This window comes from Amblyraja radiata, chromosome 35 (genome assembly GCF_010909765.2).
Source record: "Amblyraja radiata isolate CabotCenter1 chromosome 35, sAmbRad1.1.pri, whole genome shotgun sequence".
In the NCBI taxonomy this organism is placed as follows: domain Eukaryota; kingdom Metazoa; phylum Chordata; class Chondrichthyes; order Rajiformes; family Rajidae; genus Amblyraja; species Amblyraja radiata.
In genome coordinates, this window is record NC_045990.1 from 14,654,446 (window position 1) to 14,798,624 (window position 144,179).

General features: G+C 45.8%; 1 protein-coding gene across 1 annotated transcript; it reads right to left on the minus strand.

Moving 5' to 3' along the window:
• Window positions 1-49,535: 49,535 nt before the first annotated feature.
• Window positions 49,536-107,251, minus strand: znf653 (zinc finger protein 653). Its single transcript, XM_033050789.1, has 8 exons — window positions 106,916-107,251; window positions 101,477-101,526; window positions 94,658-95,587; window positions 90,114-90,198; window positions 81,459-81,570; window positions 65,070-65,184; window positions 57,908-58,007; window positions 49,536-49,860 (listed from the first exon to the last, which is right to left on the minus strand). Exons 1-8 carry the CDS (start codon window positions 107,197-107,199, stop codon window positions 49,683-49,685), a joined length of 1,854 nt encoding a protein of 617 aa, XP_032906680.1. The 5' UTR covers window positions 107,200-107,251; the 3' UTR covers window positions 49,536-49,682.
• Between the last annotated feature and the right edge of the window lie 36,928 nt (window positions 107,252-144,179).

Sequence of the window (144,179 nt, forward strand, 5' to 3'; positions counted from 1 at the left end):
TCGTCATCGGGAGAGTCATGGAGAACAGGTGAGAGAAAAGACTTTGCCTTCCATCACAGTGGACCCACAGTGATGGATGTTTGTGTGAACTAAATTGTGTGTATGTCTAGGAATTGTCTTTGTTTGTATGGCTGTGGAAACAGCATTTCGTTTGAGCCTCACTGAGGCTCAAATGACAATAAATTGTATTGTATTGTATTGTATTGTATTGTAGTTCAGAAGCCTGATGGCCTGATGGGGTAAAAACTGTTCTTAAGCCTGGTTTTAATTAGCGAATGCAAAGTCCTTTAGCCAAGCAGTTGCCTCTTGATCTGCTGTATGAAGGGTGACAAGTCCTCCTTTGAGTCTTTGTTGAGGGCATGCTTCAATGATGTGTTGCATTGTTTGCTGCTCTCCACAAGCACACCGTGGGGTTGGGCTGCTGTCCCATTTGTGAAGGCTGGCCAAGCAGGGGCCATGTCCAGTCCTGAATCTATTCAGCGTCGTCCACTGCTTCCTTGGGAGATTGGTGCCAGGGACCGGTAGGGTGGGATCTGACACCAGATGTTTATTTGGGACGTCCTTGGACTCCCATTCCCTTTTCCAAGCTGATTGGATGGTGAAATCAGCTGGTGGTGGGTTCTTCCAAATTGGTCGTCTAGATGGAAGTCGAGCAGTGGGTGGGTTGAAGATGTCCATGTGAATTGGCAGGTGAGGGGAGTTTTTGGTCTTTTGGAGCATCCTTTGAGTGAGGACTACTCGCCGGATGTGTGGAGGGGCTATGTTGGATAGGACAGGGAGCCAGGGGAGTGGTGTTGAGCGGATTGTTCCTGTGATGATCCTCATTGTTGAGTTCAATTGGGTGTCCACATGGTGTGTGTGGGATGACCTGGACCAAACAGGGGCACAATATTCGGCTGAAGAAAATGCAAGGGCTAGTGCTGAAATGCGCAGTGTGGGGGCTGCTGCCCCCCACTTTGAGCCAGCAAGCTTACTGAGGAGATTGTTTCTGGACTTCACCTTAGCTGCTGTTCTTTTAAGATGTTCCTTGAAGGATAGGGTCCTGTCAAGGGTCACTCCGAGGTAGGTTGGAGTGGGGGCATACTTCAGTTTGGTCCTGCTCAGATAGATGTTTGGTTCTCTTGTGGCTTCTGCATTATGGAGGTGGAACACACTGGAGACCGTTTTTGCTGGGCTTGGTTTTAGGCGCCAGGTTTTGCAGTACTCGTCCAGTTTAGCAAGGTCTTCATTGAGCACCTGTTCCAATGTACCAAAATCTGGTGCTTGGAAGGCCAAAGAGATGTCATCTGCATAGATGAATTTGCGGGATTTGGTGGTGGGTAGGTCATTTGTGTAAAGGTTGAACAAGGTTGGGGCTAAAAACTGACCCTTGCGGGAGCCCATTCTTCTGCGTTCTCCTTGCACTCTTGTTCTGTCCAAGGTGAACTCTGAACCTGCGGTTGGAGAGCAGAGATTTGATGGTTTCTGATGCCCAGGCAGGGAGTGCTTTGGTGAGTTTTAGGTGGAGGCCTTTGTGCCACACAGTGTCATAGGCTGCGGTGAGATCAAGGAACACTGCCCCGGTCTTCAGTTTGTTCTCGAAGCCGTTTTCAATGCAGGTGGTTAGGGCCAGAACTTGTTCTCCTGTGCTGCGGTCCTTGCGGAAACCTGCCTGATCCACACTGAGAATCTCTTCTACTCCTGGAGATATACGTTGTAGTATAAGGCGTTCTAAGATTTTGAGTGTGACGCAGAGTAGAGAGATTGGGCGGTTGCTTGCTGGTAGTTTTTCGTCTTTGCCAGGTTTTGGTATAGCAATGACTTTTGCTGTCCGCCATATCTTTGGGATGGAGTTAGTCTGTATGGCCCTAGTGTAGAGTTGGGTCAGCCAGGTTAGAGCTCGGGGGCCCAGGTGTTTCATGAACTCTGGAGAGATGTTATCATAACCTGCTGCCTTTCCACATTTCAGGCCCTGCAGGACCTTCTCCAGTTCAGCCACCTCGAAGGGCTCAGGGTTTCTTTCCTTTCCAGGTGTTCGTCGAAGCGTCCTTAGCTCTGTTGCGACAGCTCTTCTGGTGGACTTGTCTTGGGGTGCTTTTGCAATATTCAGTAGGTGGGATGCAACCTGGTTGGGTGTGACAGAAGGTCGGCTTTGGGTAGGGGGTTTCTGTGCAGCTCCTAGGCGGCGGATGAGGCTCCAGCATTTTCTGCTAGAGTGGGTGAAGTTTAGCTCTGCTACTGTCTCCTCCCATTTCCTTTGCCGAGCTGAAGATAGTGATTCAATGAGATGTTCTGCTATCTCAGGGTCCCCTGATGTTTTGTAGGTTTGTAGGAGGGCAGCGCTTTCTCCATCCAGGCATGGGACGTAGAGGGGACGGTAGCCTCTTGGAATTGTTTTGTGGGCGGCTTTATAGATGGCGCTGCAGAAACGGTTGTATGCTTCATCTACAGTGATGGTGTGGAGTGGGATGGTAACAACACTCTGGTCTAGAGTTTCACTGTATTTCTTCCAGTTGGCTTTGCGGAAATTCCAGCGCATCTTTCTTGGACTGTTTATGACTGGGAGGTGTAGGCCGATGTGTATGAGTGAGGGGCGGTGTTGACTGTGGGGGAAATCTTCCAGGATGAGGGTCTGTGCAGGGTAATGGGCTCCATTCAAAGAGCTGACCCAGCACAGGTCAGGAGAGTAGTCCTTGTTCCACCTGGCAGAGTAGAATGTTCCTCTTTGTTTTGGGTCGTGTATGAGAGCAAGGTCATTTCTGGATGCCCAGTCTGAAAGTGCCTCCCCATCATGATCCGCTGCTGGGTAACCCCAGTCAGGGTGGTGGCTGTTAAAGTCTCCCACATAGATGGCAGGGTGGGGAAGGGTGGGTAGGACTTGCAGATCCCAGTTGGCACTTGGTGGCTTGTACACATTGACAATGTGGAAACCACCAATAGTTATGGTATCCGAGAAACTTGCTATGGTCAGGTGACTTGCTTCAGCTATCTCGGAGCGCACATAGGTGGCACGTCCATGTTTGGCATGGGGAGCGTAGCAAAGAAGCCTGGTGGTACGTGCAGTCATGCTCCTGTATCGTTTACCTGACGGTAACAAGGAGAACAGTCTGCGTGCTGGGTGGCTGCGGTCCTTGATGATACTGTGTGCCTTCTGCAGGCACCGCCGGTGGGTAATTTCCTGAATGGCCGGGAGGCAGTTGCCAGTGATGTGCTGCGCCGCCTTCACCACTCTATGTAGTGATTTGCGGCTGTGGGCAGAACAGTTCCCGTACCAGACTGTGATGCAGTCCATCAGCAGGCTCTTCTGCTCTTCTGACAACGTGTAAAAGAGCCAGTCACTCGCATAACATGGTACAACATCTTTATTAAAGGTTACTCACAGTACACGTCAGCATGTTGTTAAGGCAAGCGTCGCAGCTATTCGACGAACAGCATGAACGGAATTCTGATAATATAAACCGCATGGTAGGCGAAGCTTCTACGAATATACGCTAAAATTGGTTAGTGTGAAGTAACCAATCTACACCCCACCAACCGTCGCATCCATCACATAATCCTCCGAAATTCTCGCCACATCCAACGGGATCCCAGCACTAGTCACATTTTCTCATCTCCTCCCATTTCCACCTTCCACAGAGGCCGTTCCCTCCGCAACTCCCTGGTTAACTCATCCCTTCCCACTCAAACCGCCCCCCTCCCAGGTATCTCCCCCTGCAACCGTAGACGTTGCAACCTGTCCCTATACTTCCTCCCTCGACTCTGTCCAGTGACCTCGACACTTAGGTAGTGGTTCACTTACACCACCTCCAACCTCCTCTATTGCATTTGTTGTTCAAGATGTGGACTATTTTACATCTGTGACACCAAGCATGGACTGGGTGATCGTTTATCGCAGTCGCTGCCTCAAAAAGGCTGGCGGTATCATCAAAGACCCACACCACCCTGGCCACACACTCATCTCCCTGCTACCTTCAGGTAGAAGGTACAGGAGCCTGAAGACTGCAACAACCAGGTTCAGGAATAGCTACTTCCCCACAGCCATCAGGCTATTAACCCTGGCTCGGACAAAACTCTGATTATTAATAACCCATATTATGTTATTTGAACTTTATCAGTTTATTTATTCATGTGTGTATATATTTATATCATGGTGTATGGACACACTGATCTGTTTTGTAGTAAATGCCTACTATGTTCTGTGTGCTGAAGCAAAGCAAGAATTTCATTGTCCTATACAGGGACACATGACAATAAACTCACTTGAACTTGAACTTGAACTTGAACTTTCGTTGAACACCTTCGCTCAGTCAGCCTGGACCTACCTGATGTCCCTGTTGTTAAACACTTTAATTATCCTTCCCATTCCCACGCAGTCCGTTGTGTCGTAGCTCTCCTTCCATGTCAGAGTGAGGGTAGCTCATGTCAAATTGGAGGAACAGCATCTCACATTTTGCTTGGGCAGCTTCAAGCCCAGTGGTATGAATATTAATTTATCTACCTTCAAGTAACCCCGGCATTCCTCATCTCTCTCTCTATCCCTCCCGCACCAAGTCGCACCAGCTTCTCGTTTTCCCCAACAAACAGCTAACATTGGCATGTTTCCTTGATCAGCCATGATCATATTGAATGGCAGTGCTGGCTCGAAGGGCCGAATGGCCTACTCCTGCACCTATTGTCTATTGTCCTTTATCACCGTTAGTTTTTTGCATATCTTTCATTCGTTGTTTTATCTCAATATCCCTCGTTTTCTTTATCCCTAACTAATCTGAAGAAGGGTCACACCCAAAACGTCACCCATTCCTGCTCTCCAGAGATGCTGCCTGTCCCGCTGAGTTACTCCAGCATTTTGTGTCTATTTTCAGAGAGTAGTTTATCTTGGCTTTTTACATTCGCCATAGACAATGTGGGCCAAATATGTCCTGTGTTTCTAACAGAGATACTTCAATATAAAATCTCGGTTCCCATCAGGAAAATACGTAAACATAGTAAACACGTAGTTTTCTTGATGATCCAATGACTTTTAACCAACGCCAGTTTACACATTAAATTATGTGGTGACAGTGAAATTAGAAATTTGACAGAATGGAGCAGCGCGACCAAAAATACGTCAGAAGGGACAATGTATTAGGTGCATATGAGTACAGGTCTGTTTTCCGACAACATAGAAACATAGAAACATAGAAAATAGGTGCAGGAGTAGGCCATTCGGCCCTTCGAGCCTGCACCGCCATTCAATATGATCATAACTGATCATCCAACTCAGTATCCTGTACCTGCCTTCTCTCCATACCCCCTGATCCATTTAGCCACAAGGGCCACATCTAACTCCCTCTTAAATATAGCCAATGCACTGGCCTCAACTACCTTCTGTGGCAGAGAATTCCAGAGATTCACCACTCTCTGTGTGAAAAAAGTTTTCCTCATCTCGGTCCTAAAAGATTTCCCCCTTATCCTTAAACTGTGACCCCTTGTTCTGGACTTCCCCAACATCGGGAACAATCTTCCTGCATCCAGCCTGTCCAACCCCTTAAGAATTTTGTAAGTTTCTATAAGATCCCCCCTCAATCTTCTAAATTTCTAGCGAGTACAAGCCGAGTCTATCCAGTCTTTCTTCATATGAAAGTCCTGACACCCCAGGAATCAGTCTGGTGAACCTTCTCTGTACTCCCTCTATGGCAAGTACAACATTCAACATTCGGGTCATTATTGCCGCCTGGCTCATATTATGCAATCCCAGAGTGTAGCAAACCATACCTCATTACATTCGCCAGCAAACATGAATGACGTAACGTCGTCAAAACAACAGCAAACGTCGAACTGTGCAGAATGCTTGCAAGGTTGAGCGGGCAATAACGGGAGGGTATAAAGTAATCATCATGGAACGGCACTTGCTCAGAGGTCAATTTAGGGCGAGCGAGTAGACTGGGAAACAGATTGCTTCTCGGACAACATGCGTGCCACATTTTACAGCGTGAGAAAAATATGTTATGTGATCTTTGCCGTTATTGGAGTTCCTGGTAAGAACATTAGCAACATACATTTTGTCATTTTGTTTGTACGAGTGTATCATTCTACGGACTCGTTCTGTCCCCGACGGTATTGTATTAGAGATAAATCCGTAAACAATGCGTGGATGTCTGTAACAAAAATTCATTGCACGTCAGGAAGCGGCGAATGTGATTTATTCAGTTGTATCGGCTGAAAATAAACTAACAGTTGAAACAGCCGCAGGCAGGAAGTGGTGGGAGAAGGTTTGGTTTTGCAAACTCATGGTATGCGCTAGATTACGATTTAAACTCCGGTAATTCGGTACCCTCCGGACTTTGATGGACGCGGAGCTGGCTTTTATTCTTTGTCAGTACCACAATATACTTTAATTTCATAGCTAAATGTCTAATAAAGTATTATAAGATGTGTTCCAGAGATGCCAGTAAGTTTGAAAATAGCTAGATGCAGGAAGATTGTTCCCGATGTTGGGGAAGTCCAGAACACGGGGTCAGAGTTTAAGGACAAGGGGGGAGTCTTTTAGGACCGAGATGAGAAAAACATTTTTCACACAGAGAGTGGTGAATCTGTGGAATTCTCTGCCACAGAATGTAGTTGAGGCCAGTTCGTTGGCTATATTTAAGACGGAGTTAGATGTGGCCCTTGTGGCTAAAGGGATCAGGGGGTATGGAGAGAAGGCAGGTACAGGATACTGAGTTGGATGATCAGCCATGATCATATTGAATGGCGGTGCAGGCTCGAAGGGACGAATGGCCTACTCCTGTACCTATTTTCTATGTTTCTAGCTGAGGATTTAGAGCGCACGAGCATTTCATGGGAGCAAGGGATAGATTACCTGTAGACACAATGCTGGAGTAACTCAGCGAGACAGGCAACATCTCTGGAGAGATGGAATGGGTGACGTTTCGGGTCGTGGCCCTTCTTCAGACCTGTCAATAGGGATAGATTATCTATAAATCAGATGACGAACCGCGGGGATTTCCAAATCGGCAGATAACAGATAATCCTTAGGTAGACAAAAAAGCTGGAGAAACTCAGCGGGTGCAGCAGTATCTAAGGAGCGAAGGAAATAGTCAACGTTTCGGGCCGAGACCCTTCTTCAGACAGATAATCCTTGTTTTATTAGAGCTGACTTTGTTTCCACACGCGGTGGCCCAGTGGTAGAGCTACTGCCTAAAAGCCGCAGAGATCCGGGTTCGATCCTGACTACGGGTGCTGTCTGCTCGGAGTTTGTATGTTCTCCCTGTGACCCGCGTGGGTTTTCTGTGGGAGTTGCGGTTTCCAAACACTTACAGGTTTGGCGGCTAATTGGCTTGTTATCATTGTAAATTGGCCCCGGCATAGTATTAGTTTGCGGGGATCGCTGGTCGGCGCCAGCGGTGGGCGGAAGGGCCTGTTTCCGTGCAGTATCTGTATATCTGACCTAAACTAAATACTTATTAGCCGTAAAGTGAAGAGGTTTAAGGGTTTCGGCTCAGGAGTCTGTTAAAGTTCAGACACCGCAAAAGGCAATGATGTATTCATAATAAGTAGATGCAATTGAAACAGAAAATACTGGAAATACTGAGCGGGTCACGTAGTATTCGGCTCGAAGGGCCGAATGGCCTACTCCTATTGTCTATTGTCTTGTCTATTTCCACAAAGAGAAATTGAGAAAGTGAAAGTGGTCCGCGATCCTTCATCAGCGTTGACCACAAGACCTTCGTCCAAAGCTCTTGATCCCGTTATCCAGGCATTAAATACAATGAACTGCAGTTCCGTGAACCACACTATTTAGTTTGACAGTCTTTAGATTGGGGTGTCGGCAGTATAATTCTCACGGATACTGATCAGTATCCAGTCGGTTACAATCGATTGTGCAGTTAAAGGGTCTCGACCCGAAACGTCACCTATTTCCTTCGCTCCATAGATGCTGCCTCACCCGCTGAGTTTCTCCAGCACTTTTGTCTACCAGTACTTGATGGTGCTACTGTACTAGAGAGAAACGGCGGCTGAGAAATACAGGGATTACTAATGTTAACTATAAAACAATGTGTAATATTCCATTTCACTCATGTGATGTGTAACAGGTACTTATTGCCTTTTATTCTCAGCCACGTGTGCGATGTCAGAGATGTCGGTGAAACTAAATGTCAGTATCACTGAATTCCCGTTAAACCGGAATGATTCGGACATTTGGAGAGTGGAACTACAAATTTATTTCAAGTTCCCTCGGAGGATTATACTCAGCTTCAAGCATGCTTTTACTTGGCTTATTACTCAAAAATTATTCCACAATAGAAAAACACGTTTCCCTGTTCACTCGGTAACGATAAAGCCGGCGGGAGATACAGATTCTGTTTAGTTTGGTTTGTCGATTGTCAAATGTGCAAAAATTGCTGTTCCGCGTGTTGTTACGTTCAATCATACTATACATGGTTACAATCGCCGCCCCCCCTGCAGGAATTATACATCAGGAGGTGCAACTCCAGAGCCAATAAAATCATGGGAGACCCCTTCCACCCATGCAACGGACTGTTCCAGCTGCTACGGTCAGGCAAACGCCTCCGTTGCCATGCTGTGAGAACGGAGAGGTTGAGAAGGAGTTTCTTCCCAGAGGCCATTCGGACTGTAAACTCCTATCTCATCAGGGACTAACTTTACTGAACGTTTTTCCTTCCAATATTTAATATGTAAAATAATATGTGTGTGTTTATGATTGTGTTTATAGTTTGTTTGATTGTTTGTTTGTTTGTTTTTTTGCACAAAGTCCGTGAGCATTGCCACTTTTCATTTCACTGCACATCTCGTATGTGTATGTGACGAATAAACTTGACTTGACTTGACTTGGATAGATCCTTCCCTGGAACAGCACGCACAGAGTCTCCGGCCAAATGGCTGGAATAACTCAGGGGGTCAGGCAGCATCTCTATTGAGCATAGACAGATGATCTTTCGGGTCGGGTCCCTTCTCCAGGCTGATTGTGCAGGAGGGGGGATGCTGGAAAAGACGAGGAGCAATAGAAAGCTCAGTCAGTGTTAGCTGCAAACTGGTGATGGGGGGGGGGGGGGGGGGCACTGACTGGTACATGGTCGCACAAATTTCAGAGATGAACAGGCAAAAGGTGTGGGGTAAGGATAGAAGAGGTTGCAATAGTGAAGCCGGAGGGAGGATTGCATTTGGTAGGGGAGGGGGTGGCAGAAAATGGTGCTAGTCCAGGTAGAGGGGAAGAGGGTAGAAGGGAATAGAGGGATTATAAGTTAGTAGGAGATGTAACACCCCTTCCATTGCCAGAATGAGGCCACACGCAAACGGGAGGAACAGCATTTCATGTTCTGTTTGATTAGCTTACAGCCTAACGGTATGAACATTGAATTGTCCAATGTACAATTCATTGGACAATTCAATGTTCATACCGTTAGGCTGTAAGATAATCAAACAGAACATGAGATGCTGTTCCTCCCGTTTGCGTGTGACCTCATTCTGGCAATGGAAGGGGTGTTACATCTCCTGCTTCTCCATGGGGAAGTACCTGTGGAGAGTGTGGTTTGGGGGATGGGGGGTTAGATCCCCCTCCCCCCAGAAGGAGCAATGATAACATTCCCCTGGTCCATACCTTTTATCGTACCGGCCTCCGCATACAACACACCATTCTCCAACATTTTCAACACCTCCAACGTGATCCATCCAGGGACCCCGGCAGTTCGTCCAGATAAGACAGTGGTTCATGAGTAACCCCTCTAACCTCATCTACTGCATCCAGTGTTCCCAGCGTGGCCTCCTTCTCATTGTCGAGACCAAGCATAGATTCGGCAACAGTTTTACCGAACACTTCCACTCGGCCCGCCAAGGCGTACTGGATCTCCCGGTTGCTATTCATATCAATCCCCTTTTCCTTCACCATACCGACCTTTCTGTCCCAGACCTCCTCCTTTGCCAGTGTGAGGTCACACGGAATTAGGTGAAACAGTACCTCATATTCGGCTTGTGCAGCCTGCAACCCAACCGTAGAAATTGAACTGTCAATTTTAGATAACTAGCCTACAGCCACCCCCCCCCCCCCCCCTCACCCCCTCCCACCCTGACTCGTACCTACGTCAAACTCTTGGTATGAGTCAGCATGGATTTATGAAAGGGAAATCATGCTTGACTAATCTTCTTGAATTTTTTGAGGATGAATCAAATAGATTGCATAAGGGAGAGCCAGTGGATGTGATGTATCTGGACTTTCAAAAGCCTTTGACAAGGTCCCACACAAGAGATTAGTGTGCACATTTATAGTACAAGGTAGGGTATTGACATGGATAGAGATATGACTGGCAGACAGGAAACAAGGAGTAGGAATGAACGGGTCATTTTCAGTATGGCAGGCAATGACTAATGGGATGCCGCAAGGCTCGGTGCTGGTATCTCAGTTGTTTACAATATATATTAATGGTTTAAACGAGGGGACTAAATGTAACAACTCTAAGTTTGCAGATGATACAAAGCTGGGTGGCAGTGTGCGCTGTGAGGATGATGCTATGAGGCTGCAGGGTGACGGATAGGATGGGTAAGTGGGCAGAAGCATGGCAGATGCAGTATAATGTGGATACATGTGAGGTTATCCACCTTGGTGGCAAGAACAGAAAGGCAGATTATTGTCTGAATAGAGGCAGATAAGGAGAAGGGGAGGTGCAACGAAACCTGGGTGTCCTTGTATATCAGTCACTGAAAGAAAGCATGCAGTTACAGCAAGCAGTGAAGAAAGCTAATGGCATGTTGGCCTTCATTGCGAGAGGATTTGAGATGAGTTGATTTGCGCTCAGGAGCAAGGAGGTCCAACTGAAGTTGTACAGGGCCCTGGTGAGACCACACCTGGAGTACTGTGTGCAATTTTGGTCTTCTAATGTGAGGAAGGACATAATTGCTTTTGAGGGAGTGCAGCGTATGTTCACCAGGTTAATGCCCGAGATGGCGGGACTGCCATATGATGAAAGAATGGGTCGAATGGGCTTGTATTCGCTGGCATTTAGAAGGACCAGAGGGGATCTTACAGAAACATATAACATTCTTAGAGGATTGGGCAGGGTATGATGCGGGAAAATGTTCCCCATGTTGGGGGAATCCAGAACCAGGGGCCACAGTTTAAGAATAAGGGGTCGGCCATTTAGGACTGAGATGAGGAAAAACGTTTTCACCCAGAGACTTGTGAGCCTGTGGAATTCTCTGCCACACGGCGGTGGAGGCCAATTCACTGGATGTTTTTAAGAGAGAGTTAGTTTTAGCTCTTATGGCTAAGCGGATCAAGGGATATGTGGGAAAAGGCAGAACGGGGTACTGATTTTGGATAATCAGCCTTGATCATATTGAATGGCGGTGCTGGCTCGAAGGGCCGAATGGCACCTATTTTCTATGTTTCTATGTTTCTACGTCTCTTCTTCTTTGTCGTCATTTTAAATGTCCACGCCTCGCTGACCCTGAATCTGAAGAAGGGTTTCGGCCCGAAACGTTGCCTATTTCCTTCGCTCCATAGATGCTGCTGCACCCGCTGAGTTTCTCCAGCATTTTTGTGGACCGTGAATCAAAGTTTGACTGTAGAGTCAAAGTCAGCCACAACCGTCTGGCCGGAGACCCGGTGACAGAGATGAGAATAGTTTCAGTAAATGTTTTAATTTGTTTTTCCAGTGAATTTAGTGGCGATAGCGATCCTGACCCGGGGGAAGTGCGGCCTCTCCACCTGCACCACTCGCTACCTGGTGGCCATGGCAGCGGCCGATCTGATGACCATCATTACCGACGTTATACTATGGCGAATCAGTTACTATTACTTTCGTGGGACGTTCCTGGACATCACGCCTGTTTGTAGTGTAATCGCCGTACTGCTGAACGCAGCAGTACAATGCTCTGTCTGGTTCACCGTTGCATTCACCTTTGACCGCTTTGTTGCCATTTGCTGCCAGAAGTTGAAACCAAAATATTGCACCGCCAAAACAGCGACCGCGGTTCTGGCAACAATTGGTGTCCTGCTCTGTCTGAAAAACATTCCCGTCTACTTTACTCAAGAGCCGTCGAGGGTGGTCGAGAACGTTCCCTGGGACTGTTTCGAGAAGCCGAGCTACTTTACCAATCGCTGGTGGGTGGCATTTGACTGGATGGATACTATCCTGACACCTTTGCTCCCGTTCGCGTTCATTCTGTTGCTCAACGCTCTGACAGTCAGATACATTTTATTGGCCAATCGCGTCCGCAAGGGATTGAAGGCCCCAAACAACGGGGAAAACACCATAGACCCGGAAATGCAGAGCAGGAGGAAGTCCATGATCCTGCTCTTCACCATATCCGGCAGCTTCATCCTCCTGTGGCTGCTGCACGTTGTCGAATTCCTTTACTACACAATTGCCAGGGCGGATCCCAATAATTACAGCGATTGGGAACACATATTCTCACAGTCAGGATACATGTTACGGACATTAAGTTGCTGCACAAATACCTTTATTTATGGAGTGACTCAGTCCAAGTTTAGAGAGCAATTCATGAATGCAGCAAAATATCCATTCACGTCAATTGTTCATTTAATGAATAGACTAAGCAAATGAGCGCCGCCCAGAGAGGAATCATTGTGATTGGCAGGTTATTAGAAAAAAGCAACAATGACGAGATATAAAAGGACGATTAGAATTGTGAGCGGCGCAGTGGTGCAGCGTTAGAGCGGCTGCCTCACACCAGAGACTGGGGTTCGATTACAACCTCCCTGAGCGGTCTCTGCGGAGTTTCTCCGTTCTCGACGTGACCTCGTGGGCTTTCTCCAGTGTGTTCTGGTTTCCTCCCACATCCCAAACACTTGCAGGTACATTGTCCCTAGTGTACAGGATGGGATCGAATAGAACTAGTGTGAACGGGTGGCCGGTGGCCCAAAGGTCTTGTGTCTCTTTAAAAATAATAGTTCATAACTTCATAAGTTAGTGGAGCAGAATTAGGCCACTCGGCCCATCGTCAACTCAGCAATTCAATACTGTCTGATCTATCTGTCCCTCAACTCGATTCTCCCGTCTTCTCCCCATAATCCCTGACGCCCGCACTAATCAAACTAACCCGTGCTAAAGAGATACCTCGCGGAAATGGGCCAGTGATCTCGAATGGATCATTCCATCTACTCGATATCTACGTGAATGCACTTCATTCTCTCTAGTTTGGCATCAACCCGTTTTCGCCCCGATTCTACACTTCATCTACATGGGGAAATGCGGGCCGGATCGGGCACGCGGGCCGTAGTTTGCCGATCCCTGTCCTAGATGTTCGGCCTTATTGTGTGTGCCCCCTAACCCCCCCCCCCCCCCCCCCCCCCCCCCATGTTTTAAAAGCGGTTTCCGCTCAGAATGACCATGTGCCCAGCAAGGCTCTGCCGTTGTCCACAGGGGTACAATATGTGTACCTTTATCAGGATTTTTTTCTGCAGTCATACTGTGCAGAAAGTCTATCGTTCAAATGACAATCTTTCTCATTGCATGGAACCGTACTGCAATCGTACGCATGTCCCCGCGACTGTGAATCGCGCTATCTAACAAATGTCCCGCTCTCCAGTGTGTATCTCCCGAGAAAGGAATAAAAACAGGAAAGCCACAGCAGTCCGGCAGCATCTATTGACATGAAAACGGCCTTACGGAATCTGTTAGATGTACTTTCTTGGGAGCTGTGGATAGAAGACATCAAATGCGGTACAATGACTGATGTCATTTTGTCGCTGCACATGTGAAGCAATGTATTCTGAGTGTCCGATACAGACAGGGTATATACCAACGATGGGTATATTGTTGAACACAGTGCATTGGTGCACAAGTCCAGAGAACACGTCAAAGTGGCAGCATTGGTAAATGGGGTCAGAGAGCCAGAGGTGAGGCTGCAACAACCCCGGCCCTTCGGCTCTCCGTGCCCATGCCAATAATCACATATCCCCGCTTTATCCTATTATAATAGGAGGAGCTCATCCTATTTAAATTCCGTACTAGAGAGAATTAATGGCTGAACTTCCGGGTCCAGACCCTTCTTCAGAACTTCCAAAAAAGTAGGAAGAAGGGTCTCGACCCGAAACGTCAGCCATTCGTTCTCCCCAGCGATGCTGCCTGTCCCGCTGAGTTACCCCAGCATTATGTGTGTCTATCTTCGGTGTAAGCCAGCATATGCGATTCCTTCCTACACACTAAATACCTTACTAGTTGCCTCACCGCTTGTCATTCCATCATGAACTGAAACAGCAGGTTCCAGATCTCCACCCATGCTCTGTGTAAAGTAAACTCTTCAGATCCCCGTTAAAAACGCATTCCTCACACGTTAATCGTGTTTTTGGATTTAATATCCATACCTTGGACAAAAGATCCTCTGTGTCCATGCCTCTCGTCATAGTCTCCGTCCCTCCAGTCAAAACAAGCTCAGCCTATCTCATCTCTCCCCGCAATGAAACTCCCCAAATAACTCGTTTGTAGGTACACAAAAATGCTGGAGAAACTCAGCGGGTGCAGCAGCATCTATGGAGCGAAGGAAATAGGTAACTTTTCGGGCCGAAACCCTTCTTCCGCCGAAACGTTACCTATTTACCGAAACCCTTCTTCAGACGAAACGTTACCTATTTCCTTCGCTCCATAGATGCTGCTGCACCCGCTGAGTTTCTCCAGCATTTTTGTGTACCTTCGATTTTCCAGCATCTGCAGTTCCTTCTTGATAACTCGTTTGTAACATACCTTTATTAGCCTAGGCAGAGAATGTATTAAACGTGAAGATTTGAGCCAAATTTCGAAGACATTGTCTTGCACACAGATGGAATACTATATGCAGTCCGTGCGATGCTTTAGGGATTGCGTGACTGCACTGAAGAGATTCAATAATTTTGCCTGGAAGTTTTGTTTCCGTTGTGAGGATGGATTGGTTTTCCTTCGAGTCGATGAAGTCGAGGTGACCCGACGGATGCCACTAAGTTATTAGAGGCATCGATGGGGAAGAGAAAGATTCCCCAAGGTGGATTTGAATCGGCCAGGCATGCCGGCTATTGGATTAGTAAAGATATGTACTGATAGACGGCATGCTATGGTGGCCCGAAAGGCATTATAATTATAACACAAAATGGGCCAGTGATCTCGAATGGATCATTCCATCTACTCGATATCTACGTGAATGCACTTCATTCTCTCTAGTTTGGCATCAACCCGTTTTCGCCCCGATTCTACACTTCATCTACATGGGGAAATGCGGGCCGGATCGGGCACGCGGGCCGTAGTTTGCCGATCCCTGTCCTATATGTTCGGCCTTATTGTGTGTGCCCCCCCCCATGTTTTAAAAGCGGTTTCCGCTCAGAGTGACCATGTGCCCAGCAAGGCTCTGCCGTTGTCCACAGGGGTACAATATGTGTACCTTTATCAGGATTTTTTTCTGCAGTCATAATGTGCAGAAAGTCTATCGTTCAAATGACAATCTTTCTCATTGCATGGAACCGTACTGCAATCGTCCGCATGTCCCCGCGACTGTGAATCGCGCTATCTAACAAATGTCCCGCTATTCAGTGTGTATCTCCCGAGAAAGGAATAAAAACAGGAAAGCCACAGCAGTCCGGCAGCATCTATTGACATGAAAACGGCCTTACGGAATCTGTTAGATGTACTTTCTTGGGAGCTGTGGATAGAAGACATCAAATGCGGTACAATGACTGATGTCATTTTGTCGCTGCACATGTGAAGCAATGTATTTTGAGTGTCCGATACAGACAGGGTATATACCAACGATGGGTATATTGTTGAACACAGTGCATTGGTGCACAAGTCCAGAGAACACGTCAAAGTGGCAGCATTGGTAAATGGGGTCAGAGAGCCAGAGGTGAGGCTGCAACAACCCCGGCCCTTCGGCTCTCCGTGCCCATGCCAATAATCACATATCCCCGCTTTATCCTATTAATAATAGGAGGAGCTCATCCTATTTAAATTCCGTACTAGAGAGAATTAATGGCTGAACTTCCGGGTCCAGACCCTTCTTCAGAACTTCCAAAAAAGTAGGAAGAAGGGTCTCGACCCGAAACGTCAGCCATTCGTTCTCCCCAGCGATGCTGCCTGTCCCGCTGAGTTACCCCAGCATTATGTGTGTCTATCTTCGGTGTAAGCCAGCATATGCGATTCCTTCCTACACACTAAATACCTTACTAGTTGCCTCACCGCTTGTCATTCCATCATGAACTGAAACAGCAGGTTCCAGATCTCCACCCATGCTCTGTGTAAAGTAAACTCTTCAGATCCCCGTTAAAAACGCATTCCTCACACGTTAATCGTGTTTTTGGATTTAATATCCATACCTTGGACAAAAGATCCTCTGTGTCCATGCCTCTCGTCATAGTCTCCGTCCCTCCAGTCAAAACAAGCTCAGCCTATCTCATCTCTCCCCGCAATGAAACTCCCCAAATAACCCGTTTGTAGGTACACAAAAATGCTGGAGAAACTCAGCGGGTCCAGCAGCATCTATGGAGCGAAGGAAATAGGTAACGTTTCGGGCCGAAACCCTTCTTCCGACGAAACGTTACCTATTTACCGAAACCCTTCTTCAGACGAAACGTTACCTATTTCCTTCGCTCCATAGATGCTGCTGCACCCGCTGAGTTTCTCCAGCATTTTTGTGTACCTTCGATTTTCCAGCAGCTGCAGTTCCTTCTTGATAACTCGTTTGTAACTTATATCTTTATTAGCCTAGGCAGAGAATGTATTAAACGTGAAGATTTGAGCCAAATTTCGAAGACATTGTCTTGAACACAGCTGGAATGCTATATGCAGTCCGTGCGATGCTTTAGGGATTGCGTGACTGCACTGAAGAGATTCAATAATTTTGCCTGGAAGTTTTGTTTCCGTTGTGAGGATGGATTGGTTTTCCTTCGAGTCGATGAAGTCGAGGTGACCCGACGGATGCCACTAAGTTATTAGAGGCATCGATGGGGAAGAGAAAGATTCCCCAAGGTGGATTTGAATCGGCCAGGCATGCCGGCTATTGGATTAGTAAAGATATGTACTGATAGACGGCATGCTATGGTGGCCCGAAAGGCATTATAATTATAACACAAAAAAGCTGGAGAAACTCAGCGGGTGCAGCAGCATCTATGGAGCGAAGGAAATAGGCAACGTTTCGGGCCGAAACTCTTCTTCAGTCTGATTTTCCTTCGATTTTCCAGCATCTGCAGTTCCTTCTTGAACGGCATTATAATGGGGGTGGGAGGGTGGAAGAGAAGTGGGGGCAGAGATGAAGAGACAAAGGGTGTGAGATAATGATAGGTGAGAACTGTGAAGCCTAATGAAGGAATTTAGGTCGATAGGGAGCGGAGAAATGGAAGGGAGGAGAGAAGGGGAAATGGATTTGAATGCATGTGGGACTCAAAGAAGAGATGGCCTCGTTTGTAGGTGTCTACATTAAATTAGAACATTGGATGTGAATACCAGATGTGGTCGTGCGGATCTTGATCTACTGCCCAAGTGGGCTAAGGAATGGTTGATGGAATACAGGGAAATGTGAGATGTTGCATTTTGGGAAGTCTAACATGGGCAGGGGTTAAAACGCGGTTTTTTTCTTACCTTGTCCTGGATTATATTTGGTTGGAGTGCAAGCTTTCGTTCCGACGGGCGTTCTGTCTATTTTTTTTTTAATCGCCCGACTCGTTCAGCGCTGGAGTCATTTTAAAATCAGCTTCTAAAACCGTCAACGTCGACAACGGGGACGGATTTCATGTAGGTGACAGGTAAACGAAAGCGGTTTATTTTTATGTATGAAAGTGCTCCTTAAGATACCTTTAGTTCATATTTTAAGTTGCGAAACGGTGATTTAGTCCCCATACCAACCGGCAGTGTTTTTCATGCCGATATGGGGTCTAAATCACCGCAAACCGCAACGTTCCAAATGATCGCGTTCCAGAAAAACCCACAGGCAAATTGATTTAAATGGCCATTAATTTCCAGGTAACTTCCTTCCATTTGGCCTATAAATCCATGACAATGAGATTTAAAAATTATGTTATATTGTGAATTCTTGTGTGAACGTTATTTGGACACTTAGGCTATTTAAAAATGTTAATCTATTCTTAAGAAATTGATAGATGTTTAGATCTAGTAATTGAATTTTGTAATTAGCTACAATTAGGTAACTAACTAATTATATGCTTTAATTTCAAGTCATCTAAGTAAGATTGTTTCATATTTGTTTCAGAATGCTTCAATCTATAAAAACTGAAAATAAATTTTAGTTCTCTTAATTTTTAAGAAAGTTATGGCTATTTGACTGTCCTCGACCCAGCTTTTGTGTTAAGTCAATGGAAAAGCAATAGAGAACAAGATGCTAAGTTCCAAGTATGAAAATGGCCATAACCTTTTTAATACTGAAGATATGAAAGTGAATTAGGTGACAAATTAAACTTCGTTTTACGCTTTATCTGATGGGATAAATTACAGACCTGATTTTTAAAATCTCAAAATTTTGTAACATTGCTATGTGGAGCAGAGGGATCTAGGAGTGCAAGTGCATGGTTCCGTGAAGATGGAGTCATTGGTGATACGGTGGTCAAAAAGCCATTTGGCATATTGGTCTTCATCAATCAGACTATAGAAATTGGGAGGCCATGTTACAATTGTATACGATGTTGGTGAGGCCACATTTAGTGTATTGTGTTCAGTTATGAGCACCATATAACAGGAAAGGTGTTGTGAAGCTGGAAAGGGTACAGAGAATATTTACGAGGATGTTGCCAGGACTAGAGGGTCTGTGCTATAGGGAGAGGTTGAATAGACTGGGACTCTATTACTTGGAGCGCAGGAGCATGAGGGGTGATCTTAGGGTGGTATGTAAAGGAATGTAAATAGATTTACTCGATCTATTCGATGAGAGGAATAGATCGGGTAAATATACGATTTACATCTCTTGCCTACAATAGGTGAATCGAGGACCAGAGGACATAGGTTTAAGGGCAGAAGATTGAATAGGAATCTGAAGGTAATCTTTTCACACAGATGGTGGGTGTATGGAACAAGCTGCCAGAGGCGGTAGTTGATGCAGGGACTATCCCAACGGTTAAGAAACAGTTAGACGGGTACATGGATTGGACAGATTTCGGGGGAAATGCACCAAACGCGGGCAGGTGGGAGTAGTGTAACTGGGACGTATTGGCCAGTGTGGGCAAGTTGGGCTGATGGGCCTGTTTCCACGCTGTATGACTCCATGACTCTGGTCCCTTGGTTCTGCACTTCACTGGAATGGAACAGAAAGGCAAAGTCAGCTATTCTCAGAATGAAAAAAGAGCACAAATTACTGATGTACCGAGGGGTTTAAATGGTCTTGGGTCTGATTCACAACAAGTTAAAGGGCTGGACCAGCAAATTGCAGCTGGTAAAGGGCGTGGCGCTGTGAAATGGGGAAGATTGGTTCCAATTCCACAGTCTGATGATAGGACACAGTCTTAGAATAAAGGGGAGGTCGTTTAAGGCTGAGGTGAGAAAAAACGTTTTCACACAGAGAGTTGTGAATTTATGGAATTCCCTGCTGCAGCGGGCAGTGGAGGCCAAGTCACTGGATGGATTTAAGAGAGGGTTAGATAGAGCTCTAGGGGCTAGTGTAGTCAAGGGATATTGGGAGAAGGCAGGCACGGGTTATTGATAGGGGACGATCAGCCATGATCACAATGAATGGCGGTGCTGGCTCAAAGGGCCGAATGGCCTCCTCCTGCACCTATTGTTTATGTTTCTGTGACACACCTGCAGTGCTGTGCATGGTTTAGCTTCATTTTCCCGAGGACAAAGTAGTTGTGCAGGTTGCCCATGAGGGACTCCCTATGTACATTCCTGTGTTGCAACCTTTGTCATATCAAGGGCAAGTCGGTAAGAGGCTGCAATTCAATAGGGAATGAGATGGAAGCTAGTTCAGTTGGTAGGATAGGCAGCATCGTGGGATGGAGGGAGGAAGGACTGTTGGATAAAATTGTATTGATTTCAATGCGAGAAGCTTGACGGGTAATGCAGGTGAATTCAGGATGTGGATAGGAACATCTGACTGGGATATTATAGCCGTTTTACAAAACATGCTAAGGAGGGACAGGGCTGGCACTTTAATGTTCCAGGATACAAGTCCTATAGGTGTGATAATGGTGGGAGTAAAACATGAGGGGGAGTCGTGTTATTGATTAAGAAGAACGTCATGGCAGTTGTCCTCGATGGCATTAGTAAACATAGTGGGTCGTGCTCAGAGACAAAAAGGATTGATCATCTTATTAGGAGTGGACTATTGCCCCCCCCCCCCCCCCCCCCCCCCCCCCCCCACTCCCCCAAAGCGTTAATGGAAATTAGAAGAACAAATACACTAGGAAATTGCAGGAAACTGTAAGACTTGGTTTAGTTTATTATTATTATTTTCACAAGGTAGAGCGAAAAGCTTGTTCTTACATGTTATCTAGTCAGCAGACTGAGTATACTTGATTAAAATCAATTGTCCACAGTGCTTGATGCAGGATAAAGGGAATGATGTGTATTGCAAGATAAAATTCCAGAAAAGTCTGATTAAAGATCGTCAAAGGCTTTCCAATGAGGTAGATGGGAGGTCAGGACCACTCTCTAGTTGGTGGTAGGATGATTCAGTTGCCTGATAACAGCCGGGAAGAAACTGTACCTGAATCTGGAGGTGCGTGTTTTCACACTTCTGTACCTCTTGCCTGGTGGGGGAGGGGAGAAAAGGGAGTGACCAGGGTGAGACTCGCCTTTGATCATGCCGAGGCAACGTGCAGATGGAATCAAGGGAAGGGGAGTTGTTTTATGTGATGGTCTGGGCTACGACCACAACTCTGCTATTTATTGTGTTCTTGGATGGAGCTGTTTCTATACTGTGATGCAGCCTGATAAAAGGGTTTCTACGGTACATCTATAGAATTAGTGCTGGTTGGTGGGGACATGCTAAACATCATAAGCTCTCTAAGGAAGCAAAGGCGTTGTGCTTTCCTGGGCATTGCTACGATATGGTGGGTCCAGGACAAATGGAACCATCTCTACTTCAGCGGAATCAAGGTTTACAGGGGTGTGTGTACTTCCTAGTTTCCTGGTGTCAACAACAATCTCCTTTGTCTTACTGATATTGAGGGAAATGATGTTCTCTTGGCACAAGGTTACGAAGTTCTCAATCTCCTTCCTGTACGCCGTCTCATCAATATTTGATATCCAGCCCACTCCGGTGGCATTGTCTGCAAAATGACTGGGTTGGCATAGTTGGGGATTTTAACTTTTCAAATATACACAGGATCTGTCATGGTGCCAAAGGTTGGGATGGGGTGTAATTTGTCAAATGTGCTCAGGAAAGTTTCGTCATGCAATATGTAGAAGGTCCTGCAAGGGAAAAGCGAAAGCTTGATCTATTTCTACAAAAATGCGAAGGGCAAGTGACTGAAGTGCCAATGGGCGAGTCTTTGGGGCTCTTAGTTATATTAGCTCTAAAATGAGGAGTTTTAAATAAGGACAGTTTTAAATAACAACAGGGTGGGTCCAGAAGTTAGTTGTGAATATGGGGCAACGCCAACTTTGATGATACTAGGCAGGATTTTGCTAAAGTTGATTAGGATGTTTGCAGCAAAGAGGCATTGGGAGAGTCGGATGCAAGGTATGCATATTCCCGTTAGTGTGAAAACCAAGGGAGCAAGGAATAAGGAACCCTGGATAATGAGAGAAATGGAGGCTCTGGGAAGTAAAATGTAGGCATGGACCAGGAATATGCAACTTGGATCAAGTGTACCTCCGGAGGTGTTCAGGGGTCTGCGGGACACACTTAAGAAGGAAGTCGGCAGGGCAAAACAAGGCCAGGAAATGGCTCCAGAAGATAATATTAAGGAGAATCCAAATTGAGGGAAACTAGAGAGAGAATAGGGGCTCTCAGAAACCAAACGAGTTATCGATTTGTGGAGTCACAGGAGATAGGCAAGGTCGTTAATGACTATTTCTCACCTGTTTTACCACAAGGAAAAATGTGAAGACGAGAGAACTCAGAGCAGTTCATGGAGATGGCTTGAGGACAATCTGTACAGAGTCATGAGACACTGGGCGTACTCGGGCATATGAAGATAGATACATCTCCTGGTCATCATCCAATATACACCTTCTGATGTATAGTTCCTGCAGGGGGGCGAGTGTAGTTCCCATAGTGCGTTCGGCCGAACGCACTACTCTCTGCAGAGCCTTCTTGTCCTGGGCAGAGCAGTTCCCAAACCAAATCGTAATATTTCCGGACAAGATGCTTTCCACAGCCGCTGAGTAGAAGCACTGGAGGATCCTCAGAGACACTCTGAATTTCCTCACTTGCCTGAGGTGGTAAAGGTGCTGCCTTGCCTTACTCACGAGTGCTGCAGCGTGTGATGTCCATGTCATATCCTTAGAGATGTGGACTCCCAGATATTTAAAACAGCTCACCCTATCCACAGTATCCCCATTTATCCTCAATGGAGTGTACATCCTCGGATGATGTGCCCTCCTACAGTCCACGATCAGCTCCTTAGTTTTTTTGATGTTCAAGAGGAGGTTGTTGTCCAGAGTGCCAGATCAGCCACCTCCTCCCGGTAGGCCTTCTCATCATTGTCTGAGATCTGGCCCACCACCACAGTGTCATCAGCAAACTTAATTATTGAGTTGGAGCTGAACCTAGCCACACAGTCATGTGTGTACAGGGAGTACAATAGGGGGCTGAGGACGCAACCCTGGGGCGATCCTGTGCTCAGGGTGAGAGACTTCGATGTATTCCCTCCCATCTTGACAACCTGGGGCCTGGCGGTGAGAAAGTCCAGGGCCCAGGCACACAGGGAGGTGTTGAGCCTTAATTCCAGTAGCTTCTCGGCCAGTCTGGTGGGGACTATCGTGTTGAAGGCTGAACTGAAGTCTATGAACAGCATCCTCACGTAGCCCCCCACCACAGGCCCATCGCTGTTTGTGGTTTACATCAATAAATGAGAATGTACAAGGCTTGATCAGCTTGCAGATTACACTTAAGCAACATATCATTGACAGTAAGGGTGATTATCAAAAATTACAGCAGAATCTAGTTCAGTTGGCCAAGTGGGCTGAGTACGGATAAGTGCGATGTGTTGCTTTTCAGGAAGTGAAACCAGGGCAGGACCTTCACAGTGAATGGTACAGCCCAGGGAGGTGTTGTACAGCAGAGGGATTTAGCAGCATAGGTATCTAGTTCCCCGAAAGTTGTGTCACATGTAGATGGGGTGGTAAAGAGGCCTCTTGGTACATTATCCTTCATCAGTGGACTATTGAGTACATAAGTTGTGATGTTATGTTGCTGTTGCACTAAATATTGGCAAGGCTACATTTGGAGTATTGTGTTCAGTTCTGATTAGCTGGCTCTAGGAAGGATGTCATGAAGCTGGAAAGACTGCATGGAATATTTACAAGCATGTTGCCTGAACTCAAAGCCAGAGCTATAGGATGAAGTTGGGCAGGCTACGACTGTATTCCTTAGAGCGGGAGCCTGAGCAGTGATTTTAATGGATTTTTCTAGTTTAAAATCATGAGGAGACCAGATAGGTAAATGCACAGAGTCTTTACCCAGGGTTGGGGAATCAAGAACCAAAGGACACAAGTTTAAGATTAGATGGGCAAGATTTAATTTAAAAAAATTGAGGAACAACCTTTTCATCCATACAATGGGTGGATGGAAGGTGGAGCAGGCTGGTACTGTAACAAGGTTTGAACGACACATGGAGAGCTATATGGAGAGGAGAGGTTTAGAGGGATATGTGCCAAATGCGTGCAAATGGGACTTGCTTAGATCCCACAAGATGCCGGCATATGGGACAAGGGGCTGTTTCCACACAGTATGACTGTAAAGGATGACATTGGGAGTAAAGTCTCATTTGTATTTCATTTCCCTAGACCTGATAGTGATGGAAATGTACTATTCTCTCAATAACAAAGTGGACAAACTGCAACTCCTGCGCTGGACAAACAAGGACTTCTCTCCAGTCGCTATCCTGTGGTTCACCGAGACCTGGCTGTGTGATTCGACCCCGGACAGCACATTGCAACTGGCTGGCTTCCAACTTCACAGAGTGGAGAGGAGGCAGCGGGGGAATCAAGAGGCAGTGAAATATGCTTCTATACCAACCCGGACTCATGCAGCCACATCACGGTAATGTCAAACTTCTGCTCTTCCAACCTAGAATCCTTCTTTATAAACTGCAAACCCTTCTTCTCTCTGAGGGAATTTAACTCCTTTATTCTCGCTGGAGTTTACATTCCCTCCCCCCCATGCCTGCGTACGTGAGGCACAAACGCAACTCGCTGACCAGGTAATGAGGGTAGACAGTGACTTCCCGGACTCCATGGTCATTGTTTTGGGGGAGTTTAACAAAGCTAACCTCAGCCGTGACCTTCCAAAATACAGACTTCATGTTACCTGCCCCACCAGAGGGAAGAGAACACTTGACCACTGTTACACGTCAATGAAGAACGCATATCGCTCTGTTCCCCCGGGCAGGTCTGGGTCTCTCTGATCATTGTCTAGTTCACCTTATTCCAACCTACAGGCAGAAACTAAAAGCTTCTAAGCCTGTGGTCAGAACAACGAAAAGATGGACAAGCGAGGGCATTGAAAACCTACAATCCTGCTTTGACTGCACAGATTGGAATGTGTTCAGGGAAGCAACCACAAGCCTCGATTAGTATACGGACATTGTATCATCATATGTCAGCTTCTGTGAGGACAGTTGCATTCCAACTAGGACCCAGACCTGGTTCAACAACAACAAGCCCTGGTTTACTGCAGAACTCAAACAGCTCCGACAGTCTAAGAGGAGGCCTACAGGAGCGGGGATGCACACCTCTACAGACAGGCAAAATACAAGCTGAGACGAAGAATCAGAGCTGCCAAGGAAAGGTATTCTGAGAAGTTGAGGAGCAAGTTCTCAGCTAGTGACTCTTCTTCAGTTTGGAACGGCTTGCACGAAATCACCAGCTACAAGAGGAAACCCCCCACTCTTTTGACAATCATCAGCTAACCAACGACCTGAATGAGTTGGTTCAGAAGAAACGTAACCCTGTTACCTCCTTCCCCAACCAACACAGCAAAGACTGGACCCTTCTACACCCACTCCTCCCCAATCACCACCACACCTACTGAAAGCAAGACTCCAGTCTGAAAGACCCTTTCCCACCAACCCCTCTCCAAACACCCAATTACCCACCCCCTCCGTGCTGCACAACATCACTTCTCCATCATCAACAACAAAAATAGAGGAGGTGGACAGGCTGTTAAGAAGACAGAAAATCCGGAAGTCTCCAGGACCGGACAATGTTTCCCCCTCTACCCTCAAGCTCTGTGCTGAACAACTGGCACAGGTCTATACAGACATTTTCAATCGGTCCCTGCAAACCGGTACTGTCCCTGCCTGCTTCAAAGTCTCCACTGTTGTCATTGCACCCAAAAAGGCAAGGATTACTGGTCTTAGTCATACAGGCCTGTCCCACTGACCTCAGTAGTCATGAAGACGCTTGAAAGGCTTGTGCTGGTCAAGCTGAAAAATATCACAAACCTCCTGCTGGACCCTCTGCAGTTTGCGTACCGGGCCAATAGATCTGTGGATGATGCAGTCAACCTGGGCCTGCACTTCATCCTACAGTACCTTGACCGTCAGGGGACCTATTCAAGGATTTTGTTTGTTGATTTTAGCTCTGCATTCAACACCATTGTGCCAGAGCCATTACTTTCCAAACTTTCCAAGTTGACTGTTCCTGAACCCCTCTGTTCGAGGATCACCAGCTTCCTGACAGAGAGGAAGCATCATGTGAGGCTGGGAAAGCACATCTCGGACCCGCAAACGCTCAGCATAGGAGCACCGCAAGGCTGCGTACTTTCTCTTCTCCTCTACTCTCACTACACCAACGACTGCACCTCCACAGACACCTCTATCAAGCTTCTCAAGTTTGCTGACGACACAACCCTGATTGGACTGATTGACAGGAAGTGTCACAGCTGGCGTCCTGGTGCCGTGGCAACAACCTGGAACTCAATGCTCTTAAGACAGGGGAATTGATAGCAGACTTTAGGAGTGCTCCCCCTCCCCTCACCCCACTCACCATCAACAACACCACAGTCACATCTGTGGAGTATTTTAAATTCCTGGGAACCATCATCTCCAAGGACCTTAAATGGGGGTCTACCATCGACTCTGCAGTCAAAAAGGCTCAACAGAGGATATACTTCCTGTGGCAGCTGAGGAAGCACAATCTGCCACAGCCAATGATGGTCCAATTCTATAAAGCCATCGTAGTCTGTCCTCACCTTCTCCATCATGGTCTGGTTTGGCTCAGCCACCAAGCACGACACCCGGAAGCTGCAGCGAGTCTCCGATCAGCTGAGACAGTTATTGGCTGCAACCTTCCCTCCATTGACGAACTGTGCACTGCAAGGGCCAGGAAGCGAGTGGGTAAGATAATCTCTGACCCCTCTCACCCTGGCCACAATCTCCTTGAATCACTTCCCTCTGGAAGGCGACTCCGGACTGTCAAAGCTGCCACAGCCAGTCATAAAAACGGCTTTTTTGCACGAGCAGTAGCTCTACTCAATAACCAAAAATCTGTTGCTCTGGTATTTTATTTAATTCACATGTTTAATCAATAATATTTTATTATTAATGTTTCATGTTTTATGTGTCATTCCTAAATGTCACTATAGGTCATGTTGTCACTTGCGGGCGGCGCACCAAGGCAAATTCCTTGTATGTGATTACTTGGCCAATAAACTTATTCATTCATTCATAAAACCAGCATCCAATCCTGCTCTGCAGAATTGACATTCAATATAGGTGTGATTCCAATGGTTCTAGCCACAGGAGAGTGAAGGCTTGTGAAATTGAGCATCAGTTCGTTCCCGACCAAAATGGACACTAATTTCGAGTAGATTAAAGTAAATGTATGGGCCTTAACAGAAATTTATGAATTAGGCTAATTTCACAAATGTAGGAGTGAAGGCGAAGAGGGAAGAGAGGTAAAGGGAAAAGTTGGTAACTCTAACCAAGAAGAACACCAAAATGATTTTCTAAGTACATGATCAGTAAAATCAGTCTGAAAGAGTTGTGCATCAGGGATATAAAGCAAGATGGGGGCAGTCTGATATAAACTAATGGAGGGAGAGGCCCAAGCTGATGTTTTTTACATCAATCTGTCCAAGGGAAAACATATGTCTGGAATCTGAGCAAATCAACTAATGATGATGGTATTCATTTTGTGGAATGATAAAGAGAAGACACTGGTAAAAAACAACTCCACTTGGACAATGGTTTATTTTGCACGTCATTTTGAAGTTCGCTCCTCTTTGACCCAACTCACTTATGAAACCAATTTAACATCCACCTACCCTGTCAAGCCCCTTCAGGAATTTACATGTTTGAATATGATCACATGTTTATGCTTTTTTTTTAATGTTTAAATATATTTTATTTTATTAGAAGTAAGTACACTCATATGGCACCAAAGTGCCTAATATATATTTTCATAATACATTTTATGTACAGCTTCTTATTTTTTTTGTTATAATAAAGAAAGATGAGAATAAGAAAAATAAGTTAGATAGTAAAGGATAGAAAGACGTGAGATATGTAGTGTGTGAAGAAAAAGAAAAAAGACAAATGAGTGAAGAAAGTTGAGGAAAAGAAAATAGAAAAAAGAGAATAAGACTTAAAGAAAAAAAAGTAAGGAGATCATTCTTTATAATCTTGACCATCCCTCGTCCAGTCCTGAAACAGTTAGCTTTTACAATTGTGTTGCACCATATGATTCCAAAAAGACAACAAATGGAGACCAACTCGTTATGAATTGGTCTGATTTATCCATTAGGAGGAATCGCATTTCCTGTACACGTGTGTACTTTTAAACCTTAAGCAATAAAGAAGCAAAATTGCCCAGACGTGGCAGTCCTGTCCAACTCCTGCTCTCCACACCTCGAACATCTGGCGGTGAAGTGCCGTACCTTCTACCTCCCAAGGGAATTTACCTCCATTATCCTGACCGCGGTCTACATCCCACCCCAGGCAGATGTCCGTCTGGCACTGGAGGAGCTGCACGCCGTGGTCAACAAACACCAGACGTCTTTACCCCGAGGCATTTACCACCATTGCGGGGGACTTCAATAAGGCAAACCTAAAGAAATCACTCCCTAACTTCCAACAACATGTCTCCTGCTGCACCAGAGGACCTAACACCCTCGACCACTGCTACACCACCATCAAGAATGCCTATCGTTCTATCCCTCGCCCTAACTTCGGTAAATCCGACCATACTTCCTGCCTACAGGCAGCAATTGAAGAGCGCACCCCCAGTGGTGAGGACTGTACAGCGCTGGTTGGGGAGGGCAGAGGAACAACTCCAGGACAGTTTGGAGTCTGTAGACTGGGCAATGTTCAAGGACTCGGCAACAGACTTGAACGAATACGCCACAGTCGTTACAGACTTCGTAAAGAAATGTGTGGAGGACTGCATCCCTACAAAAACCTTCCGAGTGTTTCCCAATCAGAAACCTTGGATGAACATTGAGATCCGCACTCTTCTGAAGTCCAGACACAGGGCATTCACTTCCGATGATAGAGTGGCCTACATGAAGTCCAGATACGACCTTGGTAAGGCCATCAAAAAGGCCAAAAGGGACTTCTGCTCCAAACTCAAAAAGGCTGGCAGTATCACCAAAGACCCACACCACCCTGGCCACACACTCATCTCCCTGCTACCTTCAGGTAGAAGGTACAGGATCCTGAAGACTGCAACAACCAGGTTCAGGAATAGCTACTTCCCCACAGCCATCAGGCTATTAAACCTGGCTAGGACAAAACTCTGATTATTAATAACCCATTTTCTGTTATTTGCTCTTTATCAGTCTATTTATTCATGTGTGTATATATTTATATTATGGTATATGGACACACTTATCTGTTTTGTAGTAAATGCCTACTATATTCTGTGTGCTGAAGCAAAGCAAGAATTTCATTGTCCTATACAGGGACACATGACAATAAACTCACTTGAACTTGAACTTGAACTTGCCCAGAACAATTCCTCCTTCCCAAGAGCCAGTCTGAAGGTTCTCCATTGGACTGTGTCCAATTCCTTTCTAGATAGGCGAAACAGAACTGTACACCATGTCAGTATTAGCCTCCACGCCAACCTGCATAATTATAACTAATATCCCCATTCTTAAACCCAACCACTTTTGCAATAAAGAACAAAATACCACTTGTAGGTAGACAAAAATGCTGCGGCAGCATCTATGGAGCGAAGGAAATAGGCAACGTTTCAGGCCGAAACCCTTCTTCAGACCGATAGGTACATGGATGTGCAGGGAATGGAGGGATATGTAGTACGTGCAGGCTGATAAGAGTTGGTCTTGACATCATTTTCAGCATAGATATTGTGGTCTGAAGGGCTTGTTGCTGAGCTATACTATTGTATGTTCTATATTCTATAATTAAACGACCGTGAGCAGTGCAAAAAATCTATTTAATTACTTCACAGATCCACCAAGAATCCCAAGAAGAAATTCTGGATCAAGCTGGAGTCCCAAGGCAACAGCATGGACAGTCGTCAATTGTGGGAAGGCTTGCATGCTATAACATGCTGCAAAGTGGCGCTAGGAATTATCATTGGAATCAATCACCTAACCAGCTCCTTCCTTCTCCCACCCCAGGGATCTAAGCAGTCCTCATGTCAATCAGCTTGACTCATACCCAGAGAGGATTCTGTGGCACAGATCGCTTCTTCAGCCCGACTGAAACTCTGTGAGTTGCTGGAGCCACAACCATCCTCCCACTCCCCTCACCGCCAGCAGAGCTAACACCCCCCCAATCTATCACCACCACCATATTGTTTCACCAAGTAAGGAATAAATCAAAGGGCCTAATGGTCTCCCTCTTCCACACTATAGGGTCAGAATGTCTCACTCGCAATGAAATGCCAAAAACTAATGCTCCTCAACTTTAACTTCCTCAATATTGACTGGGACATACTTGGTGCAAAAGGTTCAGACGGGTCAGATTTGGTTTTGCTTCCAAGAGAGATTCTGAATAGTATGTTCACCCATAGATGTGCGTCAGTCTTCTGACACACGTCATCCTTCCCTCACACTGACACACTCCATTTCACCCTCTGCCAGTTACACTCCAGAATTCTCTCCAGAGATGCTGCCTGTCCAGCTGAGTCACTGACATCCTTCCCTCATGAACACACCATGTCTCTTGCACTGCCACTCCCCATCTCTCTCTCTCTCCATCTATCTATCTATCTCTTACTAATGTGCACCCTATCAATTCTCCTTATGACGTGTTCCCTGGAATAAAATCCTAGGCTACCAATCTCTTCCTATGGCTATATATATGGGAGGGTGATGATGTAAAGGTGTATAAGGTCACCAAGGGAATTGATAGGGTGAATGCACAGTCTTTTATGCAGAGGAATCATGAACTAGAGGACATGAGAGAATGTATAAGATGAGAAAAAAAAATAATCGGAACCAAATGGGAGCCCTGGCTGAGATGTATGAATCATTGTTAGATACGGGCAAAATGCTGGAAAACTGGAGGGTGTTAATGTTGCACCTCTATTGAAGGAGGACTGCAAGGAAAAGCCTGGGAACCATAAACCAGTGAGCCTAACATTTGTAGAAGGCAACTTACTGAAGAGTATTCCGAGGGATAAGATATACAGTACATGCAGTTGGACATGTACTGTAGACACAAAATGCTGGAGTAACTCAGTGGGACAAGCAGCATCTCTGGAGAGAAGAAATGGGTGAAGTTTTGGGTGGGGACACTTCTTCAGACTAAGATCCAGAGATGCTGCCTGTCCAGCTGAGTTACTCCAGCATTTTGTGTCTATCATCTGCAGTTCATTCTTACACAACTTATGCAGTTAGACAGGGATTGATTAGGGATAGTCAACGTGGTTTTGTAAGTGGGAAATTGTGTTCTACAAATTTAAATTAGTTTTTTGAAGGTTGAAGAGGGCAAGGCCAATAGGCAATGTCTATAAGGATTTCAGCAAGGTCTGAAGAAGGGTTTTGGCCCGAAATGTTGCTTATCTCCTTCGCTCCATAGATGCTGCTGCACCCGCTGAGTTTCTCCAGCATTTTTGTGTACCTTGAGCAAGGACTTTGGTAGGATTCTGCATGGGAGGCTGCTCTGGAAGGTTAGATTGCATGGGATCAAGGGAGACATAGAAAACTGGATACAGAATTGGCTTCGTGAAAGGAAGCAGGTGATGGTGGAAGGGTATATTTCAGTGCAGGCCTGTGACTAGTGGTGTGCCTCAGGGATTGGTGCTAGGCCCATTGCTGTTTGTAGTTTTGATCAATGTTTCGGATGAGAATATGATTAGTATGATTTGTAATATTACACGTGACACTAAAGTGGGTGGTATCATCGATAATAAAGATGGTTATGAATAAATACAGCAGGCTCTTGATCAGCAGGGCAAGTGGGCTGAGGAATGGCTAATGGAGTTTAATGCAGATAAGTGCGAGGTGTTACATATCGTGAAGTCAAAACAGGACAGGACATTCACAGTGAATCGAAGAGCCATGGGGAGCATTGTAGAGCAGGTAAATCTAGTACAGGTACACAGTGCAATGAAAATGATGTCACAGGTAGATATGTAGGTACATTGGCAATCATCACTTGGGGTATTGAGTATAGAAGTTAGGATGGTATTTTACAGTTGTACAGGACCTTGGTGAGACAAAACTTGGAGAACTGTGTTCCGTTTTGATTACTCTATTATAGGAAAGATGCTTAGATATACAGTATGGAAACAGGCCATTCAGGTAATTGAGTCCACACTGGCCATCGATCATCCTTTTGCAATAGTTCTATGACATCCTACTTTCTCACCCATACCTTATACATTAGGGGAAATTTACCAGAGGCCAATTAACTTACAGACTGGCATGTCTTTGGGATGTGCGAGAAAATCAGAGCACCTGGAGGATACCCACGTGTTCACAAGAACAGGCAAATACCACAGAGACATTACTGCCTCATAGCGCCAGAGACCCGGGTTCGATCCTGACTGCGGGTGCTGTCTGTACGGAGTTTGTACGTTCTCCCCGTGACTGGCGTGGGTTTTGTCCGAGATCTTCGGTTTGCTCCAACATGCCAAAGCCGTACAGGTTTGTAGGTTAATTGGCTTGGCATAAGTGTAAATTGTCCCTAGTGTGTGTAGGATAGTGTTAATGTGCGGGGATCGCTGGTCGGTGTGGAGTCAGTGGGGCCGAAGGGCCTGTTTCCGCTCTGTATCTCTAAACTAAAACTAAACATCACTCTAGGTCAGGATCAAACTAGCTAACTTTTTGCGCTGTGAGGCAGCAGCTCTACCAGCTGTGGCACTGTTAATGTCATTATCTAGTTGGTCTTAATTGTGACTGCAATGACATAGACTGTTGCTGCTTATGCAGGAATATGATTGACACTTGATATTGTCATTGATTCAGGTACTTCACTGATCATTGGTCATTTCTTTCAGTGCCCTGCCCATTACCTGCTCACCAAGTTTCATTTGTGGCTATGTAACCCCTGGGCGTGTTTGGTTCGAAATTGATCATAATGACCATGTTTGATGATGGGCACAAGACATAGCAGTTGCTAGAATCTGGAGCAAAATGCAAACGTTTGGAAACTTTGAGTGTTGGAGGAAGAGGGATATTTGATATTTCAGGTGAAGACCCAACATCAGCAAGGTTTACATTTAGCAAGGCCTTCCACAAGGTCCCACTTGATAGAAATGCTCCTCAAGGTTAGAACAAATGAGATTCAGGGCAAAACAGTCAAATGGATATGACTGTTTGGTGGAAGCAGCCAGATGTTGGTAATGGGGGCTTGCGTTTCCTTTGGGAAGCCTGTGACCTGAAATTTACTATCCAGATTGGTGCATTTCACCACAACACAACTTCTCCAAGGGGTTCCTTATGCTCCCTAATCAAATCTGATTCATTAGTGGACTCAGCCATGAGCTGTTCTAAGAAGCATTCTCATGGGCTTTCTACAAATTAATTATCTTAGGATCCAGTACCAACCTGATTTTCCAAGACTACCAGCACACTGAAAGCCCCCGTGACCACTTCCCTCTCCTGGTGAAGATTCTACACTACTTCCTAACAATTCAGAGGCCTGTATATAACTCCCCTCAAGGTCTTTTTACCCTTGCAGTTCCTTAACTCTACCCACAAGGATTCTGCATCTGATTCTATGTCGGTTCTTGCTAGGGGTTAGATTTCACTCCTTTCCAACAGAGCCACCCGCCCCCTTTGCCCACCTAGCGATCATTTTAATATGATGTGCACCCTTGGATGATCAGCTACCAGCTCCGATTCTTTTTCAGCTTCGACTCTGTGACGCCCACAATATTGTATCTGGCAATTGTTAACTGAGCTAACTCTTTTTTTTAAATCATGCATTACAGTATAAAATATAGAACGATACAAGTACCTGTATAAGCACCTCAACCCACATGCCCATGCTGAACATAATGCCGAGTTAAATTAATCTGCTCTGCCCGGATATGATTCATATCCCAGCATTTTCTGCAAGGACTTTGTGCCTTCCCCTACAGTGGGTACAATTGTGGGCGGATGTTTTTATGTTTTATTGTTAAACTACTTCTTTAATGTTATGGTGTATTTTTATTAGTGTGCTGCAAGAACATCTGAATTAATAAAGTATTTATTATTATTATATCCATGTGGCTATTAAAAAGCCTACTAAATGCCAGTCACATCTGCACCCATCACTCTTAGTACTGCAGCAGCAGTCCAGGGAAAAACAGTCTAACCCAGTGATTCCCAACCTGGGGCCAGATGGTTGGGGCCATGGCAATTTTCAGGGTGGCCACAGAAAAATGTTGGGATTTAAAGGGCCACAGGTTCAATGAAGGGGCCACAGAGCTATCACCCTGTTGCCTCCTAAATTTCAGTTCTAATAAATTCAAATCTATGGAGTTGAAATATTTTTGATGTTTGGGGAATAGAATAAAAGAGAATATATGTGCAATTAATAGGCACTGATATTTTTATGGAAGGTATTATAATATTGAAGTACTTTTTTTCTGCTAATAATGTCGGGGGGGGGGGGGGGGGGGCACAGAAAAATTAAAAGATCCCAAGGGGGCCATGAGCTAAAAAAGGTTGGGAACCACTGGTCTAACCTATGTATGCCTCACATCATTTTACGTATATACTTCTAGCAGCTCTCTCCACACCTCTGGCATAGCAGTGTTAACAATGGTTATAGGGTCCAAAGATCACAATCTCAGAGTGTGAGGATGTGGACACAAAAAGCTGGAGAAACTCAGCGGGACAGGCACCATCTCTGGAGGAAAGGAATAGGTGACGTGTCGGGTCGAGACCCTTCTTCAGACTGAATGTCAGGGGAAAGGGAACCAAGAGATATAGATTGCGCTGTGGAGATATATAGAACACATTAATGAAAGATATGCAGAAAAGTAACACTAGGTGAAAACGAGTTACAGACAATGAGCCACCTCAGAGTAGGTATGTTGCAAAGCCTACCTGAAGCGTCCTTGAAAATCTTCCGTTGCGGGTGTGCGCGATTTTGGCGCCGTTTAGAGGGGGCGGGTTTAAAACGCGATTTTCTCTAAGCTGTTCCAATCGAAAATGTTCAGCCTAGTTAATTATTAACGAAAAATCGCTGGAAGACCCCGTCGCAAAAGCTATTATTAGGTTTAAAGGCCTTGAATAATAGTTATAGTAGTTTAAAAATCAATCTTTAAACCCGCGACCGTCAGCAACCGCATGGTCTCATAAAGCAAATAGCAGAAGTTAGGTTGTATATTTTTACATTAAAAAGGGCTTCTAAAGATCCCTTTATACAAAGTTTACTATTGCGAGTAGCTCATTTTGGCCCCATTATATCGCGCAGTATTTTTCTCGGCATTTGGGGCACAAATCTACCGCAATGTGAACGTTCTAAACCAGCGCGTTCCACAGGGACCCACTGGAAAGCTGATTTAAATGGGCATTTATTTACAGCAATTAAACACTAAATTCCTTCCATTTGGCCTATAAATTAATGTAAATGAGATTTAAAAATCATGTTTTATTGTGAATTATTTGTGAATATTATTTGGACATTTAGGCTATTTAAAAATGTTAATCATTTATTAAGAAATGGATAGATGTTTAGATCTAGTAATTGAAGTCTGAAATTAGCTACAATTAGGTAACTAACTAATTATATGCTTTAATTTCAGGTCATCCAAGTAAGATTATTTTATATTTGTTTCAGAATGCTTCAATCTATGATAACTGAAAATTTCATTCAGTTCTCTTAATTTTTAAGAAAGTTATGGGCTTTTGACTGTTCACGATTACAGCTTTTTTGTTATGTCCATAGAAAATCAATAGGGAACAAGATGCTCATTTCCCAGTATGAAAATGGCCATAACTTTTTAAATACTTGAGATATGAAAGTGAATTAGGTGTCAAATTAAACTTATTTTTATGCTTTATCTGATGGGATAAATTACAGACTTGATTTTTAAAATCTCAAAATTTTGTAACATTGCTACTCAGAGCCACCTGAGACTCAGCAAGATGGTGTTAACGCCAATACAACGACATGGGTGGGGGAGGGACGGAGAGAAAGGGTTGCAAGGGTTACTTGAAGTTGGAGAAATCAATATTCATACCACTGGGGTGTAAGCTGTCCAAGCAAAATATGAGGTGCTGTTCCACCAATTTGCATTTGGCCTCACTCTGACAATGGAGGAGGCTCAGGACAGAAAGGTCAGTGTGGGAATGGAAAGAGGAATTAAAGTGTTTGGCAACCGGGAGATCAGGTAGGCCCAGGCAGACTGAGGGAAGGTTTTCAGCGAAACAATCGCCCGGGCTAACTTTGGTCTCACCGATGTATAATGGTCTACATCTTTAACAATGGATACAGTAGATGAGGTTGGAGGAGGTGCAAGTGAACCTCGGCCAAAACCTGATAGGACTGTCTGGGTCCCTGGACAGAGTCGAGGGAGAAGGTACAGGGACAGGCGAGTTCAGGTTCCTGTCAGATCAACCATCATCTTATCAAATGGCGGTCAGGATTGAAGTGGTGAGTCATTGAGTCAGTCACACAACATAGAAACAGGCCCTTTGACCCACAAAATCCATGCAACCTTTTGACCTATCTGCACTCATCCCACTTTCCAGCACTATATCTGTATAATTATGTCAGTCTAAACCTTGCCTATTTAAGTATTAGTGTACTGCAAATGCCTCTTAATCATAGTGATTGTATCTGATTCCACCATTTCTCTGGCAGCACATTCCAGATATCAACCACTCTCTGTGTAAAAAAAAAGTTCCCTCAAATCACATTAAAACTCCTTGGTCTCACCTTAAACATATGCTTTGTTGTGTTTGATACTGCAACATAGGATAAATATTCCAACCATCTACCCTATCCACCCCTCCTATCATTATACACACTTCTATCAGCTCTCAGTCTACTTCACTCCAAGCCCAATGTACCAATCTGTCCCAAAACTAAATTCCCTCAATCTAGGCAACATCCTGGAGAATAGCTTCTGCACTCTCTCCAGTGCAATCATATCCTTCCGCTAGCATGGCCACCAGAGCTGCACACAATGCTCCAAGTATGGTCTTATCATCATTTTATAGTTGCAAACATAACATTTCAACATCTCTGTTCTACGCTCTCACTTATGAAGGCAAAAATGTCATCTGCCCTCCACCCTCCCCCCACCCCCCGCCAAGACTACACCAAATCAAACTTCCTTTCGATCCACATCACCACCACACCATTGTCTTTCGTATCGTCCCACTGATATTCGCAAATACCAGCAATGCAGCATAACTGCAACCACACTCGTCTCACAAGAATGGGTTTTTTCCCCAATGAAAGCTAGCACAAGAATTACAGTATATGGACCTTTTAATGTCCTTGCCTTGTTGCCCTCCAGCCCAGAACATGATGGCAGACACCTGAAAGCCAGAATAATTTTTTATGCCTTTATTAAAAATATTTTTCTTCGGAAAGTTGAATCAAAGACAAGTGACAGGGAGCTGCAGATACCAAATATTACTGCATCAAATTCTGGAGACACAAGGCACTGTGGATGCTGTCATCTTAGGTCATAAGGGAGTAGAATTGGGCCATTCGCCCCATCAAATCGATTCTGCCATTCAATCATGGCTGATCTATCTCACCCTCCTAACCCCATTCTCCTGCCTTCTCCCCCTTGAGCCAAAAACAAAATGCCAAATTAACTCAGCAGGCCCAGCAGCATCTATGGAGTGAAATGGACAGATTGTTTGGGTCAAGAACCTGCTTCCGACTGATGGGAGTGGAGGGGAGAATGCTGGCAGAGTTGGGGACGCGTGGTCAAGAACTGGCGTTAATTGTAACAATCTCCACCTCGAGCCTTTCTTACTATCTTCACCCATCTGCTAATCACTCCCTCCGCACTAGTATACATTTATCACTTAGAGACACGATGAACTACAGAAGCTGGAATCTTGAAATAAACAAAAATGCTGGGTCAGGCAGCAGCATCCCTGGGGGAGTTGGATAGATGAATTTCGGGTCGGCTCCGTTCTACATTCTGATGATGGGTCCGGACCCGAAAAAGTGTCTATCCATGTCCTTCCCAGATGCTGCTTGTTACTCTAGCACTTTGTTTTACTCCACGTATCACTTGCGAATTCTTGCCCACCTATTCTCTTCACCTCTTAACCAGCTTTCTCCCTATACTCAATCAGTCTCAAGGGACCAAAGCCTAAAATGACTGTCGTTTTCCCTACACAGGCTTGCTGAGTTCGTCCAGCACCAGATTCTCACTGTAGAGAGAGTTCACAACTGCCAATGAAATCAGGCTCACACCTTCTAAAGAGAGCCAGTGCTGAGGATCAATGATCCTGTCAGTCAGTGGCCTCAGCAACAGAAAGGTTATATCTGGGAAAACAGGTACAGAAGAAAATGTTAAACGGCGGCTAACAATCGAGTACTGATTACTAGGTGCACAGCAAGAAGTCGCCAAACTTTCATTAGTCTCTCCCAAACAATAATCTTGACTACCTGCAGGAACAATGTCGACTGGTGTATGGGAACATTACCACCCGCAGGTACCCTCCATACTGCGCACATTCCGAGCTGGTAATGGCACCAGTTTTACGTCACTCCCTCCCCAAGTACCTTCCCCTGCAATCACAGGAGATGCAACACCTGTCCCGATACCTCCTCCCTAGACTCCATCCAGGTCCTTTAAGCATGCAGGTACAGCAGGCAGTGAAGAAAGCTAATGGCATGTTAGCCTTCATTGCGAGAGGATTTAAGTTTAGGAGCAATGTCCTACAGCAGTTGTACAGGGCCTTGGTGAGACCGCACCTGGAGTTTTGTGTGCAATTTTGGTCTCCTAATTTGAGGGAGGACATTCTTTCTATTGAGGGAGTGCAGCATAGGTTGAATTCCCAGGATGGCGGGACTGACATATGATGAAAGAATGGGTCGATTTAGCTTGTATTCACTAGAATTTAGATGGATGAGAGGGTATCTTATACATTTCTTAAAGGATTCGACAGGCTAGATGCAGGAAAAATGTTCCTGATGTTAGGGGACCAGGGATCAGTTTTAGAATAAGGCCATTTACGACTGAGATGAGGAAAAACCTCTTCACCCAGAGAGTTGTGAATCTGTGGATTTCTCTGCCACAGAAGGCATTGGGAGCCAATTAATTGGATGTTTCCAAGAGAGTTAGATTTAGCTCTTAGGGCTAAAGGAATAAAGGGATATGGGAAAAAGCAGGAACAAGGTACTGATTTTAGATGATCAGCCACGATTATATTGAATGGCTGTGCTGGCTCAAAGATCCGAATGGCCTACTCCTGCACCTATGTTTCCATGTTTCTTTTAGGTGAGGCAGATTTTCACTTGCATCTCCTCCGTGTCCTCATCTACTGTATCCGTTGTTCAAGGTGTGGGTTCTTATATATCGGCGAGACCAAGTGCAGACTAGGCGATCGTTTCGCTCAGTCGGCCTCGGCCTATGTGATGTCCCAGTTGCCAAACAGTTTAACTCCCCTTCCCAATCCCTTCCCCACACTGACCTTTCTATCCTGGCCCTTCTCCATGGTCAGAGTGAGACCAAGTACAAATTGGAGGAAGAGCACCTCATACTTCGCTTGGGCAGCTTACAACCCAGTGGTATGATTGTTGATCTCTCTAACTTCAAGTAACCCTTGTATCCCTCTCCATCCCTCCCTCACCCTATTTGTTGTACTAGTTTTACTGTTGCATTGTCAAATCTGTTTGTATAACTCATTATCACATATCTCACATCCAACAATCGACTCTTGTGGCCTCTACCTTTCCTTGATTACCGTTGCTTTTTGCTTATCATTTATCCTATTTACCGTCTATATCTCTTTCCCTTTCCCCTGGCTTCAGTCTAAATAACGGTCTCAACCCGAAACGTCAGCTATTCCTTTTCTCCAGAGATGGTGCCTCACCTGCTGCGTTGCTCTAGCTTTTCGTGACTGTTTTCGGTTTAAATCATCATTTGCCGTTCCTCCTTGCACACCAGTCTTTCATCATGGTTGAGTCTAAATCCTGGAACTCCATTCCCAATAGCACTGTGGAAGCACCTTCACCAAAAGGACTGCAGCAGCTCAAGATGGTAGCTTAATCCTGCCTTGTCATGTGCAAGCAGAGATGGGAAATAAATGCTGATCTTTGCAGATGTATAGAGGTCCTGAAGTTAAACCAACATCCATTCCAGCCATTAATGTCTTTAAAATTTCTTTTTCGCAGTGTTTAGTTTTACAAATGGCTCTTATGAATGCTCACTGCAGGAATGCATGTGGAATTCATTGCCACAGAAGGCTGTGGAGGCCGAGTCGATGGTTAGGGCAGAGATAGATAGATTCTTAGGTACACAAAATTGCTGGGGAAACTCAGCGGGTGCAGCAGCATCTATGGAGCGAAGGAAATAGGCGACGTTTCGGGCCGAAACCCTTCCTCAGACTGATAGGGGGTGGGGAAAGAAAGAAGGACAAAGGGAGGAGGAGGAGCCCGAGGACGGGCGGATGGGAGGGTGGGAGGAGACAGCTAGAGGGTTAAGGAAGGGGAGGAGACAGCACGGGCTAGCCAAATTGGGAGAATTCAATGTTGATGCCATAGGGACGCAAGGACCCCAGACGGAATATGAGGTGCTGTTCCTCCAATTTCCGCTGTTGCTCACTCTGGCAATGGAGGAGACCCAGGACAGAGAGGTCGGATTGGGAATGGGAGGGGGAGTTGAAGTGCTGAGCCAACGGGAGGTCAGGTAGGTTATTGCGGACTGAGCGGAGGTGTTCGGCGAAACGGTCGCCCAACCTACGCTTGGTCTCACCGATGTAAATCAGCTGACATCTAGAGCAGCGGATGCAGTAGATGAGGTTGGAGGAGATACAGGTGAACCTTTGTCGCATCTGGAACGACTGCTTGGGACCTTGAATGGAGTCGAGGGGGGAGGTGAAGGGACAGGTGTTGCATTTCTTGCGGTTGCAACGGAAAGTGCCCGGGGAGGGGGTGGTGCGGGAGGGAAGGGAAGAATTGACGAGGGAGTTGCGGAGGGAGCGGTCTTTGCGGAAGGCAGACATGGGGGGAGATGGGAAGATGTGGCGAGTGGTGGGGTCACGTTGGAGGTGGCGGAAATGGCGGAGGATTATGTGTTGTATTTGCCGGCTGGTGGGGTGAAAGGTGAGGACCAGAGGGACTCTGCCCTTGTTGCGTGTGCGGGGATGGGGAGAGAGAGCAGTGTTACGTGGTATGGATGAGACCCTGGTGTGAGCCTCATCTATGGTGGCGGAGGGGAATCCCCGTTCCCTGAAGAACGAGGACATTTCCGATGCCCTGGTATGAAATGTCTCATCCTGGGAACAGATGCGGCGTAGGCGGAGGAATTGGGAGTAGGGGATGGAGTCTTTACAGGGGGCAGGGTGGGAAGACGTGTAGTCCAGATATCCATGTGAGTCAGTAGGTTTATAATGTATGTCGGTCAGGAGTCTGTCCCCTGCGATGGAGATGGTGAGGTCAAGGAATGGTAGGGAAGTGTCTGAAATCGTCCAGGTGTATTGGAGTGCCGGATGGAAGTTGGTGGTGAAGTGGATGAAGTCAGTCAGTTGTGTGTGGGTGCAGGAGGTGGCACCAAAGCAGTCGTCAATGTAGCGGAGGTAGAGGTCGGGGATGGGGCCCTGGTACGCATCGAACAAGGATTGTTCAACGTACCCGACAAAGAGGCAGGCGTAGCTGGGGCCCATGCGTGTGCCCATAGCTACGCCTTGTGTTTGGAGGAAATGGGAGGAGTCAAATGTAAAGTTATTGAGGGTGAGGACCAACTCCGCTAAGCGGAGGAGAGTGTCAGTGGCTGGGTATAGGTTGCTCCTCTGGTCGAGGAAGAACCGGAGGGCTCTGAGGCCATCCTGGTGGGGGATGGAGGTGTAGAGTGACCGGACATCCATGGTGAAGATGAGGGGGTGAGGGCCCAGAGAGTGGAATGCGTGGAGGCGGCGGAGAGTGTCTGAGGTGTCTAGAACATAGGTGGGGAGGGATTTGACCAAGGGGGATAGGATGGAGTCAAGGTATGTGGAGATGAGTTCGGTGGGGCACGAGCACGCAGAGACAATGGGTCTGCCGGGAGAGCCGGTTTTGTGGATTTTGGGGAGAAGGTAAAAACGGGCCGTGCGGGGCTGGGGAACGATGAGTTTGGAGGCTTGGTCAGGTAGGGCGTGGGAATTGATGAAGTCGGTGATGGTGCTAGAAATGGTGGCCTGGTGCTCGTCAGTGGGGTCATGGTCCAAGGGTAAGTAGGAGGAGGTGTCCGAGAGTTGGCGCGTGGCCTCAGCTTTGTAGAGATCGACGCGCCAGACTACCACGGCACCTCCCTTGTCGGCTGGTTTGATGACCCAGTCTGGGTTTTTGCGGAGTGATTCGATGGCAGTGCGTTCAGAGGGGGAAAGATTGGAGTGAGACAGGGAAGTGGAGAAGTTGAGGCGGTTGACGTCGCGGCGGCAGTTCTGAATGAAGAGTTCCAGAGCCGGGACTTTCTGAGGGGGGTTCCACGAGGAGGGGGTGCGTTGGAGACGGGAAAAGGGGTCATCATTAGGGGGCGAGGACTCCTTCCCATGGAAGTGCGCTGTGAGGCGGAGACGACGGTAGAAGCTCTCCAAGTCATGGTGGGCGCGGAACTCATTGAGATGGGGACGGAGGGGGACAAAGGTGAGACCTCTGCTGAGGACAGACCGTTGGGTGGGGGTGAGGGGGAGGTCGGGGGGGATGGTGAACACCCGGCAGGGGTGGGAGTTGGGGCCAGAGGAAGGCAGGTGGGTAGACTGGGGACGGGGCGATGTGTGGGGGGGGGGGTTGTGGGTGTTGGAGGGGTGGTGGGTGGTCAGGGGGTGGGGGGGAGAGAGGGCTGGAAGGTGGGTGGGGAAGGGCGGGGTGACATGGTTGGGGGGGGATGGGGGAGGGTCAGTGGAGCAGCCACTGAGGTTAGCACGGCTGGGCAGACGGGCGCTAGGACCCGGTGGAATTAAGTCCAGGAGTGTGGGAGTAAGCAGCGTGGAGGCTGCAGGCCCAGTGCAGTCCAGGCTCCAGGTAAGGCGACGGCTGTGGGTTGCTGGAGGGGGGTGGAGTGGCGCGGGTCAACGGACCTGATGGTCGGAGTCCAGCGGCGCGGGTCACCGGACCCGATGGTCGGAGTCCAGTGGTGGTTGAGTCGGGGTCCGTACAGGTTGATTCGTACAGGTGTCAGAGGTTATGGGGAGAAGGCAGGAGAATGGGGTTAGGGGGGAGAGATAGATCGGCCATGATTGAATGACTGAATAGACTTGATGGGCTGAATGGCCTAATTCTTACCATTTATGAACTGCAATTACTAAACTTTGAAGACATCGTCGAACAGCCCCAGTGAATCAGTACCTTAAAATGGGCATCACAAATGAATCATGCTCAGGTCCCACTCCAAACAGCTACCTGCAATGTCATTGCATGTGGCACAGTTTTAAACATAAGGTGCATCACATCCAAAAAACTATAAAAACTGTACAAATCTACTTTGGGTATTTTTCCAAGGGGTGAATGGGTGCTTCTTCAGCTGATATAATTAAAGTTTACAGATTTCAACACTTATATTTCAAATCACTACTTCAGAGTGAAATTTGTGCAAATAAAATAATCTAGTTAAAGCAACTAAATTACAAAGTCTAATAGTACATTATTAACAGAACCCAGAGTACTTCAGAACATGAATTGATTTTCTTCAGTTGAGTTAATAGAAACATAGAAAATAGGTGCAGGAGTAGGCCATTCGGCCCTTCGAGCCTGCACCGCCATTCAATATGATCATGGCTGATCATCCAACTCAGTATCCTGTACCTGCCTTCTCTCCATACCCCCTGATCCCTTTAGCCACAAGGGCCACATCTAACTCGCTCTTAAATATAGTCAATGAACTGACCTCAACTACCTTCTGTAGCAGAGAATTCCAGAGATTCACCACTCTCTGTGTGAAAAATGTTTTCCTCATCTCGGTCCTAAAAGATTTCCCCCTAATCCTTAAACTGTGACCCCTTGTTCTGGAGTTAGGTAATAGGAGAAAGGATAAATGAATTTCAAATTAGAAAAGTATTCTCCTAAAACGGCCGTGCGGAGTTGGGAGAGAAAGCTGGGAAGGGAAGGATATAAGGGAGTAGCCGGGGGAGGAGTGGGGATGGGTCGGGAAGGAGAATTGTGTGGGAAAGAGAAATGACCTGTACACCAGAGTTGAGGACATTTTCCCACTGTGTGGTTCCATACTCATGGCTCCACTACCAACACCATTCCATATAACCATATAACAATTTACAGCACGGAAACAGGCCATCTCGACCCTTCTAGTCCGTGCCGAACACGTATTCTCCCCTCGTCCCATATACCTGCGCTCAGACCATAACCCTCCATTCCTTTCCCGTCCATATAACTATCCAATTTATTTTTAAATGATAAAAATGAACCTGCCTCCACCACCTTCCCTGGAAGCTCATTCCACAGCCACCATTCTCTGAGTAAAGAAGTTCCCCCTCATGTTACCCCTAAACTTCTGTCCCTTAATTCTCAAGTCATGTCCCCTTGTTTGAATCTTCCCTACTCTCAGTGGGAAAAGCTTATCCACGTCAACTCTGTCTATCCCTCTCATCATTTTAAAGACCTCTATCAAGTCCCCCCTTAACCTTCTGCGCTCCAAAGAATAAAGCCCTAACTTGTTCAACCTTTCTCTGTAACTTAGTTGCTGAAACCCAGGCAACATTCTAGTAAATCTCCTCTGTACTCTCTCTATTTTGTTGACATCCTTCCTATAATTAGGCGACCAAAATTGTACACCATACTCCAGAATTGGCCTCACCAATGCCTTGTACAATTTTAACATTACATCCCAACTTCTATACTCAATGCTCTGATTTATAAAGGCCAGCACACCAAAAGCTTTCTTTACCACCCTATCTACATGAGATTCCACTTTCAGGGTACTGTGCACAGTTATTCCCAGATCCCTCTGTTCACCTGCATTCTTCAATTCCCTACCATTTACCATGTACGTCCTATTTTGATTTGTCCTGCCAAGATGCAGCACCTCACACTTATCAGCATTAAACTCCATCTGCCATCTTTCAGTCCACTCTTCCAACTGGCATAAATCTCTCTGTAGACTTTGAAAATCTACTTCATTATCCACAACCCCACCTATCTTAGTATCATCTGCATACTTACTAATCCAATTTACCACACCATCATCCAGATCATTGATGTACATGACAAACAACAGTGGACCCATCACAGATCCCTGTGGCACCCCACTAGTCACTGGCCTCCAACCTGACAAACAACCATCCACCATTACTCTCTGGCATCTCCCATTCAGCCACTGTTGAATCCATCTTGCTACTCCACCATTAATACCCAACCATTGAACCTTCTTAACCAACCTTCCATGAGGAACCTTGTCAAAGGCCTTACTGAAGTCCATATATACAACATCCACTGCTTTACCCTCATCAATTTCCCGAGTAATCTCTTCAAAAAATTCAAGAAGATTAGTCAAACATGACCTTCCAGGCACAAATCCATGTTGACTGTTCCTAATCAGACCCTGTTTATCCAGATGCTTATATATATTATCTCTAAGTATCCTTTCCATTAATTTGCCCACCACTGACGTCAAACTAACAGGTCTATAATTGCTAGGTTTACTCTTAGACCCCTTTTTAAACAATGGAACAACATGCGCAGTACGCCAATCCTCCGGCACTATTCCCGTTTCTAATGACATTTGAAATATTTCTGTCATAGCCCCTGCTATTTCTACACTAACTTCCCTCAATGTCCTAGGGAATATCCTGTCCGGTTGATGAATGAGCAAGATACGGGGTGCTGGAATGGCTCGGTTGGTCGGGCAGCATCTCTGGACCTCACAAGGGTGGGTGACGTTTCAGGTCGGGACCCATCTCAAGACTGATTACTAATGTGAACCAATTCTGGAAATTGGAACAGCTACAGTGCATTCAGAAAGTATTCAGACACTTCACTTTTTCCACACTTTGATACATTACATTATTTTCAAATGGATTAAATTTAAAAAAATTAACATCAATCTACACACAAGTAAAAACAGGTGTTTAGAAATTTTTGCAAAGTAATTAAAAAGAAATAGCTGAAATATCACATTTACATAAGTATTCATCCTGTTTCGATTGATTATCCTTGAGGTGTTTCTACAACTTGATTGGAGTCCACCAGTGGTAAATTAAGTTGATTGGACATGATTTGGAAAGGCACTCACCTGTCTATATAAGAAGTTGGCAGTGCATGTCAGAGCAAAAACCAAGTCATGAAGACAAAGGAATTGTCCTTAGATTTCAGAGACAAGATTGTGCTGAGACACAGATCTGGGGAAGGGTATAAAACAATTTATGCAGCATTGCAGGTCCCGGAGAGCACAGTGGCCTCCGTCATTCTTAAATGGAAGAACTTTGGAACCACCAGGACTCTTCGTAGAGCTGGCTGCCTGGCCCAACCGAGCAATTGGGGGAGAAGGGCCTTGGTCAGGGAGGTGACCAGAACCCAAAGGTGACTTTGACAGAGCTCCAGAGATTCTCTGTGGACTTGGGAGAGTCTTCCAGAAGGACAACTATATCTGCAGCACTTCACCAATCAGGCCTTTATGGTAGAGTGGCCAGATGGGAGCCACTCCTCAGTAAAAGGTACATGGCAGCCTGCTTGGAGTTTGCCAAATGGCACCTAAAGGACCCTCAGACCATGAGAAACACGATTCTCTGCACTGATGAAATCAAGATTGAACTCTTTGGCCTGAATGCTAAGCCTGGAGGAAACCACGCACCGCTCATCACCTGGACAATACCATACCTACGGTGAAGCCTGGTGGTGGCAGCATCATGCTGTGGGGATGTTTTTCAATGGCAGGAACTGGGAGAGTAGTCAGGATCGAGGGAAAGATGAACGGAGCAAAATACAGAGAGATCCTTGATGAGAACCTGCTCCAGAGCGTTCTGGACCTTCCAACAGGACAACGACCCACAGCACACAGCCAAGACAACGCAGGAGTGGCTTTGTGACAAGTCTGTGAAGGTCCCAGCCAGAGCCCGGACACGAACCCGATCGAACTTCTCTGGAGAGACCTGAAAATAGCTGTGCATTGCCGCTCCCATCCAACTGGACAGAGCATGAGAGGATCTGCAGAGAATGGGAGAAATTACCCAAATACAGGTGTGCCAAGCTTGTAGCATCATACCCAAGAAGACATGAGGCTGTAATCGCTGCCAAAGGTGCCTCAACAAAGTACTGAGTAAAGGGTCTGAATATTGATGTAAATGTGATATTTCCGTTATTTCTATTTAATTACTTTGCAAAATTTTCTAAACACGCGTTTTTGTTTTTTTTATTATGGGATATTGTGTGTAGATTGATGATAAAAAAAAAAGTAATTGAATCCATTTTAAAATAAGGCTGTAACGTAACAAAATATGGAAAAGTGAAGGTGTCTGAATACTTTCTGAATGCACTGTATCACAAGAAATCTAGGACCTGGAAAGTCCAGCATTGTCCTGGAGGGTGTCAGGAGTTATGGGGAGAAGGATAAAGGGGAGGCCATTTAAAACTGAGATGAGAAGAAACTTATTCACCCAGAGAGTTGTGAATGTGCAATTCTCTGCCACAGAAAGCAGTAGAGGCCAATTCACTGGATTAATTTAACAGAGTTAGATAGAGCTCTAGGGACTAGCTGAATCGAGGGACATGGGGAGAGGCAGGCACGGGTTACTGATTGTGAATGATCAGCCATGTTCTATCACATAAACTTATGAAAGTAACTATTACATGTGGAAAAATATTCCAAGAAACCTCAGAATTGTGAGACCACACACGGCCATCTTTGCAGGGCAAGAGGACAGCTTGACCATCCATCATCCACCTAGTTGCAGATATCGTAGAAAGAGGAAACAGATCATGGGGTTAGGACAAATAGCTCGGAAAGACCACAGCTCCTGCCTGATTCAACTGCCATCGTATCAATGTCACATATTACCCTTTATAGATGGACCACAGACTGAGATTTGGGTTCAGCTTGCAACACCATGTAAATACCATTGATGCAAAAATAACAGTCAAAATATACAATAAAATAATTTGACATTTACTAACGTAAAACATCATAAAATAAAAACTCTCAATGTACATTAAAACAGTCATCGTACTGGTTAAGCTTGTAAACCGTCCTTTTGGTGATGATGCCAACTTAACATTAGCAAGACCTCAAAGGCGTACAGAAAATGCTCATGCACCAGCACTGTGTGACGGGAGGATAGGGAGAAGTGTCGTACTTTAGATGTATCAGATAATGCACAATTAGGTGGGGTCATAGACTGTCGAAAAAGGCCCTTTGGCCCAACTAGCCCACACCAACCAACATGTCCCATCTACACTCGTGGTCCTTTGAAAAGTGCCATAACTCCTGCTCCACAAGCCAGATCCTGCCGAGAACCACTAATCTCAGGCACCTTGTTCATTCGCCAAGGTTTTGCTTTTGCCCTTTTGCAAGAACCAAAATTTTTGTTGCGAACTGCTGCACAGTGAACTCAGAACACCATGCACAGCTTGCCTGGCTGTCTAGTCCACACTAAAGACCAGAACTATCTAAGTAACAGACTTCATCTGGAAATTGCCAATGTTTAAACATTTAACTTAATGTGCAGTTCAAGCTCCTTCATTCAGGAGTCTCACTATCGTTGTATATTGAAGGATTTTGTTAATTCATGAAACCTTTTGCTGGTTACTGTGAAGACCAGCAACAGACCACACAAATGTTTTCTCCTCCTTCTACAAATATTTTCAATTTTCTTGGTACCAGCTCATAATGATGAACTAGTCTGCTGCCAGTCCATACCCGTTTTGACTCATTCTTTTGTCAGTTCAATCAATATTCACATGGGAGAGGAAGCTTGTTCCTGCACACACCATTCGCTCACAAACGTCCAGTGAGAGTATTATCTGGATCAAGAACCAAAGCAGGTTTTGCCTTGTTTTATCTGGAAAACCTGATGCAAAGTGCATCTCACGGCCAATCTGCATTGAGAACAGTTAAAGCAGCAAAGTGAAAGACTTTGCTTACATGTCACTGAATGGATTATTTTGCAGACCAAAATCTACAAGTGCCTGGGTCTGGCTTGAACTTGTGAAATTGTAAACTCTATCCAGGATTCTGCACCCTATTTCAGCATTTCATGATTTCACATGTACCAACACAGTACTTTGGTAATAATCACCATTTACATAATAACACATTCAATTTGTTATTTAGTTTAGATTTGTTTCGAGATACAGCTTGGAAACAGGACCTTTGACTCACTGAGTACACATTGTCCAAAAATCACCCAGACACCTGTTCGAGTAGCATGAACCAAGTTGGATTCCATTTTCTATAATGTATAGATCATTGCAAAGACACTATCCGGCACACTACAACTGATCCAAATGCCTGACTCACCATCCCCATCATGGTTCATGTATGAGTAACTGCAGTATGGACTAGAACAGGAGAACAACAGTTGTCCACAAAAACTACATGTGGCCTAGAGAGTGCAAATGAAAAAATCATTGAATTATTTTACCTCCAACTTTTTCCAGTTCTGATGAAAACAGCCTTGACATGAAACAATTCCCTTAACATGTGCTCTATATGTTTGCCTTAATGTGTGATTATCCACGTGCTCCATTACACTCAGTCATAGGCTATTGTGATTTTAAACATGCTTCTTTGCTCACCTGCCGGCTGCGACCAACGTTAAAGCTAGGCATGTTGCAGATTTGATTAAACAAGAAGTCTCTTCAAGTGGACAGAAGAGTTGCTGTACAGAGTGGCCTCCACTCAGGCACCAGCCATTGCATTGGCCCGGGATTCAAGTAAACTCATTGCATTTGCCCCCAAACTCCCCCGCACCACAAACCCCACTCAACCCGCAACAATTTGAAAATATTTAATATAGAGAAGCTGAAAATATAGAATTTTATGTTTGAATAAACAGTGCTTGCACAAATGTTACGCCTTGTCGAGGAGGATTCGTGCATATGCCTCTTGCTACAACAGTACAAGGCCAGCAATGTCAAGTCACATGGTCTGACACTCAGGGTGACTTTTTAACTTGTGAAATTTGACACTGTCCATTTTCTCAAACTTCTTGCCACAGTATTCACAGGTGAAGTTGTACTGTATCTCCGTGTCGTGTTTCTTCATGTGCCAGTTTAGTGAAGCTCTCTGTCGACACTGATATCCACAGATTTCACACCTGCAAACAAAAAGGGGAAAAGCCCAATAAATATTTAAAGACAGCGGTAGAGTTGCTGCATTACAGCACCAGAGGCCCGGATTCCATCCTGACTATGGGTGTTCTCTGTCCGGAGTTTGTACCTTCTCCCAGTGACTTGCGTGGATTTTCTCTGGGTGCTTCAGTTTCCTCCCACGTTCAAGTTTGTAAATTAATTGACTTGATATAATTGTCCCTAGTGTGTGTAGGATAATGTAAGGATCGCTGGTCAGCGCGTGACTTGGTGGACCGAAGAGCATGGTTCCACACTGGATCTCTAATCGAATTAACCTAATTCATGCTTGGCATTGTTCAAATTCTGATCTTTAATTCAGTACAGGCTCATCAGTAATAGTAAGATTAAACGAGAACTTACCAGTTTGAAGTTTGATCTTTATTTTATGAGGAGTTATGATGAGGGATTACGTGAAGAAGGCCGTTCAGCCACACGTGCGTCAATCTTCAAAGCAGAAGTGTGAAATCACAGATAATAATAGTGACTGAAGTATGATAGTAAGATGAAAGAAGACTAGAACTACCAGATGACCTTAATGAGGGCTGGGAGCGGAGAGCACGTAATCCCTCATCGTAACTCCTCATAAAATAAAGATCAAACTTCAAACTGGTAAGTTCTCGTTTAATCTTACTATTTTACTTCGGAGTCACGTGAGTGACTACGTGAAGATTTCAAAGCTCTGATTTCATGCCGTGAGAAAACAAGTCTACACAACCACAACTGCCTCATTGACAAATGAGGGAAAACATTCATAATGCATACAGTCATGACATAGATTTAAACATGCTGATGCTGTTATATAAGCAATAACAATAATCACATCTCTCATCCGGATGGAACCTATTACAGAACATAAAATAAATTGAGAAATACACCTGGTCTGGCAACGGGTTATTATAATCTGACCACGCTACAGCCGTTAGGATGTGGTCCCGCGGAACGTAATTAACCCTTACTGCTGTTGTTATAGCAGCCCTGGTGGAGTGAGAACCGGATCAGTATCTACTGCATAACTCAACTCAGTTTTAACACCTGGCAAGATCTGAGCAGATAGGTTCTTATAGCGTCTTTTGTAACTAACAATCGTAGTTAGCTCAGAGTCTCAAATGTTCTTGGTGACCTTGACGTATTGTTGTAAATGTGTGTCCCCACATCACAAAAGGTCCCTGTGTATGTCTTGAACTACCTTGAGAGCTGACACACCTACTGCTCTGCTTAAATTAATTATAGCATAAAATCTTATGCATATATTCGCAGATATACCATCCTCTCCTGTCACAATAATGTAACGAGTGACCTGTTGCGCTAACCAGCACCAGGAGGATAACTACCTAATGAGGTCCGATCAAAGCTAAGAATGTAGCTAAGAACCCCCTATTGAAATAGTGTTAACACAATGTCAATCTCCCATACTGCATTGTACTTGTCCTGGGAACCTTGTGTAACAGATATCCTTTACTAACTCGATATCCGAGGTGAACCCAACAACTTGGACCTTGTTTGCTGCAGCAAGTCTGATGGAAAGCACCTTGGCACAGTTAATGATCCTATAACTCAATATTGTCAAAGACCATTTAAATGAACTGCAATAGCTCAGGATCTGTACCATTTTAAATGTAACATGAGCATTAAACAAACGCTTCCCATCTGAAACAGCAAAGTACCGCTTTTTTGGTACCATTCCAGCACTGTGAATACATACAAAAATAGGCGTGACAACCCAAGCTGTAAGCAGTCTATTGAGAATCTGTAGAACATATATTAATTTTATCATGCAACAGCTGATCTCTCAAGCCACAGGCTGAACCAGCAAGTTACGTTCAGAATAACCATATAATGTTGCATTATTATTATTCCCGACAAATCGGGGATCAAACTGCATAGGTCAATTCCACAGCTGGAACCTAAAGCGACTCTTGATGACTATTTCAAGACCCGACATAAAGCAAATTGGAGGAAGACATAAAAGACCATTCCTCATGCTTGTAGCGAGAATGTATCTTTCGCCACTGTTATGCCACACATTTTTGCAATCTTTAATTAGCATGAAAACAATATATCTATATTCGGTGTTGCATTAAATCAGAATTTCATAAATACTGCGTGGTCCAACACCCATTCTGTGTTGTCATTGATCTGTACTTAATGATACTCCGGTGGCAAATTAGATTATGTACCTTTTACAGGATCTTTCCCCTGATTGCACCCTCGTGCTTATCATATGCCACATCTTAGTGTATCAACATGAAGTTGAGCATGCACCTATGCATATTCACTCAATCACTCTTTAACCCATAAATGCACTTAGGGTCTATAGATAGTTGATACCAATACTGAAGAGTTAATAACTCATTGCAAATCTCCTGCACCTCCAACTAGAGATGACATTTGCATGTTCCCACCTTAAGCCATAGCCTCTTTTTTGCAATATAATGACATATTTATTGATCAACTACTGGAGCAATGCTGAATACTGTTTGTCCATCATAGTGGCTTATTAGCTTCAGCTGGCAATAGCAAGTTGTATTATCAATGACCTTCATGACCCTTATTGTTTGTCATTAAGCATGCTGTCAGTTCTCCCACTTGCACAGCTGCATCACCTCTATTACATTGCCAGTTAGTCTAATGAATAGGAACTCCTTTATAACCACAAGGCTGTTCCAGGTTTCTATTGATTCCAATCTGTTGCCCAGGGCGGAGTCACAGGCCAACTATCCATTTGATAACAACCTAATTTACTGGATAGGAGATAACAATTCCTCAATTAGCTTGAGACTGAGTGGATTTTAGCCAAATACAGCATCAAAATATAATCCAGACAATACATCACAAGTATTTTAGTCCTTTGAATGATTTATTGTTATCATACTGTTTAACGCCTCATCATAAATATCTCTGATGATCTTTGTACATGGAAAACCCTATGAAATCAGTTTGATCACCCTTCTTTCATAATGAACAGGCCACATCTGCCATCATTTCGAGTCTGCCCTGACGGCAACTCTGGCCCGGTTCCGATAATTCTCATATGTCCCAAGACAACTCTTGCCATAATTCTGACCTTGCCTTGAAAGACAATTCCCCATATCTCCGAGCCTGTCTCGAAGGCAACCTGGCTAAAATACTGGACCTGGCTCAACACTCTTCTGGCCAAATTCCAATCTTCTTGCAATACTAGTATCGTCCAGTTACCTGGTTAAAATGCCTCTGAGTAGATGACAATGTCTCAGTTATTTGTGTATTGCACAACCAATTGTAAATCTTACCAACTTGTTCGTGGTCACTTAGTTGTAGAGTAACTCTGGTCAGCTTATTGCTGCTACCAGCTTCAGTGAACCGCTTCCTGCCGATGAAGCCGTGGGGTGCGTTTTCCCCCTAAACTATGAATTCCTACTCGTTGTTGGCCTAATTGGTCCAACAGTTTATGCTTCGTCCTTCAGGTTTTACCTGTGGAATAGGTCTTACCTGAATAGGAGATTCGTCAGGTGGCTCTAACGTCCCCTGATAGTGGTGTTCTCTGCATTGTGTTGGGATGGCAACCTTGCTGCCAGGAATCGTACCTCCGACATGTGCCCTTCATCCCTCGATGTATGCTCCACGCTATACCCTCAGCCTCGGTATCAGATTTACACTGACCCGGCATGTTCTCCTCTTCCATGAGGGAGACATTAAGCAGCCCTACTACAAGGCGCTGCTGGCGTGGCCTCTCCAACAGGTCCACCCTTCAGGGTCAGAAAATGCCCCGGTAAGCTCACCTCCTCCATGAGGGAGACATCATGCAGCCCTTCTACAGGTGCTGTTGCCATACATTTAAGCAGCCCTATACAAGGTGCTGCTGACACGGCCTAGAGCAATAGGCCGGCATTGTTACAAGGCGCTGCTGACAAGGGCTCTCCCATCTGCCCAACACTGCCATATCTCCTGATGTTAGGGTGTATCTATCTTGAGCATCCTCTCAATAAGGCTCCATCCTGGCAATTCCACATTATTAATTTTTTCCCCTGTAAGGAACCCTCCCGGCACCAGGACTGACCACTTGGGTCGATTTACCCCACATCTTAGGGACCTCTGCGGTCTGGGCATCGCATAGCTGGTGGATTTCCCCTCCCCCGGGAATCCCAGCACCCTTATATATTACCGGAGGGAAACCCCCTACCGGCACCAGAGCTGACTGTTGCGGTCCGTTTAACCCCTTTCCTGGGGACCCCTGCGGTCTGAAACCCGCATAATTACTGGATTCCCCTACCCGGGAACCACAGCCTCTATATGTATATCGGGGAAAAACCTCTCGACACCCGGCATATATATTTATATCCCGACTCCCGGTCTACTGGAGGTCCCCTCCATGGGAACCCCAGGATTAACATTCATATCGGAGGGAAAAGCCCTCCATATTGTCGGAGGGAAAACCCCTCCCGACTCCTGGTCTACTGGAGGTCACGCCCCCGGGAAACCCCAGTATTCATATTCATATCGGGGGGAAGCCCTCCCGGCCTACTGGAAGTCCCCTTCCTCGGGACACCCCCGCATAAATTTTATTGTCGGAGGAGAAACGCCCTCCCGGCACCCGGCCTGCTGGAGGTCCCCTCCCTGGGAACCCCAGCATCTATGTGCCTATCGGAGTGAAACCTCGCGGCACCCGGAGCGCCTGGAGGCCTCTGACCCCCGTCAGCAACGTCTTCCACGACACCCGACAACCCAGCTACCCGCTCTTGGCTGGTTCCCTCGTTGGGCCTCGCGAATCCTCCGGCAGAAAGCCTCTGGAACAAGAGGTTCCTGCAGGGAATAAAACAGGTAAGAAACAAGCTTACCTTGAGTTGAAAACTTACTGCGTTGGAGGAGCTCCTGCTCCCCAAGCGGCCGCCTACACCAATGTGTCTGACGTAATGGCGCACGGGCGGCTGAACGGCCTTCTTCACGTAGTCACTCACGTGACTCCGAAGTAAAATTGTCAGTGGAAAAGCTTACTTAGTTCAACACAACCAAGTTACCATTCATGAATATTGATTTCTCAACCCTTGTATTCGCCCTCACGCTGTCCCTCCCCCACACTAGTCCCCTTACTAATTTCAACGTTTGTATTCCTTCACGTCATCCCCAGCCAACAGTGGACCATTGTGAGCTCCATCTTTCCTGAGTCTTCGATGCAGGCTCTGCTTTGTTCTGTACCTTCCCATACCTCAGGTGTTCTGCTCCCTGACTCTCAGTCTGATAAAGGATCTCCACCTGAAACGTCACCTATTCCTATTCCTCAGAGATGCTGCCTGACCTGCTGAGCTTCTCCAGCGTTTTGTGTCTATCTCTCTTCCCTTGCAGAGCAATCAGTTATCTCAAAATGACTCACTAGAGTGGGAAGAAATTAAACCTCAGATCACTTTTTTGATATCCCTAATGTTAGACCTAATACATATTAACAGGTGTTTTTCAAAAAGAGTTCCAATAATTACCTATTTTTTTCTGTGTGGATGTTTCCATATTTTACTCCCGTAAGTACTGGCTCTAATTTTTAGATCATGTACCTCCATCCCTCCTCCCCTATTCTGGATCCCCCAAGCAGTGGAAATGTTTTCTCCCTCCGCACCAAAACCTCAATCAAATCAGACCACCCAACTTCCCTGAAATCCAAAGATAGACACAAAAAGCTGGAGTAACTCAGTGGGTCAGGCAGCATCTCTGGAAAAAAGGTATAGGTGACATTTCAGGTTGAGTCCCTTCTTCAGACCTATGCTCCTGTCCCACTTAGGAAACCTGAACGGAAACCTCTGGAGACTTTGTGCCCCACCCAAGGTTTCTGTGCGGTTCCCGGAGGTTTTTGTCAGTCTTCCTACCTGCTCCCACTACCTGCAACCTCCGGCAACCACCTGCAACCTCCGGGAACCGCACGGAAACCTTGGGTGGGGCGCAAAGTCTGCAGAGGTTTCCGTTCAGGTTTCCTAAGTGGGACAGGGGCATAAGAGTCAGGAGAGAGGGACATGTGAGATAAAGAACATACATAGAACAAATGAATGAAAGATCAGCAAAAAGCAACTATGATCAAGGAAAGGTAGAGCCCACAATGGTACATTGTTGGCTGCGGGGAAGGTAACAATGAGCTATACAAACATTGAAACTCAACAGGACGATAGTGAAACTAGTACCACACTAGGAACAGAAGATACAGGAGATGAGATTGGAAGAGGTGCAAATGAACTTCTGCCTCACCTGCAAGGACTGTTGGGGTCCCTGGACGGAGTGAAGGAGGATAAATATGGACAGGTGTTGCATGTGCGGTTGCAGGGGATGGTACCTGGGGAGGTGTTGGTTTTGGGCGGGAGGGGGTGAGTCTGCAACCGCAGGAGATGTAACATCTGTCCCTAATCCTTTTCTCCAGAGATGCTGCTTGACCCACTGAGTTACTCCAGCTTTTTATGTTTATCTTTGATGTAAACCAGCAACTGTGGTTCCTTCCTACACATTTTCCCTGAAATCCAATCCTAGTTCCTGCAAACCGGAAGAGGACAAGATGAGAGTTTTATTAATCTATCTACACATAACTAAATCTCTCATGTTGTCCTCTTCCGGTTTGCGGTGTTTTTACATCTGTGCAAAAACAGTACCCGATAGCGCTACGATTGTACGCCATCTTACCCGCCATTCTCCTGTGCTGCAAGTACACCAGGTTTTGTTCCGATTGGTGGAATATTACAAAAGTTATGACGGTTTAAAAATCGTAAAAACCACGTATGCGCAGATTGGTCTCCTCTCCTGACAGCAGATTGGTTTTATCTACTGTCATTCGCCGTGATGGCGACGCCCCTTCCGGCACTCGCTGTCAATCACTGGCGGCGAGGAGAATAAAGCTGAAGGAGCGGAGTGAGCGGAGTGCGGAGAGCGAGTGATGGCTGCGACAGCGTCGAGCACGACGATGAACTGGGAGCTGTTAAGTGTGGCCGGAGCCAGGGCCGGGAGCTGCTGAGTGCGGCCGGAGTCGGGAGCCATTGAGTGAGGCCGGAGCCAGGGCCGGGAGCCGTCCCCGTCCAAGGCTGCAGGATGCTCCCCACCAGTCCCCGCTTGAAGCCGGTGGGGAGCGGCAGCGACAGGCCACGGCAGCGGCAGGGGTAGGCAGCGTTAGGGGTAGGCAGGGCAGGGGTAGGCCACGGCAGCAGTAGGCCACGGCAGAGCTCCCCCCCCACCGGCCGTCGACAGGCCCCGCCTGAAGCCGTCCCTGTCCCCAGCTGCAGGGCACGGCAGCGGCAGGCGTAGGCAGCGGTAGGCCACGGCAGCTCTCCCCATCGGCCCCTGACAAGACCCGCCTGAAGCCGTACCCCTCCCCCGGCTGCAGGACGCTCCCCCCACCGGCCCCCAGACAAACCCGGCCTGTAGCCATCCCCCTCCCCTGGCTGCAGAACACAACAAGAGACGCAACAAGAAAGGACTGAATAAATCTCATCTTTAACGTTTAAATTGTTGTTATATTTTAAGAGTTATTCACATTTTAAGCTATGCCGCGCCTGCCAGCTGCGCCTGCGCAGTAAGACCTGCGTGTTCTACGTCACAATGGGAACCCTATGGGCGGGAATGACTGCGCCGCAGGAGAACCGCTGAGAGTGGATGGGGGAGGGGGGGGGGGTGGAGTGAGTGCGTGAGGTTGGAAAGGGCAAGGGGCAAAGTGGGGGGGTGGGGAGGGGAGATCAGGGGCGTCACAACGGGAACCCGTCAGCCGCGCCTGCGCAGTTGGGGGCTATGCGTGAGTGGTGGAATATTGCGTTGGAGGACCAGGCCTCCCGCGTGACAATGGGACCCAATGGGTCCCACTTAGTCTAGTATATAGATAGATGGGCCAAACACAGGCAGCTGGGACTAGTGTCGATGGGGCAAATTGGACTGAACTCTATGCTCTAACTCTTTCCATGCTGTAACTCTATGATTATAAGTGATGCGTTACGGGCAAATAAAGGGCACATGAATAATCTACAAGCACTTGAGTCGTCTGCTTTCCCAAAGTGAAAATCATTTGAACAATAAACTTACTGGAGCGGTGTTTCCCCAGTGTGTGTCCTTCGATGAACTTCAAGATGATTCTTCCTTTTGAATGATTTCCCACAAGTTTCACAAATAAAATCTCGCACTCCTAGATGAAAGGAAATTATGGAACTAGAATTAGAGATTTTCCATTCATTGAATGGAACATTTCATAGAACCAGCAAGAGGTTAAAAGCCAACACATCAGATGCTTTCTTTTTCAACCCAGGACCTAACTACAGCCTCACAACATCCAACTAAAAATCAAAAAATGCCAAAAAAACACAAATCAGTTCTGATGAAGGGGCTTTGACCCGAAAGGCCAACTGTCTGTTTTTCCCCAGATGCTGCCCAGCATGTGAAGTATTGGCAGCATTTTCCAATTTTATTTCAGATTTTCAACATCTGCGGTTGTTTTATTTGCTGCAGCATATCGACTGTGCTATATCTTGCTGGACCAGTCTCATTGCCTCATGCCCTCACTCAGCAGATTCAGATGTGCAGTATCCACTCTGCAACCTGAGCAGCAGCAAGACCTTGTCTTTAAAAGATCTTGGCAAGAGCTTTGACAGCAACCAAAGCCCATCCCTCTGATTTGCCATCGATGAGAGTTTTAAGGTGTTACTTTTAGACTTTAAAGATATTGCGTGGAAACAACCCCTTCCGTCACCGAGTCCACGCCGACCACATTAATTCACATTAGACAGGAAATGGTGTTGGGTAGACTGATGGGACTGAAGGCTGATAAATCCCCAGGGCCTGATGGTCTGCATCCCAGGGTACTTAAGGAAGTGGCTCAAGAAATTGTAGACGCATTGGTGATTCCAATGTTCTATTGATTCAGGATCAGTTCCTGTGGATTGGAGAGTAGCTAATCTTATCCCACTTTTTAAGAAAGGCAGGAGAGAGAAAACAGGAAATTATAGACCAGTTAGCCTGACATCGGTGGTGGGGAAGATGCTGGAGTCAATTATAAAAGATGAAATAGCGGCACATCTGGATAGCAGTAGCAGGATCGGTCCGAGTCAGCATGGATTTACGAAGGGGAAATCATGCTTGATTAATCTTCTGGAATTTTTTGAGGATGTAACCAGGAAAATGGATAAGGGAGAGCCAGTGGATGTTGTGTACCTGGACTTTCAGGTACACACTACATTTGATAAGGTCCCACATTGGAGATTAGTGGGCAAAATTAGAGCACATGGTATTGGGGGTAGGGTGCTGACATGGATAGAAAATTGGTTGGCAGACAGGAAACAAAGTGTAGGGATTAACGGGTCCCTTTCAGAATGGCAGGCAGTGACTAGTGGTGTACCACAAGACTCGGTGCTGGGACCGCTGCTATTTACAATATACATTAATGATTTAGATGAAGGGATTAAAAGTAATATTAGCAAAGTTGCAGATGACACTAAGCTGGGTGGCAGTGCGAACTGTGAAGAGGATGCGATGAGGATGCAGGGTGACTTGGACAGGTTGAATGAGTGGGCAGATGCATGGCAGATGCAGTTTAATGTGGATAAATGTGAGGTTATCCACTTTGGTGGCAAAAACATCCAGGCAGATTATTATCCAAATGGAGTCAAGTTGGGAAAAGGGGAAGTACAACGGGATCTTGGGGTCCTTGTTCATCAGTCAATGAAACTAAGCATGCAGCTACAGCAGGCAGTAAGGAAAACAAATGGCATGTTGGCCTTCATAACAAGAGGAGTTGAGTATAGGAGCAAAGAGGTCCTTCTGCAGTTGTACAGGGCCTTAGTGAGACCACACCTGGAGTATTGTGTGCAGTTTTGCTCTCCCAATTTGAGGAAGGACATTCTTGCTATTGAGGGAGTGCAGCGTAGGTTCACCAGGTTAATTCCCGGGATGGCGGGACTGTCATATGTTGATAGAATGGAGCGGCTGGGCTTGTATACTCTGGAATTTAGAAGGATAAGAGGGGATCTTATTGAAACATATAAGATTATTAAGGGTTTGGACATGCTAGAGGGGGAGTCCAGAACCAGGGGCCACAGTTTAAGAATAAGGGGTAAGCCATTTATAACGGAGATGAAAAAAAACTTTTTCACACAGAGAGGTGAGTCTGTGGAATTATCTGCCCCAGAGTGCGTTGGAGGCAGGTTCTCTGGATGCTTTCAAGAGAAAGCTAGACAGAGCTTTTACAGATAGCGGTGTCAAGGGATATGGGGAGAAGGCAGGAACGGGGTGCTGATTGTGGATGATCAGTTATGATCACATTGTATGGCGGTGCTGGCTAGAGGGGCCGAATGGCCTACTCCTGCACCTATTGTCTATTGACCAGCAATCACCCTGTACATAACTGACGCTATCCTTTATATTAGGGATAATTTACAATTTTACCAAATCCAATTAACCTATGAACAAGCACGTCTTTGGAGTATGTGTGGAAACCAGAGCACCCAGAGAAAACCCACGTGGTCACAGGGAGAACGTGTAAACTCCACAGACAAGACACCTGTGCCGCCCACCAATATACACCGCTCCATACATCATTTCATAGTTTTTAAATATCTCTGACATTTAACAACAGCAACTGAAGTAAACAAGTAATGCTTTGAATTATTCATAAAATAGCCAAAAATACCAAAGCACATAATTCAAAATATTAATCAATTTTTTTTACAAAATCGAACCCAACTACACTTTATTTTAATTCCCAGCCCGAGAAACACTTTTGAAATTTAGGGGCCATGAATGCTCCCCAGGATATATGGTGGGGTGGTTCAGCAAGATATACTTTTACCACTCGACTCCCACAATTGTCAGGTTAGACATTATAAAGCATACGTTATATTAGGACTGTCGACCCTCAGACTTGCTTCCTGTTAGATCGGTAAGCAGCTCTATTTAAAACTGACATCTGCCAGTAAAATCTGAGCCACATCAATTTGCAATTCATAGCATGCTACGAAATATGTGTTAACTTATCTCCCACTGTTATCAGACCACTGAATGGACCTTTCGTAAGAATGCAATTCCCATCTCCCAATCTACCTCGTTGCAGATCTTGCACTTTATCTAGACGTTATCTGCAGCTGTAACAATATAATCTGCACGGTTTCTCGTCACGAAGCACCAGTTGCTGTACTTGTCTATGGTTTGATTGTACTCATGTACGGTATGACTTATCTGGATAGCATACGTTAGACTACAGAGATACAGCCTGGAAACAGGCCCCTCAGCCCACTGTTACCGCGCCGACCAGTGATCACCTCGTACACTAGCACTATCCAACACATTAGGGACAATTTACAATTTTAGAGAAGCCAATTAGCCTACAAACTTATACGTCTTTGGAGTGTGGGAGGAAACCGGAGCACCCGAGAGAACTGCACACCTGTACACGGTACTAACACCATCATCAAGTATGCAGATGATACAACGGTGATTGGCCTCATCAGCAACAACGATGAGTCGGCCTATAGGGAGGAGGTCCAGCTCCTAGCAGCATGGTGCGCTGACAACAACCTGGCCCTTAACTCCAAGAAGACCAAGGAGCTCATTGTAGACTTCAGGAAGCTAGGGGCGGCACGCACACCCCCATCCACATCAACGGGACGGAGATGGAACGTGTTTCCAGCTTCAGGTTCCTGGGGGTCAACATCTCCGATGACCTCTCTTGGACCCACAATACCTCAACTCTGGTCAAGAAGGCTCACCAGCGTCTCTTCTTCCTGAGGAGACTGAAGAAGGTCCATCTGTCTCCTCAGATTCTGGTGAACTTCTACCGCTGCACCATCGAGAGCATCCTTACCAACTGTATCACAGTATGGTATGGCAACTGCTCTGTCTCCGACCGGAAAGCACTGCAGAGGGTGGTGAAAATTGCCCAACGCATCACCGGTTCCTTGCTCCCCTCCATTGAGTCTGTCCAAAGCAAGCGTTGTCTGCGAAGGGCGCTCAGCATCGCCAAGGACTGCTCTCACCCCAACCATGGACTGTTTACCCTCCTACCATCCGGGAGGCGCTACATGTCTCTCCGTTGCTGGACCAGCAGGTCCAGCAACAGCTTCTTCCCTGCGGCTGTCACTCTACTCAACAATGTACCTCGGTGACTGCCAATCACCCCCACCCCCCCGGACACTCCTCCCACAGGAAAAACACTATGACTGTATGCATGTAAATAGATTTATTTATTGAAATCATATTCTATGTTGCTCTTCCAGGGAGATGCTAACTGCATTTCGTTGTCTCTGTATTGTACACTGACAATGACAATTAAAGTTGAATCTGAATCTGAATCTGAATCTGATTTAGGATTATATTGCTGTAAACTTTGCTGCAGTTTGACTGAGGTGCACAGACATCACAGAAAGGATTGGAGTTGAAGACATCACCACAATTAAGTGAGGCTTATTTATATAAAATGATTAAACGGGGCATGAATTGTTAGGTGTATCCAAGAGGGTTTCCTAAAAGAGTATGTGGACAGTCCAACTCGTAGACGGACCATACTGGACCTGGTATTCGGAAATGAGCTTGGCCAGGTGACTGATGTTTCGGTGGAAGAGCCATTTGGGAAAAGTGATCACAGTTCCATAGGCTTTAAAAGAGACAAAATACTGGAGTAACTCAGTGGGTCAGGCAGCACCCCTAGAGAACATGGATAGGTGATATTTCGAGTCAAGTGTGTGTTGTTGTCATTTGTCCCAGATAAAACCATTAAATTCTTCTGCAGCGATTATGGTAGAGTGGGAAACTGGAAGAGAGGAGGGGCAGAACATAGAATGGCAAGTGGATACAGGTAAGGGGGGGGGGGGGGGGGGGTTGATAGGCAACGTGGTTGGACAAAGGCCAGAGATGACAAGACAAAAGGTCTGAGATTATGATAGAAGTGTGAATTGTGAAGCCAGAGGAAGGAATAAAGGTGGAAGGAAAGGAGGGGAGAAATGAGGGTGCACCCAGGGTAGGGTGTTTGTGGGAAGGGGGGGGGGGTGGTGTAAGAAGGGGGAGGGGGGGGGAAGAAGGGGGTGTGGGGGAGGGTTTGAAATTAGTTGCCAAAAATTGGAGAATTCAATTGGGTTTTAAGCTACCCAAATGGAATATGAGATGCTGTTCTTCCAGTTTGTGTATGGCCTCACTCTGGCATTAGACGAGGCCCAAGACAGAAAGGTCAGAGGAGTTAAAATGATCAGCAACTGGGAGATCCAATGGTCGCTGAGTCTACTGATATTATTCTGTCCTGGGTCTCTTCCGTCGCCAGCATGAGGCCACACGTAAACTGGAGGAACAGCACTTCATTTTCCACTTGGATAGCTTCTGTATGGAAAGAATGAGGGGTTTAATTACGATAAATTGTGTCAGTAAGTATCATTTGAACAGAAAAGGGCCCAATGCTATCCTTCGAAGTAAAATATTCAAGCCAAAAATGTATGCTTTCTGTCCTCGGATACCACTTACTAATCACTCAACAGTTAAGAGTCAGAGTGCCACACAGACTTGTTCCTAGATTTATTCTGAAATCCACCTCAACCGTTGCTTGAAAAAAGCAAGTGAGCCGGTGAGAAATACAGGGGCAGACAGTTGTCTGAGCTTATCACGGTTTTAACCCTTCGGCTGAATGCTTGCCAAGAAAACTCAGCATTTATAATCTTTTCGCATCACAGTTTAGCCGTATTTTGTATGCTCAAGAGGTGACAACTAAACAAAGGTTAAAGCCCTGTCCCACGATATGAGTTCATTCCAAGAGCTCTCCCGAGATTTACGGTAATGGCCACTCGTCGGTACTCGGGGCTCTCGTGGACATTTTTCAACATGTTGAAAAATCTTCACGAGTCTTCCCGTGCTTACCTGCCGTTAGCGAGTCTTCCCGAGTACTTGCCGTTAGCATTACATAGCAACATAGAAATTAGGTGCAGGAGTAGGCAATTCGGCCCTTCGAGCCTGCACCGCCATTCAATATGATCATGGCTGATCATCCAACTCAGTATCCTGTACCTGCCTTCTCTCCATACCCCCTGATCCCTTTAGCCACAAGGGCCACATCTAACTCCCTCTTAAATATAGCCAATGAACTGGCCTCAACTACCTTCTGTGGCAGAGAATTCCAGAGATTCACCACGCTGTGTGAAAAATGTTTTTCTCATCTCGGTCCTAAAAGATTTCCCCCTTATCGTTAAATTGTAACCCCTTGTTCTGGAGCCGCTAAGAGACATCCCCGAGCTCCGACGTACCCACTACTTACCAATAGTTTGATTTTTTTTAAACTCGGGAGAGTTCTTGGAATGGACTCGTACCGTGGGACAGGGCTTTAAAGATCTCACAAAACTAGAACATTGCCTTCCAATAATGGTGTAGTGCACAAATCACCTTAATCTTTGTACTCCACAGTTTATAAATGAAATTGTATGCCTCTCAATCCCACAATCATACATGGTTGAAAAATTGCAGCCACTTCATTAATTGAACAAACGGATCATGTTACCACCGGAACCTCCCCAATGAAGATAACTTCAGCCCTGTAGGCCTGTACTTACGGGACTAATTCCCTCCACCAGAAAGGATACCTTTTTATGGTCACAGCCATTTCGTCAGGCAGCTGAGAAATTTCCTCAGCAAATTTTCTAAGGAAATAAGAAATTCATCTAGATACGCACTTGTGCTGAACTAGTTTGGACTGTGTCATTAATAAGTCAACACCTATTTAAAGATATCAACACCAGTAAAATGCACAAGGAACTAATTCACCTACCTGGATGAAAAGATGCACAGATTCAAAATGGCTTGATGTGCAATAAGCACATAGAATACATCTCTTTACCAATTAGAAGAGCCCGCAGCTGGTGACCAGAGATCACAAAACCTTCGATAGACACAAAATGCTGGAGTAACTCAGCGGGACACGCAGCATCACTGGATAGAAGGAATGGGTGACGTTTCGGGTCGAGACCCTTCTTCAGACTTAGTCTTGTCACCACTCTGATCACCAGCTGCAATTTGTGTCGATCTTCGGTTTTAACCAGCATGTCCAGTTCCTTCCAACACATCACTAAACCTTCCACATTCCTGATTTGCAATATTCAAAAGAAGCTTAAAGCATTCATTTTCATAGTTTCCACCTCTCTAACAAAAGACCAAATTTAAAATCTCTGCATTAGAAATGACGGCAGAAATTCCTAAACATGGTAGTAGAATTTAGTCTGATACCTACCTGAGTGAATGATCATGTGTCTCCGCAGGTGATTTGATAAATAAAACCTCTTCCCACAACCTGGGTGTGAGCAGACTTTCGTTTTCCCCTTTCTGTGCACCAGGTTGACGTGATTCTGGACAGAGATAAAAGTTTTTGTACATGAAATGAGAGAAGAGTTTTGTTTTTGCACTAACATTTGCTAGATTGTGACAATGCAGTTCTTTACATTCCCGTGGCAGTAGTGAACACAAATCCCTTTTATCTATTTGTTGAAATGAACCAATTAAATTAAATTAAATTAAATTTCTTTATTTATATAGCACATTTTTAGTCAACTTGCATTGACCCCAAAGTGCTTCACATAATTACATCCACACACACAGGCAAAGGTGGGTGAAGTGTCTTGCCCAAGGACACACACAGGCAAAGGTGGGTGAAGTGTCTTGCCCAAGGACACAACGACAGTATGCACTCCAAGCGGGATTCGAACCAGCTACCTTCCGGATGCCAGCCGAACACTTAGCCCATTGTGCCATCTGTCGTCAATGACAGGGGACAATTGCAAGCAAATGTGCAATATTATCAATTAATCAGTGGCGGCACAGTGGAGCAGGGGTAGAATTGCTGCCTTATGCCCCTGTTCCACTTAGGCAATTTTTTCAGCGACGACAGGCGACTGGGCTGTTATGACATGGTCGCGGGGCGACGCCTGTATGGTCGTGAGTCGTCTCCTCAAGTCGCCTAAAGAGTCGTAACGTTTTTCTGGTCGCCGCTGGATTTTAAAATGTTCAAAATTCTTCGGCGACTGTGGGCTTGACGTAACTTGTCTTCTCCTGTCGTAGGTGCTGTCGTAGGATGTCTCCAGGTGACGTTGGTTCTCGCCGGGTGCTGGCTTCGGTGAATTCCATTGCCAGCTATCTACGTCAACCGGCGACGGGTACCGACAACTGAATTGTCTTCAGATGTCTTCAATTGGTGCCGACAGGGTCGTGGCTTGTTGTAGCTTGTCGCGGGTGGACGAAGGTTGACTACGGTTGTCGCCTGTGTGATCATAGGTTGTCATAGGTGTGGTCGTAGGTGGACGTCCTAAGTCGCATTGATTGGGTCGCCGGTTGTCAGTAGCTTGCTGTAGCTTGATGCCGATTAGGTGGTAGATTGTCGTAGACATTGGCTTTGGGGGTCCAGTCGTCGCTTTTTCAGTGACCTGCTATGACTGTGACAGTCGCCGGAAGTCGCTTAAATAAATTGCCTAAGTGGGACATGCCCTTTACAGTGCTTACAGCACCAGAGACCAGGGTTCGATCCCAACTACGGGTACTGTCTGTACAGAGTTGGTACATTCTGCCCGTGACCATGTGGGTTTTCTCCGAGATCTTCGGTTTCCTCCCACAATCCAAAGATGTACAGGTTTGTAGATTGGCTTGGTATAAATGTAAATTGTCCCTGGTGTGTGTAGGATAGTGTTAATGTACGGGGATTGCTAGTTGATGCGGAATCGGTGGGCCGAAAGGCTTGTTTCTCCAATCTAAACTCAAAAAAATCAAATTCAGTTCTGCTATTGAAGAGTATCCATGTAAGGTTGTAGCTGGTAGACAAAAGTGCTGGAGAAACTCAGTAGGCACGGCAACATTTATGGAGCGAAGGAAATAGGCAACGTTTCGGGCCGAAACCCTTCTTCAGACTGACTTGGTTGTAGCAAACTTAGTAAAACCAATATGCAATTCTGTCCCATTAAATTCCAGTTATATTCCCTGGGAATGATATCTTTGGTCTACAGATCTATTGCTGGAATGCTATTTTCTAATTGATGAAACAAATTGTATCATATCTTCCTCACATGAAAAAACAGTAGCAGCAACATCACTGATTGCCTTTTTTGAAAGTATGGCTGACATCTGCTTTGTAAATGTTGGATATCATGAAAAGATGAGCTGAGGGATACTGTTTGAGGTCTATTAGATCCATCATTACCATGAGAGCAGTAGAAGAAATTTGAGATAAGCAACATACTGGCACATTCAAATGGATAACGTGTAAATCTCCCCAATAACGTATTAGCAGGAGCATAAGCAGAGGGACAACATCATTAATAGCAGGACTATTTAATCAAATTGAAATTACTTATCTATTCAACAGTCAAGCCTCGCATAACTATTTACATGAAGCCTCTGTGCAATGGGTTTTGTGGTATTGATATATTATTATCAACAAATTAATAAGCTGGAGACACACAAAGCTGAAGGTGCAGGAATCCTGAAACAAAAGGAGTGTAATGAGGAACTCAGCAGGTCAGGTATGTGGAAGGAATGGACAGACAATGTTTTGGGTCAGGACACTTCTGTAGACTTAACAGGTCTGTCATGTCATTATTATTTGTGGTAATTTTCTTGCATGGAATATTGGCGCTATGCAGTTCTAAACAAGCATCTCTATTCAACGTGCTTTGACACATTCAATGCTACGTTATTCCCCTTTGCTTACAGCACAGATGATGAGAAATATGGAGCTCCTGTTCAGCTATACTTCAAATTATTAGTACTTTAGTCTTGATGAATTTAGACAGCAAGGCGGGACAGTGGCAGATTTGCTCTCTTACGGCGTCATAGTCCTGGGTTCGATCCTCACCTTAAGGAAATATTATATAATAGAACAAAAACACATGGTCCTGTAGAAGCAGAGTACAGGGACCTTCACACACAGGGGACAGATGGTTTATCAAAACAGGAAAATGCTAATCTAAACATGCATAGCCTTGTGTATTGCTCTGAAGCAATTACAAAGTTGCAAGAAGTTGTATCTTGTATAATCATGTATACAAAAAGTAGTCTATAGTGGGGCCCCTTTCTCAGGTCATAGGTCATTTGGCCACAGGCCATTTGCTCTTTCTTTATGACATTCCTGAGCTCTGGTGTAGCATAAGGGGCTCAGGGTTTATGATTGAATCCAAGACATCAAGGCTGGAAAGATAATAGATTCTGTGATTCAGTCTTTGGCTTAGTTGAATTATAATTATGTTGAGATATGGGATAAGACATGTGTGCAAGGGAGTAAGGTCGCTTGAAGGGGAAAGGTGTTAGGGTGATGGTTATGTGACCTTTCTATGTGGGACTTCTTATGTTTATTGAAAACTGAGAAGGCGACTTTGCTCTGTAATGCTATTAGTGAGGAGTCGTAAAGAGGCCCTACAGATGAGATTGGAATTCCGTCCCCTAGAGATAGCAGGAGAGGAAAGAGAATGTAAACATGAAGCTGTATCTTAGCTTGGCAAGAAACACTTATCGTTAATCAAGTGTGACAAATATATGACCCTTGTGCTTGGAGTAGGGAGGTGTGTGATTGGAATCAACTTGCAGATCAGTGTAGTTTGTAAGAATGGGGCAAACTTATATATTTAATGTTTGTAATACATAGGTAATTGTATTTAACTGTGTAATTTGTAGTGAAAACATTTGTGAAGTGTATTGTGTTTTAATTAGGATTGTAAACATTAGACCTTGTTTAGATCTGTAATTTTAGAAATAACTTTCTTTCCGAGAATAGGGAACATGTGTTTTGTTTGTATGTATTGTATGATCGCTTTGTGTCTCTTATATTTTGAGGGGAGATCTCTGAGAATAGAGCCCACTTTTCTGTGGTTTCACTTTGTTGAAATGAAATGATTCTAAAACAAAGAAGGTAAAAACCACGAGACAAACCAAGGGTTGTAAATAGAGGCCAGAAAGGGAGATTCATGTGACTACCACTGTTGTAAATCACTGAAAGGACTCAGTTGATTGGTTAAAGCAAATAAGCTAATGTATGGTAAGCCATAATGATTGGTTAATAGTTTGCTGCACCCTCTGTACCATGATTGTCTAATACCTATATAATGCCTTGATTTTGTACCAGAGAGAGAGTTCTCTTGACCTGCCATAGGGCTATTGGCTCTGTGTTGGAGGATTCAGAGAATTATTGCAGTGCTGAAATAAAGAAATATTGCTGAGACCAGTGTTTGAGTCAAGTTTTCTTGAACTAGATTGACTTAAAAGAATCCGATTTGTCAACCTCAGGTGCTGTGGGAGGAGCGGCGCCCATGTCGGGGCGGCCCGGCCCGGGGAAGAAGCGACACCCAAATCGGGGCGGCCCAGCCCGAGGGAGGTACGGCGTCCATGTCGGGGCGGCCCAGCCCGAGGGAGGTATGGCGCCCATGTTGGGGCGGCCTGGCGCGGGGCTGAGACGGTAACGGTACTCACGTGGGGGCGATCCGGCTCGGGGCTGGAACGGTGTTCTGGCGGTGGTGGCCTGAGTCCGGGGTTCGGCCGCGGACCAGCGGCTGCGTCAGCAGGACTGGTGGGCGGCAGCTTCGACCACCCCGGGGCGCGGTGATTGAGCCGCGGGACAGTTTTTAACATCGCCCGGTGGGGTATCGCCTCAGCGCAGAGGGAGAAGAGGAGGGAAGAGACTGCAGCCCTAAGACTTTTGCCTCCATCACAGTGAGGAGATGCTGGGTGGATTCACTGTGGTGGATGTTAATATGTGTTTATTGTTGTTTTTTATTGTATTGTATTGTATGTATGACTGCTGCAATTTCGTTCAGACTTCGGTCTGAATGACAATAAAGGCTATCTTTATCTCTTTATCTTTATGTGTGGTGTTTGCATATTCTCCCTGTGACAATGTAGGTTTCTCTGGGTTTTCTCCCACATTCTAAAGACATACAGATCTGTAGGTCAACTGGCTTCTGTAAAATGTCCCTCGTGTGTATGGGTGATCGATGGTCTGCGCGGACTCGATGGGCCGAAATGTTCCATGCTTTATTTCTAAAATAATCAGATCGTAAGAAGAAAGGCAGGAATAGACATGTTTGTGTAAATTCCAATGTAAAAAGACCCATCAAATTTACTCAGCCATACAATCATGTCTGATCCACAGTGCCCTCCATAATGTTTGGGACAAAGACACATCATTTATTTATTTGCCTCTGTACTCCACAATTTGAGATTTGTAATAGAAAAAAATCACATGTGGTTAAAGTGCACATTGTCAGATAATATTAAAGGCCATTTTTATACATTTTGGTTTCACCATGTAAAAATTACAGCAGTGTTTATGCATAGTTCCCCCCATATCAGGGCACCAGAATGTTTGGGACACAACAATGTCATGTAAATGAAAGTAGTCATGTTCAGTATTTTGTTGCATATCCTTTGCTGGGTGCCTTCTCTGGTGATGCTCTGCCAGGCTCTGTATTGAAGCCATCTTTAGCTTATGCTTGTTTTGGGGGCTAGTCCCCTTCAGTTTTCTCTTCAGCATATAAAAGGTATGCTCAATTTGGTTCAGATCAGGTGATTGACTTGGCCACTCAAGAATTTGCTTTGGAAAAACTCCTTTGTTGCTTTAGCAGTATGTTTGGGATCATTGTCTTGCTATAGAATGAACCGCCGGCCAATGAGTTTTGAGGCATTTGTTTGAACTTGAGCAGATAGAATGTTTCCATACACTTCAGAATTAATTATGCTACTACCATCAGCAGATATATCATCAATGAAGATAAGCGAGCCAGTACCTTCAGCAGCCATACACACCTAGGCCATAACACCCCCACCACTGTGTTTCACAGATGAGGTGGTATGCTTTGGATCTTGGGCAGTTCCTTCTCTCCTCTTTACTTTGCTCTTGCCATCACTCTGATATGTTACTCTTCATCTCATTTGTCCACAAGACCTTTTTCTAGAACGGTGGTTGCTCTTTTAAGTACTTCTTGGCAAATTGTAACCTGGCCATCCTGTTTTTGGAGCTAACCAATAGTTTGCACCTTGCAGTGAAGCCTTTGTATTCCTGTTCATGAAGTCTTCTGCAAGCAGTGGTCATTGACAAATCCACACCTGACTCCTGAAGAGCATTTCTGATCTGTCGGACAGGTGTTTGGGGATTTTTCTTTATTATAGAGAGAATTATTCTGTCATCAGCTGTGGAGGTCTTCCTTGGCCTGCCAGTCCCTTTGCGATTAGTAAGCTCACCAGTGCTCTCTTTCTTCTTAATGATGTTTCAAACATTTGATTTTGGTCAGCCTAAAGTTTGGCTCTAACAGTTTTGTTCTTGTTTCTCAGTCTCATAATGGCTTCTTTGACTTTCATTGGCACAACTCATGTTGATAAACAGCAATAAAAGTTTCCAAAGGTGATGGAAAGACCGGAGGAAAGATTAGGTGCTGAGAGCTCTCTTATATCTGGATTAAGGAGACAATTAAACACACCTGAGCAATTACAAACACATGTGAAGCTATGTGTCCCAAACATTACTGTGCCCTGAAATGGGGGGAACTATGTATAAACACTGCTGTAATTTCTGCATGGTGAAACCAAAATGTATAAAAATGGCCTTTAATAAAATCTGACAATGTGCACTTTAACCACATGTGATTTTTTTTAATATTACAAATCTCAAATTGTGGAGTAGAGGCAAATAAATAAATGATGGGTCTTTGTCCCAAACATTATGGGACTGTATCGCTCCCTCCTAACCAATTCTCCTGCCTTCTCCCCATAACATCTGACACCTGAACTAATCAAGAATCTATCTATCTCTGCCTTAAAAATATTAACTCTTGGCCTTTATAGTCTTCTGAATTCCACACATTAACCGCTCTCTGACTAAAGAAATTCCTCATCGCCTTCCTGAAAGAACGCCCTTTAATTCTGAGCCTGTGACCTCTAGTTCTAGACTCTCCCCCTCTTGTAAACATCCACTCCACATACACTCTATCCAAGCCTTTCACTATTCCGTATGACTCAATGAAGTCCCCTCTCATTCATCTAAATTCCAGCGACTACAGGCCCTTTGCCGCCACAAGCTCATCATAGGTTAACCTACTCATTCCTGGGATCATTCTCGTGGACCCTCTCTAGAGCCAGCACACCCTTCCTCAGATATGGTGCCCAAAATTGCTTACAATTGAGTTGAAGTAAAATATTTGGAAAATTTGGGGTCTAGAAATGTTGTCTTTGCAGGAATTCAGATACTAAAGGGCCTGTCCCACCAGCATGCGATTGCATACGTCTAGCGCGACCAAACGTGGTCGCTTGAGGCGTACAGCCGCGCGGGGCCGGTCCAGCTTCGATCGCCGGAGGCGTATGGAGTTGTGCGGGGCTGGTCCAGACATCGCGCGGGGCTCCACAAATCTTGCACTGTCCGAAAATCCCGCGCGCCAACGGCCTGTCGGCCCGCAGGCGCATCGAGGGCGTACGCAGCGTCTTGACGTCGTACGCAGCGTCTTGACAGCGTTCACCTAGTGCGTGGCGTTTAGCGATGACGTCACCGCCCGACGCTTTGCGACGTCCAAATTCAATCGGCCCGCTTCCTGCCCAGCTGATTGGTGAGTATGAAGTCGGGACCAGCCCCGCACAACTCCATACGCCTCCGCGGTTCGAATTGGGACCGGCCCCGCGAGGCCGTATGCGTTTGGTCGCATGCTGGTGGGACAGGCCCTTAATTCATTATTACTTTATTCAAATTAAGGTAATTAAAATTGCTTTGACAACCAAGTTCCCATTTTGTTGCATTATTTAAAATGCTGAAATTAAATTGTGGGTATTTAAAAAAAATTAAAACCAGTTTATCAGTTAACCACACTGCTGAATACAATTCATGGAAAATAGAGGTTCAGTCATCAGATTTTATACATGGATATTCATTAGTCTTTCAGCATTGTGGTCATATACACAAATTGAATTAAACAACTGAAAATTTACCAATATCACAAAATGTGTCACTTGTGTCACCTTACCAGGTTATCTTTAACATCAAAGCTGCCTCATCTGCCTTGTGTGAAAAGGATAGTGGGGAGAGGACAAATGGTTATCAAAAATTACTGCAGGACCTTGATCAGCTGGGCAAATGGACTGAGGAAACACAAATGGAGTTTCAGAAAAGTGTGAGATGTTGCGTATTGGGAAGTCAAACCAGGGCAAGACCTTCATATAAATGGTAAGGCCTTGGGGTGAGCTGCAGAGTGGTCTAAGGAGAACATGTACACAGTTCCTTGAAAGTGGAGTTATAGGTTGGTAGAGTGGTGAAGAAGGCTTTTGGCACATTGGCCTGCATCAGTCATGGTATCGGAAGGATGTTATTAAGCTGGAAAGAGTGCAGAGCAGATTTATGAGAATATTGCCAGGATTCGAGGGCCTGAACTATATGGAGATATTGAGCAGGCTAGAATTTTATTCCTTGGGGTGATCTTATAGAGATAGTGGTTGAGGAAGGGACTATAACTGCACTTAAAAGGCACTCAGACAGGTACATGGATAGGAAAGGTTTCGAGGGATCTGGGCCGAATGGGACTTGCTTAGATGGGGTATTGAATTGAATTGAATACATTTTATTAACCAAATTTGTACACAAGGAATTTGCCTTGGTGCTTTGCTCGCAACAACACGATATACAGTAGACAATTAAAAATTAAAAATTATAATTTAAACATGTGAAGAATTAAATAAAATACCAGAGCACATGGAGGCTACAGACTTTTGGCTGTTGAGTATAGGTACTGCTCGTGATAAAAAGCTGTTTTTATGTCTGGCTGTGGCGGTTTTGTCCACGCCTTCTAGAGGAATGTGCTTCAAACAGTTAATGGCCAGGGTGAGAGGGGTCAGAGATGATCTTACCCGCTCGTTTCCTGGCCCTTGCAGTGTACAGTTCGTCAATGGGGGGGAGGTTGCAGCCAATAACCTTCTCAGCTGATCGAATGATGCGCTGCAGCCTCCAGATGTCGTACTTGGTGGCTGAGCCAAACCAGACCATGATGGAGAAGGTGAGGACAGACTCTACGATGGCCGTGTAAAACTGGACCGTCATTGCCTGTGGCAGATTGTGTTTTCTCAGCTGCTGCAGGAAGTACATTCTCTGTTGGGCCTTTTTGACTGTGCAGTGTATGATGGCCTCCCATTTAAGGATACTGGAGATGATGGTTGCAAGGAACTTAAATTATTCCTCAGACGTGACTGTGATGTTGTTGATGGTGAGTGGGGGGAGGGGAGGGGGAGCGCTCCTAAAGTCTACAATCAATTCCACCGTCTTAAGAGCATTGAGCTCCAGGTTGTTGCGATGGCACCAGAACGCCAACTGTGACACTTCCTGTCTGAAGGCAGATTCCTCCCCATCCTGGATCAGTCCAATCGGGTAGACACAAAATGTTGGAGTAACTCAGTGGGTGAGGCAGCATCTCTGGAGAGAAGGAATGGGCGACGTTTCGGGTCGAGATGCTTCTTCAGACCCTTCTTGACCCAAAACGTCGCCCATTCCTTCTCTCCAGCGATGCTGCCCCTCCCGCCATGCCACTCCAGAATTCCGTGTTTACCCTCAAACCAGCATCTGTAGTTTTTTCCTATACATGGATTAAACTGTGCAAATATCTGTAACTCATCTATTTCCCGCTGTACACTTTGACAGCCGTCTTCACTGACCACAACTCCATCAATTTTCGTGGCATCTGCAAACTTAGTAGCCAACCCATTTAAGTCTGCATCATTCATATATATGTGTGTGTGTAAGAAAGAACTGCAAATGCTGGTCTAAATCGAAGGTAGACACAAAATGCTGGAGTAACTCAGCGGGACAGGCAGCATCTCTGGAGACAAGGAATGGGTGACCCTTCGGGTCGAGTCCCTTCTTCAGATTGATGTCAGGGGAGGGGGCGGGACAAAGATAGAATGTAGTCAGAGACAGTAAGTTTAGTGGGAAAACGGAGAATGGGAAGGGGATGAAGAGAGAAACCAAGGGCTGTCCGAAGTTAGAGAAGTCAATTTCAAACTACCCAAGCGAAATATGAGGTGCTGTTCCTCCAATTTGTACTGGGCCTCACTCTGACAATGTAGGAGGCTCAGGACAGAAAGGTCAGATTGGGAATGGGAGGGGTAGTTGAAGTGCTGAGCCACCGGGAGATCAGATAGGTTAAGACGGACTGAGTGGAGGTGTTCAGTGAAATAATCGCCGAGCCTGCACTTGGTCTCACCGATGTAGAGAAGTTGATACCTGGAATAGCGGATACAGTAGATGAGGTTGGAGGAGGAGCAAGTGAACCTCCGCCTCATCTGGAAAGACTGTTTGGGTCTTTGGAAGGAGTCAAGGGGGGGGAGGTAAAAGGACATGCGTTGCATCTTCTGCAGTTGCAGGGGAAAGTGTGGTTTGGGTGGGAATGGACGAATTGACCAGGGAGCATCGGAGGGAACGGTCTCTGCGGAAAGCAGAAAGGTGTGGAGATGGGTAGATGTGGCCAGTAGTGGGATCCTGTTGGAGGATTATAAGCTGTATGCGATGGCTGATGTGGTGGAAGGTGAGGACAAGGTGAAGACAATTTCCTTGTTACGAATGGGGGGAGGGGGAGTAAGAGCGGAGCTGTGGGATATCGAGGAGGCCCTAGTGAGAGCCTCACCTATAAAAGAAAAGAGGGGAACCCCCATTTCCTAATGAATGAGGACATTTCCAATGCCCTGGTATGGAACATCTCATCCTGGGAGCAGATACGGAGTACACGGAGGAATTGGGAGTATCCCTGATTTCCCTTCTTATCCGCGGATGCACTACCTTCCCTGATTTATTCTTTTGCCAAACTGGGATGAACAATTGTTGTAGTTCATCCATGCAGTCCATGCTGGCAGACAGGAAACAAAGAGTAGGAGTAAACGGGTCCTTTTCACAATGGCAGGCAGTGACTAGTGGGGTACCGCAAGGCTCGGTGCTGGGACCCCAGCTATTTACAATATATATTAATGATTTGGACGAGGGAATTGAATGCAACATCTCCAAGTTTGCGGATGACACGAAACTGGGGGGCAGTGTTAGCTGTGAGGAGGATGCTAGGAGGCTGCAAGGTGACTTGGATAGTAAGTAAGTAAGTAAATTTTATTTATATAGCACGTTTTAAGTCAACTTGCATTGACCCCAAAGTGCTTTACATAAATTAAATAATAAGTTCCATTACAAACCATAGAAAAAGGTTTAAAAAAAAAAAAATGAATAAAATGGACACAACACATTATAGAGTTCAACACAAATGTCCCCCCACAGCAGAATCAAAACATCTCCACTATGGGGAAAGGCACCAGAAAGTTAGTCCTCTTCCTCTGTGAAACACCCGAGGTCGGGGCCCATTTGTGGCCTTGCAGCCAGTCCGATGATTTTCAGGGCCCTCTTGCCGTCAAGATGGAACATCGGCGTCGGGTGAAACATTCCTCAGCGGCTTGGAAAGTCTGGAGCGGCTGCCTCCTCCCCGGAGACCGGAGACCGGGGCACTCGTAGCCCTTAGGCCGCGCCGGTTGGAGCTCCGACCCCGGCGAACTCGATCCCTGGCTCCGCGGCGCTCCAAATCCAGCGCCGCCCGCGGCCGGACGCCCGCAGCCACAACTCCGTGATGTTGGGATCGACGGCCACAGCGCTCTGGTGCTCACCGCACGGCGACCCCGTAAGGCATCGCCCGCTCCGTGTTGGTATCCCAGCGCTGCACCGCCGCCGAAGCTGTAGTCCCAGCCGGTCCCGACAGGAAACGCCGCTCCATTCTCGATGGTCGGCCGCGAGGACGGGGCGAAGAAGCAGCTTGGAGGGATGCTGCCTTTCCGACCAGGTAGGGGACTAAGAAATAAAGTTTCCCCCTTCCCCACCCCACCCCCCACATAGAAGACCTCCACTAACATTTTTTAACAGGACTTAAAATAAAATAAAATTAAAAAAGGTGTAGAGACGGACTGCGGGCAGGCTGCCATACACAGACGGCACCCACTCCCGCACATCCGTCATCTTGTGTGTGGATAGGCTGGGTGAGTGGGCAAATGCATGGCAGATGCAGTATAGAAACATAGAAAATAGGTGCAGGAGTAGGCCATTCAGCCCTTCGAGCCTGCACTGCCATTCAATATGATCATGGCTGATCATCCAATGTGGATAAATGTGAGGTTATCCACTTTGGTGGCAAAAACAGGAAAGTAGACTATTATCTGAATGGTGGCCGATTAGGAAAAGGGGAGATGCAACGAGACCTGGGTGTCATGGTACACCAGTCATTAAAAGTAGGCATGCAGGTGCAGCAGGCAGTGAAGAAAGCGAATGGTATGTTAGCATTCATAGCAAAAGGATTTGAGTATAGGAGCAGGGAGGTTCTACTGCAGTTGTACAGGGTCTTGGTGAGACCACACCTGGAGTATTGCAAATAGTTTTGGTCTATTGACCGATATCTGGACTACTGACCGACATCTATTACAAACCTACTGACTCCCATAGCTATCTTGACTACACTTCTTCCCACCCTGCTTCCTGTAAAGACTCTATCCCCTACTCCTTATTCCGCCATCTACGCTGTATCTGCACCCAGGATGAGGTGTTCCATACCAGGGCATCGGAGATGTCCTCATTCTTTAGGAAACGGGGGGTTCCCCTCTTCCTAGCATAGCAAAAGGATTTGAGTATAGGTTCATAGCAAAAGGATTTGAGTATAGGAGCAGGGAGGTTCTACTGCAGTTGTACAGGGTCTTGGTGAGACCACACCTGGAGTATTGCGTACAGTTTTGGTCTCCTAATCTGAGAAAATACATTCTTGCCATAGAGGGAGTACAGAGAAGGTTCACCAGACTGATTCCTGGGATGTCAGGACTTTCATATGAAGAAAGACTGGATAGACTCGGCTTGTACTCGCTAGAATTTAGAAGATTGACGGGGGATCTTATAGAAACGTACAAAATTCTTAAGGGGTTGGACAGGCTAGATGCAGGAAGATTGTTCCCGATGTTGGGGAAGTCCAGAACAAGGGGTCACAGTTTAAGGATAAGGGGGAATTCTTTTAGGACCGAGATGAGCAAAACATTTTTAACACAGAGAGTGGTGAATCTCTGGAATTCTCTGTCACAGAAGGTAGTTGAGGCCAGTTAATTGGCTATATTTAAGAGGGAGTTAGATGTGGCCCTTGTGGCTAAAGGGATCATGGGGTATGGAGAGAAGGCTACTGAGTTGGATGATCAGCCATGATCATATTGAATGGCGGTGCAGGCTCGAAGGGTCGAATGGCCTACTCCTGCACCTATTTTCTATGTTTCTATGATTCTTTACAGGAAGCAGGGTGAGAAGAAGTGTAGTCAAGATAGCTACAGGAGTCGGTAGGTTTGCAGTAGATGTCAGTCAATAGTCTGTTTCCTGTGATGGAGACAGTGAGATCTAGAAACGGAGGGATGTCAGAGATGGTCCAAGTGAATTTGAGTGCAGGATGGAAATTAGTGATGAAATTGATGGAAGTCAGTGAGTTCTACATGGGTGCAGGAGGTAGCACCAATGCAGTCGTCAATGAAGCAGAGGTAGAGTTCGGGGATAGGGCCAGTGTATGCCTGGAACAGGGATTGTTCGACGTACCCTACAAAGAGGCAGGCATAACTAGGGCCCATGCGAGTGCCCATAGCTACGTTGGTGGAGTTGTGGCCAGTGAAGAAGGGTGGCAAAGTGTAGAGCGGGAAATAGATAAATTACAGATATTGGCAGATCGAGTTTAATCCATGTATAGGAAGAAACTGCAGATGCTGGTTTGAGTCGAGGGTAGACACGGAATGCTGGAGTGGCTCGGCGGGAGGGGCAGCATCTCTGGAGAGAAGGAGTGGGTCACTTTTCGGGTCAAGAAGGATCTGAAAAAGGGTTTCAACCCGAAATGTCGCCCATTCCTTCTGTCCAGAGAAGCTGCCTCACCCACTGAGTTACTCCAGCATTTTGTGGAGTCTACCTTCGATTTAAACCAGCATCTGCAGTTCTTTCAGTCCAATCAGGGTTGTGTCGTCCGCAAACTTGAGAAACTTGACAGAAGAGTGTGTGGGGGTGCAGTGTTTGGTGTAGAGAGAGTAGAGGAGAGGGGAGAGTACGCAGTCTTGCGGTGCTCCTATGCTGAGGGTCTGCGGGTCCGGGATAGAGAATTGGTTAGCAGACAGGAAACAAAGAGTAGGAACAAGAGTGGGGTCCCTGTCAGAATGGCAGGCAGTGGCGAGTGGAATGCCGCAAGGCTCAGCGCTGGGGGCGCATCTATTTACAATATATATTAATGATTTAGATGATGGGATTAAAAGGTATACTCACAAATTTGCAGATGACGCAAAGCTGGGTGGCAGTGTGAACTGCAAAGAGGATGCTCGGAGGTTGCAGGGTAACTTGGGACAGGTTGAGTGAGTGGGAAGATGCATGGCAGATGCAGTATAATGTAGATAAATGTGAGGTTATCCACTTTGGCGACAAGAACAAGGAGGAAGATAATTATCTCAATGGTGTCAGATTAGGAAAAAGGGAAGTACAATGAGACCTGGGTGTCCTTGTACACCAGACACTGAAAGTAAACCTGTAGGTATAGCAGTCAGTGAAGAAAGCTAATGGCATGTTGGCCTTCATAACGAGAGGAGTTGAGTATAGGAGTAAAGAGGTCCTTCTGCAGTTGTACAGGACCCTGGTGAGACCACATCTGGAGTATTGTGTGCAGTTTTGGTCTCCTAGTTTGAGGAAGGACATCCTTGCTATTGAGGTGGTGCAGCGTAGGTACACAAGGTTAATCCCTGGGATGGCGGGACTGTCATATGAGGAAAGGTTGGAAAGACTGGGCTTGTATTTACTGGAATTTAGATGGATGAGAGGGGATCTTGTAGAAACATATAAAATTATAAAAGGACTGAACAAGCTAGATGCAAGGGAAATGTTCCCAATGTTGGGGGAAGTCCAGAACCAGGGGGCACAGTCTAAGAATAACGGGGAGGCCATTTAAAACTGAGATGAGAAAAAAAAATTTCACCCAGAGAGTTGTGAATTTGTGGAATTCTCTGCCACAGAAGGCAGTAGAGGCCAATTCACTGGATGGATTTAACAGAGAGTTAGATAGAGCTCTAGGGCTAGCGGAATCAAGGGATATGGGGTGAAGGCAGGCACGGGTTATTGATTGTGGATGATCAGCCATGATCACAATGAATGGCGGTGCTGGCTCGAAGAGCCAAATGGCCTCCTCCCGCACCTATTTTCTATGTTTCTATGAGATGTGCTTTCCCAACCTCACATGCTGCTTCCTGTCTATCAGGAAGTTGATGATCCACTGACAGAGGGGTTCAGGCACAGTCAACTGGGAGAGTTTGGAGTGTGGTAGCTCTGGCACAATGGTGTTGAATGCAGAGCTAAAATCCACAAACCAAATCATGGTCGGCTTGTTGAAGAGCCTGTTTATGTGATGTATGACTCCATGACAGTATATTTGATTGAATAATGCCAGAACACCAATTTTGGTCTTAACATCAGCAAGATCATGGAGCGGATCATTGACTTCAGAAAGGGAAAGATAAAGATCCATGAAGCTGGCTTTGTCAGCAAGACTGCGGTGGAGAGAGTAAACAGCTCAAGTTACTGGGCATGCATACTTCTGGAGATCTATCTTGGACCAAGTGCAGATTCAATGCTAAGAAAGCCTATCAGCATCTGACATTTATTTGCCGTTTCGCTAAATACTCTATAGAAATTTTACAGTATCAAGGAGGGCATACTGACTAGTGGCAAGACGGGCCTGGTTCGCTAACTCAAAACATCCAAGAATGAAGGAGCTACAGAACCTTGCCCAATCATCAGGTATTGATCTTCCCACCATTCAAGGGATCTACAGGAAGTACTGCATCAAGAAGGCAACTAATATCAATAAGACTCACGTCAACTTGGCCATGCTGTCACCTTGCTGCTACCATCGGGAAGAAGGCGCATCAGCCCAAATCCAGGTTCAAGAATGGCCTTTACCCCATCAACCATCAGGCTCTTTATCCACCCTGCACGACACTAAGCACAGCTGTAACGAACCACTGTGGACTATGGATTACATTACATACATCGGGTTGTATTATGATGGTATGATTACCTAGTGTAATTGATAAATTATTGTATATTGTATATAAATTATTGTTAATGTGCCTGTACAGCTGCAGTAACTAAGACGTTCATTTTTCTGGTCACAGTACATTTTTAAAAAAGTTTTTAGTTTAGAGGTACAGCGTGGAAACAGGCCCTTCGGCCCACCGAGTCCATGCCGCCAGTGATACCCACACACCAATGCTATCCTGCACACACTACTGACAATTTATAATTATACCAAGCCAATTAACCTACAAAAGTGTATGGCTTTGGAGTGTGGGAGGAAACCGGAGATCCTGGAGAATACCCGTGTAGGTCACAAGGAGAACGTACAAACACCCGTAGTCAGGATCGAACCTGGGACTCTGGCGCTGTCAGGCAGCAACTCTACCGCTGAGCCTCAGTTCCGTCCCTAAGAGAATATGACATTTAAATACATTTGCCTCTTGAATTAATGGTGTCTTTCTTACCCTCCTCTCGAATTCATGACAAGCTTATGATTTTTAAACGTTAGAGTTATTTGCAAGGGTCATTACTTGCCTGGAAGCTATTTAACGTGATGTACACCTGGTTGCATCCTTCATGCGGACAATGAAACAGCTGAAACATCCCGTCAGCATCAATAACATGACCCCGTTTTTTCCTCTTTGGTCTGAAAGAGGGTGCAAAGATTAGACTGGGTCAATATATCTACCAACACAACTCATCTCAATCAACCTTACGTGCAAAGATCATCTAAGATATGGAGACTTTACAAGAGAGAACCTGGTCCACAAGTGTACGAGAAACATTAATAAATGAAGTATTTTTGCTTGGTTAGAATGTCAAACCATGGAATGTCTATAATGAGATCATTTAACAGAGAGCCAAACAAACACATGAAAGTGAAAGTAAAAGAAGGCTAAGGCGTTGAGATGACAGGGAGGAAAGGTCCGTGTGAAGAACAAAGAATAATCTTTTACCTGCTATAAATGCTTTGTCACCCTATTCTTTAATTTAGGTATATGGTTCCTCCTGCAGCTGCTTATTTCTACCATTGGGTGGAGTCGGAGTTACAATTTCTATCACCCATGGCCTTCTAAAAGTTATTTTACCCACGTCATGTACAAAGGCAAAACATGGACACTCTGTTAGAATACATTGAATGAATGAATGGGAAACGTTTTGCTAATGTCACTTATTTTGTACTATGTCATTGTAAACACCATATGAATCAGCAGAAAATTCCCTCCATTCCTGGTTAGAGAACATAGAACAGGCATAGCAACAGGCCCTTTGGCCCATAATATCTGTGCCAAACATGATGCCAAGTCCAACATTGCAATAGATGAAGGGGAGAGGGTAACTAGAAAGAGAAGAGGGCCCCTCATAAACCATAGCGGTCATTTACGTGCAGGAGCTGGGCAAGCTGATCTATGCATATTTCTCTATTTTTCCCATAGACAACAACATGAAGGTGAGGGAATTTGGGACAGTTAATGGTGATGTCTTGAGGACAGTCCATATTCCGGTCAAGGTGATGGACGCCGTGAGGCATATGAAGGCAGATAAGTCTCATGGGCCTAATCAGATATATCTAAGGAAGTGCCAGAAGCAAGAGAAGAAGTTGTGGGAGCCCTGTCTCAGATATATGAATTCAGTTCGGGACGGACGAGGTGTCGGATGACTAGAGGGTGACTAATGTTGTGCCTCTCTTTATGAAGGCAAAGCTGTAGAAATGGTCTACATGGACTTCAGTAAGGCACTTTATACGCCTCAAGATGCCCAGCACTTCCTCAAGACATCTCCACAACTGTCCCAATTCCCCAGTCTTCATGTCTTTCTCCGTGTTAAAAATGGACAAATACCCATCGAGGACTTTGCCCATCTCCTGCATCTCCACACAGAGATGAAAACATAGAAACATAGAAAATTAAGTGCAGGAGTGGGCCATTCGGCCCTTCGATATGATCATGGCTGATCACCTAAAATCAGAACCCCGTTCCTGCTTTTTCCTCATATCCCTTGATTCTGTTAGTCCCAAGACCTCAATCTAACTCTCTCTTGAACACATGAAGTGAATTGGCCTCCACTGGCTTCTGCGGCAGAGAATTCCACAGATTCACAACTCTCTAGGTGAAAAAGTTTTTCCTCATTTCAGACCTAAATGGCCGTCCCCTTATTTTTAAACTGTGACCCCTGGCTCTGGACTCCCCCAACATCGAGAACATTTTTCCTGCATCTAGCCTGTCCAATCCCTTAAGAATGTTATGTTTCTATAAGATCCCCTCTCATCCTTCTAAATTCCAGTGAATACAAGCCCAGTCGACCCATTCTTTCATCATATGGCAGTCCCGCAATCCCAGGAATTAACCTGGTGAACCTACACTGCACTCCCTCAATAGCAATAATGTCCTTCCTCAAATAGACCAAAATTGCACACAATACTCCAGGTGCGGTCTCACCAGGGCCCTATGCTACTGCAGTAGGACCTCCTTGCTCCTAAACTGAAATCCTTTTGCAATGAAGGCCAACATGCCATTAGCTTTCCTCACTGCTCCTGCACCTGCATGCTTACTTTCACTTATTTGCACTTGATAACCCAGCTGTTGGCGGTTGTGCAATAAACAAGCAGAAGCAGAGGCAGAAGTGACTGATGTACAAGCACACCCAGGTCTCATTGTAACTCCCCTTTTCCTAATCTGAGACCATTCAGATAATAATCTGCCATCCTGGTTTTGCCAACAAAGTGGATAATCTCACATTTATCCACATTATACTGCACCTGCCATGTATTTGCCCACTCACCCAACCTATCCAAGTCACCCTGCAGCATCATGATATCCTCCTCGCGGCTCACACTGCTACCCAGCTTTGTATCATCAGCAAACTTGGAGATGTTCACATTTAATTCCCTCGTATAAATCGTTAATTAACCCCTTTGGCCTCCTCTGTTGAATTTTAAATTTCTCCCAGTCCTTCAGTTTGCTGCTTCCTCTGGCCATTTTATATGCCTCTTCCTTGGTTTTAACACAATCCTTGATTTCCCTCATTAGCCACGGTTGAACCGCCTTCCTAGTTTTATGTTTTCGCCAGACAGGGATGAACAATTTCTGGAGTTCATCTATGCGCTTTAAATCTTTGCTGATGAGGTATGTGGGCTGGGGAGGTTGTGGGGGCGGTGGGGGAGAGAGCTCGGAGTAAATACAATACAATACAATACAATTCAATTTATTGTCATTTGGACCCCTTGAGGTCCAAACGAAATGCCGTTTCTGCAGCCATACATTACAAACAAATAGACCCAAGACACAACATATTTTACATAAACATCCATCACATTGCTGTGATGGAAGGCCAAAAATTTTTTCTCTCCACTGCACTCTCCCCCCCATGTCAGAGTCAAAGTCAAAGCCCCCGGCGGGCGATGGCGAATTGTCCCGTGGCCATTTAAGCCACGTCGGGTGATGCAAGGTCGCACACCGGGTCTTGATGTTAGAGCCCCCGGCGCGCGCTCGCAAACTCCCGCGGCCATTCCAAGCCGCGCGGGGCGGTGCTGTAAGGCCCCGCTCCAGGAGCTCTTCAACCCCGCAACTCGGGCGGGAGAAGTCGCCGCTGCGGAAGCCCCGAAAAGCGGTCTCCCTCCAGGGACCCGCGGGCTCCCGGTGTCGTCCGCCAAACCCGCAGTTGCAGCCACCGAATCTCCGGGGGTCGGGTCGCAGCAGCATCCACCACAGCTCCACCCGCTCTGGACTCGGCCAGCTCCGCGACGGTGAGGTGAGTAGTCAGCACCAGAGCCCCCGGTTTTCCTGTTGGAGGCCGCTCCTCGTTGCAGCCCCAACGACAACGGAGACCCGACAAAGAAAAGGTCGGGTCTCCCGTGCAGGGAGAGATTTAAAAGTTACCCCCAACCCCCCCACACCACCCCCACCCCCCCACACACATACCCCAACAAAAAATAACAAAAACTACATTAAAACATAGACATAAAATAATAAAAACGCAGACGGACTGCAGAGGCCGCTGCAGACGAGAGTCGCGCCGCCTACCGGAAGGGATTGTGGGGGGTATCATGGGGGAGGGAGGCACGAGCCAGCGAGGGGGACCAGAGGGGAAGAGGCTGGAGCGGACTCACAGCAGTCGCTGGGCGTTCTCCTTCGCCAGGATCAGATTCTCTGCTTTCCGTTTAGCGACATTTCCCGCGCCAGGCCGGGCTGTTTACTCCGAAAATTGTGTCCGGTTGGAAATCTGCGCCGGCCAGCCACAGCTCCAGTAAAGACGTGATGACGCAGGGAGTGGACAGGAGAAAGACCAATCCACGCGGCGCTGAACGGCAGGAGAGGAGATCGATCTGCGCACGCGCAGTTTTAAAGATATTTAAACCTCGCTAACGTTTACATTAGACCACCAATCGGAACGAAACTTGGTGCAATCGTAGCACTGGAGAACGGTAAGCTGGCGAAAAATCGTAGTAACGTTTTTGCAAAAATAGAATGATCGCGCAACCGGAAGATAACAAGATTAGAGCTTTAGTTATGAATAGATTTGCCAGTCTATCCTGGCCAATTCCCGTCTCATACCTTCAACGTCTCCTTTCTTTAATTTCAGGACCCTGTTCTCTAAATTAACCGTGTCACTCTCCATCCTAATGCAGAATTGCACCATATTATGGTCACTGTTGCCCAAGAGGCTTTGCACAACAAGATCGCTAACTAATCCTTCCTCATTACATAATACCCGGTCTAGGATGGCCTGCCCTCTAGTCAGTTCCTCTACATATTGGTTTAAAAACCCACCCCGTATACATTCCAGGAAATCATCCTCAGTGCCGTTACCAGTTTGGTTGGCCCAATCTATATGTAGATTAAAGTGACCCTTGATAACTGTTGTATTGGGCATAGGTAGGGAGGGATTTGACCAGGGGGGATAAGATGGAGTCGAGGTATGTGGAAATAAGTTTGGTGGGACAAGAACACGCGGAAACAATGGGTCTGCCAGGACAGTCAGGTTCGTGGATTTTGGGGAGAAGATAAAATCGGGACGTGCGGGGCTGGGGAACGATGAGGTTGGAGGCTTGGGAGGGCAGGGAGCCGGAAGTGATGAAGCCAGCGATAGTGTTTGAGATAATGGCCTGGTGCTTGTCTGTGGGGTCATGGTCCAAGGATAAGTAGGAGGAGGTGTCTGAAAGTTGGCGCTTGAGTTGGCGAGAGGTCAGCGCGCCAGACTACCATGGCACCTTCCTCATCGGCAGGTTTGATCACCCAGTCGGGGTTGTTGCAGAGTGAGTGGAGAGGGCTGTACGTTCAGGGGGGGAGAGATTAGAGTGAGACAGGGGAGTGGAGAAGTTGAGGCAGTTGATGTCCCGCCGGCAGTTTAGAATAAAAAGGACAAAAGCGGGTAGACGGCCATGAGGGGGGGTCCAAGAGGATGGGGTCTGTTGGAGAAGGGAGAAAGGGTCATCACTAGGAGGTGAGGACTCCTTCCCATGGAAAAACGCTTGGATGCGGAGGCGACGGAAGAAGAGCTCCACATCGTGGTGGGCGCGGAACTCATTGAGGTGGGGACGGAGGGGAACAAAGGTGAGGCCTCTGCTGAGGACAGATCATCAGAGAGGGGGAGGTCAGGGGGGATGGTAAACATACGGCAAGGAAGGGGGTTGGGACCGGAGGAAGGCAGATGAGTGGACAGAGGCCGAGGCGATGTCTGGTAGGGGGGTGGTGGGTGGTCAGGGAGGAGGGGGGTATGAGGACTATAGTGTGGGTGGGGAGGAGCTGGGGTCACATTGTATAAGGGGGAAGGGGACGACCCAGTGGAACACCCACTGAGGTTTCCTGTGTTGGGGGGGGGGGGGGGGGTCAGCACTAGGACCCAGCACAATCAGACTCCGTGGTGTGAGAGTTTGCAGCATGGAGACTTCAGGCCCGGAGCTGAGCCTAGGACTCAGGTAAGGCGATGGCTGCGGCCTGCTGGTGGGCAGTGGAGTGGTGAGGATCGGTAGAGTCACTGGTGGAGGTCCGCGGGGAGTGGAGTCCGGGTCAGTGGGCGAAGCGTCGGAAGTCCCGGTCAGTGGATGGCCGGTGAGGGTCGACAGGCCCCGCTTTTGAAGAAATAACTGAAAAAGGTTGATGAGGGCAAGGCAGTGGATGTTGTCTAAAGGACCTTTGATAAGGTTCCTCATGGTAGGGCTGCTTTGGAAGGTACGAGAAGAGCATTTAAAATACATTTTGACAAGTACATGGATAGGAAAGGTTTAGAGCGATAGTGCCAAACACGGACAAATGGGACTAGCTGATGGGGCCACTTGGTCAGTATGGATGGATAAAGGTCACAAATCTAAACTAAAGAAAGCTCTTCTTATCTGTGTCGATTATTAAGAGATTTATCCAAAGAAATTTCATCTGAAGTTAAATCGTACATACTAGGGACAATTTCCAATTTTTACTGAAGCCAATGAACCTTCAAATCTGCATGTTTCTGGAGTGTTGAACGAAACCAGAGCCCCCTGGAGGAAACCGACGTGGTTACACGGAGAACGTACAAACTCCGTAGAGACAGATTGAATCCAGGACTCTGGTGCTGTAAGGCAACAGCTATACTGCTATGCCATTGTACCAGCCCTAAGGGAAAGCCTATGAGTGAAATGTATGAAGTAAGTGGATGAAATCAGGGAGGTGAAATAGGGGGAGGAGACATAAAACCAAAGGGGGACCCTAGGTCAGATCAGAAGCCACATGGGCTTCAGCCTGTCATTCATCAAATTGTTATTGTTGTAGAGAGAAAACAAATCTTTCCTTTTTGTCTACCACTTCCAAGCTGAAATAAGAAATCTGAAACTGGATGCTAGATGTCAATTTTCTTTCCCATAAGCAATAAACCATCGGTCTCCAACCTCATCTACTGTATCCGTTGTTCCAGGTGTCAACTCCTGAACATTGTCGAGACCAAGCGCAGGCTCGGCGATCGTTTCGCTGAACACCTCCGCTTAGTCCACCTTAACCTACCCGATTGCTCAGCACTTTAACTCCACCTCCCATTCCCAATCTGACCTTTCTGTCCTGGGCCTCCTCCATTGTCAGAGTGAGACCCAGTGCAAATTGGAGGAACAGCACCTCATATTTCGCTTGGGTAGCTTACACCCCAGCGGTATGAATATTGACTTCTCTAACTTCAAAGAGCCCTTGCTTTCCCTCTCTCTCCATCCCTTCCCCATTCTCAGTTCTCCCACCAGTCTTACTGTCTCCGATTACATTCTATCTCTGTCCCGCACCCTCCCTTGACATCAGTCTGAAGAAGGGTCTTGACCCGAAACGTCACCCATTCCCTGAGTTACTCCAGCATTTTGTGTCTACCTTTGATTTAAACCAGCATCTGCAGTTCTTTCCTGCACAAACCATCAGTCTGTCTTTGTAAATAATCAGCCTGTGTAATCAGGCCTGATTAAACAAAGCTGTACTTTAGCCAAAAATGTATACATTTTCCAACCATTTTGAGCAATCCCATTTTAGATGAACTAATTAATCAATGAAAAAAAACCTGCTTTTAATTGTTTTGTTCAGTTAAACTGCAATTGCTTAACGTCAATAATCCATTCAGTGGTTACGTCCTCAGAGCTATTTCACGCTTGCCTGAGCATCACTTGCTACATACAAGACTCAATAAGACTCAGACAATTCTACCAGGGTAAATCTAATTCGAGGATAAATTACTGAAGAAATTAGATATACGGAAACCACACAGTTGTCCCAGACACTTGAAATCTAAAGCCAACAAATGCCTCTTGCTAACCCAGTACAAATATCTATATTTGGCATCATATTTTTTACTTTTTTTACTTACTTACTTTATTAATTTATTGAACATGTTAAAAAATACAAACACAAATAAACTTGTAAGCAATAAAAAAGAAAATAAAACACAAAGGAAAACAGACAAATAAGTAACTCAAATAATACAAATAATATCGTTCATGTTCAAAAGGGGTAAGAAGAAGTTTGAAAACTTTTCTGGTCCTACCCCCTCTTATTTTCTATACATTTTCATGGAAAAAACAAAATAATGGGAACAAATGGACCCAAAATCTGTTGAACATTCCACAAACAAGACATAGGGCATTGGCATTGGGGTCAACCACATGTCTATTGCAAAAGATGCAATATATATTCCTGAATATATTTCTGAATTGTTGATCCCAACAGTACTAACAATTGTCATTGCTGTCTACCTAATGTATCCGGTAGGCGGCGCGACTCTCGTCTGCAGCGGCCTCTGCAGTCCGTCTGCGTTTTTATTATTTTATGTCTATGTTTTAATGTAGTTTTTGTTATTTTTGTTGGGGTATGTGTGTGGGGGGGTGGGGGTGGTGTGGGGGGGTTGGGGGTAACTTTTAAATCTCTCCCTGCACGGGAGACCCGACCTTTTCTTTGTCGGGTCTCCGTTGTCGTTGGGGCTGCAACGAGGAGCGGCCTCCAACAGGAAAACCGGGGGCTCTGGTGCTGACTACTCACCTCACCGTCGCGGAGCTGGCCGAGTCCAGAGCGGGTGGAGCTGTGGTGGACGCTGCTGCGACCCGACCCCCGGAGATTCGGTGGCTGCAACTGCGGGTTTGGCGGACGGCACCGGGAGCCCGCGGGTCCCTGGAGGGAGACCGCTTTTCGGGGCTTCCGCAGCGGCGACTTCTCCCGCCCGAGTTGCGGGGTTGAAGAGCACCTGGAGCGGGGCCTTACATCACCGCCCCGCGCGGCTTGGAATGGCCGCGGGAGTTTGCGAGCGCACGCCGGGGGCTCTAACATCAAGACCCGGTGTGCGACCTTGCATCACCCGGCGTGGCTTAAATGGCCACGGGACAATTCGCCATCGCCCGCCGGGGGCTTTGACTTTGACTCTGACATGGGGGGGGAGAGTGCAGTGGAGAGAAAAGTTTTTTTGGCCTTCCATCACAGCAATGTGATGGATGTTTATGTAAAATATGTTGTGTCTTGGGTCTATTTGTTTGTAATGTATGGCTGCAGAAACGGCATTTCGTTTGGACCTCAAGGGGTCCAAATGACAATAAATTGAATTGAATTGAATTGAATTGAATACTTTGCCTTATCAGTCAAGGTAAATACACAATAGGTACTTTAAAAACAGGCTTGTTGAAACGTGAGATTCTTTGCGGATATAATACAAGAAGAAAACCTAATGCCCTAATCACCAAAGCATTAACTTAACACTCACTTATGTGGCATGTCCTGCGTATTTTCACCTGCTTCGACTGGAGGCAAGGCAGAGCCATCAATGACCATTCTCTCTGCTATCACATCTGCATGAGTAAAGAACAAAAATGTCATTCTTAGCCACACATCATTCAATCTCAAGGTATGATCCTTGTTGTAAAACTATTTGTTGCAACAACATAGCCCCACAATCCGATCAAATACGCAAAGGTGAAATTCCTGCTGTCCAATCAATCATGATGTGAAACTGAAAAGTTAATTAACTGCATTTAAATACGAATTGGAATGTGATCTTTACATCTTGAACATAGTTTCATTTCTCATAGGCACAAGTACACAGCATTTATTATTGGAGTAACTCAGCGGGACAGGCATCATCTCTGGAGAGAAGGAACTAGACTAAGTGGGACCCGTTGGGTCCCATTCTCACATGGGAGGCCTGGTCCCCCAACGCAATATTCCGCCTCTCCACCAATTCCAATATTCCACCACTCACGCATAGCCCCCAACTGCTCAGGTGCGGCTGACGGGTCCCTTTTGTGACGCCTCTGATCCCCCTTCCTCCCCTCACCCTCCCACTTCGCCTCTTGTCCTTACCCCCCGCCCCCCCCATCCACTCTTTGTGGCTCTCCGGCGGCGCAGCCATTCACTCCCATTGTGTTCCCATTGTGATGTAGAACACGCACGTATTACTGCGCAGGTGCAGCTGACGGCAACGGCAAGTGGTAAAGGGATTTATTAAAGCTTCAAATGTGAATAACTCTTAAAATATAACAACAATTTAAACGTTAAAGAGGGGATGTATTCAGTCCATTCTTTCTTGTTGCATCTCTTGTTGTATTCTGCAGCCAGGGGAGGGGGTCGGCTTCAGGCGGGAGCTCTCAGGGGCTGGTGGGGGGAGTGTCCTGCAGCCTGGGGAGGGGCACAGCTTAAGACATGGCCTGCTGCTGTGGGGGGGTGGGGGGTTGTGTGCAAGGGGAGGGGGATGGGGGTGTGTGGGTGGGTGTGGTGAGCCTCCAGAACTCACAGTTCACTCAGCCACGGTTTGTGGACTCACAGTTCACTCAGCCACGGCTTGTGGACTCACAGTTCACTCAGCCACGACTTGTGGACTCACAGTTCACTCAGACCTCTGGACTCAGGCTCGTCTTCTGGGCTCAAGCACGACTTCCGGACTCAAGCGCGACTTCCGGACTTAGCACGACTTCCGGACCCAGCATGACTTCCGGACTCAGTACGACTTCCGGACTCACACTTCACTCACTCACAGCTTGTGGACTCACAGTTCACTCACTCACAGCTTGTGGACTCACACTTCACATACTCACGGCTTGTGGACTCACAGTTCACTCACTCATGGCTTGTGGACTCACAGTTCTGGACTCAACTCACACTCACGGCTTCCAGGCTGACTGACTCAAGCCCGGCCTCCGGGGCTTTATTCTCCTCGCCCTCGGAAGGGACGTTACCTTCATGGTGACTGACAGGCAAGAAGACCAATCTGCTGATCTCATGATTTTTTAAACCTTCATAACTTTTGTAATATTCCACCGATCGGAACAAAACTTGGTGCGCTTGGAGCAGAGGAGAACGGGGAGTAAGGTGGCGAAATATCCTAACGATATAGGGTACCATTTTTGCGCAAATTTAAAAACAACGCAGACCAGAAATGATCAAGATGAGAGTTTTACTAATAGTATAGATGGGTGACGTTTCGGGTCTCGTCACCCATTCCTTCTCTCCAGAGATGATGCCTGTCCCGCTGAGTTACTCCAGCATTTTGTGTCTATCTTCAATTTAAACCAGCATTGCAGTTCTTTCCTACAGCATTTTGTGTTGTTGGCCATGAATTAAAGGATGGCAGCTATAGTTTTTATTTTAATAAACATACTGCCAACACAGTCACTTGTCATCAAGCAAATCTATTGAAAGATAATAGACCATCTTGAATCTAACTATTTTCTTTTCATCATCATGCTTAATTTATGTGGCTTTCGATTAAGATAAATTAGTTTAATTTATTGTCACGTCTTAAATCAATCCCTTATCACAATAACTTGAATCTATAATGAAAATGCAATGGCAGGTCCTGCGAATTAGCAGACAGCTACAAGTTGCAGTCACATTAAGACCGACTTACAATGTGTCAAGTTTGAAAATGGGGATAACTTGAGCCTTTTAGGATGAGTTAACTAGAGACCACAACATTTCACTCAATCATTTGGGAGACATTAAAAAAATCAGATCACAGGGTTGGCTTATGTGCATGCAGACAGTGTGGGCATTCATTTATATGAGTACTTGAATTGTTTACCTACATCAGCCATCACAATTCGGCCAGATGCAGTTTGTATTTTTGTGGCCAAGTCCTGTTCTAAAACACTGCAATCTTACTTGTGTCCAAAGTTTAATTTAAATATCCATTACATAGATTTTTAGAGTAATGAATGGCAAAGCATATAATATAATCTGTAAAATCTGTAAAAGGAACAAATACTACTTAAAGATCATTACAGCTATCTATTCAAGCGCCAAGAATGCTTTTAATGTAATATGTCCCAAAACAGAACAATGAAATTCTTATGTATTCAAATTATTTTGTAATAAGTGAATAGCATCATGTGAAGCTGTGTATCTGAGTGTTCCATCTGTACAAATTATTGATTAGGGCGGCACTGTAGCACAGCTGGTTGTGCACTAACTCACAACACCAGAGACCCGGGTTCCATTCTGACCTTGAGTGCTGTCTGTGTGGAGTTTGAACGTTCCCTCTGTGACTGCATAGGTTTCTTCCGAATGCCCCAGTTTCCTCCCACATCCTAAAGCCGTGCGGATTTGTAGGTTAATTGGCCCTCTGGAAATTGTTGCGAGTGTTTGCGGTAGTGGGATTACATAGAACTAGTGTGAATGAACAATCAATGCTTGGCGTTGGCTCCGTAGGCCGAAGGGCCTGTTTCCATGCTGTATCTCTAAACTGAATTAAAATGCACTAGAAGTGTGTACGAAGGAACTGCAGATACTGGTTTACACCAAAGATAGACACAAAATGCTGAAGTAACTCAGCGGGCCAGGCAGCATCTCTGGATAGGTTTCGGATTGACGTTTCCGATTGAGTCCTTCTACAGACTGAGTCAGGGGAGAGGGAAATGAGAGATATGGAAGGGCAAGGTGAGAAAATGGTGTGGATCCACTTTTAGATTCCTGACGATGATGTGAAAGCAGAAATTAATTATAGCAATCACCTTTCCAAAGACCTCAAAAAAATTCAATTTGCAGTTTTCATTGAATAAAAATGCACTTACCTTGGACCAAGTTCAACAACCCCACTGTAAACGCGGACGTCATCACTGGCTAACTGAACAAATGATTAGATTTCTAGATTTTAAAAGAGCTTTCACTGTCTCCAAACCGACACAGCACAGCAAGTATTTTTGTACCATTTTAAGGGCACACGCTATTGCCCATTCCGTTTAAAACTGTTTGTGATAGTTTATAATGGGCAAAAGGATAAAGATGACGCAAATAGTGCAACTGCAGACGTGGGGACAAGCCTAACAGAGCAAAAACAAAAGGTTACGTGGAATCCCATATCCTGCAACATTTGCAATAATTTGAAAAATATGCTATTAATGCTCAAATTAATCCTATAATTAAACAGGTAGATTAAACAGGTAGCCAAGGAAGAATTCAAAATCTATTAACATTTGTAATGCAAGTGAATCAAAAGATGTTTAAAATAACATTTGTTTGTTTAGATATAGATCAGTGTTTTTTAGAACTCACTTCATACTAACCCTTGGTACAATACATAGAAACATAGAAATTAGGTGCAGGAGTAGGCCATTCGGCCCTTCGAGCCTGCACCGCCATTCAATATGATCATGGCTGATCATCCAACTCAGTATCCCGTACCTGCCTTCTCTCCATACCCTCTGATCCCCTTTGCCACAAGGGCCACATCTAACTCCCTCTTAAATATAGCCAATGAACTGGCCTCGACTACCCTCTGTGGCAGAGAGTTCCAGAGATTCACCACTCTCTGTGTGAAAAAAGTTCTTCTCATCTCGGTTTTAAAGGATTTCCCCCTTATCCTTAAGCTGTGACCCCTTGTCCTGGACTTCCCCAACATCGGGAGCAATCTTCCTGCATCTAGCCTGTCCAACCCCTTAAGAATTTTATAAGTTTCTATAATACCTGGTTACATTTCCTACTCACTCATCTCCAAATTGCGAACAGTCTGTTAGAGGAGATCTTAATGCAAAATGATTTGTCATTCAAATATCAGCCAAATTGTCTTTCCAAGTGCTATCCAAATTCTGAAACTATTCAATGCTTCACATTGATCGAGCATGTGCTTGTGAACTTTGCTTGGGAAAGGTAAACTACATTCTGACTTTAATATGAAAGTGGCATGAACACCCACAGTGCAAAAAAAAGGCTTGTTAACATAATAAGAATTGTATTAGCAATTCTTGTAACTGACAAAAAAGATGGAAAAGCGAATGAAAGAAAGCAGTTAAAATATATGAAATGGTGAAGTGGTACCTGGATGGTCATTCCATTCTGTAGCTTCATTCTGTTCCTCGATGGTGTAGCATTCAGCCACTGGATTTACATAGGTCAACTGTTCTGAGAAAGTACAAGTCATTTCCTCATATTCAGCAGGATTTACTTGTTGTGCAGTGTCCAAGGGCACTTGTCCAAATTCTTCTGTAATGCTGGTGATTTCTGAACTCTGTACCGTAGAAATCTGCACAGTTACAGGGCAATTGGTAGTTAAGGAGTACAGTGCATCTTTCCCAACAGTCTGTACTAGAGTATTCAACGTAGGAAGCTCTGCTGCCAACGAAGGGGTATTGTCTTCAACAATGGAATTCCTGCATGGTGACTGAGTTTGGCATGAAGATGCTGGCTCATCAATCGCAGTCCTCTCATGCTGTCCGTTTTGCCCTTCCACTTTGGAAGATTCCTCTCCCGAACTCAAGGCTTGTGGCTTGCCATTCACTTCATTTCCACCTCCGTAACTGGGTTGATTGGCTTCGACATCAATGAGTTTCACATTGAAATATTCCTTGAATTTCTGATCCGAATCAGATTCATCACAAGTCGACGTGTCTGATTCACACTTCATGTACAATTCATTGGGCTGCCCTGGTTTCTTTCTGATTGCATTCCTTTTGGTCTTGCTCTTCTTTTTCTCCACAACGCACTGTTGCTGATTCAGATTTTCCTCCGAGTTGCTGATGGTCAGCTTGCTCTTGACGATGGGTTCAGCAGCAGGGGAATGGCAGGTGTTCTGCACAGGCTCCATGTGGTGTAGATACTGGTGGCCTGCCTCACACTGCCACACCACAGCCACCGAGCAGTCACACATCTGTTGCAGTTCATACAACAATGGTTCCTGCTTGCATGTCTGCTTATGGTGCTCATACCACACCACCAGAGTCTTCAACGAGCTAACTGCATGCTTTCTTACTGTAGGCAAACCAGAAAAGTCAACTTAACATTGTGAACGTTCCTGTGAGGTTGCTCAGACCAGTATTATTTCATTCCGATATACAACCATATAACAATTACAGCACGGAAACAGGCCATCTCGGCCCAACAAGTCTGTGCCGAACAATTATTTTCCCCTAGTCCCATCTACCTGCACTCAGACCATAACCCTCCATTCCTTTCCCATCCATATACCTATCCAATTTATTTTTAAATGATAAAATCGAACCTGCCTCCACCATTTCCACTGGAAGCTCATTCCACACAGCTACCACTCTCTGAGTAAAGAGTTCCCCCTCATGTTACCCATAAACCTTTGTCCCTTAATTCTCAAATCATGTCCTCTTGATCATGTCCTCTTGTTTGAATCTTCCCTACTCTCAATGGGAAAAGCTTGTCCACGTCAACTGTCTATCCCTCTCATCATTTTAAAGACCTCTATCAAGTCCCCCCTTAACCTTCTGCGCTCCAGAGAATAAAGACCTAACTTATTCAACCTTTCTCTGTAACTTAGTTGCTGAAACCCAGGCAACATTCTAGTAAATCTCCTCTGTACTCTCTCTATTTTGTTGACATCCTTCCTATAATTGGGCGACCAAAATTGTACACCATACTCCAGAATTGGTCTCACCAATGCCTTGTACAATTTTAACATTACATCCCAACTTCTATACTCAACATTTTCAGAAATTGGATGGGAAGCTAGTACTACCCTCGCCCACCTGAGAGAAGTTCTACCAGGTGTGACATGCAGACTTTGGCAGTAAGTTACAGCTCACAAAGACATTAGGGTGACCTCATGATGCAATGGGGTTAAGCTACAATACGCACGATCTGTAATCCTTTTGGTCTCCAAATTGGTCAAGAACAGGATCTACATGGATCAAACACTGACAACCATTTACCTTCCCTCTCTGGAACGTGGCCCAAATCATGATTTATCATAGCACCAGTGTGTTGTATTGGCTCTGCTCTTTTGTCCTCCAAGACTGGATCCTGTTCAATGATTTTGGCAGTGCATTATCACTGTAAATCATGGCAGCTCTCATAACACATCTACAGGCTTTGGTCACTTGTTGCTGTACCTTCCCTCTCCTGGTAGTTTACCCATCACAACCTTGTCCTTGAGTTGGACTCAATGAGAATAAATGCTGATTTAAATCAAATAATGAAATAATAAAATACAGAAAATGCTCAAAACACTCAGCAATTAAGGCAGCATCTGTGAAGAGAGCTCTTCCTATGGGTCTAGAACCAGAAATATTTAATCTGTTTCTATTTCCACAGATATTAGAAACATAGAAAATAGGTGCAGGAGGAGGCCATTCGGCCCTTCGAGCCAGCACCGCCATTCATTGTGATCATGGCTGATCGTCCCCTATCAATAACCCGTTCCTGCCTTCTCCCCATATCCCATGACTCCGCTAACCCCTAGAGCTATATCTAACTCTCTCTTAAATCCATCCAGTGACTTGGCCTTCACTGCCCTCTGTGGCAGGGAATTCCATAAATTCACAACTCTCTGGGTGAAAAATTGTTTTTCACCTCAGTCTTAAATGGCTCCCCTTTATTCCAAGGCTGTGGCCCCTGGTTCTGGACTCGCCCAACATTGGGAACATTTTTTCCTGCATCTAGCTTGACCAGTCCTTTTATCATTTTATATGTTTCTATAAGATTCCCCCTCATCCTTCTAAACTCCAGTGAATACAAGCCTAGTCTTTTCAATCTTTCCTCATATGACAGTCCCGCCATCCCAGGGATCAATCTCGTGAACCTAAGCTGCACTGCCTCAATCACAAGGATGTCCTTCCTCAAATTAGGAGACAAAAACTGTACACAATACTCCAGATGTGGTCTCACCAGAGCCCGATACAACTGCAGAAGAACCTCTTTACTCCTATACTGAAATCCTCTTGTTATGAAGGTCAACATTCCATTAGCTTGCCTGCTGTACCTATAAGCCAACTTTCAGTGACTGGTGTACAAGGACACCCAGGTCCCGCTGTACCTCCCCCTTACCTAACCTAACCCCAGTGAGATAATAATCTGCCCCCTTGTTTTTGCCGCCAAAGTGTATAACCTTATTAATTGGATAATTGCTTTATCTTCTGCATATTACCAATATTTTTTGCTTTTATTTCATCGTCTGATCTCATGATTTGAGTGTAAATATCCTTAGGATATTTCAATCTTTCCTCATATGACAGTCGCGCCATCCCAGGGATCACTCTCGTGAACCTACGCTGCATTGCCTCAATGCAGTATAATGTGGATAAATGTGAGGTTATCCATTTTGGTGGCAAAAACAGGAAAGCAGACTATTATCTAAATGGTGGCCGACTAGGAAAAGGGGAGATGCAGCGAGACCTGGGTGTCATGGTACACCAGTCATTGAAAGTAGGCATGCAGGTGCAGCAGGCAGTGAAGAAAGCGAATGGTATGTTAGCTTTCATAGCAAAAGGATTTGAGTATAGGAGCAGGGAGGTTCTACTGCAGTTGTACAGGGTCTTGGTGAGACCACACCTGGAGTATTGCGTACAGTTTTGGTCTCCAAATCTGAGGAAGGACATTATTGCCCTAGAGGGAGTACAGAGAAGGTTCACCAGACTGATTCCTGGGATGTCAGGACTGTCTTATGAAGAAAGACTGGATAGACTTGGTTTATACTCTCTAGAATTTAGGAGATTGAGAGGGGATCTTATAGAAACTTATAAAATTCTTAAGGGGTTGGACAGGCTAGATGCAGGAAGATTGCTCCCGATGTTGGGGAAGTCCAGGACAAGGGGTCACAGCTTAAGGATAAGGGGGAAATCCTTTAAAACCGAGATGAGAAGAACTTTTTTCACACAGAGAGTGGTGAATCTCTGGAACTCTCTGCCACAGAGGGTAGTCGAGGCCAGTTCATTGGCTATATTTAAGAGGGAGTTAGATGTGGCCCTTGTGGCTAAGGGGATCAGAGGGTATGGAGAGAAGGCAGGTACGGGATACTGAGTTGGATGATCAGCCATGATCATATTGAATGGTGGTGCAGGCTCGAAGGGCCGAATGGCCTACTCCTGCACCTAATTTCTATGTTTCTATGTACAAGGATGTCCTTCCTCAAATTAGGAGACCAAAACTGTACACAATATTGACACAATATTGTACAACCTAGGTGAATGATGCAAACTCAGCAATGTGATTAACACGTTGAACTACTTGATCAAAAATCGTTTTCTTGTATAAATATCCTGTTGCACCTACTAATATTGGATATGTGATCACAGTCTTAGACTGAGACACATCTCGCCTTGCTCAAGTAAATTAAAACAACTCTGATGGTTAATGATTTGAGTCCTTGGGTCTTATTACGGATTGAGAGTTCCACAGCGTGGGAAATTGCAGCTATGCAGCAAAAAAATCTATTACATAATGCCACACAAAGTAACAGTTAAACCACAAAATCAACTTTGTAGAAACACAATTAGTCAGTTATGACTTTTGAGTCAATTCAATTTGTGTTAAGCAATAAGACTGCAATCCACCAACATGAAAGCTTCAAGAAGTCAATAGACAATAGACAATAGGTGCAGGAGTAGGCCATTTGGCCCGTCGAGCCAGCACCACCATTCAATGTGATCATGGTTGATCATTCCCAATTAGTACCCCGTTCCTGCCTTCTCCCCATATCCCCTGACTCCGCTATTTTTAAGAGCCCTATCTAGCTCTCTCTTCAAAGCATCCAGAGAACCTGCCTCCACCGCCCTCTGAGGCAGAGAATTCCACAGACTCACCACTCTCTGTGAGAAAAAGTGTTTCCTCGTCTCCGTTCGAAATGGCTTACTCCTTATTCTTAAACTGTGGCCCCTGGTTCTGGACTCCCCCAACATCGGGAACATGTTTCCTGCCTCTAGCGTGTTCAAGCTCTTAACAATCTTATATATTTCAATGAGATTCCCTCTCATCCTTCTAAACTCCAGAGTGTACAAGCCCAGCTGCTCCATTCTCTCCGCATATGACAGTCCCGACATCCCGGGAATTAACCTTGTAAACCTACACTGCACTCCCTCAATAGCAAGAATGTCCTTCCTCAAATTAGGTGAATGGAGAAATAGATTAAATGAAAAAGCACCAAGGGTCAGGGAGAATTAACCCCATCATTCTGCACAGGGCCAGATTTTGTTGGCCTGTGCAGAATCACAGCGTTGGCAGAAATAACCATGGCAAATGTTCTTTGTAATTGTTCGTAGCCTTCCCTCAGCAACCCTGGGGAATTAGCAAAATATATAGCCAGTATCTGGGATCACTGGACAGGAAAGCATGGATTTCCTATACATTCGATTCTGACAGTTTCACTTGATAGTCGCCTGGATTTTAAATGGGCTCCACTGGCAGTAAACCTATGGGTTAAGAACTGAAAAAAGAAAATGGTGGAAATTTTCCTTTCCTGTTCTGAAAAGGCGTCTTTGATCTAAAACATTAATTCTCTCTCTCTCTATTTCTCTCTGCAAATGTTTTCTGTTACAGTCAAAATATTGGAGTGAGTTTAAAGTGAGAAGACAATTTGATGCTGTTTTTGACAGCATTTTCCTTAAAACATTTTTTCTCTTTTTGTTTTATATATCCAGCATTTGCAGTTTTTTTTAATGTCAATTACCTGGCTGAAAATAAGTTGTTGCATTACAACATCGACAACAAAAGATTCACTGTGTTGCTGTGCAACAGAGTTTCTGACCTAGCAAAAGTCGCTATGTCCTCTCATCTACTGACCGCAATTAAGTTCACCAATGTCGTTCAACACTGAACGTTGCTAACCTACAAATGACTGGAGGTACACAAAATTGCTGGAGGAACTCAGCGGGTGCAGCAGCATCTATGGAGCGAAGGAAATAGGCGACGTTTCGGGCCGAGGATCACCACCAAGTATCATGTGTAGGAAAGAGCTGCAGATGCTGGTTGACACAAAATGCTGGAGTAACGCAGCAGGACAGGCAGCATCTCTCGAGAGAATGGGTGACATATTTTTTCAAGACCCTTCTTCAGACGGGTGTAATTACACCATACTGTCCAAATCTAAATTAAAACTAATTACATGGCCATGTAATTTCCACCCATTACTGGTTGAAATGGGAGTGACATGCAGGGAGCCAGCAAAACTGCAGCTGAGACAAACAATCACAGGAACCCTGAAAAATCCCATGTCCACTCATAACAATCTGTCTGTGGATGAACAATCCCAGGAAAGCACAGAGCCATCCTCAATAGAAAATAAAGATTAGAATTGTTTTAATGGAGGATGAATGCTGGTTGCATGTATTCCTGCATTCACCATCAAAAGTAAAAAACATCAAATTGTCTTCTCACTTTAAACTCACTCATTTTGACTACAACAGAAAAAAATTACTGTCTTATAGACAATAAGTACAGGAGTAGGCCATTCGGCCCTTCGAGCCAGCATCGCCAATTAATGTGATCATGGCTGATCATCCCCAATCAGTACCCCGTTCCTGCCTTCTCCCCATATCACCTGACTCCGCTATCTTTAAGAGCCCTATCCAGCTCTCTCTTGAAAGTATCCAGAGAATCGGCCTCCACCGCCCTTACCAGCACTGTACTGCTGTAAACCCCACTCTAAGTAACTCCTGAGATATTAATACAGAAGGTACACAAAAATGCTCGAGAAACTCAGCGGGTGCAGCAGCATCTATGGAGCGAAGGAAATAGGCAATATTTTGGGCCGAAACGTTGCCTATTTCCTTCGCTCCATAGATGCTACTGCACCCGCTGAGTTTCTCCAGCATTTTTGTGTACCTTCGATTTTCCAGCATCTGCAGTTCCTTCTTAAATATTAATACAGAACATCCTCAGCCAATTGATCAACAGACTTACCTTTATGTGACGAATTAATTTTCGAGTTCTGGTGTTCTGCTCCAGATTTGCTGTAATATATAATAAAATCATGAGGAGAGCAATTAATGCTTTGCTATTCTTGAAAAGTTGGTACAAAAATCAAGACAATTGGTTTTGCAGTATGTAGACACAAAATGCTGGAGTAACTCAGCAGGACAGGCAGCATCTCTGGAAAGAAGGAATGGATAATGGTTCGGGTCGAGACCCTTCTTCAGACTTTCTTCATGATTTACAGTGTCAGGAATCCAAAGTGTTGTTTTATTTCATGATGAGGCCTTACAGAAAGTGCATGATACAACAAAACTCACAGAATCCACATATAAATTTTTAAATTATGCCCTACTTCACTATTTTTTGGAGCGTATTATAATGTAGTTTGCAGCACTTTAGAGACTTAAATAAATTATTTACAATTTAATAAACAATGAAAACCATTTTGAACAAGAGATAGTCTAAGCACCTACCCTTGTTATGTAAGAGCATCACTATTACACTGTCCCCACCATGAACACCTTTATTGTTGGTCGCCATTAACTTGAAATGTACATCAATTGGTCATTTAACTACTGTGGCTGTGAGAGCAAGCCACAAGCTGTTCATTAGGTGGCAAGTGGTACAATTTGTGACTCTCCTGAGCCTTTGCAACATCTACAAGGCACGAGTATGATAACACACTGTCTAATTTCCTGGATGAGGGCAATTCCAATAACTTTCAAGAAACCTGACACAATCAAGACAAAGTAGCCAGTTGAATGGTAGCCTTGGATATTATAGACAATAGACAATAGGTGCAGGAGTAGGCCATTAGGCCCTTCGAGCCAGCACCGCCATTCACTGTGATCATGACTGATCATCCACACTCAGTACCCCGTTTCTGCCTTTTTCCCATATCCCCTCACTCCGCTATCTTTAAGAGCTCTATCCAACTCTCTCTTGAAAGCATACAGATAATTAGCCTCCACTGCCTTCTGAGGCAGAGAATTCCACAGATTCACATTGACAGTCCCGCCATCCCGGGAATTAACCTCGTGAACTGATGCTGCACTCCCTCAATAGCAAGATTTAGTTTAGTTTACTTTAGAGATACAGCGCGGAAACAAGTCCTTCGACCCATTGAGTCCGTGCCGACCAGCGATCTGCCACACATTAACACAAGCCTACACACACTAGAGACAATTTACACTTATACCAAGTATACAAACCCAAGCCAATTAACCTACAAACCTGTACGTCTTTGGAGTGTGGGAGGAATCCGAAGCTCTCGGAGAAAACCCGCGCGGTCACGGGGAGAACATACAAACTCCGTACAGGCAGCACCCGTAGGCAGGATCGAACCCAGGTCTCTGGCGCTGCAGGAGCCGTAAGGCAGCAACTTTACCGCTGTGACACCGCGCTGCCCTACCTTCTTCTGGTGCTCAGTGTTTCTTCTAACACTGAGCACCAAGCTGCAGTATGAACTATCTGCAAAGTGCACTGCCAAAATTCACTGCAGCCTCTTCAATAATCCTCAAAACATATGAACCTCTGCTTTCCTAGAAGGCCAGGAATATCAGTCCCACATTGGCCTCATCAGTCACCTCAGAACTGGAAGGGAAATAATAATTATTGATTTCAAAGGACTGCCTTAAGAGATTCACATATGTACAATAACAACACTGGAGTAAATAGTACACAGTATCCAGCTACTCTCTGAATCACTCAATCCTAACTCATAACCCAATTGTATTCAAAGACTAAAATATTCCAACTGTTGAATAAAAGCATTTTATTAAAAATGGGAAAGATGAAGACCATGAAAACAGTTAAATACATACGTTATTTTTTTTTAATGTATCCAAGAACACCAGGGGACCTCAACAACTTCACCAGACGTTCAGTGTCTGAAGGTGAGTCTAAACAGCAAATGATAATCCTTCACCTCGCTAATTGGAAAGATTATCAGGCTAAGTATGATTTGGCTGCATTATGCAGACAGTGTTTATGAAAGATCTGCTTTCTTCTATGTATCTTTTACTGCATGTGCACTGGTGTCTGAAAGAGATGTAGGCCATCTAGCATCACTGCAGTAATCCATTGCCAGCACCTGGCAGCTTCGAGTTTTTTGTTTGGATGGCACAAATATGTTGCCAACTTGTAATTATGAAATAATCAAAACTTTTAGAACCTGACTAACTGACCCATGCTTTGAAGGCCGCAACTGCACCTGGGAGGCTCGGGATGATAGAGTATTAAAAATTCTGTAAGTGTCCAGATTTGGCTCAGTTTGCTACATGTTGTAAATGAATGCAATAATTTTAAATAAGCTAAAGTCTAGGTACCCAACCAACACCGATGCATTTGTTTTGGGCCAGGTTTAACATTAAACTTTGATTCTGGTTCATGCTACAGTTGCTGCTTGAACTGCAGAGTCTTTTTCCACTATTTTCTGTCTATTTTGATTTAAAGACAGACATGTATTCTTGGTGTCTGCTGGTATTAGGATTATTTGAGATTCAGTTTTAATTTTATATCAGGACAGATTGTGCATTATGTTAAACATAGAAAATAGGTGTAGGAGTAGGCCATTCGGCCCTTGGAACCAGCACAGCCATTCAATATGATCATGGCTGATCATCAAAAATCAATACCCCATTCCTGCTTTCACCCCATAATCCCTTGATTCTGTTAGCCCTAAGAGCTATATCTAACTATCTCTTGCACATAATGCCACATAATGCAACAAGTACATTAAAGTAAGAATAACTGCAAGTGATGGTACAAAGCAACATTGTGTATGAAGACTCTGAGCAAGGTGTGTCCATTTTTAAGTGTCATTTTCCCTGAAACTGAATTTCTGCAGAGAAGGGCTACAATTGCTGTTTAAGTTTAGAATTCTGAAAAGGAGGCATATGTTCTGGGAAAGTCATGCACAGTGGCGCAGTGGTAGAGTTGCTACCTTACAGTACCAGAGACCTAGGTTTGATCCTGACTATGGGTGCTGTCTGTATGGACATTTGTGTACATTTTCTCTGCAACTGCGTGGGCTTTCTCTGGGTGTTCCAGTTTCCTCCCACATTCCAAAGACGTGCAGGTTTGTAGCTTAATTGGCTTTGGTAAATTTGTAAATTGTCCCTAGTGTGTGTGTGTAGTTTAGTTTGACCTGAAAATTGTCCCTAGTGTGTAGGATAGAACTAGTTCACGGTTGATCTTTGGTTGACGTGGACTCGGTTGGCCAAAGGACATGCTTCCACGCTGTATCTCTAAACCTAAAACTAAAGCACGCACAGAAACATACCACAGACAAACAGAATTTTGCAAGCCGACTCAGCCAGAATTCAACAATGATACCAAGAAAATACTGTAGTCATCCAAAAGCTTCCATAACTTTGATCCTGAGGTAAATTCAAGGAAAGTGTAACATAACATAGGAATCAGCCCTCTCTGAGGGAGGCTCCTGAAGATGTTTGGGAGAAATCAATGGTCAGATAACAGAGGATGCAGCCGCAGAACCACACCACAGCTCCAACAGGAGAAACTGAAACAACCATTGAAGGCTAGATATGAGAGAACCATTCACCAATGAAAATATTATGTGAACATCTCTGAAGTCCCGCAGACTCAAAATGCTGAAGTAACACAGCGGGGCAGGCAGCATAGACACAAAATGCTGGAGTATCTCGGGAGAGAAGAAATGGGTGACGTTTCGGGTCGAGACCCTTCTTCAGACTCCCCAAAGTCCCACCCAACCAGATTCGGGAACTTCTACTTTCCTACAACCGTTTAAGAAGGAACTGCAGATGCTGGAAAATCGAAGGTAGACAAAAATACTGGAGAAACTCAGCGGGTGAGGCAGCATCTATGGAGCAAACGAAATAGACGACGTTTCGGCACAAAACCCTTCTTCAGACTGATGTGAGGGTGGGGGGGAGGGAAGAAGAAAGGAAGAGGTGGAGTCAGAGGGCTGAGGGAGAGCTGAGAAGGGGAGGAGATAGTAAGGACTACCTGAAATTAGAGAAGTCAATGTTCATACCGCATAAATTGGAGGAGCAGAACCTCATATTTCACTTGGGCAGTTTGCACCCCAGCGGTATGAACATTGACTTCTCTAATTTCAGGTAGTCCTTACTGTCTCCTCCCCCTAGGAGGGGGGCAGCCTAGTCTCGGGCAGGGCCAGTGCCAAAGTGGGGGAGAGATCAGCTCCGAGGGGAGGAGTCAGCAAACAGGAGGTGGGGTCAGCACCTAGGGGAGCAGTCAGCGCTGTGGGCGGGGTCAACGGCGTGGGGAGAGGTCAGTGCCGAGTGAAGGGTCAGTGCCGTGGGGAAAGTTCAGGGCCGTGGAGAGGTCAGTGCCGAGGGAGAGGTCAGCGCCATGGGGAAGGGTCACTGCCGTGGGGAGGGGTCAGTGCCAAAGGGTCAGTGCCGTGGGGAGTGGTCAGCCTGTGGGGATGGGTCAGCGCTGTGGGGATGGGTTAGCGCCGTGGGGTAGTCACCGCCGTTGGGAGGGGTCAGTGTTGGGGGAGAGGTCAGTGCTGATGGAGGGGTCAGTGTCTTGGGGAGGAGTCAGCACTGAGGGAGGGGTCAATGCTGGGGGAGGGGTCAGTGCCTGTGAGGCGGGTTCAGTGCCATGGGGAGGGGTCAGTGCCGAGGGGCGGGCTACTGCCCAGTGGGCGGAGTCAGGGACTAGGGGGTGGAGTCAGGGATTAGTGGGCAGTCAGGGACTAGGGGGCAGAGTCAGGGACTAGGGGCGGAGTCAGGGGCTAGGGGCGGAGCCAGGGACTAGGGTGCGGTCAGTGATTTGAGGGCGGGGTCAGGGACTGGGGTGGCGGGGTCATGGACTAGTGGGCGGAGTCAGGAACAGGGAGCGGAGTAAGGGGCTAGGGGGCGGTCAGTGACTAATGGGCGGAGTCAGGGACTGGGGGGTGGGGTCGGGGACTGGGGTGGTGGGGTCATGGACGAGTGGGCGGAGTCAGGGGCTAGGGGGCGGAGTCAGGGGCTAGGGGGCGGGGTCAGGGGCTAGTGGGCGGAGTCAGGGACTAGTGGGCGGAGTCAGGGACTAGGGGGCAGAGTCAGGGACTGGGGGCGGAGTCAGGGACTAGGGGGCGGAGTCAGGGACTAGGGGGGCGGAGTCATAGACTAGGGGGCGGAGTTAAGGACTAGTGGGCGGAGTCAGGGACTAGGGGGCGGAGTCAATGATTAGTGGGCGGAGTCAGGGACTAGGGGGCGGTGTCAAGGACTAGTGGGCGGAGTCACTGACTAGTGGGCGGGGTCAGGGACTGGGGGGCGGGTTCAGGGACTAGGGGGCGGAGTCAGGGACTAGGGGGCGGAGTCAGGGACTAGGGGGCGGAGTCAATGATTGGTGGGCGGAGTCAGGTACTAGGGGGCGGGGTCAAGGATTAGTGGGCGGGGCATGGCCGGGCCGGGCCGGGCCGGACGCCCTCACCTCGGCCGCTGCTCCAACTGCACCAGATGCTCCGCCAGCCGCTTGTCGGACCAGCCGTAGCGCTCCCGCAGCGCCGCCCACACCGCGAACGATTCGCCGATGTAGATGCGCCGGTTGTCGTACTTCTTGCGGCTGTTGACCCGCTGCCGCATGCGGTCGCTGTCGCTCAGCCTCGGCCGCCCGCGGCCTCTCTTGGCCGCCTTGGCTGCGGCGTGGCCGGTCTCCGCCGGACCGGAGCCCGCTTCAGCCTCGGGCCCAGCGACCGACTCCGCGCCCTCCGCCATCTTCCCTCCAGTGTACACAAACCACCTGCACTTCCGGGCCAGAGGTCACGCCCTCACCAACATGGCCGCCCGCCCGCCGCGCCGGAAGTCGGCTTGTCCTCACCCCGCATGTCCAGGTGGAGATTGACCTGCAGATGCTGGTTGACATTAAGATAAACACAACATGCTGGAGTAACTCAGCGGGACAGGCAACATCTCTGGAGAAGCAATGGGTGGCGTTTCTAGTCGAGACCCTTCTTCAAACTGCGAGGCAGAGGAGAGGGAGTTACAGAAATAAGCACGGGTAAGGTGTGAAAACAGATCAAGAAAAAAGTAGAATAGATCATTGTTATCTAGACCAAAGTGACAACAAAGCAAACATAAATTTAATCAGGGGGACTGTAAAAACTGGGATAAATCAATATTCGTACTGCTGGGGTGTAAGCTGCCCAAGCGAAATATGAAGTGCTGTTTCTCCAATATTTACTTCTCTTACTTCAAGTAACCCTTCCTTTCTCCAACTCGTTTCACTGTCCTCCAGATTAATTTTACTGATTGTATGCCTCGTTGTCACCTTACCCTCGACTAACAATGGCATTTTCTACATGATCATTCTCACCTCCTTTGATATGTGTTTTCACACCTTACCCTTCCACATCTCCAGTTTCCCTCTCCCCGACTCTCAGTCTGAAGATGGGTCTCGATCCAAAACGTCACCTATTCCTTTTCTCCAGAGATGCTGCCTGTCCCACTTTGTGGCTTTGGTGCAAACCAGCATCTGCAGTTCCTTTCTGCACAGTCCATGTACTAGGTTGTGTTGTCGACCCCAGGTAAATGACAACTGACTTTGCTAAATAAAATACTGCACCACCCACAAGATCGGTGGCTGAGGGAGTATTATGGGCCAACTTCAACACATTTGTGTGAGAAAGAACTGCATATGCTGGTTTAAATCGAAGGTAAACACAAAATACATTTGTGTTAGGCTGCCAGACTAGCAAGAGAACACAAACCAGTAACTCCAGCTTTTTGTGTCTATCTTCAGGTCAAAGTACTCTAAAGCCAAAGAGTGGAAAGTTCTGCTCAAGAGTCAAAAGGCAAGAGTGTTTTATTATCATATGTTCTGAAACGGAACCATGAAATTCTTACTTGCAGCTGCACAACAGATATGTAAACATAGTACGTAGACATAAAATGCTGGAGTAGCTCAGTGGGTGAGGCAGCATCTCTGGAGATAAGGAATAGTCGATGTTTCGGATCGAGAGACTTCTTCAGAACATAGTACACTCTAAACACTATAATAAACAAATTTCAGGCTTTTGGCCCACTATGGTGCGATTTCCAAGAGAACGCTGCCACTTACGGTCGTCATCTTTGGCCACCTCGCTCAGAGCACACGTCCGCCTTCCTGGACCAGAGGATTTTTCCCATCGATGAAAAATCAGAGAGATATTAATGTTTTAAAAAAATTAAACATTCTCTCTGCTGCCCCTGCTGGAGGGAGGGGGAGGGACTATAAAACTCTGCAAGATGGAGGAAGCCAAAGGGTCACATCTCTGAGCTCTGAATAACACTGAACACATGTCTACTCAACTGTGTCCCCTTAATGTGGTTTGAAAATGAAAATATGGTTGGTTTGAAGTAAAAAGGCACTGCCTGTAAATGGTTGTTTGGGTTGAAGTTAAAAGGCACTACTGCAAATTGTGGTTTGGGTGATTTGGCTTGAAGTTAAAAGGCACTATTGCAAATGGTGGCTTGAGTGCTTTGGCTTGAAGTTAAAAGGCACTACTGCAAAAGGTGGTTTGGGTGCTTTGGGTAACTTCCCGTTTGCACTGTATATTGATTTTAGATAAAACGCTACCACTTACGGCTGTGATTTTTGGCCATCTTACTCAGTCCCCCTCTGCTAGCAGATGGGTGGAGCAAGGTTTGAAGTGAAAAGGAGACAAAAGGGTGTTCGATAAGGAAAGAAGAGTGAAATGTAAAGCAGGATTGAGGGATATAGGTGGAAGGGAACTTGGGGAAGGGTTAGGAGGGAGGTAAAAATAGAAATGGTGATGGTGAGAGAATTGGGAGTGGAGTGGGAGGCACACAAAAAGAGGGGGGAAGGATGTTACCCAACTGCATTCCTAATTGTTCCACCATTTCCTCACCCAACCCCAGCCATCCTGTTCCTTTCCTTTCCTTTGTACACAACTCCCATCCCCAAATCCCCAATTCCCATTGACTTAAAGCCTGCCTAGAAATAGCCACAAAGAAACATTTTAAGAATGATACCGCCGGGGAGAAGGCAGCGCTGCCAGCAATCTGTTTGTCTTTTCTCTCTTTTTGTTAAAAGTTTTTGTTTTAATGTTTAAGGTTTGTTTTATGTTGGGGGAGGGGGGAAGGGATCGGGGGACAGTTTATTTTCAAGTTCTTACCTTCCCGGAGATGTGATTATTTTTCGGATCACATTCTCCGGGCTCTGCGGCCTACCATCGCTGGAGCTGGAAGCCTCCTCGGACTGTCGTGAGCCCCACCGTGGGGCGCGGTCTTAACAATGGAGCTGATCCCTTGCCTGGGATCACGGCCACCGCGGAATTACCATCTAGGGCTCGCAGTCTCAGGTGAGGCCGAGTCGGGAGCTCCAACGTTGCAGGAGGTTCACCAGCCCCGAGGTGGGGTTCAATCGCCCGGCGCGGGGGAGCTGACATCCCTCCGATGCGGGTGCGGATCACCGCGACGCGGAGGCTACGGTAGTCAAGATCATCCCGTCAACGGGGGCTCGAGGCCCACAACCGAGGAAGAACTAAGGGAAGGACTTGAACTTTATTTCGCCTTCCATCACAGTGAGGAATGTGTAGGAGCCACTGTGGTGGATGTTCATGTTAAAATGTGTTTTTGAGTGATCTGTTGCTTTTAATTGTATGACTGCCCTGGCCAATGAAATTCCTCGTATGTTGCAAAACATACTTGGCGAATAAAGTGCGATTCTGATTCTCATAGTGATTTCTTCCTGCTGCAAGATCAAGATTTTCTTGGCTACCTCTGGGTGAAGACAGAAGGAAAGCAAATCCATGCGTTTTCTGAGTTGAGGAGTAGTTTTACAATGCTGGTCATCATCTATATTTTCATTTTCTCAGGATGACGAACCCAATTCAGGGACAGTTTCTTCCCAGCTGTTATCAGGCAACTGAACCATCCTACCAACAATTGGACAGCAGTCCTGAACTATCTACCTCAAAGGAGAGCCTCGAACTATTTTTGATCGGACTTTTCTGGCTTTAAGTGCTATTCACCTTATTCCCTTTATAATGTATAGCAAGGAACTGCAGATGCTGGTTTAAACCGAAGCTAGACACAAAAAGCTGGAGTAACTCAGCGGGTCAAATCGCATCCCTGGAGAAAAGAAATAGGTGATGTTTCGGGTTGAGACCCTTCAGACCGAGAATTAGCGGGAAGGGAAATGAGAGATATAGACGATGTAGAGAGATACAGAACAAAAATGAAAGATATGCAAAAAAAAAACAATGATAAAGGAAACATGCTATTGTTAGCTGTACTCATTCTCACCTAGCAAACAGCTAATAATTGCCTTTTTCCTTTACCTTCGATACTTTTTTGCATATCATTCATTTGTTCCTGAACATTTAACATTATTTTTCTCCAGAGATGCTGTCTCACCCGTTGAGTTACTCCAGCTTTTTGTGTCTATCTTCCCTTTATAATGTATCTGTGCACTGTGAATAGCTTGATTGTAATCATGTATTGTCTTTACGCCGACTGGTTTTTAGCACGCAACAAAAGCTTTTCACTGTACCTCGGTACAAGTGACGAGAAACAAAACTAAACTCAAACTCATAATCTGCAGTTCCACTGGAGTTCCATAGGTGGCAATACAGCACTCCACATGTAAATGCAAGGCTGGTTGGAGACTACGACTGCATTTCACAAAGTCAGCTCCTATACTCAGTACCTTAGGCTTTCTCAGTAGGCAGTGGGATTACTAAAGAAGGAATGAATAGTGTGAAGCTCTGAAGCAATCAGGTATGTTATTATTTTCTTCTGGAGGCCTGATTGTTGGCCTTGCTCTGGAGTAACTTTTAACACTGCAGTCAACTCTTGTTAACACAAATATATTTACTTTGTTCAGATAAACAATATCCCAGGCTTGAATTTGCTATGGTGGTACAACAGACTGAGCCATGACTCCATATAACATCAATTTAAATTAAAGACGCAAGAAACTGCAGATGCTGGAATCTTGAGCAAAATACAAAAGTGCCGGAGGAACTCACAGGTCAGGCAGATCTGTGGAGGTGAAAGAACAGATGATATTTTGGATCAGGACCCTTCTTCAGACCCGCAGAAGGTCTGAATCTGAAGAAGAATCTCAACCAAAGCATCGTATGTCCATTCTCTCCACAGATGCTGCCTGGCCTGCTGAGTTCCTCCAGCACTTTGTGTTTTAATCAATTAACTTCAAAATTAAATAACTTGACATTTATGAGGAATGGACCATGCATGTCTGCGTGAAACTAAGTAGGAAGCTGGAAAATACTGGAAATAGTCAAAAGTGTGGAAACTTAGACCTGATGAGGGGTATTTGATCTGGTTCCTTCTTACACATGATGAAAGGTCACCCAGCTGAACGCTTGATTGCTTCAATCTCCACAGATGCTGCCCTATCTGCTAACTGTTTCAAATTGTTTCTGTTTTCAAATATTCAGCATCCACTTTTTGTTGGTTTTGTATCAGATATAGCCGGTTGGTTCCTCGGCATAACAAATTAAAGGCATTCATCAACTTTTAACGTTCTATTTTCTTGAAGGGTAGTTCCCCTTGCCTGAATAATGGGCGGGATAGTGAGAGGTGCAGGGTAATTAGGAGGGAGAAAGCACAGGGTGGCACAGTGGTGCAGCTGGTAGAGCTGCTGCCTCACAGTGCTAAAGACGAGGGTTCAATCCTGACCTCGGGCATTGTCTGCATGGAGTTTGCACATTCTCCCTCTGACCACATGGGTATCCTCTGAGTGCTCCAGTTTCTTCCCATAAATTGGCCTTGAATGTGTAGGGAGTGAATGTGAAAGAGGGATAACATGGGACCAGTATGAATGGGTGGCCGATGTTCAGCGTGGGCTCAGTGGGTGAAGAGTATGTTTCCATGCTGTACCTCTAAACTACACACAGGTCACATGAAGTTGCTCGCAGAACCGAAGCATACTTCAGCATATTTGGGGAAAGAGAGTGACCACAGTAGATTGAGCCACCAGTAAGTTATGTACAATATTCTACAGATTAAAACAATGGTTTGCCTTATGTTTAGTATGAGATCATTTTCTGCATTGTATTGGCATTAAGATACACATGAACAATGGCACTTGAATCCATGATCTCCACCACAAGAAGGGTAAAGGCAGTAGATATACCACCACCTGCAGCTTCTACTGAATTAGAAAAATATCTCCGTCATTTCTTCATCACTGGGTTTAAATTTTGGAACGTTCTCCCAGTGCAGTAAATCCTCGTTATTTGATAAGGTCCCACATAGGAAATTAGTGGGCAAAATTAGAGCACATGGTATTGGGGGTAGGGTATTGACATGGATAGAGAATTGGTTGGCAGACAGGAAACAAAGAGTTGGAATAAACGGGTCCTTGTTAGAATGGCAGGTAGTGGCGAGTGGAGTGCCGCAAGGCATGGTGCTGGGGCCGCAACAGTTTACCAGATATATGAATGATTTGGATGATGGAATTAAAAGTAACACTAGCAAATTTGCAGATGACACAAAGCTGGGAGGCGGTGTAAACTGCAAAGAGGATGCTAGGAGGTTGCAGGGTAACTTGGACAGGTTGAGTGAGTGGGCAGATGCATGGCAGATGCAGTATAATGTAGATAAATGTGAGGTTCTACACTTTGGCGGCAAGAACAAGGAGGCAGATTATTATCTCAATGGTGTCAGATTAGGAAAAATATTAAGAAAAAAGGAAGTGCAATGATACCTGGGTGTCCTTGTATGCCAGTCACAGAAAGTATACATGCAGGTACACCAGCCAGCGAAGAAAGCTAATTGCATGTTGGCCTTCATAACGTGAGGATTTGAGTATAGGAGTAAAGAGGTCCTTCTGCAGTTGGACAGTAAGTAAGTAAGTAAGTTATATTTATATAGCACGTTTTAAGTCAACTCGCATTGACACCAAAGTGCTTTACATAAATTAAATAATAAGTTTCCATACAAACCATAGAAAAAGGTTAAAAAAATGAATAAAATGGACACAACACATAGAGTTCAACACAAACGTCCCCCCACAGCAGAATCAAACATTTCCACTGTGGGGAAAGGCACCAGAAAGTTAAGTCCTCTTCCTCTGTGAAACACCCGAGGTCGGGGCCCATTTGTGGCCGTGCAGCCAGTCCGATGATTTTCAGGGCCCTCTTGCCGTGAAGATGGAACTTCGGCGTCGGGTGAAACATTCCTCAGCGGCTTGGAAAAGTCTGGAGCGGCTGCCTCCTCCCCGGAGACCGGGGCACTCATAGACCTCAGGCCGCGCCGGTTGGAACTCCGACCCCGGCGAACTCGATCCCTGGCTCTGCGGCGCTCCAAATCCAGCGCCGCCCGCGGCCGGACGCCCGCAGCCCCAGCTCCGCGATGTTGGGATCGACGGCCACAGCGCTCCAGAGCTTACCGCACGGCGACCCCGTAAGGCATCGCCCGCTCCGTGTTGGTATCCCAGCGCTGCGCCACCGCCACCGAAGCTGTAGTCCCGGCCGGTCCCGACAGGAAACGCCGCTCCATTCTCGATGGTAGGCCGCAAGGACGGGGCGAAGAAGCAGCTTGGAGGGATGCTGCCTCTCCGACCAGGTAAGTGACTAAGAAATAAAGTTTCCCCCTTCCCCACCCCCACCCCCCACATAGAAGACCTCCACTAACATTTTTAACAGGACTTAAAATAAAATAAAATTAAAATTAAAAAAAGGTGTAGAGACGGACTGCGGGCAGGCTGCCATACACAGGCGGCGCCCACTCCTGCACATCGACAGGACCCTGGTGAGACCACATCCGGAGTATTATATGCAGTTTTGAAATCCTAATTTGAGGAAGGACATCCTTGCTATTGAGGTGGTGCAGCATAGGTTCACCAGGTTAACCCCCGAGATGGCGGGATTGTCATATGAGGAAAGATTGGAAAGACTGGGCTTGCATTCACTGGAATTTAGAAGGATGTGGGGGGATCTTATAGAAACATAGAAAATTATAAAAGGACTGGCCAAGCTAGATGCAGGAAAAATGTTCCCAATGTTGGGTGAGTCCGGAACATGGGCCACAGTCTAAGAATAAAGGGGAGGTCATTTAAAACTGAGATGAGACAAAACTTTTTCACCCAGAGATTCGTGAATTTGTGGAATTCTCTGCCACGGAAGGCAGTGGAGGCCAATTCACTGGATGGATTTGAAAGAGTTAGATAGAGCTCTTCGATTTGCGGAATGAAGAGGTATGGGGAGAAGGCAGCACGGGTTACTGATTGTAGATGATCTGCCATGATCACAATGATTGGCAGTGCTGGCTCGAAGGGCTGAATGGCCTCCTCCTGCACCTATTTTCCATGTTTTTATGTTATAGACCTTTTTTTATAACAGATTTTGGTTATAGTGGATGTTATACGGACCTTCACCCCATGCTACCAGGGACGGAAATCCCGGGGGGGCTGAGGGGACACGTCCCCCCCCCCCATGGTTTGAGAGGTGGGGGACATCCCCCCCAAGTTTTTGTGATCCCGATTTTAACTTCTCTGTTTTTAGCGCTGGATTGAGCCTTCAAAGCCTCACGCGTGTGTATGAGTGTGCGCATGCGCATGCGCGCGTGGCCGCCAAAAAATTGTGTCCCCCGTCCCCTCCATGTTTTGATAGCGAGTTCCGCTCTTGCATGCTACAACCAGCCTGCATCTCCTCCCTGGCCACTTCGAGGCTGAACCAACTATGGCCACTTGCAGCCCACACAGTTTCCTCAGCCGCTTCCAGGCCGTGCCTGTCACCACCTACTGCAACCGCCGACCCTCACCTGCACTCCGGCCACCCGCCTTCGACCACGCCGATCCTTGCCTCTCCCGTGGCCGCCAGCTGGCTGGGGCCGTCCCTTCACCTGGATTCCAGGCCCATTTCCAGACCGAGACTCTGAAGAAGAGTCTCGACCGGAAACGTCACCTATCCATTTTCTCCAGACATGCTGCCTGAACTGCTGAGTTACTATGGCAGTTTGTAACCCTTTGCGTATGAACCAGCAACTGCAGTTATTTGTTTCTACAACTTATATAATGAAAACATCTGACTCGATTATAGCGGACATTTGGTAAGAACGGACACCATTCCCTCCCATATGGTCCATTATAACGAGGGTTTATTGTATATATCATACATTGTTCTCCAGAGATGCTGCCTGACCTGTTGAGTTACTCCAGCACTTTGTGTCCTTTTGTTTCTCCTACTTATACAATGATAATCCTTTACTCAGTTATACAGTAGCACTGTGGGGGCATCTTCACCAGAGTCACAGCAGCAATTTAAGAAGGCAGCTCACCACCATCTTCTGAAGAACGATCAGAGGCCGGAGATACACGCCAGCCTTCTGGAAATGCCACCAATCAAAAATTAATTAAAATCAAAACTCGACTAGCTCTTATCCCCAATTCAAATGCAACAAATCAGTTACAAGGCATGATTTGTACGTTTGTAGATGACACTAAAGTAGGCTGTATCATAGACAGTGAAGGTGGTTATCTAAAATTACAGCAGGATCTTGATCAACTGGGCAAGTGGGCTGTGGAATGGCAAATGGAGTTTAATGTAGAGAATTGTGAGGTGCTGCATTTTGCGATGTCAAACCAGGGTAGGACCTCCAGTGAATGGTAGGACCCTGGGGACAGTTGCAGAGCAGAGGGATCTTGGAGTCTTGGTACAAAGCTATTTGAAAGTGGCATTATAGGTAGATGGGATGGTCAAGATGGCTTTTAGTTCATTGGCCTGGTATGGAGTATAGAAGTAAGGACATGTTATGGTTGTACAAGATGTTGGAGTGTTCAGTTTTGGTCACCCTGTTATCGGAATAAAGTGATTAAGGTGGAAAAAGCATAAAGAAGGCTCACATGGATGTTGCCATGATATGGGTCTGTCCTATATGGTCCTTTGAGGTGATCTTACATATGTGTATAAATCATGTGAATTGATGGAGTGAATGCAGTCTTTTACCCAGGGTAGGAGAATCAAGAACGAGAGCACATGCATTTAAGATGAGAGAAGAAAGATTTAATGGGAACCTGAGGAGCAACTTTTTCATGCGATGGTATATAGAACGAGTTGCTGGAGGAGGTAGTTGAGGCCGGTGCTGTAACAGCATTTAAAAGACACTTGGACAGTGTGCACGAATAGGAAGGGTTTGGAGAGATATGGGCCAAGTGCAGGCAGATTAGACTAGCCTAGATGGAATATCTTGGTCGGCATGAATAAGATTTGCTGAAGGACGTGCTTCACTGCTATCTGACTATGCCTCCAAAAGCACTGAAGAATTCTTCTTCTTAAGCCCTTTGCTCCTCTAGGGAGCAAAGGCCATTGACAAATGTCCTCCACCTCACTGAAGAGTTGCTCCTGAGAAATTTACTTAATAGAAATTGACGTAGAAAATCATATATTTTTTGGTTTATTTTAGAGATACTGCACATAAACTTCGGCCTGTCCGCCAAGTCCGCGCCGACCAGCGATCCCCGCTGGTTAACACTACCGTACACACACTATGGACAATGACCAAGCCAATTAACCTACAAAGCTACACGTCTTTGGAGTGTGGGAGGAAACCGGAGATCCCAGGTAAACACCATGCAAGTCACGGGGAGAACGTCAAAGTCCGTACAGACAGAACCCATAGTCGGGATCGAATCTGGGTCTCTGTCGCTGTGAGGCTGCAACTCTACCACTGCGCCACTGTGCCGCCCTATGCTAAAACAAAGAAACCTTGGTCTTTACCCCAAAGAATGTTGACAAACTCATATCTCTCTTTTTGAACCACTAAGACTTTTGTTTCTTTTGCAAAAAGATAAGTTAATTGTTAGTGGGGAAGCCCAGGACAAGGGGTCACAGCTTAGGGATAAGGAGGAAATCCTTTAAGACCGAGATGAGAAAAAAAAATTTCACACAGAGGGTGGTGAATCTCTGGAACTCTCTGCCACAGAGGGTAGTTGAGGCCAGTTCATTGGCTATATTTAAGAGGGAGTTAGATGTGGCCCTTGTGGCTAAAGGGATCAGGGGGTATGGAGAGAAGGTAGGTACGGGATACTGAGTTGGATGATCAGCCATGATCATATTGAATGGCGGTGCAGGCTTGAAGGGCCGAATGGCCTACTCCTGCACCTATTTTCTATGTATCTATCTAGTTCATCAGTAAACAAAAATCTGTTGAAACAAGAGTGAGCTGAATGTTGAGCTGGAGTTCGCAATGCTCCTGATATCAGTTGGTCATATGTTATTGACTATGAAAGAAGGGGAAAAAAACTTTTTTTAAAATTCTCTGTCCTCATTAATGAAATGATCAATTGTGCTGCATCTCCATCAGCTTACTTCAGCTGTATACAATGTGCCCAGGGCATGTAGTCACACACACATTCCTTCTTCCCCACTCCTGGTGCAAGCGATCTAAACAGCTCTCCTTTCACACAAAGTAATTCGTCATTTGGCCATCTTAACGACTGCGAAATACAATGCAGTTCTTTTACTGATTGTGCATGAAATTGATTTGCAAATTCCGACCAGCTTCTGAAGCGTTTCTTTTGAGGATAGAATTGAGGACAACAAGACAAGCTTTAAATTGTTCTTTATTTTAAAGGGAAACACTGCTCCTACCACAGGCTGCCTTGGAGAAAGGAAAGCTGTTGGTAATCTGGATCACAACTTCCCTTAGTATGGTCACATAATGACTTGCATAGTCAGGCACCTTTCCTGCAGTGAGATGTCCTAACTTATTCAATGCAGCAACAACCTTGTTGCATCCCATTTGGAAACACGATAACAGGAGATCAAAACGCTAGCTGTGAGTTAGGCCTGAAGAAAAAGGAGACAGAATGAAAATAATACTTTAAAAAATATATATATATATATAAATATATATATATAAAATATATATATATATATATATATATTTAAAAAAATATATATATTTTTATTAGAAGCGAAGTTATACTACATGAATAACATATTCCATTTCATGTACAACTTCTTATTTTTAATTTAATAGTAGAAAAAAAAATAAGAAAAGCAAGAAATATAGAGAGAGAATATTATATAGCTCGTAAAAGAAAAGAAGAAGGTGATGTGCACTAAGCACAAAGAAAAAGAATAGGAGAGAGAAAAGAGAGAAGAAAGGAAAGAGGGAGAAATTGAAAGGGATATGCCTCCTTCATATCTTTATCCACCTCCCACCCGGTTCTGAAACACTTAATTTCTAAGGTTGTGTTGCACCACATGCTTGTAATAAGATGGAAATAATAGATGAAAAGGAAATTATAGAGTTGATGGGTTGAAGGAAATGGGTTAGAGTTATAGCATCTGACAGTGTGGAAACATGTCCTTCCACCCAACTTGAACAGACAGGCCAACATGTCTCACCTGCCTGCGTTTGACCCATATCCCTCTAAAGGTTCAAAGGTTATTTTATTGGTGACACACCTAGGTGTAGTGAAATGCTTCTTGCCAATGCAGCACATAAAGAAAGAGTACAGACATAACAGCATTAAAGAAATTTGAACATAAAAACATCCCCCCACAATGGTTCCCATTATGAGGGAAGGCACAATGTCCAGTCCCCATCCAATGCCCACCCATAGTTGGGCCTATTGAGGCCTCCATAGTTGCCTTTACGGAGGCCCGATGTTCCAGGCCGTTCTCGCCGGGTGATGGTGCTTCGGCATCGGGAGAATCCTCTCAGTGGCATGGGAACCCTGGAACGGCCGCTTCCCTTACCGGAGATCGCGGCTTCCGAAGCCAACAAGGCCGCGCCGGATGGAGCTCCACCACTGGTGATCTCGGCGAGAGATCCCAGGCTCCCGATGAAAAGTTCTGCGCCGCCACCCGCAGCTCCCTGCATTCTCCTGCGATTCAGCGAATAGAGACACAGCCTGTTCAACCTTTCCCTATAGCTCAGGCCCTTGAGTCCTGGCAACATCCATGTAAATCTTCTCTGCACCTTTTCCAGCTTGACAACATCTTTCCTATAACATGGTGCCCATGGAGGAACACTTAGATTGGATTGGATTGGATTCCTTTATTGTCATTCAGACCTTTCGGTCTGAACGAAATTTCGTTAACACAAAGGTTTGCTCGGCCAAACAAGGCAATACAGGGTGGAAGTGAGTGAAGGAATGGTGAGGCAGATACAGGATGAAAACATTGGATGTGCCACACACATCTCACCCCAAATGGTCTGCCTGAAATGTTAAGGTTTGTGTCCTTTTGTTCCAGACTCCTGAAAGCCAAGGACAGTCTAGGAGCTTCTACAATAGCTTCCTGCATAGTAAGATGGGTAGCCCTTAAGCATGACACCATCTCCTCCCAGGTCATCTTGCTTTACAGTGTTGGCTGTGCCAGAGATTCGGGTTCGATCCTGACTATGTGTGCTGTCTGTACAGTGTTTGTACATTCTTCCTGAGACCACGTGGGTTTTCTCCGAGATCTTCGGTTTCCACCCGCACTTAGGTTTGTAGGTTAATTGTAGGCTTGGTATAAATCTAAAATAGTCCCTAGTGTGTGTAGGAAAGTGTTAATGTGCGGGGATCGCTGGTCAGTGCGGACTCGGTGGGGACCTCTATTTATCTAAACTAATCTTCATCTGCCCTCAAAAACATCCCAGTTAGCTCACTACCTAAGGAACACAAATCTTCATCAGTGCACACCTTGAGATAGACATAGGAACAAAGAGGAAAACCACACTGGTAATTGTCAAAGGATAAACACTGTCAAGATATAAGTAAAAGGGAAGCAAATTTGTGCCCACTCACTCATGCTCAGGGAAGATTTAATAATCAGATCCTTTCTATAAGTATCTCTGGGTGGAAGGTGTATGTGTTTTACGGTAATTATTAAAGATAGAATGGGGCCCGAGAGTTGGGAAGACAGGAAGTAAACCAATGTCTCTTATACTGAAATCCTCTTGTTATGAAGGCCAACATTCCATTCGCTTTCTTCACTGCCTACTGTACCTGTAAACCACCTTTCAGTGACCGGTGTACAAGGATGCCCAGGTCTCGCTGCACCTCCCCCTTACCTAACCTAACCTCATTGAGATAATAATCTGGACCTTTGTTTTTGCCGCCAAAGTGGATAACCTCACATTTATCTATATTATACTGCATCTGCCATGCATTTGCCCACTCACCCAACCTGTCCAGGTCACCCTGCAACCTCCTAACATCCTCTTCACAGTTCACACTGCCACCCAGTTTTGTGTCATCCGCAAACTTGCTAGTGTTGCTCCTAATTCCCTCTTGAACCTGCCTCAGCTATTTCCTCCGGTGGTTTGTTTTGTATATGTCCCATCTTCTTTGAGATAAAGTTGCCCTTCCTATTAAATCTTTCCCCTCTCCCCATAAACCTATTTTAATCCCGTGCATCTTCACCTTCTGGATTTCTGAAAAATTCCTCTAGTTTTGATTCCCCATAATTTGAGAAAAACACTAATCGTCCTATCTATCCCCCTCATGATTTGATACATCGCTATAAGATCGCTCCTCAGCCTCCCGCGCTCGAAGGTATAAAGTCCTAGCCTGCCCAACCTCTCTCTATAGCTCAGGCCCTCAAATCTTGGCAGGGTGAACACAATTGAACTCAAAACTGAGCTCAAAATACTGAGCTCTGAGAGGTGCCATCCAGGGTTTGGGTGCAAAGTGTTGCGTGAACCAGGGAGTTGCAGAGGGACCTGGCTCTGCGGAAAGTGGAAAGAGGTGGAGATGGGAAGATGTGGCTAGTGGTGGGATCCCGTTGGAGGCGGCAAAAATGTTGGAGGATTATGTGCTGATGAGGTGAAAAGTGAGGACGAGGAGGATTCTGTTCCTGTTGCAACTTGGGGGAGGGGTGAACAAGAGCGTAGTTGTGGGATACTGAGGAGACACGTGCATGGGCCTGGAATAGACAATATCAGCTGTAGGGAAAGATTGGACAGATTTGGAAGACCAGATAAAAGTAAATAAAATTATGAAAGGCATAGATAGGGTGGACTGTTGGAACCTATTTCCTTGGTTGGAAATACTACAGGGCAAACATTACTAACTTTCAGGTGAGAGGGGGGAAGTTTAAAGGAGATGTGTGGATAAGCAACGGCTGATGGGGTGGAAGGTGAGGAAAAGGGGGACTGTCCTTGTTAAAAATGGGGTGAGGGGGAGTAAGAGCGGATCGGAGCTGCGGGATATTGAGGATCCTAGTGAGAGTCTCATTTATAATGGAAACATAGAAACATAAAAAATAGAGTAGGCCATTCGGCCCTCCGAGCCTGCACCACCATTCAATATGATCATGGCTGATCATCCAACTCAGTATCCTGTACGTGCCTTCTCTCCATACCCCCTGATCCCTTTAGCCACAAGGGCCACATCTAACTCCCTCTTAAATATAGCCAATGAACTGGCCTCAACTACCTTCTGTGGCAGAGAATTCCAGAGATTCACCACTCTCTGTGTGAAAAATGTTTTTCTCATCTCGGTCCTAAAAGATATCCCCCTTATCCTTAAACTGTGACCCCTTGTTCTGGACTTCCCCAACATCGGGAACAATCTTCCTGCATCTAGCCTGTCCAACCCCTTAAGAATTTTGTAAGTTTCTATAAGATCCCCCCTCAATCTTCTAAATTCTAGCGAGTACAAGCCGAGTCTATCCAGTCTTTCTTCATATGAAAGTCCTGACATCCCAGGAATCAGTCTGGTGAACCTTCTCTGCACTCCCTCTATGGCAAGAATCTGTCTTTTCTCAGATTAGGAGACCAAAACTGTACGCAATACTCCAGGTGTGGTCTCACCAAGACCCTGTACAACTGCAGTAGAACCTCCCTGCTCCTATACTCAAATCCTTTTGCTATGCTAGGAAGAGGGGAACCCCCCGTTTCCTAAAGAATGAGGACATCTCCGATGCCCTGGTATGGAACACCTCATCCTGGGTGCAGATACAGTGTAGACGGCGGAATAGGGAGGAGGGGATAGAGTCTTTACAGGAAGCAGGGTGGGAAGAAGTGTGGTCAAGATAGTTATGGGAGTCAGTAGGTTTGTAGTAGATGTCGGTCAATAGTCTGGACATGGATATGCAGGGAATGGAGGGATATAGATTGTGTGCAGGCAGGTACAAGTTGGTCTTGGCATCATGTTTGGTACAGATATTGTGGGATCAAGGGCCTGATCCTACACTTACCGGTTGTTCCATGTTCCACGGAACATTAGCTCAGTTTTTTCCCACAGATACTGCCTGACCTTCTGGGTGTTATGGTTTCAGATCTCTGCAACAGCTCAGATCTGCATTTCAAAGCTTTTACAACTTCAAACCAGGTATCATCATAGCAACCATTGTCCCAACCTATCAGAGATATTCTCCTCGTTCTGCCAGTCCCCTTCCCCCTCCTCTCTGCAACGTAAAATGGAATATTATTATTATTATTATTAAACTTTAATTCAGACTCAAGGACCAGACAGGAGACGACGTTGCATAAAGTGTCATTGACTTGAAACGTCAAAACGTTATCTCTGTTATATAAAAATATAAGTTTAAAAAATCATAGCTCTGACACATGTTTTCTCTTGGGGAAATACTCTATTTCTCTATTCACAGCATGGCACAGTGGTGCAGTGGTAGAGTTGCTTTCTTACAGTGCCAGAGACCCGGGTTTGATCATGACTATTAGTGCTGTCTGTAACGAGCTTGCATGTTCTCCCCGCGACCGTGTTGGTTGTCTCCAGGTGCTGCGATTTCCTCCCACACCTCCAACACGTAAAGCTCTATAGGTTAATTGGCTTTGGTAAAAATTGTCCCTAGTGTTAGTGTCTGGGGATCACTGGTCCGTCTGGAATTGGTGGGCCAAAGTGTCTGTTTCCATGCTGTATCTCTAAACTAAAAATCTAAGCTAAAGATTGACCTGTTGAGTGTTTGTAGCATTTTCTGCTTTTCCAATTTTGCAGTGGTGAAGAGCAGGAGAATTCTCCTAGGTTTTTGTGCCATGAATAATAGTGTGAAGTCTTGCTATGTACAAATTGGCTGCCACATTTCCTACAACTGAGTGTTTCTACGAATGTACAAAGACATCTTGAGATTTTCAAAGCTGCTTCACTGCAAGTTTTTGATCAAGCTAGTGACTAACAAAAGACTTAAAGAAATAGAAATGTGCTTTTAATGTACGATACAATTTTAAAAACATAGGTTTTTATTTAGCTGTGGTTTTTTAAATTAGTCAACAGCTGTACAACGAAGTTAGTTTGCAGATTAATCAAATTATAATATCTGCTTTTGACAGCTTCAGACTACAAAACAGTACTGTTGGAAAAACACATCACGCAAGATAACCTATGAATATCCTGTAGTCTGAGTAGCTCCCCCCACTGTCCACACCCTCCCCAACTTCAGCCCACACACATTAAGCACATTCCCAGAGGAGGGAGAATAAACATCGATCACAGGGTGCATTAGGTAGAACCAAGCTGATAGAGACCTCCCTTAAACTTGTCAAATATCTTGTATTTATTTTAAAAAGGGAGGGAGAGAGAAACGGGGAATTACAGACCAGTTAGTCTAACATCGATAGTGGGGAAACTGCTAGAGTCAGTTTATTTAAGATGGGATAGCAGCACATTTGGAAAGTGGTGAAATCATTGGACAAAGTCAGCATGGATTTACGAAAGATAAATCATGTCTGATGAATCTTATAGAATTTTTTCGAGGATGTAACTAGTAGAATGGATAAGGGAGAACCAGTGGATGTGTTATATCTGGAGTTTCAGAAGGCTTTCGACAAGGTCCCACATAAGAGATTAGTATACAAACTTAAAGCACAAGGTATTGGGGGTTCAGTATTGATGTGGATAGAAAATGGCTGGCAAACAGGAAGCAAAGAGTAGGAGTAAACGGGTCCTTTTCAGAATGGCAGGCAGTGACTAGTGGGGTACCGCAAGGCTCAGTGCTGGGACCCCAGCTATTTACAATATATATTAATGATTTTGACGAGGGAATTGAATGCAACATCTCCAAGTTTGCGGACGACACGAAGCTGGGGGGCAGTGTTAGCTGTGAGGAGGATGCTAGGAGGCTGCAAGGTGACTTGGATAGGCTGGGTGAGTGGGCAAATGCATGGCAGATGCAGTATAATGTGGATAAATGTGAGGTTACCCACTTTGGTGGCAAAAACAGGAAAGTAGACTATTATCTAAATGGTGGCCGATTAGGAAAAGGGGAGATGCAACGAGACCTGGGTGTCATGGTACACCAGTCATTGAAAGTAGGCATGCAGGTGCAGCAGGCAGTGAAGAAAGCGAATGGTATGTTAGCATTCATAGCAAAAGGATTTGAGTATAGGAGCAGGGAGGTACTACTGCAGTTGTACCTCCCTGGTGAATCTCAGGAATTCTCTGCCACAGAAGGTAGTTGAGGCCAGTTCATTAGCTATATTTAAGAGGGAATTTGATGTGGCCCTTGTGGCTAAAGGGATCAGGGGGTATGGAGAGAAGGCAGGTACAGGATACTGAGTTGGATGATCAGCCATGATCATATTGAATGGCGGTGCAGGCTCGAAGGGCTGAATGGCCTACTCCTGCACCTATTTTCTATGTTTCTAACATCATCAAGGACCCACACCATCCTGGCCACACACTCATCTCTCCGCTGCCATCAGGTAGAAGGTACAGGTGCCTGAAATCTGGAACATCCAGGTTCCGGAACAGCTTCTTCCCCACAGCCATCAGGCTATTAAATTTGCCATCAAACAAACAGCCTATTGCACTTTATCTGTTTATTTATGTGTATATATATATATATATATATATATATATATATATATATGGTCTATGCTATATAGACACACTGAACTGTTTTGTATTTATGCTTACTATATTCTGTTGTGCTGCAGCAAGCAAGAATTATGTTGTCCTATCTGGAACACATGACAATAAACTTTCTTGATCATGCCAACACCAACCAAAATGCACCATCTACACTAATCCCACCTGTGCATATTTGGCCCCTATCCTTCGAAACCTTTCCTATCCCTGTCCTGTCCAAATGTCTTCTAAACATTGTGAAAGTGCCAGCTTCAAATAGTTTCTACCCATGTGCGGTAAAAGAGCATAACTCCAATAGTGAATATTGGGAAGCAAGAAGTAACTTCGAGGAATACTGCTAAATTCTTTTAAACTTTTAAAAAAATGTATCTATTATTTTACTATTAACTGTACATATGTGTATTGGTTGTTGTGTTGTATTTCTTTTAACGGAGGAGAAGCAAATGGAATTTCGTTGCTCAGTTTTGTGCAATGACAATAAACACATTCTATTCTATTCTATTCACATTCAGCAGCTCATTCTGTTTACCTACCACCCTTTGTCAAAAAATGGTGCCCCTCAGATTCCTGTTAAATCTTTTCTCCCTCACCTTAAACCTATGAACTCTAGTTCTTGATTCCCCTTGGTATATTACTGCATTTACCCCATCCATTCCCCTGGTCATCTTACACACCTTCATAAGATCACCACTCATCCTCCTGCCCTCCAAGGAATGAAGTCCCAGCCTTCTCAATTCTTCCTATATCTCAGGCCCTTGAATGCTGGCAACATCCTCATAAATCTTTCCTACACCCTTTGCAGCTGAACAACATTGATGAGCTTGGACCTATTGCCAGTGTCTCTAATGCCCCTGTCCCACTTAGGAAACCTGAACGGAAACCTCTGGAGACTTTGTGCCCCACCCAAGGTTTCCGTGCGGTCCCCGGAGGTTTCCGTGTGGTTCCTGGAGGTTTTTGTCAGTCTCCCTAATGGTCGAAAGTGGTTTCCGTTTCTTCTATGTTCCGGCGATTATTTCAAAAAATTCAAAACCGGCTGCGGTTTTGCCTTCCATCACCGGCTGCGACTAAAAATAGGTTGTGTTTTAATTTTATGTGTTAAATGTATGTTTTAGTGTACTTTAGCTTGTTTTATTTGATGGGTGGGGGGATGGGGGTTGGGGAAACGTTTTCTCATCTCTTACCTCGCTGGAGATGAGATTTTCTTCCCCGTATCGTATCTCCATCCGCACTGCGGCCTAACATCTAGGAGTTGGCGATCTTTGCTGGAGACTGACTTTTGAGAGCTCCACCGCGAGGAGCCTTTGGGACTTTAACATCGCGGAGCATGCAATCCCTTTGCCTGGGATCGACCTCGGAGCTCCAATCATGGGTGCTTGCGGACTTAACATCACGGAGCTCGCGATCCCTGGTTAGAGACTGACTTCGGGAAGTCCAAGCCCCAGGAGCTTCGACCACCCCAACGTGGGAGCATTGTTTACCCCAACTGCGGATGGTTCGACTGCCACGACCACGGGAGAATAAAGAGGAAGCAGATTGGACTATTTTGCCTTCCATCACAGTGAGGAATGTGGGGAATCCACTGTGGTGGATGTTTATGTTAACTTTTATGTAATTGTGTGTCTTGTTGCTTTTTTTTCGTATGGCTTCGCGTATCACTGTACCTTAATTGGTACGTGACAATAAAATAATGCTTCCCCCCCACCGGACCACGCCTGAAGCCATCCCCCTCCTCAATATGGTCAATATGTCAATGTGACATAATCCCAATCCCACTCCTCAATATGGTCAATAGGTCAATATGTTCTGACCCGCCAAAGATTCCCTCTGTCCAATGGTTTATTTATTTTTTTAATGCTCTGTATATCAATGAAATATGGTAACACTTGGTCCCTTTCCATCCATAGCACATAATCAAAACCAGGTATCAAAATTGGGCATTATATAATCATAAACAGTTGCGGCAAATAAATGGTAATGTTTTTGCACAATTATTGTAGTAAATAATTGGTTGCAGATTTCCAATGGCATCTCATGGGATGGCCGAAAGCCGTCAACATTGCTGCAGGATGAACACGGTACTGCGGCCTGGGATCTACTCCATTGTAACGATCTGTGTTAGGTGGTTGGGTGGTGGAAGCTGTGCCAACCACTATGTCCTATTGTCCTATCCCAAACCTGTCTTCCCTCTGCCCCAGCAATAACCTCCTCCCTTGTATTGTCTTAGGTCAGTATGGTGAGGGGCTGGGGCCAAACACATTACCCACTTCCCTACCATTGTTTGGTTTAGTTTAGCGATACAGCACGGAAACAGGCCCTTCGGCCAGGGCCGGATTTACCTATAAGATAGACAAGCTTAAGCTTAGGGCCTCGAGGTCTAGGGGGGCCTCCGGCCAAGGCAGGACACCTACCGTTCAACTCTGGGCGGTAACCTTCTCTACTGCAGTTGTACAGGGTCTTGGTGAGACCACACCTGGAGTATTGCGTACAGTTTTGGTCTCCTAATCTGAGGAAATACATTCTTGCCATAGAGGGAGTACAGAGAAGGTTCACCAGACTGATTACTGGGATGTCAGGACTTTCATATGAAGAAAGACTGGATAGACTCGGTTTGTACTCGCTAGAATTTAGAAGATTGAGGGGGGATCGGAAGTGGCGGCGCTGGGAACGGCTGCGGCTCGCCTGCAGTCCGTTTGTCTTTACTTTTTTGTGTTGTTCTTTTTCGTTTTGTGTAGTTACGTTTTAGGTTTATAAGTTGTGTTTATGTGGGGGGGGGGGGGGGGGGGTTGAAACGGGGCTTGGTGTCTCTCCCTTCGGGGGAATACGACTTTTTGTCGTATCCCCCTTCTCAGCCTCCGTCTGCGCTGAGGCCTAATGGCGGAGCTGGCGACCTCGAGGCTCCGGAGGCAGCCTGTCAGGACTCGCCCTGGGTTCACTCCCGTGAGGGCGGCCCAGCTCGTGGCTGGAACTGCGCTCCCGTGAGGACGGCCTGGCGAGGGGCTGAGACTCTCTCGTGAGGGGCTGTGACGCTCCCGTCGGAGTGGCACAGCCCGAGGGTGGAACGGCACTCCCGTCGGAGTGGCCCAGCCCGAGGGTGGAACGGCACTCCCGTCGGAGTGGCCCAGCCCGAGGGTGGAACGGCACTCCCGTCGGAGTGGCCCAGCCCGAGGGAGAACGGCACTCCCGTCGCCTCAGCGCAGAGGGAGAAGAGGAGGGAAGAGACAGTAAGCCTAAGATTTTTGCCTCCACCACAGTGAGGAGGTGCTTGTAGGATACACTGTGGTGGATGTTAATTTGTGTTTATTGTTGTTTTTTATTGTATGATTGTATGTATGACTGCAGGCATGAAATTTCGTTCAGACCGTAAGGTCTGAATGACAATAAAGGTATTCAATTCAATTCAATTCAATTCATCTTATAGAAACTTACAAAATTCTTAAGGGGTTGGACAGGCTAGATGCAGGAAGATTGTTCCCGATGTTGGGGAAGTCCAGAACAAGGGGTCACAGTTTAAGGATAAGGGGGAAATCTTTTAGGACCGAGATGAGGAAAACATTTTTCACACAGAGAGTGGTGAATCTCTGGAATTCTCTGCCACAGAAGGTAGTTGAGGCCAGTTCATTGGCTATATTTAAGAGGGAGTTAGATGTGGCCCTTGTGGCTAAAGGGATCAGGGGGTATGGAGAGAAGGCAGGTACAGGATACTGAGTTGGATGATCAGCCATGATCATATTGAATGGCGGTGCAGGCTCGAAGGGCCGAATGGCCTACTCCTGCACCTATTTTCTATGTTTCTATCTCTCTCGCTCTCCTCCCCTCGCTATCTGTGTCCTGGCTGCCGGGCTCCGCTCGCTCCTCATCCGCCGGCACGGCAGGCCGCCTTGCACGTCCTCCCCCCCTGCACATGCGCACAACCACGGCCAGCACATCATCGGCCGCCCTGCACATGCGCACTGCAACGGTAACTGGTCGGCGCTGGGCACTTTCTCCCTTACTTTGAATTGTGGGAGATTTGGCCGCCATGGCTGTCCATGGCTACCTCGCTGCCAGCGCTGAAAACCAATGCGGAGGGGGCCCCACAAGTGGAACAGCTCTTCATCTAAATCTGACCCTGCCTTCGTCCCACGGAGTCTACACCGACCAGCGATCCCCGCACATTAACACTATCCTACACACACTAGGGAAATTTACTCTTATACCGAGACAAACCTGTACGACTTTGTAGTGTGGAAGGAAACAAAAGATCTCAGAGAAAAACCACGTGGGCATCGGGAGAACATACAAACTCCGTACAGACAGCACCCATAGTCGGAATCGAACCCGAAACTCCGGCGCTGTAAACGCAGTTAGGCAGCAACTCTCCCGCTGCGTTAGCCTGCCACCACTGTTGTTGATGGAAGGAGGGGATCCCTGGAGTTAATGGGTCCTGTTGGAACCATGCAGCTCAGGATAAATGCATGTCAAATATAACTGGTGACAGCTGAGGGACAGCAACAGATTGCAAAGGTTCATTGTTTCTTTCTCCACAAATGCTGTCTGACCTGCTGAGTTTATCAGCTTTTTCTTTTTTTACTTCCAGCATCGAGTCATAGACAAAGGACAAAGGACAAGGCCAAAATACATCTATTCTCACATACACCAATTGGTGCAGTGAAATTTGAGTTACCATGCAGCACACAAATAAGATAAACACAACACTATAGAATTTAACATAAAACAAAAAACATCCCCCACAGCGGAATCAACGTTTCCCACTGTGATGGAGCGCGATAAAGTCCAGTCCCCTTCCTCATGTTCACCCATGGTGAGGGCCTATCGAGGCCTCCGCAGTCGCCGCTACGGCAGCCCGATTTTTCAGGCCCTCTTGCCGCGATGGTAAAACACCGATGTCAGAACGGAAGAACACTCAACGGCTTGGAGTTTCCGAATCGGCCGCTTCCTACCGAAGTCTACAGGCCGAGCAGGGTGGAGATCCAAGACTGGCGATCCTCAGCAAAAGATCCCAGAGCTCCGCGATGGAAGCGCCGCAGACCACAGCTCCATGGTGTTAAAGTCGACAGGCCCTCCGGAGCTCCACACGGCGATCCAGGTAAGGCATCGCCCGCTCCGCGATGGAATTCAGTGCTTCGCCGCCGCTGAGGCTCTGCCCGATCTCATAGAAACATTGAAACATAGAAACATAGAAAATAGGTGCAGGAGGAGGCCATTCGGCCCTTCGAGCCAGCACCGCCATTCATTGTGATCATGGCTGATCGTCCCCTATCAATAACCCGTGCCTGCCTTCTCCCCATATCCCTTGACTCCACTAGCCCCTAGAGCTCTATCTAACTCTCTCTTAAATCCATCCAGTGATTTGGCCTCCACTGCCCTCTGTGGCAGGGAATTCCACAAAATCACAACTCTGGGTGAAAACTTTTTTTCTCACCTCAGTCTTAAATGACCTCCCCTTTATTCTAAGACAGTGGCCCCTGGTTCTGGACTCGCCCAACATTGGGAAAATTTTTCCTGCATCTAGCTTGCCCAGTCCTTTTATAATTTTATATGTTTCTATAAGAGCCCCCTCATCCTTCTAAACTCCAATGAATACAAGCCTAGTCTTTTCAATCTTTCCTCATATGACAGTCCCGCCATCCCAGGGATCAATCTACGCTGCACTGCCTCAATCACAAGGATGCCCTTCCTCAAATTAGGAGACCAAAATTGTACACGATACTCCAGATGTGGTCTCACCAGAGCCCTATACAACTGCAGAAGAACCTCTTTACTCCTTTACTGAAATCCTCTTGTTATGAAGGCCGACATTCCATTAGCTTTCTTCACTGCCTACTGTACCTGTAAACCAACTTCAGTGACCGGTGTACAAGGATGCCCAGGTCTCACTGCACCTCCCCCTTACCTAACCTAACCCCATTGAGATAATAATCTGACCCCTTGTTTTTGCCGCCAAAGTGGATAACCTCACATTTATCTATATTATACTGCATCTGCCATGCATCTGCCCACTCACTCAACCTGTCCAGGTCACTCTGCAACCTCCTAACATCCTCTTCACAGTTCACACTGCCACCCAGCTTTGTGTCATCCGCAAACTTGCTAGTGTTGCTACTAATTCCCTCTTCCAAATCATTAATATATTGGTAAACAGTTGCGGCCCCTACACCGAGCCTTGCGGTACTCCACTCGCCACTGCCTGCCATTCTGAAAAGGACCCGTTCACTCCTACTCTTTGCTTCCGGTCTGCCAACCAATTTTCTATCCATGTCAACACCCTACCCCAATACCATGTGCTCTACTTTTAGTCACCCGTCTCCCGTGCGGGACCTTATCAAAGGCTTTCTGAAAATCTAAATACACTACATCCACTGGCTCCCCTTCATCCATTTTACTTGTCACATCCTCACAAAATTCCAGAAGATTAGTCAAGCATGATTTCCCTTTCATAAATTCATGCTGACTTGGACTAATCCTTTTACTGCTATCCAAATGTCCCATTATTACCTCTTTAACAATTGACTCCAGCAGCTTCCCCAACACCGAAGTCAGGCTAACTGGTCTATAATTCCCCGTTTTCTCTCTCGCTCCTTTCTTGAAAAGTGGGATGACATTAGCTATCCTCCAATCCACAGGAACTGATCCTGAATCTATTGAACATTGGAAAATGATCACCAATGCGTCCACTATTTCTAGAGCCACCTCCCTGAGGACCCTGTGATGCAGACCATCAGGCCCAGGGGATTTATCATCCTTCAGTCCCATTAGCCTACCCAATACTATTTCTCTCCTAATGAAAATTTCTTTCAGTTCCTCTACCCCCTTAGATCCTCTGTCCTCCAGTACATCTGGGAGATTGTTTGTGTCTTCCTTAGTGAAGACAGATCCGAAGTACATATTCAACTCTTCTGCCATTTCCTTGTTGCCCATAATAATTTCACCCGTGTCTGCCTTCAAGGGACCCACATTTGACTTTGCTACTCTTTTTCCCTTAACATATCTAAAGAAGCTTTTACTGTCCTTCTTTATATTCCTGGCCAGCTTCCCCTCGTACTTCATCTTTTCAGCCCGTATTGCCCGTTTTGTTTCCTTCTGTTGTCCTATGAAGGTTTCTCAATCCTCTGGCTTCCGGCTACTCTTTGCTGTGTTATACATCTTTTATTTTAGTTTTATTCTATCCCTAACATCTCTTGTCAGCCACGGTTGCCTCCTACTCCCCTTAGAATCTTTCTTCCTTTTTGGAATGAAATGATCCTGCGTCTTCCGGATTATGCCCAGAAATTCCTGCCATTACTGTTCCACCGCCATTCCTGCTAGGATCCCTTTCCAGTCTACTTTGGCCAGCTCCTCTCTCATGCCTTCATAGTCCCCTTTTGTTCAACTGCATCACTGCCACTTCTGATTTAACATTCTCCTTCTCAAATTGCAGATTAAAACTAATCATATTATGATCACTAACTCCAAGCGGTTCCTTTACCTCGAGTTCTCTTATCATATCTGGTTCATTGGACAACACTAAATCCAGAATTGCCTTGTCGGCTCCATTACAAGCTGCTCTAAGAATCCATCTCGGAGGCATTCTACAAACTCTCTTTCTTGGGGTCCTGAACCAACCTGATTTTCCCAGTCTATCCTGCATAATGAAATCCCCCATCACCACAGTGGCATTGCCTTTGTTACATGCCAGTTTTAACTCCTGCTGCAACTTACACCCTACATCCGGGCTACTATTTGGGGATCTGTAAATAACACCAATTAGTGTCTTCTTGCCTTTGCAATTCCTCAACTCAATCCACAGTGACTCTACCTCGTCATTCCCTATGTCTCCCCTCGCAAGGGACTGAATTCCATCCCTCACCAGCAGTGCTACCCCCCCCCTCCTCTGCCCACCTGCCTGTCCTTTCTATAGGATGTGTAACCCTGAATATCAAGTTCCCAGGCCCAATCCTCCTGCAGCCACGTCTCAGTAATCCCCACAATGTCATATCTACCAACCTCTAAATGAGCCTCAAGCTCTTCTACTTTACTTCTTATACTTCGCGCATTCATATACAATACTTTTAATTCCTTACACATCTCATTTTTCACATCGATCCCTATTACACTTGGCCTTACTCTCCTATCCCTTTGTGAGCTTCCTTTCCCGTTAATTCTGGGGTCATTAACCATCCCTTTACTCTTTTTCTCTTTAACTCCATCCTCGACTATCCCATTTGACACTCCACCCCCCCTATTCAGTTTAAAACCACCCGTGTAGTAGTGGCAAACCTGCCTTCCAGAATGCTGGTTCCCCAACATCCCCCTCCCTCCATCCCATATTAAAAAACTAAAAGACCTCCAAAAACAAACTTTTAGACAGACTAAAAATAACAAAAAGGATGAAAGGACAGACAGCTGCTGGCGGGGCTGCCACACTCGATGGAACCACGAAGGAGCCATACAGCATGGAAACAGGCCCCTTTGGCCCAACTTGTCCATGCTGATCAAGATGCCCCTAAGTTAGCCCCATTTGCCCGAATTTGGCTCATGTCCCTCTAACCATTTCCTATCCATGTCCCTGTCCACATGCCTTTTAAATGCTGTTTCAGCAGCTGCCTCAACTAACTTCTCTGGCAACTTGGTCCATGTATTGATGTGGTTCAGTATTAATGTGGATAGAGAACTGGCTGGCAGACAGGACGCAAAGACTAGGAGTAAACGGGTCCTTTTCACAATGGCAGGCAGTGACTAGTGGGGTACCGCAAGGCTCAGTGCTGGGACCCCAGCTATTTACAATATATATTAATGATTTGGACGAGGGAATTGAATGCAACATCTCCAAGTTTACGGACGACACGAAGCTGGGGGGCAGTGTTAGCTGTGAGGAGGATGCTAGGAGGCTGCAAGGTGATTTGGATAGGCTGGGTGAGTGGGCAAATGCATGGCAGATGCAGTATAATGTGGATAAATGTGAGGTTATCCACTTTGGTGGCAAAAACAGGAAAGTAGACTACTATCTGAATGGTGGCCGATTAGGAAAAGGGGAGATGCAATGAGACCTGGGTGTCATGGTACACCAGTCATTAAAAGTAGGCAGGTACACATAAATGCTGGAGAAACTCAGCGGGTGCAGCAGCATCTATGGAGCGAAGGAAATAGGCAACGTTTCGGTCCGAAACCCTTCAGACTTCAGTCTGAAGAAGGGTTTCGGCATGAAACGTTGCCTATTTCCTTCGCTCCATAGATGCTGTTGCACCCGCTGAGTTTCTCCAGCATTTTTGTGAGTCTGAAGAAGGGTTCTGGCCCGAAACGTTGCCTATTTCCTTCGCTCCATAGATGCTGCTGCACCCGCTGAGTTTCTCCAGCATTTTTGTGTACCTTCGATTTTCCAGCATCTGCAATTCCTTCTTGAACACATTGAAAGTAGGCATGCAGGTGCAGCAGGCAGTGAAGAAAGCGAATGGTATGTTAGCATTGATAGCAAAAGGATTTGAGTATAAGAGCAGGGAGGTTCTACTGCAGTTGTACAGAGTCTTGGTGAGACCACACCTGGAGTATTGCGTACAGTTTTGGTCCCCTAATCTGAGGAAAGACATTTTTGCCATAGAGGGAGTACAGAGAAGGTTCACCAGACTGATTCCTGGGATGTCAGGACTTTCATATGAAGAAAGACTGGATAGACTCGGCTTATACTCGCTAGAATTTAGAAGATTGAGGGGGGATCTTATAGAAACTTACAAAATTCTTAAGGGGTTGGACAGGCTAGATGTGCAGGTTCAAAGGGCCGAATGGCCTACTCCTGCACCTATTTTCTATATTTTCTATGTTTCTATGTATACACCACTCTCTCAGTGAAAACTTTTCCCTCAAGTTTTTATTGAATCTTGTCATCCTCACCTTAAACACATGTCCTCTGGTTCTTGATATCCCCACCCCGGTTAAAAGTAATTGTTAAGACATTCACCGCATTTATTCCAGTTAAAAAATATATATTTTCATTGACTGCCAATAATTTACTCAATTGCAGGCAGTCACAACAACAATCATTTGGTATTAAGTAATAACGACGGATTAATCGTAAAGCAACTGGCAGCAATTTGAGGAAAAGCCATTTGATGAAAAACAATGAACTGGCAACACCTTCCCTTTGGTTTCTACTAAAATTGTTTTCCAAAAAACACCAATTATTTCATCCTTAAGGACTGTCTTGTGAGTGGCCTTATCAAATACATTCTGGCAGTGAAGTTATCGAACACCACACTGTCACCCTTGTACACGTTTCTCCTGCTTCTTCTGAGAATTTTATTAAGTAAAAAGGAGCCTATTAAGTTTGTAAGGCATGAGCTATTTTCCATTAGCCCACACTAGTTTGTAATTACTTCTTTTACTGTTGTTAAGTTCAAATGTTTTCTTTAAAATTCACTCCAGTGTTTTTCCTGCTGTCGAGGTTAAGCTAACAGTCCTGGAATTTCTAGGATCATGCTTCTGACCCTCTTGCAAAAAACTGGAGCAGGATCTGTTGTTTTCCCAGTCATTGGTTGCTGGTCCTGCTTGTAATGAGCTGTGAATGATTCTTCATTCACAACTCCTCCCAGTCTTATTCCATGTCCTGAATGCTACTGGATGTCTTCCACCTGGTCTTCATTTTGACTTTCTTTTATGATTACTCTGTGATCACTGGCAATTGTTCTTATTTTCAACTCGATCTCTAATTTATTTGGCATCTCGGTTTACATGATTGGAAATTATCCATCTTCCTTCTGGAGAATTTCAGGAGAATAATACAGTTAATATCATGAGAGGGTGCCATGGCACAGTTGGTAGAACCTTATAGCGCCAGAGACCTGGGTTCGATCCTGACCTCGGGGAGCTGTCTGTATGGAGTTTGCACATTCGGCTTGTGATCACATGGGTTTCCTCCAGTTTCCTCCCATATCTGAAAGTCATATGGGTTTGTAGGTTGAATGTCCTCTGTAAAATTGCCCCTAATGTGTAGGGATTAGGATAACATAGAAAAAATGTGAACAATTGATTAATAGTGAGTGCAGACTTGGTGGGCCAAATGTAGACACAAAATGCTGGAATAACTCAGCGTGACAGGCAGCATCTCTGGAGAGAAGGAATGGGTGAATGGGTGGTGGGGAGGTTGTGGGGAGAAGGGCGGGTGTGGGTGGAGGGGAGGAGAGAGCTCGGAGAAAACACGGGGGTTGTGGAGGAGAGGGGGGCATCACGGGGGAGGCTGGCAAGAGCCAGCGAGGGGGACCAGAGGGGAAGAGGCTGGAGCTGGCAGTACGATGGGGACTCGCAGCGGGCGCTGTTCGTTGGTCTTCACCTCCGCCGGGATCAGAGTATCCACTTTCCGTTTGGCGGCATCTCCCGCGCCAGGCCGGGCCCCTTCCGGCTCTCCGAAAATTGTGTCCGGTGGAAGATCTCCGCCGGCCATCCTCAGCTCCAGTAAAGATGCGATGGCGCAGGAAGGGGCGGATCGTTATGGGAAGTGACAGGGGAAAAGACCAATCCGTGCGGTGCTGACTGGCAGGAGAGTAGGTCGATCTGCGCACGTGCGTTTTTCAAGATGTTTAAACCTCACTAACTTTTACAATAGACCACCGATCGGAACAAAACCTGGTGCATTTGCAGCACAGGAGAACGGTGAGTGAGCTGGTGAAAAATCGTAGCGCTATCACATACCGCTTTTGCGCAAATAGAAAGACCGCGCAAACCAGAAGAGCACAAGATCAGAGTTTTAGTTATGTACTTGACTAGATAGACTAAGTGGGACCCGATGGCCCCCAATTGCCTAGCCGTGGCTGACGGGTTCATGTTGTGATGCCCCTGATACCCCCTCCTCCCCTCCCGCCCCCCACTCTGCCCCTTGCCCTCCCCCCCCCACGCACTCACTCCATTCCCCCTCAACCCACCCCCATCTACTCTTAGTGGCTATCCGGCGGCGCAGCCATTCCCGCCCATTGGGTTCCCATTGCGAATAAGAACACGCAGGTATTACTGCGTAGGCACGGCAAGTGAAAATTAGAATTATTAAAGCTAAAAACGTGAATAACTTAAAATGTAACAACAATTTAAACGTTAAAGATGAGATTTATTCAGTCCATTCTTTCTTGGTGCGTTCTGCAGCCGGGGGAGAGGGACATCTTTAGGTGGTGGCTCTCGGGGGCCGGTGCGGTGGGGGGGAGCGCAGACGTGGCCTACCCCTGCCACTGCCTACCCCAACCGCTGCAGTGGCCTACCACAGCTGCTCCCCACTGGCTTCAGGCAGGGATCAGTGGGGAGCATCCTGCAGCTTGGGATGGGGACGGATCCCGGCCCTAGCCTCATGAAGCGGCTCCCGGCCATGGCTCCGGCCTCACTCAACGGCTCCCGGATCCGGCTCTGACCTCATGCAGCGGATCCCGGCCCTCTTTCCGGCCTCACTCAGCAGCTCTTGGCCATGGCTCCGGCCTCACTCAGCAGTTCCCGGCTCGGGCCCTGGCCTCACTCACGCATCTCGGCCCCGGTCTTGCCTCACACAGCGGATCCCGGCCCCAGCCTCACTCAGCTGGGCCCAGCCCCGGCCCTAGCCTCACTCAGCGGCTCCCGGCCCCAGCTCTGGCCACACTCACCGGCTCCTGGCCCTGGCGCACTCAAATGCTCCCGGTGCCCGACCACCGGCCTCACTCAACGGCTCCCGGCTTGTCGTGGTGGTGCAGCCCCCACTCGCTCTCCACACTCTGCTCACTCCGCTCCTTCAGTTTTATTTTCCTCTCCGGTGATTGACAGCGGGTGCCAGTAGTGGCATCAGCATCCCGGCGACTGACTGGAGGGAAGTCCAATCTGCTGACAGAAGATGAAACCAATCTGTGCATGCTCGTTTTTTACGATTTGTAAACCTTAATAGCTTCTGTAATATTCAACCGATCGGAATAAAACTTGGTGAATTTGCAGCACAGGAGAATGGTGACTAAGGTGGCAAAAATTGTAGTGCGATCGGGTACAGTTTTTGCGCAAATGTATAAACAATGCAAACTGGAAGAGGCCAAGATGAGAGTTTTAGTTATGTTTAGGGATGGATGGATGGATGGATGGATGGGTGGATGGATGGATGGATGGACGGACGGATGGACGGCTGGACGGACGAAAGGCTACAGGACTAATGCAAGGTAGACTAATGCAAGTACCAGGGCATTACGTTTGTTGTCCTTACCAGTTTCTACTATATGTGACTTTAAACCAATATACTAACTCAACCATCTCCTCAGCCCACAGATTATTTCAGATGGATTTTTAGTGTAATAATATTGCCACTGATAACCTCATCCCATGAATGGAGAAATGAGAAACAAAGTCTGTCCAATGCACATGCCTTGAGTTTTTGATTTTAGAGATACAGCACCCAAACAGGCCCTTCTGCCCACCGAGCCCACACCGATCAGTGATCCCCACACATTAACACTTATCCTACGCACACTAGGGAATCTGTAAGTGCTGTAAAGCAGCAACACTATCACTGCGACACCGTGGCCTTCTGTTTATAAAAACAGTTCTGATGATATGTGTTGTCAGGTGGCCAAGTTGGCATTTCTAATCCATCCCAAGTAGCTGATAGAAAGTAGGCAACTTTCTTTGAACATCTGATGAGGAGGTTCACTCCAACAACCAGAGTTCATGCGTTTAAGAAGGAACTGCAGATACTGGAAAATAGAAGGTAGACATAAATGCTGGAGAAACTCAGCGGGCGAGGCAGCATCTATGGAGCGAAGGAAATAGGTGATGTTTCAGGTCGAGACCCTTCTTCAGACTAATGTGAGGGTGGGGAGGCGGGAAGAGGAAAGGAAGAGGCGGAGATAGTGGGCTGAGGGAGAACTGGATGTTTGTGTTACATTTTTATTGTGGTTGTGTGTTCTTTATTATTGTACCGCTGCTGACAACCCAAATACCACCGACCCTGGTTGCGTGGCAAATAAATTCTTTCTTTCTTTCTTTCTTTCTTTCTGTCTGTCTGTCTGTCTGTCTGTCTGTCTGTCTGTCTGTCTGTCTGTCTGTCTGTCTGTCTGTCTGTCTGTCTGTCTGTCTCTACCTGAAATTGGAGAAGTCAATGTTCATACCACTGGGGTGTAAACTGCCCAAGCGAAATATGAGGTGCTGCTCCTCCAATTTACGGTGGGCCTCACTCAAGCCATGGAGGAGGCGCAGGACAGAGAGGTCGGATTCGGAATGGGAGGGGGAGTTGTAGTGCTGAGCCACCGGGAGATCAGGTTGGTTATTGCGAACCGAGTGGAGGTGTTGGGTGAAGCGATCGCCAAGCCTACGCTTGGTCTCACCGATGTAGAGCAGCTGACACCTAGAGCAGCGGTGGCAATAGATGAGGTTGGAGGAGGTGCAGGTGAACCTCTGCCGCTCCTGGAAAGACTGCTTGGGTCCTTGAATGGAGTCAAGGGGGGATGTAAAACAACAAGTGTAGCATCACCTGCGGTTGCAAGGGGAGGGGTGGTTTGGGTGGGAAGGGACGAATTGACCAGGGAGTTATGGAGGGAGCGGTCTCTGTGGAAAGCAAACAGGGGAGACCACTCCCTTGCAACCGCTGGAAATGCTACACTTGTGTGGGAAAATGACCCCCACCCTCCCGTCTCCATCGGCCAGTGATGTGATGGACGCGGGGATCTGCACCAATCGCTGGCAAGTCCCGCCCCCCCCCCCCCCCCCCCCCCGGTGACGTCATGTCTGTTATTCGGTTAGTTGGCGTTTCGGCATCCCACCCTTTCAGTTAGTTGGTGTTTCAACTTCATTTCCGTTCGGTTATTTGGCATCCACTTCTTGGCTTCAGCTTCTCGTCCTTCAACGCCACGTCCGCACACGAGATTCACCACCCTCTGACTAAAGAAATTCCTCCTCAACACTTTTATAAAGGTATGTCCTTAAATTGAGTCTCTGGCCTCTGATCCTAGACTCTCCCACTAGTGGAAACATCCTCTCCACATCCACCCTATCCGGAGCTACTAATAAGATGGTGCAATCAGTAAATAAGGAAAATTACAATTTTGGGGAAATCATATTAGGGAAGAATGTTGGATATTCTTCTATAATAGAATTAAATCTTATACTTTTCCAACTTGTGCTGCGGGATATTTTAAATTAAACAGAATCATTAGGTTTAGAGAATAGGGTTTGGAGGGATATGGGCCTACTGTAGATGGGGCATCCTGGTTAGCATGGGCAAGTTGGGCCGAAGGGCCTGTTGCCGTGCTGCATAGAAACATAGAAAATAAGTGCAGGAGTAGGCCATTCGGCCCCTCGATATCATGGCTGATCACCCAACTCAGCATCCTGTACCTGCCTTCTCTCCATACCCCCTGATCCTTTTAGCCACAAGGGCCACATCTAACTCCCTCTTAAATATAGCCAATGAACTGGCCTCAACTACCTTCTGTGGCAGAGAATTCCACAGATTCACCACTCTGTGTAAAACATGATTTTCTCATCTCAGTCCTAAAAGACTTCTCTCTTATCCTTAAACTGTGACCCCTAGTTCTGGACTTCCGCAACATCGGGAATAATCTTCCTGCATCTAGCCTGTCCAACCCCTTAAGAATTTTGTAAGTCTCTATAAGATCATCCCTCAATATTCTAAATTCCAGCGTGTACAAGCCGAGTCTATCCAGTCTTTCTTCATATGAAAGTCCTGCCATCCCAGGAATCAGTCTGGTGAACCTTCTCTGTACTCCCTCTATGGCAAGAATGTCTTTCCTCAGATTAGGAGACCAAAACTGTACGCATGACTCTATCACTCTAATTGACTCAGTCTAACATGTCCTTCGATCTACTGTACCTCCAACAGTATAGCATTCATTTTATAGTGCGTTCATTTGTCTCTCTGGATTACTTTATTATGCTCCACAACTAAACTTGAAAAATCACATGCCCGAGGCTGAAGAGCTACCCTGAACCCTGTCCCATTCATTGCTGCCCCCAGCCCTCTAACTAGCATGGATATTGCAATATTTACACCACTGTTACCCCTGCATCTCATAAACATAATCCTTAATGAACTTAACAATCAACATAGCCAGGATAGATCCTATCCCTCTATCTCTCTCGTATCCTTCTCCCCTGACCCTCAATCTGAAGAGGGGTCTCGACCCAAACCATCACCTATTCCTTTTCTCCAGAGATGCTGTCTGACCCGCTGAGTTACTCCAGCTTTTTGTGTCTGCTACAGAACATTGTGGTTCCAATTCAATAGTATAATAAGATCAATTGATGGGAGGAACTATTTTTAGGTGAAAGAGTAAATTTCCGAAGCTTACATCTTTGATTAGGTTTATGTTCAACTGGAGGATGGATAGCCAGAATCAGATGTGGAAAGTCAGTTTTCAGAATCTATGCTGGAACTGATTTTACAGTGATTCATTTTAGATGTATGGAAATGATGAGTGCAGTAAGCCAGCAGATAGCTGGGTTTATTGTCCCCAACCAGCTTCACTAGGCATGGAATCATGAGTACTTTACCCCCTCTACCTTTCAAAGCCCAATTACTCATGGAAAATGATGCAATGTGTTGGACAAACATAACATTCCACATATTGAGCGCAGTTAATGCACCATGAGTTCATGGAGTTATTTGTTTCATGTGTGAAGAAAAGGAACTCAGGGCGTCCTGTTACACCACCGTAATAATAAAGTTTGATAAAAAAAACAATGTAGTTTGCACAGTGTAAAATCTGTTGGCCTTGCTTGCATTAGTTACTACTCTCTCAGCATTTAGAAACAAAAGTATTGTTTGTCACTGGTGGGTTTAATGGTAGATGTTTTTACAAGGTGGCACAGTGGCGCAACGGTAGAGTTACTACCTCATAGCGTCAGAGACCCAGGTTCGATCCTGACTATGGATGCTGTCTGTCAAGTCAAGTCGTCAGTTTTATTTCTATAGCACATTTAAAAAACAACTCTCATTGACCAAAGTGCTTTACATTGGTGGAGGTACTAACGTTATACAACATTGGTTCATAGATTAAGTACATACATAAATACATACATATAGCCCTCACTCAGAGGATGTCAAGAAAGGCTTGAGAGTAAAGTTGAGTTTTAAGTCTCGACTTAAAAGAGTCGATGGAGGGGGCAGTTCTGATGGGAAGAGGGATGTTGTTCCACAGTCTAGGGGCTGCAACCGCAAAGGAGCGGTCGCCCCTGAGCTTGTGCCTAGACCACGGGATGTTCAGTAACCCCACGTCGGAGTTTTGTACGTTCTCCCTGTAACCTGCATGGGTTTTCTTCAGGTGCTCTGGTTTCCTCCCACATACCTAAGATGTACAGGTTTATAGGGTAATAGGCTTGGTAAAATTGTAAATTGTCACTCGTGTGTGTGGCATCGTGTTAGTGTACAGGGATCGCTGGTCGGCGTGGACTCGGTGGGCAAAAGGACCTGTTTTCACAGCGTATCTCTAAACTAAACTAAAAATATCTATATATCTTACCCTTGTTTATTCAGTATCCTTTAGTTTCTTCCAGTGTTCAATGACGCAACAGAAGATGATGCCTTATTTAGCATCATCTGCAAATCATCTTTACACAACACAGAACAGCACAGCGTAGGAAAAAGCCCTTCAGCCCACAATGTCCATGCAGAACATGGGCATATTCTATTTCTCTTTCTTGCAGTCTCGGGAGAGGCTAGTCGGGAGCTCCAACGCCGCAGAAGGTTCACCCAGCTCCGACGCGAGGTTCGATCGCCCGGCTTGGGGAGCTGACAACCCTCCGACTCGACGCGGAGGGCCCAAACGCAGCCGGATACGGGATTCAAGATCGTCCCGTCAATGGAGGCTCGAGGCCCATGACCGAGGAAGAACACAAGGGAAGGACTTGAACTTTATTTCGCCTTCCATCACAGTGAGGAATGTGGAGGAATCACTATGGTGGATGTTTATGTTAAAATGTATCTTTGAGTGATCTGTTGCTTTTAATTGGATGACTGACCTGGCCAATGAAATTCCTCGTATGTTGCAAAACTTACTTGGCGAATATAATCTGATTCTGATTCTGAAATTGTCCTTGGTAGAGTTGGATATAGTTTGAAATCAGAGTGGAAGTCATAAGGAACAGTAATAGACATTCATCACTATTTTGAGCAGATTCCCTATGTCTCTATTTGCTATCCTGCTACCTGTATATCCAACAAATTTAAATCATAATGTCTGAGATGAATAATTAGCAGTATCAAATTGCTATTAATTCCATCAACTTCCTCAGATCAGGTGACTTGGATAGACATCCTCTTAGATAATGTTGCGACATTTCCAATTTTAAAATAGAAAGCAAAAAACATTTGTAAAGAATCTTCTGATGATGCAGCATTTATGAAGAGAGAACCAGAGTTAATGTGTAGCAAAGATTTATATTTCTCTAGATAGCTATGGAAGTCAGTGAGTTTGTAATAGATGTCAGTTGATAGTCTGTCTCCTGATGGAGACAGTGAGATCTAGAAACGGTAGGGAGATGTCAGAGATGGTCCAATTGAATTTGAGTACAGGATGGAAATTGTAGACAATAGACAATAGGTGCAGGCGTAGTCCATTCAGCCCTTTGAGCCAGCACCGCCATTCAATGTGATCATGGCTGATCATCCACAATCAGTACCCCGTTCCTGCCTTCTCCCCATAATCCCCTGACTCCGCTAGTCATGAAGTTGATGAAGTCAGTGAGTTCTGCATGGGTGCAGGAGGTAGCACCCATGCAGTCGTCAATGCAGCGGAGGTAGAGTTCGGTGATAGGAACCAGTTAATATTCAGGCCAATTGCCTATCACTAAATTGCTTTTGAAGGTGAAAATATTTGGAAAATTATTATAAGGGCATCATACATATATTTGATCTATTTTTAAACTGCCATGGTGGAATATTAAGTTTCTGTAGATTTATGTATGTTAAGTTCTGACATTTTCTCCATTATCAATTCCATAGGTATATCCACAATGTAGCTCTGCTTTGCTTAATTTCAATTTA

Bases quoted from the DNA above. Each gene is read 5' to 3' on its own strand.
- znf653 (XM_033050789.1), bottom strand. From the start codon at position 107,199: ATGGCGGAGGGCGCGGAGTCGGTCGCTGGGCCCGAGGCTGAAGCGGGC. The intron at 90,199-94,657 runs GTACCACTTCAC...TTACTCATGCAG, and splicing joins AGAATGGAATGACCATCCAG to ATGTGATAGCAGAGAGAATG. The intron at 65,185-81,458 runs GCAAGTAATGAC...ATCTCTGTCCAG, and splicing joins TCACGTTAAATAGCTTCCAG to AATCACGTCAACCTGGTGCA.